The following is a 121896-nucleotide window of genomic DNA, read 5'->3' as shown; positions in this document are numbered from 1 at the left end:
CCCACTGTTCCATAGATCTATGAAATGCCAGTGGGGTGTAAATGCTCACTGCACCATTTATTAAATTCTGTGAGGGGTGTAGTTTCCAAAATGGGGTCACATGTTAGGGGGGTCCACTGTTCTAGCACCACGGGGGGCTTTGTAAACGCACATGGCCCCTGACTTCCATTCCAAACAAATTCACTCTTCAAAACCTCAATGGCGCTCCTCCTCTTCTGAGCATTGTAGTCCGACCGCAGAGCACTTGACGTCCACACATGGGGTATGTCCATTCTCAGAAGAAATGGGGTTACAAATTTTGGGGGTAATTTTCTCCTATTACCCCTTGTAAAAAAAAATTAATTTGGGGAAAAAACAGCATTTTAGTGAATTTTTTTTCATTTACACATCCAACTTTAACTCCTTAACGACGCAGGACGTATATTTACATATTTACATCCTCCGCCGGCTCCCGCGGGGTCACGCGGTGTCCCTGCGTCATATCAGGTTGGTCCCGACGGCTATCAATGGCCGGGACCTTCGGCTAATACAGGACATCACCGATCGCGGTGATGCCCTGTATTAACCCTTCAGACGCGGCGATCAAAGCTGACCGCCGCGTGTGAAAGTGACCCGGCTGCTCAGTCGGGCTGTTCGGGACCGCCGCGGTGAAATCGCGGCATCCCGAACAGCTTACAGGACACCGGGAGTGACCTTACCTGCCTCCTCGGTGTCCGATCGACGAATGACTGCTCCGTGCCTGAGATCCAGGCAGGAGCAGTCAAGCGCCGATAACACTGATCACAGGCGTGTTAATACATGCCAGTGATCAGCATGAGAGATCAGTGTGTGCAGTGTTATAGGTCCCTATGGGACCTATAACACTGCAAAAAAAAGTGTTAATAAAGGTCATTTAACCCCTTCCCTTATAAAAGTTTGAATCACCCCCCTTTTCCCATAAAAAAAATAAAACAGAGTAAATAAAAAAAATTATAATAAACATATGTGGTATCGCTGCGTGCGTAAATTTCCAAACTATAAAAATATATCATTAATTAAACCGCATGGTCAATGGCGTACGTGCAAAAAAATTCCAAAATCTAAAAAAGCGTATTTTTGGTCACTTTTTATACCATTAAAAAGTGATCAAAAAGTCAGATCAAAACAAAAATTGTACCGATAAAAACTTCAGATCACAGTGCAAAAAATGAGTCCTCATACCGCCCTGTACGTGGAAAAATAAAAAAGTTATAGGGGTCAGAAGATTACATTTTTAAATGTATAAATTTTCCTGCATGTAGTTATGATTTTTTCCAGAAGTACTACAAAATCAAACCTATATAAGTAGGGTATCATTTTAACTGTATGGACCTACAGAATAATGATAAGGTGTCATTTTTACAGAAATATGCACTGCGTAGAAACGGAAGCCCCCAAAAGTTACAAAATGGCGTTTTTTCTTCGATTTTGTCGCACAATGATTTTTTTTTCCGTTTCGCCGTGAATTTTTGGGTAAAATGACTAATGTCACTGCAAAGTAGAATTGGTGATGCAAAAAGTAAGACATAATATGGATTTTTAGGTGGAAAATTGAAAGGGTTATGATTTTTAAAAGTTAAGGAGGAAAAAACGAAAGTGCAAAAACTGAAAACCCTAAGTCCTTAAGGGGTTAACAAAAAGTCGTGAAATACCTGTGAGGTGTTAAGGCTCACTGTACCCCTTGTTACGTTCCTTGAGGGGTGTAGTTTCCAAAATAGTATGCCATGTGGGTATTTTTGCTGTTCTGGCACCATAGGGGCTTCCTAAATGCGACATGCCCCCCCAAAGCCATTTCAGCAAAATTTGCTTTCCAAAAGCCAAATGTGACTCCTTCTATTCTGAGCATTGTAGTTCGCCCGCAGAGCATTTTACGTCCTAACATGGGGTATTTCCATACTCAGAAGAGATGGGTTTATAAATTTTGGGGGGCATTTTCTCCCATTACCCTTTATAAAAATGGTAAATTTGGGGAAAAAACTGCACTTTAGTGAAAAATTTTTTTTTTCATTTACACATCTGACTTTAACGAAAAGTCGTCAAACACCTGTGGGGTTTAAAGGCTCACTGGACCCTTTGTTACGTGCCTTGAGGGGTGTAGTTTCTCAAATGGTATGCCATGTGGGGGGGTTTATGCTGTTCAGGCACCATAAGGGCTTCCTAAATGGGACATGCCCCCCAAAAACCATTTCAGCAAAATTCACTTTCCAAAATCCCATGCTCCTTCCCTTCTGAGCCCTCTACTGCGCCCACCGAACACTTGACATACACATATGAGGTATTTCCTTACTCGAGAGAAATGGATTACACATTTTGAGAGGATTTTTCTCCTTTTACCCCTTGTAAAAATTCAAAAATTGGTTCTACAAGAACATGCGAGTGTATAAAATGAAGATTTTGAATTTTCTCCTTCACGTTGCTGCTATTCCTGTGAAACACCTAAAGGGTTAACACACTTACTGAATGTCATTTTGAATACTTTGAGGGGTGCAGTTTTTATAATGGGGTTATTTGTGGGGTATTTCTAATAAGAAAGCCCTTCAAATCCACTTGAAACCTGAACTGGTCCATGAAAAATTCAGATTTAGAACATTTTGTGAAAAATTGGAAAATTGCTGATGAACTTTGAAGCCATCTGATGTCTTCCAAAAGTAAAAACACGTCAACTTTATGATGCAAACATAAAGTAGACATATTGTATTTGTGAATCAAAATATAATTTATTTAGAATGTCTATTTTCCTTACAAGCAGAAAGCTTCAAAGTTATTTTGGAATTTTTCACTAAGAAACGATGCAAGTATCGACAAAATTTGACCAATAACATAAAGAAGAACATGTCACGAAAAAATAATCTCGGAATCAGAATGATAGGTAAAAGCATTCCAGAATTATTAATGCTTAAAGTGACAGTGGTCAGATGTGCAAAAAATGCTCTGGTCCTACAGTGAAAATTGGCCTGGTCCTTAAGGGGTTATATGGCTCTATTTAACCAACTGAAATTCTTTATTTTTTTCCCATTTGTTAAAGCTTGAATATTGAATAGAAATTATTTCCCCCTGTACCTTCCATTATCCATCATAATGTCATGAAGGCAACTGGTCAAGTAATAGCTACTGCTTATTACTATACCCTAGACAATCTAAAACCTCATCTGTAGTTATTCTGCAGTAGAAGATCGCACATGGTGAGAGCAGAGCATTGCAGGAGCCAGCAGTAATAGTCAAGATCACAGGGTCCCTGCCTACTCCCACCAGGAATTTACATGTATCCTGCAAATGCTTTATAGAAATGATTACAGAATCACCGGGACCCCTTTTGTACAGAGAGCACGCCAGGGGATGCCTTTTGTATGAGGCTTACACAGTGGGGAGATTTAATTGTTAGAAAATGTTCATCCTCTACCTAATTATCCACATTAATCAATAGAGCCAAAGCTGGAGCTGTAATAAAGAGCAGCTGTGGTGTGAATAGAAAGGAGGAGAATGTTCCAAAATGTAAAACAGGAGATCGCGGTTCTTGCAATTATTTTCTCCTTTGCTTTTATTTTCCGGTAATGTTGAAAGTGTAAGTCAAAGAGGAATTCCAATATTGTAAACCCTGAAGCAAGGCACAATAGGAGTATTCGGAAGATATCCTGTGCTGCCAATCTCTCAGAGGTAAGTAAAAGCCAAGGGGTATTCAAGAGAATCTTTATTGTAGCATACGACACGTTTCAGAGCCGGACTGGCTCTTTCATCAGGCAGGTTTAAACCCTACCTGCTTTTGTCGGGTTTTGCGGCAAAATGTGGCGTAATGCTGGACATTTTGACGCATTGAGCCACAAATTGTGTCTGCACCAGATTTTGTGGCATATTGCGCCACAATATACCGTCAAACCCGAAAAGGGGGCATGACCAAGCTGAAAAGGGGGATGGTCGGACAGAAAAGGGACGTGGTTTCACAACCCGACCTATTTACTATTGAATTCACAGAAAATCTTGTGTATATATGGCTGGGAATTTACACCAAGAAAGAGCTAATCTGAAGACTTGTGAACTGGACACAGGACCCCGTATACCTAGTATCCCTACCTCTATCCTTTCTGTTCTTATGTGCCTGCCACCTCATAAATATTCATAGACCCCTTTGCTCATGGGAGTGCGAGGTGGGCATATCAGAGCAGGACAGAGGGGACAGAGGCAGGGATGTTGGGTATGTCGGGTCCTGTCTCCATTGCACAAAGGATGAAACTTACATATAAGCAACTGAGGAACAATGGTGCCGATCCAGGTAAGCTATACACCTGCACTATAACCCTGTGTATTGGGTTTTGTGCAAATGAACCAGCTGTCAGTTTCCTTTTAATGTTTTACTACATTCACCAGAATATCATGAAATATGATATCAAAACTAGATTTATCTAAATGATAGTGGGCAACCACCCTTAGGTCCTAATTAAATACATTGAGTAGCATTATTTTGTTGCATTTTAGGGCATCTTACCAAAATAATATGTTTTAGCACATTAGTTTATTGGTTACATTTTGTTGTGGCATTCTTTAATCATGTAATTCAAGGACTTCTTTCAAACATTATTTGTAGTATATTATATATTTCACTGCTTACTGTAAGCTAATGCCATTTTTGCATTTTTTATTTTTACCTGTGTGGAAATTGCTTTTTATTCCATGTTGGCAGTTTTTCCCATTTCTGTGTTCAACCCTTTTTAAAAGTCTTTAGTAAAATTTAGTTATTTACAGGTGATAGAAGCACTTAAAAAAAGAAAAGGATAAGATAGATTGAAAGTAGAACATACATCGTTTAATTGAATTAATAAAGGTTTCTCAGGGCAAAGAGAAAAGGTTATCAAGAATTATATATAAGATAATGGTGAATAGTATATGGGAAAAAGCATATAGTAGATTGAGATGGGAAAAAGACACAGGGTGGGTTAAAGAAGAAGAATGGAAGGTATCTTTTAGGAATATTAAGGTATCTACTGTTAGGATTCGGCAGGCTGGAGGTGGATCCTCTGTGTCTGTACGGCCACACCGGTGGACCGGTTCTAAGTTGCTACTGGTATTCACCAGAGCCCGCCGCAAAGCGGGATGGTCTTGTTGCGGCGGTAGCAACCAGGTCGTATCCACCGGTAACGGCTCAACGGCTCAACCTCAACCTGACTGCTGAGAGTGGCGTGGGACAGGAGGATTAGACAGAGGCGAGGTCAGACGTAGCAGAAGGTCAAGGCAGGCGGCAAGGGTCGTAGTCAAGGGTAACGGCAGAAGGTCTGGTAACACTGGTAAGGCAATCACAGAAACGCTTTCACTAGGCACAAGGCAACAAGATCCGGCAATGCAGGGAAGGGGAAGTGAGGTAATATAGGCCTGGAGCAGGTGAGCTAATTACACTGATTGGGCCAGGCACCAATTAGCGGTGCACTGGCCCTTTAAATCTTAGAGAGCTGGCGCGAGCGAGCCCTAGAGGGCGGAGCCGCGCGCGCCAGGACGTGACAGCCGGGGACCGGGACAGGTAAGTAGATTGGGATGCGATCCACGGCCGGGCGCGTCCCGCTATGCGGATCGCATCCCCGCCGGCAGTGTCAGTGCAGCGCTCCCGGTCAGCGGGTCTGACCGGGGCGCTGCAGAGAGGAGAACGCCGTGAGCGTTCCGGGGAGGAGCAGGGACCCAGAGCGCTCGGCGTAACATCTACTATTAGTATGAGCCATAGGATATCCTTCTTTATGTTATTATACCGCACACAGTATACCCCAGCACTTTTGCAGAAAGTAGGCTTTCGAAAAGAATCAAGCTGTCCAAAGTGTAACATGGAAGACGCAAACTGGTTGCATATGGCATGGAATTGCTGTAAGATGCAAACATTTTGGGCTGATGTATTTGAGATAATTGGGGAAAAGCTGCAGGTTGAACTAGTCTATGACCCAAAAACTGAAATATTGGGACTAAACATGGAAGGAAATAAATATAAAGTTATGATTCTAAAGATGCTAGCTAGGGTTAGCAAAAATTACCCTCTTGAGACACTGATGGCCTCCCATAGCTCCGAGTAAAGAAGAGTGGTTAGAATTAGGTAACAGGGTGATATATTATGAAAAGTTATATTATAAAAGGAGTAAAAATGTGAGTAAAATAGAAAGTAACTGGGTAAAATGGAAGGGTTGAGACAATGTACCAGGCTGACGAGGAGGAGTGAGGGTAGGAAATTGGGAGGGAAGGGGTGGGGGGGATAATGGCTATTGTTCTTAAAGGGTACTCCGGTGGAAAAAAAAAATTTCAATCAACTGTTGCCAGAAAGTTAAACAGATTTGTAAATGACGTCTATTAAAAATCTTTACCATTCCAGTACTTTTTAGCAGCTGTATGCTACAGAGGAAATTATTATCTTTTTTTAATTAATTTTTTTGTCTTGTCCACAGTGCTCTCTGCTGACACCTATGTCCATGTAAGGAACTGTCCAGAGCAGCATAGGTTTGCAATGGGGATTTTCTCCTGCTAAAGTTCCTGATATGGGCATCAGGTGTCAGTAGAGAGCACTGTGGACAAGACAAAAAAGAATTTCAAAAATAAAAGAATTTCCTCTGTAGCATAAAGCTGCTAAAAAGCATTGGAAGGGTAAAGATTTTTAAATATAAGTCATTTACAAATCTGTTTATCTTTCTGGCACCAGTTGATTTAAAAAAAAAAAAGTTTTCCACAGGAGTACCCCTTTAATGTTGTTTTGTATTTTTTATGTCTGGTGTATACAATTGGAAAAAAAAGCAAATGCAAAACCCACATTGCATTTTTATTGGCACTGGCATTTTTGGAAAACGTTTAGAGGTACCATTTAGAGGTACTGTACATATGACTTTTTGATCACTTTTTGCTTTGCTGCATTTTTGGAAGAGGACATAGCCTTAAAGGGGTACTCCAGTGCTTAGACATCTTATCCACTATCCAAAGGATAGGGGATAAGATGCCTGATCGCGGGTGTCCCGCCGCTGGGGACCCCCAGGATCTTGCACACGGCACCCCGTTTGTAATCAGTCCCCGAAGCGTGTTCGCTCCGTGTCTGATTTCCGGCGACCATACGGCGGGCAGCGTGTGACGTAATGCCTCCGCCCCGTGTGACGTCACGCTCCGCCCCTCAATGCAAGCCTACGGGAGGGGGCGTGATAGCTCAGTGCAAGCCCCTCCCATAGGCTTGCACTGAGAGTCACATGCTGCCGGCCGTGTGGTCGCCGGTAATCAGACCCGGAGCGCTCCGGGGACTGATTACAAACGGGGTGCCGTGTGCAAGATCCCGGGAGTCCCCAGCGGCGGGACTCTCGCGATCAGGCATCTTATCCCCTATCCTTTGGTTAAGGGATAAGATGTCTAAGCACCGGAGTACCCCTTTAAAGCAACAATTTCATATTTTTTTATTTTGTTTACGCGCGGTATAAATGGCACGTTGATTTTTTAGCGACCTTTAATTTTTTGCTTTTTGCTTTTATCTCTTCGTCTTTTAAAATCCATAGCTCTTAGTTTTCCACCTACAGGCTCATATGACATCATTCATTTTACCACAAAATCTACAGAAAGAGGGGGGGGGGGTTAAAATAAAAAAGAAACTTTGCAACTTTTGGGGGATTTTGTGTCTACGCAGTGCACTTCACAGTTATTGTGACATGTTAATTTTGTATTAAGTTTGTATAAAAAGATAAGTATACTTAACATTGTCCTGTAACTATTGCACTTGGCCAGGCTGTCAATGCTGCCGTCTGGTCATTGAGGGATTACAGGCACCAGAGCAATCAGCTGTTGAGGCGGAGTATTTAGTTTCCTCCTCAGCATTCTTGCTGGGCTCTTGATATTCAGTTCTGACTTGTTAAGCTTTCTTTTTAGCCCCGTCCAGTCTTTTTGTAGTTCTTAGAGCAAATTTTTTCTGTTTTCCCAGTGTATTTTCACCCTGGCCTGTATCCAGACCTTTCTTTTTTTTTGCTTGTGTTTTGTACATGATGTACATGATGTACATCTGACCAATTGCTTTTCCTGCTTTGCCCCTTTCCTTGTGTGTTTGTACTTCTGCTTTATCTTGTTTGAACCTGTATTCAAACCTGTATTCTGACCTGACTCCAGTTATCTTTATTCTAACTTTTATTTATGTATCCTGAACCTGTATTTTGACCTAACTCCAGGTATCTGGATTCTGACCTTCATACCTGTATCCTGTACCTGTTTGTCAGTACTCTGTAAACCTTTCATTATAGCTTCCTGGTTCCCTATTTGTCAGTACTCCTGGTTAACCCTTTGTGTCCTGATCTGTTTCCCTGACTTTCACTGTTTTGTTTGTTGTTTTGACTTGCTACGCCCCTGCACCTGGTAATTTTGTACATTTACACCATTTACCATGTGGTTTCACTAATATAATCGTATCATAGTTTGGACATTTCCGCACACAGTGATACCAAATATGATCTTAAATGTCTTTCTTTTTGGGGGTGGGGCTTATTCACATTTATTAAAAAATTTTTTAAAATAATCTTTTCACAATTTTTTTGTCCTCATACGGGACTATTACATGCAATCGAATGGTAAAGCATTGATTCATTTTATTGGCCCTCCACTTATACAGGCTGTTGAGGCTTCCTGTACACTTGGTGTGCTGATCAGACAGCAATGAAGAGGGTAAGTGACCTCCAGCTGTCATCCCAGCTGATCAGTTCCCCACGATTTTCCTGCGGTGGTCCCTATCAGCCCCCTCTGAACCCACCAAAACCAGGAAATTCACACTTTAGATCCCAGGATCAAATTGTATCGTGGGATCTAAAGGATAATGCCGGGCATCAGCTCTATCTCCACTGTTCGGCATTATAGGTGAGCCCTGGATGTCTCAAGGAATGATAATACAAAATGGCGTAAGTATATATCAATAAATAGCGGGAATGGGTTAAGGATATTTTATAAGGTTTTCCATGTGGCCATGATTTTAATATGCTAAGAAACTTTCCTATATTAAGATTTGACATGTGTTGGATATCAAATATCAAACAAGTTTTTATTAAAATAATTTTGGATTTCATGTAACCTTTGGGACACTTTTTATTCCATGTATTGAGAGGTGAGATAACAAAAATCAGAAATTCTGGCATTTTATAGTTTACTGCACAGTCATTTGCAGAATGCTGATACTAATTATGTGCATAGGTTGTTTTTTTATTATTATTATTTGTTCCAAAAAGAAGGGACCTGATAAAGGATAAAAAAAACTTTTTTTGTTTTTTGATATTTTACAATCCTGTGGTCACTGGTACAATAGACTGCACTTTTTCTGTATTACATTGTATTATGTCTATCAGTTTTATAAAGACAGACAACCCATAAGACTTCTGACATCTGACAGGGCTTAACCCCTTAAGGACTCAGCCCATTTTGGCCTTAAGGACTCCTCGCCTTCTAAAAATCATAACTCTTTTATATTTTCATCCACAGACTAGTATGAGGGCTTGTTTTTTGCGCGACCAGTTGTCCTTTGTTATGACATAACTCATTATATCATAAAATGTATAGCGCAACCAAAAAACACTATTTTTGTGGGGAAATTAAAACGAAAAACGCAATTTTGCTAATTTTGGAAGGTTTCGTTTTCACGCCGTACAATTTATGGTAAAAATGACATGTGTTCTTTATTCTGTGGGTCAATACGATTAAAATGATACCCATTATTACATACTTTTATATTATTGTTGCGCTTAAAAAAAATCACAAACTTTTTAACCAAATTAGTACGTTTATAATCCCTTTATTTTGATGACCTATAACTTTTTTATTTTTCCGTATAAGCGGCGGTATGGGGGCTCATTTTTTGCGCCATGATCTGTACTTTTCTTTGATACCACATTTGTATATAAAAAACTTTTAATACATTTTTTATAATTTTTTTTTAATAAAATGTATTAAAAAAAGTAGGAATTTTGGATTTTTTTTTTCGTTCACGCCGTTAACCATACGGGATCATTAACATTTTATTTTAATAGTTCGGACATTTACGCACACGGCGATACCAAATATGTCTATAAAAAAAATGTTACGCTTTTTGGGGGTAAAATAGGAAAAAACGGACGTTTTACTTTTTATTGGGGGAGGGGATTTTTCACTTTTTTTTTACTTTTACTTTTACATTTTTTTACATTTTTTTTTACACTTGAATAGTCCCCATAGGGGACTATTCATAGCAATACCATGATTGCTAATACTGATCTGTTCTATGTATAGGACATAGAACAGATCAGTGTTTTCGGTGATCTTCTGCTCTGGTCTGCTCGATCACAGACCAGAGCAGGAGACGCCGGGAGCCGCACGGAGGAAGGAGAGGGCGATCCGATCATTCATTCAAATCGCGCACTGCCGCAGATGCCGGGATCTGTATTGATCCCGGCACCTGAGGGGTTAATGGCGGACGCCCGCGAGATCGCGGGCGTCGGCCATTGCCGGCGGGTCCCTGGCTGCGATCAGCAGCTGGGATTAGCCGCGCATGACACGGGCATTGCTCCGATGCCCGCGGTTATGCTTAGGACGTAAATGTACGTCCTGGTGCGTTAAGTTCCACCGCACCAGGACGTACATTTACGTCCTGCGTCCTTAAGGGGTTAAAGGGGTATTCCAGGAAAAACCTTTTTTATATATATATCAACTTACTCCGGAAAGTTAAACAGATTTGTAAATTACTTCTATGAAAAAATCTTAATCCTTCCAATAGTTATTTGTTTCTGAAGTTTTCTGTCTAACTGCTCAATGATGATGTCACGTCCCGGGAGTTGTGCATGATGGGAGAATATCCCCATAGGAACTGCACAGCTCCCGGGACATGAGTCATCAGAGAGCAGTTAGACAGAAAACAACAACTCAACTTCAGAAGCTAATAACTATTGGAAGGATTAAGATTTTTTAATAGAAGTAATTTACAAATCTGTTTAACTTTCCGGAGCCAGTTGATATAAAAAAAAAGTTTTGGCCTGGAATACCCCTTTAATATGCCTCTGTACCAGACACTTGGAAGGCATTATTTGGCCTCCTACTGTCTTAGTAATGGGGGAGCCCTCTGCCTCTGCCATCCCCCTAGATGCCGCTTTCACAATTGAGCAGTGCATCTAGGTAGTTAAGTGGCAGGATCTATGCTTGCTCAGATCTTACCAAACCAAATGCTCACCTGGCCATGAAGGATGCAGTCTTGAAAACTATGCTTATATAGTAGTCAATGGTGCATAAACATTCTATCGAATACACAGCAGGAAGTCATCTAGCAGAAAGTCCAGAACTGGAATAAAACGTCAACACTTTTATTTAATCCATTAACCCCTTAAGGACGGACCCATTTTTTTAACTCAATGACCAGGCTGTTTTTTTTTTTTTTATTGACTTGAATCTCTTTAAATGGTAATAACTTTAGAGCGCTTTTTCTGAGCAGAGCGATTCTGAGATTGTTTTTTCGTGACATATTGTACTTTATATAAGTGGTGCATTTTTTGTTGACACATGCAGCATTTTTTGTGAAAAACCTCAAAATATTGTGAAAAACTGGAAAATTTTTGGCGTTTTTTTTAATTTTTATGGTGTACACTGTGCGGTAAAAGTGATGCTATATTTATTCTGTGGGTCAGCACGATTATGGCGATACCCATTTTATATAGCTTTCTATGTTCTTTTTCCTTTTCTGAGCAAAATTCTTTTTCTGCCATTCATTTTCCAACAGCCGTAACTTTTTAATTTTTCGTCCAACGCCATTGAGTAAGGGCTTATTTTTTGCGGGATGAGCTCTACTTTTTATTGATGTTTTTTTTTACGGCGTTCACCGTGCGGGATAATTTACATTATAGTTTTATAGTACACATCATTACGGACGTGGCAATACCTATTATGTATATGATTTGTGTTTTTGATCTTTTTTGGTGATAAAAAAGGGCTTTAATTGGGAAAGGGGCATTTTTTTTATTTTTTATTTTTTTTATACTTCATACTTTTATTGAAGAACTTTTTATTTTATTTTTTACACTTTTTACTGGTTATACTATACTACATTTGTACTGCAGCACAGTATGACCTGATGAGCTGCAGACACTACAGCCTGTGCAATCCAGCCTCTGGCTGGATCTCACAGGCTTCCGAAGCAGGCATACAGGAGGTCATGATCTGACCTCCTGCTGCCATAGCAACCAACGGCGACCCTCGATGGTATTGCGGCGCCACCGTTGGAGAACAGGGGGAGAGCGCTCTCCCTGTCAACACCATAGATGCCGTGATCAGGATTGATCACGGCATCTAGAGGGTTTATGCTGCCGGGACTGGCGCGATCGCGGCTCTGGCAGCTGCGGCGGGACTCCGGCTGTGATTAACAGCCGGGTCTGGTCGCCGATCTCCTGCACTGCCCGCGGCAGAGCTCGAAATCTTCAGGATGTATGCATACGTCCCAGCGTGCGAACGCGTTGGGTGCTGAGACATATGCATATGTCCTATAGCAGGAAGGGGTTAAAACAACACATAATATACAAAGGAGTGATTAGAGTAAATCATTGTCAATCAAAGTGTAGGTCCAAGTTGAAACAAGTAGATAACTAGGTTGGACTTTTAGGTGAGAAACTAGTCTATATCTAGCACAGTGGTTTAACAACAGATAGGCCATGCTGAGCTGCAGCATGTTTACCTCCTCCCTCCCCCACCCCTCCCTACTGTGCATGATTGATGTACAAGGCTCATTTCTGGAAGCCAAGTAAGTGGGGGAGAAAAGGAGATGTGCATACTGCAGCTCAGCAAAGCCTCTACGAGTCTTAAGCACAACTGTTAAATAGCCATCAGCTAAGAGGAAGGTATCATTTGTTTTATTTCACTATTAGCTATCTGTTCATGTCTGCAACTTTGAACATGATACAGAGCTGACAAGTTCCTTTAGGATATTGGACCTATCTATTCTACCTATATTGGTGATTTTCAGCCTGTGTTGGAATGCATTCCTTATTATTAGGTAACTAGGTATTTTCTTTTCCACGTTAAACCATATCAATCTAAATTACTGAATTGAATCACTTACTGTATATTGAATCATCAATAATCATCATTATTTTTAATATATATAGAAAAGACAAAAAATCTTTGGCCCTGATTTACTGAGTGGAGTGTAGTTTACTTTTTTCCACTGTATTTACAAATGTTTTCCTATGTTTTCACTTTTCCCTATGTTTTGCTTTTGTTACACATGCTCTGAGCTGTGGGGTTTTCCAGAGCTCAAATCCACAACATTTTCTGTGGAAACATTAGTAAAATGTCGGGAACATGCCCCCTTTTCGTCGACCACAACCCCTTTTCCCATTGGTCACGCCCCTTTTTCAGGTTTTCTAAGTAAAATGGAGAGTTGGTCGTTTTTTTAAAATTCTGCAACAAATTCTGGCACAGACCCAATTTGTGGCTCAATGCAACACATTTTGGTGCACAACCCGACAAAACAGGTTTTCAATAGTGTCCTTTATGTCCATGTCCAGTTATGCTTGTTGCCTAAATTGAGATTAGATTTTTTAAATAGTATCTTTCAAACTATGCGGATTATTTTATCTAATACAAATTAATTTCTTTCTGTCCCCCCACATATATCTTGCATCTGCTTCTAAAGTTAATACAATTCCTTCTTTCCTGTATACCATACTTCTTAACTGCTTTTCTTTATTACACAAAATATGTAACATCAGTAGATAAATCATTTTTATGTATTTTGTCTGTGCTCAAGTTTTACAGTCCCTTAATTGCCCCTTAAATTATGCCTTTGGAGGAGGACATCTGCCTGCAGCTTACATCTGAAAAAATAAGAGGGGAAACTAATGTTTGCTAGCATGAAAAAGCACTCTCATGTTTTTACTGAAAACAGCAGACACAGTTACCTAGCAACTATACAGCTAACTGTCTATGCTGATCTTATTATGCTGCCTTCCCATCAGATCAGATCATTAACAAACCTGCATTGGAAATTTTTCAAATTGTGTCAATGAGGTAGATGTACATTTTATATACCTAAGAATATTTATCATGGCTATTAGAGAATTGCCATGAAGGGGTGTATTTGTACTGCAACGATGTTTAACCCCTTAATGACAATTAACGTAAATGTACGTCATGGTGCAGTGGTAACGCTCTGTAATGACTGTGAGCACTGGACCGGTGATCACGTCATGTATGACAGGTCACGGCTGTGATCAGCAGCCAGAGACCTACCGGTAATGGCGGACATCAGCGATCACGCTGATGTCCACCATCAACCCCTCAGATGCCTTGATCAATACATATCACGGAATCTGCGGCAGTGCGGTTCTTATAATGGATGATCGTATCGCCCACAGCGCTGCCATGGGGATCCGATCATCTAGCATGGCGGCCAGAGGTCCCCTCACCTGCCTCCGGATGTCTCTAGAGGTCTTCTACTCTGGTCTGAGATCGAGCAGAACAGAGCAGAAGATCGCCGATAACACTGATCAGTGCTATGCCCTATGCATTTATTTATTTATTGCTATAAATAGTCACCTATGGGGACATAAAAAGTGTAAGAAAAAAATTAGAAAAATCCCCTCCTCCATTAAAAATGTAAATCGTCTCATTTTCCCCATTTTACCCCCCAAAAGAGTAAAAAAAAATAATGAATAAACATATTTGATATTGCTGTGTGCATAAATGTCTGAACAATCCAAATATATTGTTAACTATCCCGTACGGTGAACAGCGTAAATGTAATAAATAAATACATTTTAAAAAGTCCAAAATTGCTATATTTATTTATTTTAAAAAAATTCATAAAAAGTTAAATACTGTATTTATCGGGGTATACCACGCACCGGCATATAACACGCACCCTCATTTTACCAAGGATATTTGGGTAAAAAAAGTTTTTTTTATCCAAATATCCTGGGTAAAATGAGGGTGCATGTGTGTGCATGTGTATACCCCGATACACAGTTACTGACCCCACAGAAGCCGCCAGTAAAGGCAGGGGGAGAGAGGCCGTTGCTGCCCGCTTCTCTCCCCTGCCTTTCCTGGGGTCTAGAGCCGTGCTGCCGCCGCTTCTCTCCCCCTGGCTATCAGCGCTGCTGCCCCATTGCCTCCCCCATCCCCGGTTTTATAATTACCTGTTGCTGGGGTCAGGTCCGCGCTGCTTCTGGCTCCGGTGTGGCGTCTCCTGTTTTGTTGCTATGCGCTGCGAGGCACAATGACGAGTGAGGTCTTCATCGCGACGTCACTCGTCATTGCGCAGATTTTTTAAATCTGTTTAATTTACAAATCTGTTTAATCTTTCTGGCACCAGTTGCTTTAAAAAAAAAAACACCCGAGTACCCTTTTAAGTGGGTTAAACATATCAAACTGAATTTGAATGCCAGGACCCAAGGTTTTTTTTTTTTTTAGTAGAACATATCTCAGAGTATCACACTCCCGCTACAGGCAGGCTTTCTTCCTATAATGCTAGCTTTAACTCTCCAGATGCATTAATTAACCTCGTCCCCCTATGGACCACTTTTGCTAGTACTAACCACTGAATACCAGGAACACACCTCAAGATCTGCCATTTTAGAGTTGCTCTGTCATCTTGTAATTATAATTTTTGCCTTTGTCAAATTATGAGATTTGGCACAAAGGTGGGGATCTATCAAGACGAGTGTCTCACATGGCTTAATTAATCTCCAACTAGAGCATGGTCATGCTGGATTTATGTTGAGACACACACTCAGGGCTGGATTAAGAGCATCATGGGCCTGGTGCTGAAGATTTTGGTGGGCCTAAAGTTGACACGACACAACAGCTGGGTTGCGGCTATTTGTGGGCCGCAGTGCGATGCCATTTACTTACATTATGTGCGAACAGCACGATACACAGAGTGTGACGTAGGTAGGTATTTAAATAGGTTGTTTGCTGGCTAGGTAGGTAGCTGGGAAGGTTGTAAGCTTACTGGGTAAGTAGTTAAATGAGCACTTAATGCGTACCTGTCATAGTGCAAAAAAAAAGAAAAAAGTGATATGTTACTCAGGACCCAATCCTGATCATGTGCATATAATTTTTATGTGTCTCTGACCTATATATTCAGAGATATAAGCATTTATCTGCTGGTGAGTTACTTTTTCATTGTGCAGGCTGGAGGGGGCATGTCAGTGTGTCTTCCTCACAGGAGCAAGCACATGCCTATTAGCAGATATGCCATTCAGGAGCATAGAAAAGCTAGGCAATAATTTTTCACCTAGTTTTTCCAAGTTTCTGAATGGCATGTCTGCTTATAATAAATAAATAAATATTTATAATAGTTAATATTTTATAAGCAGATATGCCATTTAGGAGCTTGGAAATGCTAGGTGAGAAATTATTGCCTAGCTTTTCTATGCTCCTGAATGGCATATCTGCTAAAAGGCATGTGTTTATAATAGCTGATCTATTATAACTTATAATAAATCAGCTATTATAAACATATATCTATAAGAAGATGTGCCATTTAGGAGCATAGAAAAGCTAGATGAGAAAATGTCACCTGGCTTTTCCATGCTCCTGAATGGCATCCTGTTAACAACAGCTGAGACCATAATTCTGTTAGTAATAATAGATCAGCTATTATAAACAGATATGCCATTCAGAAGCATGGAAAAGCTAGGTGACATTTTTTTACTTAGCTTTTCCAAGCTTCTGACTGGCATATCTGCTTATAGGCATGTTTATTTATAATAGCTGATCTACAGTATTATAACTTATAATAAATCAGCAATTATAAACATATGCTTATAAGCAGATAGGCAATTCAGGAGCATGGAAAGGGTAGATGAAAAATAATCACCTATCTTTTCCATTCTCCTGAATGCCGGAATGTTAATAACAGCTGAGCCCATGCTGACTTACCTCTCTAGGAGCTTTTCCGGCAGAATCTTCTGTCACAGAAGAGCCACTTCTGGACTCACCCCGATATCCCAATCACAATTTAAAATTTTGCGTGCAGCAGCAGACTTTTAATTTACTGCACGGCAGGGCCCAGGGGAGGAGTCTGTACGGCCCGTGAAGTACGGAACAACATGCAGCAACGGCAGCGTGGCGCACAGCCGTGTGTCACATGACCTGTCACCTGGCCTGTAAGTCCTTTCATGATTAGATCTCTGTTCGGGGATGTGGGACGGGCGTTGGGGGCGGCCTATGCAGGGCTGTCGTTGGGCCTATTTTCACATTGGGGCCTGTAGCTGGAGCTCCATCCGCCCCTACGTTAATCCGGCCCTGCACACACATTACATCAGTCCTGGTGTAGCTGAGGCTGTCTGTGCTTTCATACTGAAATCTACAACAGCTCAGAGCTGGTAGAGATTTCAGCTACAATTTATGTTTGAAAGCATAAATTGCAATCAATTTGGTGCATGTGTCATGCAAAGTCTCTGTTTAAAAAAAATACTCCAGGTGTAGAAATTATAAATCTGCCCCCCCCCCCAATACATCTTTCTTTATTTCTTCCTTACCTACTTCCTGCTTTCGAATCACCAATGCAAATTGTTGCTGTAGGAGACCCACATTACACCTTGTTCCAAATTATCATGCGGCAGTGTTTCCAAAACGGAGCCTCCAGCTGTTGAAAAACAACAACTCACAGTATTGCCGGACAGCCACTGACTGTCAAGGCATGCCGGGAGTTTTCCAACAGCTGGAGACACCCTGTTTGGGAAACACTGCCGTAGGGTATTTTTCTGGCGGATCTCCACACTCGGTAGAAATTGCGTTACAAATTTTGGGGGGCTTTTTCACCTTTTACCCCTTATGAAAAGGTAAAGTTGGGGTTTACACCAGCATGTTAGTGTTAAAAAAAAATGTTTTTTTACACTAACATGCTGGTATTGCCCCATACTTTTAATTTTCACAAGCGGTAAAGGAAAAAAAGACCCCCAAAATTTTTAATGCAATTTCTCAGAACTAGTACAGAACTACCCCATATGTTGGTGTAAAGTGCTCTGCGGGCACTTAACATTGCTCAGAAGTGAGAATGTGCCATGTACATTTGAGGTCTAAATTGGTGATTTGCACAGGGGTGGCTGATTTTACAGCGGTTCTGACATAAATGCAAAAAAAAAAAAATACCGAGATGTGACCCCATTTTGGAAACGACACACCTTCACGGAATGTAAGAAGGGGTAAAGTTGAACCTTAACACCCCACAGTTGTTTGACAAATTTCCGTTAAAGTTGGATGTGAAAATGAAAAAATAAAATAAAAATTTTCACTAAAATGCTGGTTTTACCCTACATTTTTCATTTTCACAAGGGAGAATAGGAAAAAAAGCCCCCCAAAATGTGTGTAGCCCCATTTCCTCTGAGTAAGAACATAATCCATATGTGGATGTAAAGTGCTCTGCGGGCTAACTACAATGCTCAGAAGAGAAGGAGCGCCATTGGGCTTCTGGAGAGAGAATGTGTCCGAAATTGAAGGCCATGTGTGTTTACAAAGCTCCCATAGTGCCAGAACAGTGGACCCTTCTCACATGTGACCCCATTTTGGAAACTACACCCCTCACCTAAAGTTATAAGGGGTACAGTGAGCATTTACACCCCACAGGTGTCTGACAGATTTTGGGAACAGTGGTCCATGAAAATGGAAAAAATTGTTTTTCATTTGCACAGCCCACTGTTCCAAAGACCTGTCAAACGCGAGTGGGGTGTAAATGTTCACTGCACCCTTTATTAAATTCTGTGAGGGGTATAGTTTCCAAAATAGGGTCACATGTGGGGGGGTCCACTGTTCTGGCACCACGGGGGATTTGTAAACGCACATGTCCTCCCACTTCTATGCCAGCCAAATTCTCTCACCGAAAGCTCAATGGCGCTCCTTCTCTTCTGACCATTGTAGTTAGCCCGCAGAACACTTTACATCCATATATGGGGTATTTCCATACTCAGAAGAAATGGGGTTACACATTTTGGGAGTTTTTTTCTCCAATTACCCCTTGTTAAAATTAAAAATTTGGGGTAAAACTAGCATTTTTGTGAAAAAAAATCTAAATTTTAATTTTCACGTCCAACTTTGGCAAGCACCTGTGAGGTGTTAAGGCTCACTGTACCCCTTGTAAATTTCCTTGTGGGGTGTAGTTTCCAAAATAGTATGCGATGTCTTTTTTATTTTTATTTTTGCTGTTCTGGCACCATAGGGGCTTCCTAAATGCGACATGCCCCCAAAAATCTTTTCAGCAAAATTTGCTTTCCAAAAGCCAAATGTGACTTCTTCTCTTCTGAGCATTGTGGTGCACCCGCAGTGCACTTGACGTCCACGCATTAGGTATTTCCATACTTAGAAGAGATGGGGTTACAATTTTTGGGGGGCATTTTCTCCTATAACCCCTTGTAAAAATTTAAAAGTTGGGGGAAAACCAGCATTTTAGTGGAAAAAAAATAAATTCATTTACACATCCAACTTTAACGAAAAGTCGTCAAACACCTGTGGGGCGTTAAGGCTCAGCAGACCCCTTGTTACGTTCCTTGAGGGGTGTAGTTTCCAAAATGGTTTGCCATGTTGTTGTTTTTTGTTGTTTTTTTTGCTTTTCTGGCACCATAGGAACTTCCTAAATGGGACATGTCCCCCAAAAAGCCATTTCAGAAAAAATCACTCTCCAAAATCCCATTGTCGCTCCTTCCCTTCTGAGGCCCTAGTGCACCCACAGAGCACTTGACATACACATATGAGGTATTTCCTTACTTGAGAGAAATTGGGTTACAAATTTTGGGGGGCTTTTTCTCCTTTTACCCCTTGTAAAATTGCAAAAACTGGGTCTACAAGAACATGCAAGTGTAAAAAATGAAGATTTTGAATTTTCTCCTTTACCTTGCTGCTATTCCTGTGAAGGGTTAACACACTTTCTGAATGTCATTTTGAATACTTGGGGGGTGCAGTTTTTATAATGGGGTCATTTATGGGGTATTTCTAATATGAAGACCCCTCTAATCCACTTCAAAACTGAACTGGTCCCTGAAAAATAAAGATTTTTTAAATTTTGTGAAAAATTTGAAAATTGCTGCTGGACTTTGAAGCACTCTGATGTCTTCCAAAAGTAAAAACATGTCAAGTTTATCATGCAAATATAAAGTAGACATATTGTATAGGTGAATCAATATATAATTTATTTGGAATATCCATTTTCCTTACAAGCAGAGAGTTTCAAAGTTAGAAAAATGCTAAATTTTCCCACTGAAAATTTACCACTGTGTTAAAGTAGAATTTGTCATGAAAAAACAATCTCAGAATCAGAATAATTGGTAAAAGCATCCCAGAGTTATTAATGCATAAAGTGAGAGTGGTCAGAATTGCAAAAAAGGGCTCAGTCCTTAAAGGGATACACCGCCCCTGGCATCTTATCCCCTATCCAAAGGATAGGGGATAAGATGTTAGATCGCCACGGTCCCGCTGCTGGGGACCCCGGGGATCGCTGCTGCAGCACCCCGCCATCATTACTGCACAGAGCGAGTTCGCTCTGTGCGTAATGATGGGCGATACAGGGGCCGGAGCAGCGTGACATCATGGCTCCGCCCCTCATGACATCATGGCCCATCCCCTTATTGCAAGTCTATGGCAGGGGGTGTGTTGACCACCACGCCCCCTCCCATAGACTTGTATTGACGGGGGCGGGCCGTGACGTCATGAGGGGAGGAGCCGTGATGTAACGATGCTCCGGCCCCTTTATTGCCCGTCATTACGTGCACAGCGAATTCGCTCTGCGCAGTAACGATAGCGGGGTGCTGCAGCAGCGATCCCCGAGGTCCCCAGCAATTCTGACCAATCTCACTTTATGCATTAATAACCCCAGCAGCGGGACCCCGGCGATCTGACAGCTTATCCCCTATCCTTTGGATAGGGGATAAGAAGTCTAGGGATGGAGTACCCCTTTAAGGGGTTAAAATTGTCATAATTTTTTGCGTCGTGATCTTAAGCTTATATCCATACCATTTTTGTTTTGATGGGACTTTGTGATCAGTAGACTGGAACACTGATGATAATAGATCCACCGGACCTGTGTGGTAGATGACTTGGACCGTACTAGGGAGCAGAGTCTAAGGTGACGCTGGTTTTCACCAGAGCCCACCGCAAAGCGGGATGGACTAGCTGCGGCAGGCGGCACCCAGGTCACTACCCCTTGCACGGCTCGACCACACAGGCTACTGAGGAGATTCGAGGCACAGGTGGGATAAGGCAACTCGTGGTCTGGATAGCAGGAGGTCAGGGCAGGCAGCACAGTAGTGTAGTCAGTAGGCAGTCGGCAAAGGAGCAAGGTCAGGTCACAGAGCAAGGGTATGATACACAGCAAGGCAATATACAGGAATTCTTTCTCTAAGGCTCTAGGGCAACAAAGATCCGGCAGGGAAGTGTGGGAGGTGGATAAATGTATTAATGAGCCACAGGTGTTACTTTACTAATGGGTGCACTGGCCCTTTAAAACTTAAAGCTCTGGCGTATGCGCACCCTAGGGGATGGGGACACGCGCACCAGAGCAGAGAGGCAGAAGCAGGGGCAGGAGAAGCACCAGGTGAGTGACGGACTGGGATTCGCATATGGGCGCGTCCTGCAATGCAAATCCCAGCCCCACCAGCAGCAGCAGGTAACGGGACCATGCGCTCACGGAGCTAATAACGTAACACCAAAAATGTGCAATTATGGAATTTTTTTTTACGTAAACGCCATTAACTGTGCGGTTTAATTAACCTTGCATTTTTATAGTTTGGACATTTGCGCACGCGGTGATACTACATTTGTTTATTTTTATTATGTTTACATATTTTTTATATGGAATTTTGGATAAGGGGGGTGATTCAAACTTTTAATATGCAAGGGCTTAATGGGTGTTTTTTTAAACTTTTATTAAACTTTTTTTACACTTTATAAGTCCTCATAAATAAATTCCTCATACATATTAATGTAGCTCCATAGAACTACATTGATCTGTGTGCTCTGTGCTCGATTGATAAAGCCCGGTCCAGCCAGGCTCTATCAATCACAGAGCCGGGACCAGGACAGGTCCCTCTGGCTACCTCAGAAGTGGATTGCTCCCTCGCGATCGCGCTGTGGGTGGGGGGGATCCACCCCACTGGCCCACCAGGGACTGATTAAAGGTCCCTTTAGATGCCGCTTTAAGCTTTGACAGCGGCAATTTAAAGGGTTAATAGCCTGCCATGGTGATTGCTGCATGTCGGCTATTAACTGTGGCCCCCTGCTACAGGAATCAGCTGGGGGCCAGCCCGTATGGCGCGGGCTCGAGGCAGGATGGCAACCAGTTAAAGACTGCAGAGAATGCTGGCATTACAAAAAAAACTGGACCTTCCTCCCGCTGCTTCCCTGATGCCTCACATACCTTGCTCACGACCTCTGCACTGATCCTCTTTCTGTTTCCTGTGGTTGACTCATCACACTGTGGCTCAGCTAATCGCCAGCTGCAGTGATGTCCCACTTTGGCTGGTGATAGGCTGAGCAATAGTCTGCCATATTGAGCCCCGGCACCAGTAAGAAGACTGGGACTAGAGCTCAATACATCACACTGCTGCTCAGCCTATCATTGGCTGAAGTGGGGCACCATTATGGCTGGCGATTAGCAGAGCCCCAGTATGACGAGCTGACCGCAAGAAGCAGAAAGAGGATCACTGCAGAGGCCTGGAGATATTGGGTTCAAGGGAGTGGCAGAAGGTAAGTCCAGTTTTTTTTTTTTTTTATTCCAGCATTTTACACAGACTTAAAAAAAAAAGTTGTATCCTGGAGTACCCCTTTAATTGTCTTCTACTATAGAAAAAAATCAGTTTCCCATTTACAGGAAAAATAAGTGGCTTAACAGAAAGAATGGAATGTTGAATTATAACTTGACAAAAGAATGTTACATATGTTAGGGATAGAACAATACATCATAGAGGAACCTGATACTTAATATGCAATTTTATGTTTTAAGTTTAAATGAACCTAAAAATAAACACTGCCATGGATGTAACTATAGGGGGTGCAGAGGTAGCAGCTGCACCGAGACCCTGGTGCCTAAGAGGGCCCCAAGTCTAATCTGCCCCATAAGACACAAGTATTATAAATTGTATGTGGGGCCCTGTTGCAGTTTTTGCATCAGGACCCAGAAGCCTCTGAACACTGGAATGAAAGGGGCAACAAGTCTATTGGATAGAGAAAAACCTTTTCTTCTTTGGTAATAGGAATATTTTTGTTAATAATTGAGAATAGTTCTTTCCCATGTACTGCAGAGAATGCATTGAGCTGTGTTCTCTCCATGGTGCTGAAATTATGATCATTAGCTTATTTTCCTTAATTTAATGATAAAATCGCCTAAAGACTTAGGATCTGTACATGAAAAATCTGACATTTCTGTCCACAGTAAACCTTCACCATAGGTGGCTTTTTACACAATTTCTCCAATTAGCTAAATGTAATAAACATAGCTATGGTAAGCTGTACAGCAGGAAATATTTGGCTAATAAATCGTTATCCAGACTAATTAATACTAATTAAGGCTTGACTTGTACTGCAGAAATACCATACCTTATGGAGGATTAAATAAAGAAGCAGTAAAAGTACATTCTGGATCCCAGACTATGCTGTGCTCTCTTGCTTTGGGCTAAAGAATGCATATAAACACTGACTGGACAGAGAAACACTTAAAGGGGGCTCCAGTTTTTGAAAATCTATCTCCTATCCAAGGGATAGGGGATAAGTGTCTTATTGCGGGGGTCTGACAAATGCAACCCCCTGCAATCTCCTGCACTCTGGCTCTTCTCTTGCCCAGAGCAGGGGTCGACACGCCCCCTCCATGCATCTCTATGGGAGAGATGGCTTTCCTATATAGATGCATAGAGAGGCGTGCCAACACCTGCTCCCTGCACGAGGGGGCCAAAGAACACTATTTTGGTCCATGTCTTCCTGAAGGCACATATGGACACTTTCAGCATGTATGTTGGGAAACTTTCTCAATGTAGATGCTAAACCCTCCATAACTCGGCAGCTCATTACTATTATTATTATTATACTAAAACACTACTATCATTTAGATGAAGCAGAAATCTTCAACAGTCCTCTGTATACAGTGGGTCAAAAAAGTATTTAGTCAGCCACCAATTGTGCAAGTTCTCCCACTTAAAAAGATAAGAGAGGCCTGTCATTTTCATCATAGGTATACCTCAACTACACTCAAATCACATTGTCTGATTTTTTAAGAATTTATTTGCAAATTATGATGGAAAATAAGTATTTGGTCACCTACAAACAAGCAAAATTTCTGGCTCTCACAGACCTGTAACTTCTTGTTTAAGAGTCTCCTCTGTCCTGCACTCATTACCTATATTAATGGCACCTGTTTGAACTTGTTATCAGTATAAAAGACACCTGTCCACAACCTCAAACAGTCACACTCCAAACTCCACTATGGCCAAGACCAAAGAGCTGTCGAAGGACACCAGAAACAAAATCGTGGACCTGCAACAGGCAGGGAAGACTGAATCTGCATTAGGCAAGCAGCTTGGTGTGAAAAAATCTACTGTGGAGCAATTATTAGAAAATGGAAGACATACAAGACCACTGATAATCTCCCTCGATCTGGGGCTCCACTCAAGATCTCACCCTGTGGTGTCAAAATGATCACAAGAACGCTGATCAAAAATCCCACAACCACCCGGGGGACCTAGTGAATGACCTGCAGAGAGCATGGACCAAAGTAACAAAGGCTACCATCAGTAACACACTACGCCGCCAGGGACTCAAATCATGCAGTGCCAGGCGTGTCCTCCTGCTTAAGTCAGTACATGTCTGGGCCCATCTTAAGTTTGTTTAATTTGTCGTGTTTGAAGGAAAAAGACTGCTGAGTTGCATCCAAAGAACACCATACCTACTGTGAAGCATAGAGGGGGAAACATCGTGCTTTGGGGCTGTTTTTCTGCTAAGGGACCAGGACTGATCCGTGTAAAAGAAAGAATGAATGGGGCCATGAATTGTGAGATTTTGAGTGAAAACCTCCTTCCATCAGCAAGGGCATTGAAGATGAAATGTGGCTGGGTCTTTCATCATGACAATGATCCCAAACACACCGCCTGGACAACGAAGAGTGGCTTCGTAAAAGAAGCATTTCAAGGTCCTGGAGTGGCCTAGCGAGTCTCCAGATCTCAACCCCATGGAAAACCTATGGAGGGAGGTGAAAGTCTGTGTTGCCCAGTGACATCCCCCAAACATCACTTCTCTAGAGGAGATCTGCATGGAACAATGGGCCAAAATACCAGAAACAGTGTGTGAAAACCTTGTGAAGACTTACAGAAAATGTTTGATCTCTGTTATTGCCAACAAAGGGTATATAACAAAGTATTGAGATGAACTTTTGTTATTCACCAAATACTTATTTTCCACCATAATTAGCAAATACATTCTTTAAAAATCAGACTGTGATTTTATGGATTTTTTTTTCACATTATGTCTCTCATAGTTGAGGTATACCTATGATGAAAATTACAGGCCTCACTCATCTTTTTAAGTGGGAGAACTTGCACAATTGGTGGCTGACTAAATACTTTTTTGCCCCACTATACAAACATGGCAGCATTCATCTTCCACATTAACATAATTCCTTCTAAAGAGTCCCCTTTACGTCCTATGATTAAAGCGTATCTACAATATAAACTAGAAAAAATTTAGTCATTTACTCAAAATACAAAAGACCACTCATACCTGCAGATGCCCGGCTTATGTCGGCGCATGTGAAAACAGGTCCTTCCAGGCTCCGCTCACCTCCAGCAACACTTCACAGAGAGCCTGTCGATGGCCAGGCCAGGCCACCCGCCCCCCCCCGCCCCTAGAATGATGCGCACAGGAAGGAACGGAGGACGGCGGCCCGCACATGTGCACTAGCCAAAAAGTGGGACTTAGTCTGCAACGCTATTAAGGTGCTTTTGTACATATACAATATTCCCCCAGGGCCAGCCCTCTTTATAAAATGCATACAAATAAAATATATCATTACAAAAGTGCATATTATATTATAGCAGCATGAATGTAATGGGTCACATGGTATGGCAAAATATGAAATATATGACTAATCTTAATAAAAAAAGGATACAATATCAAATGGGGGTAATGTCTATATTTTTATGAAGGGTATCATACTGATGTATACTAAATACGTGCATTATTACTATGTGATATGAGGTGAAAAGCCAGTCAAACAACTGCCCCCCCCCCCTGCCTGCTTGGACACACCTATGTCATGGACACACTTCCTTGATTGACAGCTGTGAGCGCAGGGCTCACAGCTGGAGGAAAAATCCTCCCACTGTCAGCTTGTGTCCCGCTACTGTCAGTGAGGACAAGCTGGGAGTTGTAGTTTTGCTAATGCTAGGGGAGATGTGAGCAGACAGCATACTGAGGGAGGGGGCAGAGACCTGCACAGTGAGGCCACGCCCCCTCCCTTTGAGAGGAATTCAGACTAGTGAGTTAACCCCTTAAGGACCCATGACGTTCCCGATATTTAACGCGGGGCCACGGCCGGGACCCGTGGCTTATAGCGCGCGGCATTGATCGTGGTGCCGCGCGCTATTAACCCTTTAGACGCGGCGTTCAAAGTTGAACGCTGTGTCTAAAGTGGAAGTGAAACCTTGCCGGTTAGCTCAGGGAGCTGTTCGGGATCGCCGTGGTGAAATCGCGGCTTCCCGAACAGCTTACAAGACAGCTGGAGGATCCCTACCTGCCTCCTCGCTGTCCGATTGCTGAATGACTGCTCAGTGCCTGAGATCCAGGCATGAGCAGTCAAGCGGCAGAATCATCGATCAGTGATTTCTTATGAGAAACCACTGATCAATGTAAAAGATCAGTGTGTGCAGTGTTATATAACACTGCAAAAAAAAGTGAATAAAGATCATTTAACCCCTTAAAAGTTTGAATCACCCCCCTTTTCCCATAAAAAAAAAAAACCAGTGTAAATAAAAATAAACATATGTGGTATCGCCGCGTGCGGAAATGTCTGAATTATAAAAATATATCATTAATTAAACTGCATGGTCAATGGCGTACGCGCAAAAAAATTCCAAAGTCCAAAATAGTGCATTTTTGGTCACTTTGGTCACTTTTGGTCACTATCATGAAAAAATTTATAAAAAGCGATCAATAAGTCCTATCAATCCAAAAATGGTACCGCTAAAAACTTCAGATCACGGCGCAAAAAGTAAGCCCTCATACCGCCCCATATGCGGAAAAATAAAAAAGTTATAGGGGTCAGAATATGAAAATTTTAAACGTATACATTTTCCTGCATGTAGGTATGATATTTTCCAGATGTACGACAAAATCAAACCTATATGAGTAGGGTATAATTTTAATCGTATGGACCTACAGAATAAAGATAAGATGTCATTTTTACAGAAAAATGTACTGTGTAGAAACGGAAGCCCCCAAAAGTTACAAAATGGCTTTTTTTTTCTCATTTTTGTCTCACAATGATTTTTTTTTCCGTTTCGACGTAGATTTTTGTGTAAAATGACTGACGTCATTACAAAGTTGAATTGGTGGCGCAAAATATAAGCCATCGTATGGATATTTAGGTGCAAAATTTAAAGAGTTATGATTTTTTTAAAGGTAAAGAGGAAAAAAAGGAAAATGCAAAAATGGAAAAACCCTTGGATGTACATAGTCAGGATTAGGTACTGAGTGATATATATATATAAAAAAAAAAAAATGTTGTTGGATCTGTCGGGTACGCTTTAAGTATACCCAGTCCTTTCATGCTGCTGAGCAGTGGGTATCCCAAGATTGAGTCCAGCCTAGTCATACATCAATGTAATATCACTGTTATCAACCTAGTCCTTGTTGAAGTAGCTGTTTTATACTGTATCTACATTAACTATTAAACCAGTGTTTTCATCTCTTTATAATCCATTGCCTGTTAAATCAACATTTTTATTATCAGATTCTGTATTTTTACAGGTTACAGAATAACCCTCACCCAACTAATGCTTTTCATTGTTTTCTGCCGACAACAGAAAATACTAAACTGTGGCTTGTAACATGGACATTCATAAAGCCACACAACCCATGAAATGTCTGGCAAAAATCTTGGGTGATCTAAAAACATGCTAAATTATGTACTAATGTTCTTATGCAAAACAGCAATCTACAAGGAATATCCCAGTGCCAGACAGCAGATGCTATAACTCTTGACATCAGTCTAACATAACATCTAGCTCCATGCCATTCTGAAACCACAGGGTATAGAGATAAAAGAAACTGCTTTATTGGCCTCTTCCCTGGTTGCTATAGAAACAGTATTCCTTTTGTGAGGAGGTGTGTCCCCGATTGCCTTTGAGTTGTCAGGCAGGCGAGAGATGCACTGATCCTGCAACCCCAAGAGACTATAGCACACTCCTAAGCAGACACACAGTATCGATATGCAAGCCAATGAGATCTTCAAAGCAAAGCAGTCTATAGCGATCTTGCTTTTAGCATTTACACATGAGTAAACAGAATATCTTGTATTAAAGCTGCTGAAGAAATCATTACATTAGGGACATGGTGCAGTGCAGGATATTTTACACGGTAGAAACCGTAACATGTCTGGTTTCTCCTTGAGGCAGCAGGTAACAGATCGCTGGTAAAAGGGCAGTAACGTTTTGTTCAGAAGGCTTGCTCGGAATACATTTGTTATATATTTTTCACGTTGCTAAGTACAGTACGTCTGCACACAATGAAATCTTCACTTTTCAAAACGCAAGTTGCCATGGGAACGCAATGCAATATGATGCAGCACATTATAAAATAATGACTTTATATAACTGCATTTACACATCTTACCTTTGTATTCCTTACTCTGCATCACTTACTTTGCATGACCATTCCTGAGTTAAAACCATTTAGAGGAGTGAAGAACACACTTAGCCTCATTACTCATTACATTTTATCAGGGTCAACTATATGTTATGTCAATTTGCATTCAATAATTGCATACAAAGATTCCTCTCTGTTTCCCAGTTACTGAGTAGTCATTAGAATGCACAGAAACCTGGCAGGATCTTCAGCCTTGAAATCTGTATTTATCCATGTAGGACTAGAGATGTATGCACTGTTTAAAACATTGACTTGTTATCTACAGACAATGGTCTGTAATGGAAGTAACCATTGTTAACACCACTGTGAGGCACCCCTTGTGCCCCAGTTTGTATTTCCCTTTTTCTGTGCTCCAATGCTGCTGATATTTTGTAGGAGGCTGACTGCAGCGCCATTACCAAAACCTGTCAACAGAACCATTCACCTTTGGGAAATAGTGTTTCCTAGTTGGCGGTTTGTAGAAGGAGAATGAGATCTGCATCAGCACAAGCTAGCGGCAGTGTGGCCTCCATGATTGAAGAAGCTAGTTAGTGTGAAATGGCCGTCATCTCTGCTCTCCCCTTCTTAACTCTGACTCTCTTCCTGCAATATGTTTGTGCTACCTGATCTGAAGAAATAAAGACAAGATCCACGTATCAGTGAGTGCCACGCTTTCCTTGTCTTCTTTGAAGTTATGTTGAAGAAATAACATTGTGCATATGCATTTAATTTCCAGCTAAGAATAGTCAGTATTCGTAAAAGGTAGTGACACATAAGGCATGAGGACATACAGAGGTGCAGAACTATTCATCTGCTTCTTGACAGGTGCAACTCTGTGAATTGTGTATAGGTTGAGCACAGTAGAGAATATTTGGCTTATTTTCTTTGCAGATTCCATATCTAATTTTCAGTTGGTCCCGAACTTGTGAATGAAGCCAAAGCTGTGATTTCAGCACTGGGTTAAGATCCAATACTTCTATATACAACTCAGGGCCAGACTGGGACAAAAAATTAAGCCTGAAACACAAACCCCACCAGCCCACATAAGCAATGTCACAAAACGTCTCCTTGTAGGCCAGGCCTTAGTATTACAGGTCAAAACACTGAATTCTACCTAAAGACTATCAAGAATTATTATCTCATGAATACTATAATTATTTACTATAATAGACAGGTCAGCAGAGGTGACAGCTCCGCTAGAATCCAAAGACTCACAGGTGACGTCTTCTCTTGAGGATCGCCATCTGGCCCAGACCTCCATGATGACTTCAGAGTTTGCTGCTGGCACACCTTTGGCCCCTCACTTCTGCAGTCATCCCCGGTCTCTATAGCAACACAAATTAATTCATACTCCAGACCCTGAAAAAATGCACATCCCCAGACCCCCTAAATACACTTAAATCCCCAAACCCCAAATACATTTATATATCCTGATCCCCTAATACTTTCATATCCCCAGACCCTTAAATACATTCATATCCCCAGATTACTGTTGCAGTCATTACATTAGGCTAGTCCGGCCCTGCCTTTTTCTGCACTCTCTCTGTCTGCCTCTGGCTCTTTCCAGCCACTCTCCCCTCCTTTCCCTCTTCTCTCCTCCTTTCTACATAGACTTTTATAGGCAGCATGTAGAAGCCAGTGAAAGGGGGAGGGGGATTTTTCTCTGATGCAAAGTTTGTTAAAAAGCAATGACCATTTAAAATATAATTTCATTGAAACACAGCAGTGTTTTAGAGTAAATCATAGCAGGTTGCAGAGAGGGAGCCTGTGGCAGCTTTATGCTGCCTCTTGTTCTGGTAGCATAAAGCACCTGACATTAAGCATCACCACTGCTGTACTTGGCAGAGTTACATCATTAGTAAAACTATTAGTGAGAAATATCAGTCTAGCAAAGAATTAAACAGCTTGAATTTATAAGTCTGACAGACACGTTTAAGGGCTAAAGTCTAGATTCAAGCCCCATGTACCCATTATTTGCATTTTGAATAGTAACCATCATTAAATCCAGGAATTATGACTAAGAATTCAATTTTATATGTCAATATAACAGTTACTTAACCTTTTGTAGGATGAATACGGTATGTTGCTCTTTATATATGCTCTTACCTATGGCTGTAGAGTGTGAAAATCTGTAATCCTATTCTATTTTCCAAAGTGTAATAACTTTTCCTTGTTTCTATAATACAAACAGCAGATGTCTTTAGAGTCTGTTCAAGATATTTCAGTGATGGCTAATGACCATAAATCCTTTCAATTGGGTTTCCTGACATCACACATTTATGATGGCTATCATGGTGGCTCAGTGTTTTGCTGTGTTGTCTTTGGGGTATAAACCTTTCCTTATCCCTATACATATTGGGGGAGATTTATCAAAACCTGTCCAGAGGAAAAGTGGCTGAGTTGCCCATAGCAACCAATCAGATCGCTTCTTTCATTTTTCAGAGGTGAGAAGAAGTGATCTGATTGGTTGCTATGGGCAACTCAGCCACTTTTCCTCTGGACAGGTTTTGATAAATCTCCCCCAATATTATCTTTTGTCATGTACCATTATAATTTTGCTTGCTGCCTCCATCATATGGTCTCAGTGTTGTGGAACAAGTAGTCCGTACTAACCAATAACTCTCCATGTCCCTATTTTTGGGCTCTAAGTGGAAATCACTAGTGGCTCTTATTCTAATTTCACATGCATCTTTATGATATCATCCTTGCATTTTTTAGATTGATATATATTCCATAACATCTTCTATATGATATTTTATTGATACCGTAGTCATTCATTAATGCATCTCTGGTATCAATATATGTTTTACATGGTTGCATTATATTTATTTTAGCAGATACCTTAATTATTCTATAGGCAAACAATGAGTAAATGTCCAGCTCACCTTCACAAATGTCCGTGCACGGATCCACACCCGGTCCGGTGCTGATACTTCAAGAGAAAGAGCACAACCGATCCAGCACTTGTGAAAAACTTGCAGCTTTATTCATGAACACGAACACGAGGGTACACACAGGTAAAATCAGGTCAGGACAACGTCAGACGCGTTTCAAGCACATGCGCGCTTTTCATCGGTGACATCATGCATTACACAGGTGAGGTCTTTTTGTACTCTACCATGAGGGTGTGACTTGAAAGAGTTCCTCCTAGGGAAAAATCCTCCCATGGTGCAATGCATGTTACAATGGAATTTAAAACACACATTAAAACATATAATATGGTTAAATATAGTTCACATAAAAATTTACAGCAATGATTCAAAGGGTTTTAACCTATTTTATCTCTTTGTGAGAAAATCGCATTAGTATCAGTTCACACCTAGCTATAGGATTTACATCAATGATTCAAAGGGTTTTAACCTATTTTATCTCTTTGTGAGAAAATCGCATTAGTATCAGTTCACACCTAGCTATAGGATTTACATCAATGATTCAAAGGGTTTTAACCTATTTTATCTCTTTGTAAAAAAAATTTATTATTCTATGCTTCATCTTTTTTTTCTTTTTTCTCTTTCAATGGAATATCATCATTTTCTATTTTTATTCAATTTCTGGGTTGCGTTCCATCTTTATGAAATAATATTATGCCTGTACTATAACATTACGCTGGTTCGCGTTCCACTGCAACCGGATGTTATGTCCTGCTGCGTTCCAAGGACCGGAAGCAGCGTCCTCTCATAGAGATCAGCGCTATGCTGATTCTCTATATAGGTCGCGTCAGCTTGCGGTTCACCGCAACCGGAAGTGAAGTCCCACTGCGTTCCATATACCGGAAGCAGCGTCATATCAAGTGTCCGAGACCTATATTTAAGCGCCAGATCAGCTACCAAACATGTGCCGCTCTGGAGCTCACCACCTTCGGCAGCAGGTATCGTTCCTCTATGGAATAAGGTATGTTGAAATGGTTATCGGCACCACTATCCATTAGATACGCTGTCCTCCCTTTCTGGCCCTGTATCTTGTTTATAATCGGTACCACTTGTGATTTCCCTCAGTGACCTGTGACTTGTTCTGGGCTGCCAGTGCCCTGTTACATCTTTGTATACGCCGACTCTATCATACTACCTGGTACGGACAGGTTAGTAGAACTGGCCTTTTTTTTTTATAAAACGTTGTTGAAGTGTATTTGTCTCATATTTTGACTCTGTTCCGAATTTGGGTTTACAGTCACAGATTATGCTTGTATTCAGCGTGGTTTCAGAAGTGAACAAACTTCATCTTGGCCCTTATAGGACATACGATGTGACCATTATACAAGTTTTTGCCATATTAGGGTAGGCATGCTTTATCTATTGCTCTATCCATTGCTCTATATGAAGTGCTTCTTTGTGTGTACATTACACAAATTACATACAATTTTTAATTTTGCCCTGTGGTTTTTTTAATCATTTGTCAACCCTCCTGGTGCTTACCACAATTCCAAAGGCAGCGGTAAGAGTTTTTTGTTATAATCTACTACACCATGGCCACCATTTGGGATTAGGTATCTTATAGTATCTCTTGTTTGATAATTTGTTCCACAGTGTATATAAACTGTCATCTATGAAGTGGACCAAGAAAGCTTGGAAGATTATGGCTTATCATTATCATTATTAGACTGGTCAATGTATTGTAGTTTATCGTATATCTCATATCTTTGTTGTTCACCTCATCTGTATACTGACACCACCACAACTCTGACTTTGACTGTTTTACCCCTGACCACTGAGACAGACACATATTTATCTTTGTTTGTCTTTATGTTCCCTGCCCCTATCCACACTTAGTTTAGGAGCCTTTCTAGACAGGTAGGGTCTCCAGTGTAGGCACTCACATGTATCTTTACCCCTCCTCCTCCTGTTAGTTGACACTTTGTCATTTATATACCTGATTCAAGTATTGTTTATTATTTAGTCCTTAGTGGTGATTTTCGCTAGATACATTTATTATTTGTAGTCACCAAGGGATATTTCTATCATTGTTGGGTTGAGAATACCAGCTATCAAATTCTCGTGTCTACGCGGTGTTGTCTTGCAGTACTGAGGTCATGTGTTTGTATTCCGTCATGGACAAGATCTGCAAGGAGTTAATGTTTTTCCAGTGTTTGTGAGTTTACTTCCACACTGCAAAAACATACTGATGGGCAGGGGCGTAGTTATAGGGGGTGCAGAGGTAGCAGTCGCACCAGGGCCCTGGTGCTTTAGGGTGCCCCAAAGCACATCTGCCCCATAAGAGACCAGTATAATAATTGGCACATGGGGCCCTAATGAAGATTTTGCTTCTGGGGCCAGAAGCTACAAGTAACCCCTCAACCTCTCCTATCATCCAATTGGAAACCTCTCCGACATTATAACAATGCTTGCAATGCTATTGTCTGTAAGTTTTTTATATATAAAATAGTATTTTAGGGTTTTCAGCTTTGGTATTTAATTGCAGATAAGGCGTTTTAAGAACTGTTAAACATAAAGCAGAATAATATTTAAAGCGTGACTCCAATGCTGGTCTGGCGGCAGGATAACTCTTTAAATCTCCTGGCAGCTTCATAACCCGAAACTTGCCTGCTGCTAAAGCGATCAGGATACAGATTTGCCGGAGGTCCCATTACAGATAACTTGCCTTCCAGCAAATGAGTATCCTGATAGCTTTAGTCTTAGCAAGAATCAGGCTAAGCTAAGAAGTTTAATAGAAATGGACATTAATAATGAAGCAAAGGCTCGATGGATTTTTTTTTAGCAAATTTATTTTACATATGTAGTGGGGCTTTAAGACATTTTCACACACTGCACATTTGATGCAGATTTGTTGCAGAATTTAACATAAGAAGCTAATTGACAAGATCTGCAGCACATCTGTAACAAATCTGCAGTGTGTGAACATGCCCTTAAAATAGACTTTCTCAGAGACATATCAGTTCTGTGACATAATCAATATAAAGGAACTATGAAAACCTTCACCCCTCCTGAATTGAGCAAAGTTAAGCCGATGAGAGCCACAACTAAACAGGCCCTTTATTCTATAATGGGGCTCAAAACACATGGATCCCCCCCCCCCCTCACCCATCCATAGACCAATAAAAACCTGTGATATATCTCTTTAACCTCTTAAAGGGGTACTCCACCCCTGGCATCTTATCCCCTATCCTTTGGATAGGGGATAAGATGTTAGATCGCCACGGTCCCGCTGCTGGGGACCCCGGGGATCGCCGCTGCGGCACCCTGCCATCATTACTGCACAGAGCGAGTTCACTCTGTGCGTAATGACGGGCGCTACAGGGGCTGGAGCAGCGTGATGTCATGGCTCCGCCCCTCATGACATCACGGCCCGTCCCCTTAATACAAGTCATGGCAGGGGGCGTGATGACCGCCATGCCCCCTCCCATAGACTTGTATGGACGGGGGCGGGCCGTGACGTCACGAGGGGCGGAGCCGTGACGTAACGATGCTCCGGCCCCTGTATTGCCCGTCATTACGTGCAGAGCGATCTCGCTCTGCGCAGTAATGATAGGGGGGTGCTGCAGCAGCGATCCCCGGGGTCCCCAGAAGCGGGACCCCGGCGATCTGACATCTTATCCCCTATTCTTTGGATAGGGTATAAGATGTCTAGGGGCGGAGTACCCCTTTAAGGACCCAGGACGTATGGGTACATCCTGGGTCTCGGTCCTGCGATATAACGCGGGGTCACACGGTGACCCCGCATCATATCGCGGCGGGCCCGGTGTCATTGTGAAGCCGGGATCTGCCGCTAATAGCACGCAGCACTGATCGTGGTGCCGCGCGCTATTAACCCTTTAGCCGTGCGCTCAAAGCTGAGCCGCGCGGCTAAAAACAAAAGTAATAGTGCCCGGCTAGCTCAGGGAGCTGTTCAGGATCGCCGCGGTATAATCGCGGCATCCCGAACAGCTGTAGCACAGGAGGAGGTCTTCTTACCTTCTTCTGCGCTGTCCGATCGCCGAATGAATGCTTCAAGCCTGAGATCCAGGCTTGAGCATTCAATCGCCGAAAACACTGATTGATCCATTCCTATGGAGATGGATCAATCAGTGTAAAAGATCAGTTAATGCAATGTTATAGCCCCCTATAGGAGCTATAATATTGCATAAGAAAAGTGTAAAAAAATCATTAACCCTTTCAATTATCCCTTCCCCCTAATAAAAGTTATTTAAAGGCATTTCCAAGAATAAAAAAAACACAGTGTAAATAAAAATAAACATATGTGGTATCACCGCTTTTTAAACCGCACGTTCAATGGTGTACGCGCAAAAAATTCCAAAGTCCAAAATAGCGCATTTTTGATCAATTTTTATACAACAAAAAAGTGAATAAAAAGTGATCAAAAAGTCTGATCAGAACAAAAATGGTGCCGCTAAAAACTTCAGATCACGGCGCAAAAAATGAGCCCTCATAGCGCCCTGAACACAGAAAAATAAAAAAGTTATAGGGGTCAGAAGATGACCATTTTAAACGTATAAATTTTCCTGCATGTATTCATGATTTTTTTCTGAAGTAATACAAAATCAAACCTATATAAGTAGGGTATCATTTTAATCGTATGGACCTACAGAATAAAGATGAGGTGTCATTTTTGCCGAGAAATGTACTGTGTAAAAACGGAAGCCCCCAAAACTTACAAAATAGTGTTTTTTCATCAATTTTGTCGCACATTGATTTTTTTTTCCCATTTCACTGTAGATTTTTGGGTAAAATGACTAATGTCATTACAAAGTAGAATTAGTGGTGCAAAAAATAAGCCATCATATAGAATTTTAGGTGAAAATTTTAAAGAGTTATGATTTTTTAAAGTTAAGGAGGAAAAATTGAAAATGAAAAAACGGAAAAAGCCTGAGTCCTTAAGGGGTTAACTGATCATATATTTAGTATGAGAGTAATTACTTTTGATAACAATTTTGCCAAACAATGTCAAAACCTTATGAGCTAAATGCTGAGTAAATGATGAATTCCTGCTGGCATGCTTCACAAGGCTCCTCACCTGCCAATTTTCTATAAATATTAACTGCAATCAGAATAATTGGTCTAAAATCTGTAAATTTGATTTCATCCATAAATAACTTTACCTCGATGAATCAAATATTGGTTATTTCTGATTGTCTATGACGTTAACAGTCTTTTTTTTTTTTTTTTTTGTTTATCTGTTTGTTTATTTTTCTTTAACCCCTCAAGGACTCAGGGTTTTTCCGTTTTTGCACTTTCGTTTTTTCCTCCTTACCTTTTAAAAATCATAACCCTTTCAATTTTCCACCTAAAAATCCATATTATGGCTTATTTTTTGCGTCGCCAATTCTACTTTGCAGTGACATTAGTCATTTTACCCAAAAATGCACGGCGAAACGGAAAAAAAAATCATTGTGCGACAAAATCGAAAAAAAAACCGCCATTTTGTAACTTTTGGGGGCTTCCGTTTCTACGCAGTGCATATTTTGGTAAAAATTACACCTTATAATTATTCTGTAGGTCCATACGGTTAAAATGATACCCTACTTATATAGGTTTGATTTTGTCGCACTTCTGGAAAAAATCATAACTACATGCAGGAAAATTTATACGTTTAAAAATGTCATCTTCTGACCCCTATAACTTTTTTATTTTTCCACGTACGGGGCGGTATGATGACTCATTTTTTGCGCCGTGATCTGAAGTTTTTATCGGTATGATTTTTGTTTTGATCGGACTTTTTGATCACTTTTTATTCATTTTTTAATGTTATAAAAAGTGACCAAAATACGCTTTTTTGGACTTTGGAATTTTTTTGCGCGTACGCCATTGACCGTATGGCTTAATTAATTATATATTTTTATAGTTCGGACATTTACGCACGCGGCGATACCACATATGTTTATTTTTATTTTTTTTACACTGTTTTATTTTTTTTATGGGAAAAGGGGGGTGATTCAAACTTTTATTAGGGAAGGGGTTAAATGACCTTTATTAACACTTTTTTTAACTTTTTTTTTTGCAGTGTTATAGGTCCCATAGGGACCTATAACACTGCACACACTGATCTCTCATCCTGATCACAGGCGTGTATTAACACGCCTGTGATCAGCATTATCGGCGCTTGACTGCTCCTGCCTGGATCTCAGGCACGGAGCAGTCATTCGTCGATCGGACACCGAGGAGGCAGGTAAGAGCCCTCCCGGTGTCCGATCAGCTGTTCGGGACACCGCGATTTCACCGCGGCGGTCCCGAACAGCCCGACTGAGCAGCCGGGATACTTTCAGTTTCACTTTAGAAGCGGCGTTGACCGCCGCTTTAGAAGCGGCTTTGACCGCCACTTCTAAAGGGTTAATACCGCACATCGCCGCGATCGGCGATGTGTGGTATTAGCCGCGGGTCCCGGCCGTTGATTAGCGCCGGGACCGACGCGATATGATGCGGGATCGCGGCGCCATCCCGCTTCATATCGCGGGAGCCAGCGCAGGACGTAAATATACGTCCTGCGTCGTTAAGGGGTTAAGACAGATATTTTCGACAGTAAAGAGAAATATAAGTACATAGAATAATAAACAAAAGTCATTACATATTAACAAGAACAGGTTACAATATGGTAATCTGCATAGATCCGGCTGTCAAGATGTTGGAAAGTCAAGATTTTCTCAGGTCGGCTCTGTGAGTATCCAGGGAAGGCCCCATGTCAGGGACATTAAGCATAGATAGAATCTGTTATCTGATAAATAATGAAGCTAGGATTTTATGACAAAAGAAGTGGTATTAGTGGGTACTAGTTGTAACATCTGTGCTCCGGCCAGACATGCTGACCACGTGCGCTCTCTTGTCATGTCCCCGCTGCCAGCGGGGCTGGGGTTCGCATCGCGGGACGCGCCCACATGCGAATCCCAGCCTGTCACTCACCTCCCTGGCCTTTCTGTTCCCTCAGCCCCGGCGCATGTGCCCCTGCCTCCTAGGGCGCGTGCGCGTGGGAGCTCTGGCATTTAAAGGGCCAGTACTCATTAATTAAGTGTATTTACCTGTGCCCTTGTTATAAATATTTGCTCCTCCCTTGTATCCTCCTGCTGGATCTTTGTTGCCTTTGTGCCCTAGAGAAAGCTACTGAGTTTCTGTGTTCCTGATTTCTTAGTACCAGATCCTTGTTCCGTTATCTGACCCTTCACCTGTGCCGCCTGCCCTGTCCTACTGTTACCTTGACCACGTCTTGCCTGTTTCCTTCTGTGCCACGCCACATCCCAGCAACCTGTGTGGACGAGTCATGCCAGGGGTAGCAAGCTGGGTGCCACCTGCCACAGCAAGACTACCCCGCTTTGCGGCAGGCTCTGGTGAAAACCAGCGACCCCTTAGACTCCGCTCCCTGGCACGGCTCATGTCATCATCCACACAAGCCCGGAGGATTAACCACCTGCCGTGACCTGTTATACTAGTAATATCTCTAGACTTCCTTACAATCCAGATCTATTACACCTCATCTTATGGTCAATAATCCAGGTAACATGCAATGAAGAAGATATAAAATAATATACATTAAAGAGTAGGAGATAGAAAGTATGTAATAGATAGAAAGGGGGGAAGGTTATATAGAGAAAGAGACAGGTAAGTAGGGAAGAGAAAGAGTAAAGAAAAAGTATCTGCTCTGCTCCAGCTCCTCGGGATCTGTCCATCACCTCAGACCACTCTCAGGAATTCCATATATTCATCCCACTGATGCCACAATGTCTGCAAAGAATCCAGTCTGTTTTCCACCATAGCGGACAGATTTTCCATTATTTTATTCAATAGAATCTGGGGTGGAGGGCTTTCAGTTTTCTTCCACCATTGGGCTATAAGACATTTGGCCGCGGTGAGTATATGCAGAAAGAGCTTGAATTGAATGTTACTAATTCTGCCTGGTGGGATGTTCAGAAGATATGTCTCCGCTGAGTGTGGGATGTCCTCACATCTCTTTCAAAACATGCAAACACTATTAGAAAAATGAGCCCCAAGATCACTCTCTGTTAGGGAGAATAGCAGCTGTTAAAATGTCTATTCTACCAAAATTCCTGTATCTTGTAGAAACTCTACCCGCCCCTATTCCCAAAAATGCCATTAGAAAATTCCAAGCTATGTTGCTTAAATTCGTATGGAGAGGTGGGAGATATATGTTCTCTGTGGTGGTCCTATCTGCTAAAACACTGTTCGGAGGCCTGGCCATCCCTGATATCTATAAATATTATCTAGCGGTCCACCTACGGAGAATTCTCTTACACCAATTTTATTTAACCCTAGAACTGTGTCCCCCTGGATCACAGCCAAGATATTCTATCTAGCCCACTTGGTTGATCCCATCGCTAGAAAGCTTCTAACCACGCAATCTCTTGGTGACAAATTTCACATAACAAGTCAGTCCCTATCTCACTACCACACCATCCAGGAACATTTAAGGATTCATCCATCCGATCCCCCTTTCCCACCTCCAACTCCCTTCGGATTTATTTCTAAACAGTCTTTTTACAGCTACCTGCAGACTTCACCACTAGTTTATTATATAGAACAAGGGAAGTCACCGACCTGAATACAATATAGGGCATTCAAGAGACCCAACAGATGAGTATGCCCTTGGTGGCAAATTAAATCAGACAATCACAGCAAGTTCCACCAATTAGGCCCACAATAAATGATAATACCTAGCTTTTACTGAATTCTCATTAAAAACAAAGTAAAGTAGGGTAGGTAGGGTGGTTAGGGACTAGCACCTGTACCCCCATCCCCCCCATTTTTAGATCAGTTTTGTAACATTTATGCAAATGTTTTCATCATTGTTGACTTATATTCTGTTGGACTTGTTAAGCTGGTGATATTCTGTTGGACTTGTTAGGCTGGTGATATTCTGTTGGACTTGATAGGCCGGTGATAGGCTGAGCGCACTGTCATGTAAAGAGCTAGGGACCTGCCTTCTCCCTGCTGCCCGGGCTCCTTACATGACAGTGCGCTCAGCCTATTACCGGACAAGGTGGGACATCGCCGCCGAACGGCTATATGATGACTGCAGTGGGATGTTCCAAGCCTAAGAAGCAGGGAGCCAAGCAGCACCAGAGGACCAGGAAGTCGATATTGGTGCAACGGGGGAAGGTAGAAAAGGGATTTTAGTTTTTTTTTTAGTTTTGCAGCCCGTGCACTTTGGAAGGTAAAAGTTTTGCACCGCATTTCTCCTTTAAAGACAAACTGACAGCTAGTCCTCCTGCACTAATCCCAATATACTTCAGGTAAATAGCTGTAAAAAGAGGGGATATTTTCATATTTATGTGAAATATTTTCATAGTTATGCCCATTACAAATTCTGTTTCCATTGCACTCCAGCACGCAATGGAGGCCAGCTCGCCCAGCTTCCCTGCCTCATCAATGTTTTATATCCAATATATTGGGTTTAGTGCGGGTGAACTAGATGTCAGTTTTTTTTAATAGATAGGACTATGCACAAGTGCAGCTACCTCACTATTGAATACAGTGCGTATGAGTATGCATCCTTTGTGAAATGACAAACAGGGGGATAAATATTTTAAAGGCAGGACCTGAAGTTGAAAGGCATTTATATAATTTTTGTTGTTAATAAACTATAAATGTTTAATATGTAATTGTCCATTTAAATAGTATTAGATCATTTGGCTGTATCACACTTAATGGTATGATGTTGCTGTACTTTTTATTGCTAAACTTGTATATTTTTCTTTTTGAAAAATGGTACCTTTAAGAAAACCGTTTTTTCTTCTTCTGTACAGAAAACCCCCAAAACATTGCAGCATGCCACACAGGCTGTTCGATCAAAGAGGCCAGCTGCCTACACAATGAATTGTTGAGCTAGAGGCCAATGGCTTTTCCACTCATCCATTGTCTTGAAGCAGAGGTGTCATCATATGGGTAAGGTGAGGTTGGTCAGATTGCCTAGTAATCTGATCTGGCTGTGCCAGCATGGAGCCATCTGGAACAGAATGAGGTGATTAACAGGTCTACTTGAACCAGACCCATTCAATCACTTTATATTCAATGAAAGGTCCAGTGAGATTCAAATGTCGTAAAGGGATTTATGGATTTTTTGTGGGCCTGTAAAACCAGTTGCTGAGTGCTATCCGATGTAGGAAAATTGAAAATGTTGAAGCAAACCTGTCAGCGGGTTTTTAGGTAAAAAATATGTATAGGGCTTTGGTCTCTGGAATCTGTGCATATCTGTATAGTTCTTTGGCCTCTGGAATCTTTACATACCTATCATTAGCTAATTTACCCCTCCAATGCTGAGATGTTAGCGTGTAAAAGGATATTTGGCATTGGAGCTCACTAGGCATTTCCATTGGCTGCTAGAGCCCAGCAAATGGGTGATGTAATACTACCATTTCAGAAAACTTCTGACACATCATGGAGACATGTCAAACGTTTTGATCAATCGGGGGCCAAGTGTTCAGAAAAAAACATTGTTGACCCATTTACAGCATTAGCCATCAATATTGAGTGGCGGAGTGCTGACACCCGGCACCACCACCACCACCAATCAGCTGTTCAGCACACACATTACACTGAGAACGGATCTGAAAGCAGTTGGCTTTTTATTTTGTATAATGGTGGCACCAGGGTACTTCAGCCTCAGCACCTAATGGAACTAAACGGAACTAAGGCTGCAGAACCCAGAGTACACAAAGTACAGATCTAACAGCTCTGTTCTCAGTGTAGTTTGCACGCTGAATGACTGAACGGCCTGGGTGCTCACTGTCGTTGCGTCGTCGGTGCGTCACTGGTGAGTCATTATTTTTTATTGGGAAACCTCTTTAAAACTTAGACTGAGTTCACACTGCATAAAATTAGGCACATATCTTATTTTTTTCGCAAGGATTTGCTATGAAAATACGTTGGTAATCCTAAAAATGTGCCCTTAAGATATCTGCACTTAAAATACATTACTTGCCGAAAATTTTACATTGTTTGAACCTAGCCATAAAGGGGTATTCTAGGAATTTTTTTTATTCACTATGCTACAGGGGCTGTAAAGTTAGTGTGTGGCTGGAATTTGTACCTGTGTGTGGGATGGGGGAGGGGGGTGGCTGATGTGTAGCAGGGAGAAAAGTGACCTCACACTTTCAAACACGAAACTATGAGATTTGTAGTTTTAGAGAACGAACTCCAACAGGAAATAATCATATGCAATGTCCATTGCTCTAAGCTTATTTACAAGGTAAAAGAAAAAGTCAAAGAGGAAGAATTATGAAAACCTGTGTAGTGGAAGAGTGGTGCAGTTGCCCATAGTAACCAATCGGATCACTTCTATAATTTTTAATAAGGCCTCTGAAAAATGAGAGGTGATCTTATTGGTTGCTATAGGCAACAGCACCAGGGCCGGCTACACCTTTAGGCAAAAAATGCAGCCGCCTAGAGAACCTTCTTGATGAGGGTGCCGCTCTGTCCAGTTCAAGAATGTTGTTGCACACTGTCTCCAGGTCCTTATAGCAACCACTCACCCCAGTAGTATGTGATTACATGAGGAGGAGGTTAGTTTGTTAAAGTGTCACCCCTACAGTAAGGTGGGAAGTGTAAAAGGGCATAGCCAATGGGATAAGTTGAGGGGGCAACAGAATTAGCTTTCGCCTAGGGTTGCAAGAATCCTTGCACCAGTCCTGAACTGCACCACTCTTCCTCTACACAGGTTTTGTTAAATCTTCCCCACAATGTTTAATAGATGGTCTATCTAATCCCTGCTTTATGACAAACTTAGTTTCAACTGGTAACTATGCTTTCACTTGTCTTACAATAACCAACACATCTGTATCTTTTATTGTAATAATGACAGTTCATACAAGATTAGTCCAGTGTTGCTTCATCTTCTTTATGTAATTATATAAACCTTAGGCATTTACTGAGTACACACCTGCAGCATAGTACAATTATATGTCATGCTAATTTGTGAATATTGTAACTTATTATTCTATTATATTATTACAGACAATAGGTTTTGTTGTTATTGGAAAATATAAAAGGATTAAGAGAGGGAAGCACTTGAGGCAAATTTCACCCAATTTAGAAGCTGGGTTTGCTTAGTAAACCTTGTTCATTGATTCTTTTATAAGTGTTTTATTCTGGGACTGGATTTTGATAGAATAGTTGAATGTTTGGAAGTAGGCCTCTTATGCCACTACAGGTATTGTGTAGGGTCCCTGTTTAGCTCAAGTGAAGTATCTGGGCTCATTACTGGACTATAAATCTAGTGCAGAGGTTGGTCACTGAGCCCCTCCAGTCTATGCCATTTACTCAGAGTATTACTAAACATAGCCTAAGAAAAAAGGAAAACAGAATCTACCCAATACTGAAGTGTTATTTAGTATATGGCACAAATGAAAGAATCGCATGTTGATAGTATGGCCTATTGGTAAGCAATACCTGCAAATTAGGGTCCACAATGTATAGAAGTCATGGAAGTGAACCCTGTTGATAGAGTTCTGATCTTAGTGCTCATACTTTAAAGGTGTATTCCAGGAAATAACTTTTTTTTATAAATTAACTGGCTCAGATTTGTACATTACTTCTATAAAAAAAATCTTAATCCTTCCAATAATTATCAGCTGCTGAAGTTGAGTTGTTCTTTTCTGTCTGGCAACAGTGCTCACTGTTGACATCTCTGTCTGTCTCGGGAATTGCACAGAGAAGAACAGGTTTGCTATGGGGATTTGCTTCTACTCCAGACAGTTCCCGAGACAGGTGTCATCAGAGAGCAGTTAGACAGAAAAGAACAGCTCAACTTCAGCAGCTCATAAGTACTGAAAGAATTAAGATGTTTTAAAAGAAGTAATTTACAAATCTCTTTAACTTTCTGGAGCCAGTTGATATATGAAAAAAAGTTTTTTTCCTGGATAACCCCTGAAGCATGTTGGTAAAGTGGCAGGCCAATAAAAGATTATAGAAATGATTGGAGAAGTTTATTACCAATTGCTTCAACCAGGCAGAAAACGTTTATCATGAACTACAGCTGAGCCACCCCTCATCAGAGTTTGTATAAGAAGTATTCAAGGTGAGATATATATACTATATAGCTACAGGATCTTAGCCCAAAGGGACAATATGGTAACATTGGGAGATGATGATGCTAATGTGTCTGTAGATAGACTGAAGAGATGACTATAATATGAATGACTTGATTAGACATACGGTTGATTGGATCTTCATTGTTTGTAAATCCTGTGTGTATTGTGGTTACTGTTAAAGTTTGGTTATTTTTTTGCTTTTTTTTAATGATTTGCTTTTCACAGAAGATTGTTAAAATACAGTGCAATCATTTTCAAAAAGTCTAAGCAACAAGAAGCAGAAGCCGGCACATACGTAACTAAGCGACACTGTAAGCGGGCATTACACACAGGACGGGATCCAATCAAAGCCTGGAGCGGAGGTGCGTGGCCAAAGTAGAAAGCACAACGCAAAAGCAAAGAAGGACAAAGGCCGCACTCACCAGTCAGGTCTTTTTATTCTTATCCAGCCAGCATAGCCAGGCAGGGGAGTGGGGTGGGAGTCGGATAACTCCGGGACAAGTTGTTTCGTGCGGCCTAGTCAGTATGATCCGAACCAGTGGAAGTCATATAGTGCAGTGAGAAGAGTTCCTGTGTCCTTAAAGGGGTACTCTGGTGAAAACCTTTTTTCTTTTAAATCAACTGGTGGCAGAAAGTTAAACATATTTGTAAATTACTTCTATTAAAAAATCTTAATCCTTCCAGTACTTATTAGCTGCTGAATGCTACAGAGGAAATTCCTTTCCTTTTTGAACACTGATGACATCACGAGCACAGTGCACTCTGCTGACATCTCTGTCCACTTTAGCAACCATGCATAGCAGATGTATGCTAAGGGCAGCATGGTGGCTCAGTCGTTAGCACTGCTGCCTTGCAGTGCTGGAGACTTGGGTTCAAATCCCACTAAGGACAACAATAAATAAAGCGTTATTATTATTATAATAACGTCAGCAAAGAGAACTGTGCTCGTGATGTCATCAGAGAGCGTTCCAAAAAGAAAAGAATTTCCTCTGTAGTATTCAGCAGCTAATAAGTACAGGAAGGATTAAGATTTTTTAACCTCTTCAGGACATAGGGCGTATGGATACGCCCTGAATCCCGAGTCCTTAAGGACCGAGGGCGTATCCATACGCCCGTGGGAATTCCGGCCCCACCGCTAGCCGGTTGGGGACCGGAGCCGGATGCCTGCTGAAATCGTTCAGCAGGCATCCCGGCATATCGCCCAGGGGGGTCATTATGCCCCCCCATGTCGGCGATTGCCGCAGATCACTGGACAATTCAGTCCAGCGATCTGAGGCGATTCCGGGTCAATCGGGTCTCCGGTGACCCGGAATTACTGGCTGTTCAGAGACGGCCCCGAACAGCCAGAGCCTGCAGGGGTGAGGTGGCACTGGTGCCACCTCACGATCGCCCTGATTCGTCGGCCGGATTACCGGCCGACCAATCAGGGCGCCTGCTGCGGGTGTCACTCCCGCACCCGCTCCGCCCCTCTTCCTGAGGACGTGAGCGGGTGCGGGAAGACGACCCCCGGTGCTGGGGACCCCGATCCCCGGCGCCCCTGTTGGGATCGGGGCCCCAGGAGCAGCTGCGGCGGCGGAGACGACGAGGGACTGACCTGTGCGGCGAGGATCGTTGGAGGTGAGTGACAGCCTCCTGCTGTTGCTTAGCAACAGCTCCCAGCATGCAAAAAGGGCATGCTGGGAGCTGTAGTTATGCAACAGCAGGAGGCAGACCACCACAACTCCCAGCATTCCCTTATGGGCATGCTGGGACTTATGGTTTTGCAACAGCTGGAGGCACATTCTTTCTATGGAAAAGTGTACCTTCAGCTGTTGTATAACTACAACTCCCAGCTTGCACAAACAGCTAAAGTGCATGCTGGGAGTTGTAGTGGTGCATCTGCTGGTTGCATAACTACAACTCCCAGCATGCCCGTTGGCTGTCGGTGACTGCTGAGAGTTGTAGTTTTGCAACAGCTGAAGGCACACTGGTTGTGAAACTCAGAGTTTTTTTTTACCTAACTCAGTGTTTCACGACCGGTGTGCCTCCAGCTGTTGCAAACTACAACTCTCAGCAGTCACCGTACACCATGCACCGTACATGCTGGGAGTTGTAGTTTTGCAACAGCTGGAGGCACACTGGTTGTGAAACACTGAGTTAGGTCACAAACTCAGTGATACATAACCAGTGTGCCTACAGTTGTTGCAAAACTGCAACTCTCAGCAGTCACCGACAGCCAACGGGCATGCTGGGAGTTGTAGTTATGCAACAGCTGGATGTCCCCCCCCCCCCCCCCCCCCCAATGTGAACGTACAGGGTACACTCACATGGGCGGAGGATTACAGTAAGTATCTGGCTGCAAATTTGAGCTGCCGCAAACTTTCTGCTGCAGCTCAAATTGCCAGCGAGAAACTACTGTGAACCCCCGCCCATGTGACTGTACCCTAAAAACACTACACTACACTACCACAAAAAATAAAATAAAAAGTAAAAAACACTACATAAACACATACCCCTACACAGCCCCCCTCCCCTCCCCAATAAAAATGAAAAACGTCTGGTACACCACTGTTTCCAGAACGGAGCCTCCAGCTGTTGCAAAACAACTCCCAGTATTGTCGGACAGCCGTTGACTGTCCAGGCATGCTGGGAGTTTTACAACAGCTGGAGGCCCCCTGTTTGGGAATCACTGGCGTAGAATTCCCCTATGTCCACCCCTATGCAATCCCTAATTTAGGCCTCAAATGCGCATGGCGCTCTCACTTTGGAGCCCTGTCGTATTTCAAGGCAACAGTTTAGGGTCACATATGGGGTATCGCCCTACTCGGGAGAAATTGTGTTACAAATTTTGGGGGGTATTTTCTGCTTTTACCCTTTTTAAAAATGTAAAATTTTTGGGAAAACAAGCATTTTAGGTAAAAAATTAATAAAAATTTTACATATGCAAAAGTCGTGAAACACCTGTGGGGTATAAAGGTTCACTTAACCCCTTGTTACGTTCCCCGAGGGGTCTAGTTTCCAAAATGGTATGCCATGTGTTTTTTTTTTTGCTATCCTGGCACCATAGGGGCTTCCTAAATGCGGCATGCCCCCAGAGCAAAATTTGCGTTCAAAAAGCCAAATGTGACTCCTTCTCTTCTGAGACCTGTAGTGCGCCAGCAGAGCACTTTTCACCCCCATATGGGGTGTTTTCTGAATCGGGAGAAATTGGGCTTCAAATTTTTAGGGGTATTTTCTGCTATTACCCTTTTTAAAAATAATTTTTTTTTGGGAAAACAAGCATTTTAGGTAAATTTTTTTTTTTTTTTTTTACATTTGCAAAAGTCGTGAAACACCTGTGGGGTATTAAGGTTCACTTTATCCCATGTTACATTCCCCGAGGGGTCTAGTTTCCAAAATGGTATGCCATGTGGTTTTTTTTTGCTGTTCTGGCACCATAAGGGCTTCCTAAAGGTAACATGCCCCCCAAAAACCATTTCAGAAAAACGTACTCTCCAAAATCCCCTTGTCGCTCCTTCCCTTCTGAGCCCTCTACTGCGCCCGCCGAACACTTTACATAGACATATGAGGTATGTGCTTACTCGAGAGAAATTGGGATACAAATACAAGTAAAAATTTTGTCCTTTTACCCCTTGTAAAAATTAAAAAATTGGGTCTACAAGAACATGTGAGTGTAAAAAATGAAGATTGTGAATTTTCTCCTTCACTTTGCTGCTATTCGTGTGAAACACCTAAAGGGTTAAAACGCTGACTGAATGTCATTTTGAATACTTTGGGGGGTGTAGTTTTTATAATGGGGTCATTTATGGGGTATTTCTAATATGAAGACCCTTCAAATCCACTACAAACCTGAACTGGTCCCTGAAAAATACTGAGTTTGAAAATTTTGTGAAAAATCGGAAAATTGCTGCTGACCGTTGAAGCCCTCTGGTGTCTTCCAAAAGTAAAAACTCATCAATTTTATGATGCAAATATAAAGTAGACATATTGTATATGTGAACCAAAAAAAAATGTATTCGTAATATCCATTTTCCTTACAAGCAGAAAGCTTCAAAGTTAGAAAAATGCTAAATTTTCAAATTTTTCATCAAATTTACGGATTTTTCACCAAGAAAGGATGCAAGTATCGACAAAAATTTACCACTATGTTAAAGTAGAATATGTCACGAAAAAACAATCTCGGAATCAGAATGATAACTAAAAGCATTCCAGAGTTATTAATGTTTAAAGTGACAGTGGTCAGATGTGCAAAAAACGCTCCGGTCCTTAAGGCCAAAATGGGCTCCGTCCTGAAGGGGTTAATAGAAGTAATTTACAAATATGTTTAACTTTCTGCCATCAGTTGATTTAAAAGAAAAAAGGTTTTCACCGGAGCACCCCTTTAATATAGGTGGGGGTAGAAGGCAATAGCGGTTTCAATAGCCACTCTAAGTACTGTGACAGGTATTCGGTCGCAGAGCCGATCCCCGCCACTATAGGGCATTTTGGGGGTCTGCTCTGCGACTTGTGAACCTTAGGTAAATAGTACCACCTAGGGTGGCGGGGAGCAGTGGGAAGGAGTTTTTCTGCAGTTTTCTTAGAAATTACAACTTTCTCACAGCTGACACGAAGAAATGATCTAAGATGATCCAGTGTTCTGGTAGTGGGGTTACTGGTAAGGGGTCTATAAGTGGTGGTGTCCCCTAAAAGACGTTTTTTTCTCAAGGTCGTAGGCTGTGGTGGTCATTACCACGGTGCTGCCACCTTTATCAGCCTTAATGACCTTTAAGTCTGGTCTAGTCACCAACCACTTAAGAGCCCTTTCTTCACCGGGAGTAAGGTTGCCAATTACTTTGGGGAAAGCAAGGCCTTTACATCTCTAGTAACCGCACGGACAAACAAGTCAATCGGACTGCCTGCCGGGGTAGGAGGAGATTACCACCCTTAAATGGCAAAACCTCAACTGGGGTTAAAGTTAAAGTAACCTCATTTTCTTGTGTCAACTCACAAAGTATGTTTAATGTGTCCCTATCTCTAGGGGCAACTCTAAGATGGGTGAAAAACCTAGCGGTCCTACTATGGCGGGGACGTCTCCCTCTCTAAGGGTCTCAACACTGTTAACTGCAGTATTTTTATTGCTAAACATTTTATGTAGCCCCATCTTTCTGGTGGTTTTATATAAGTCCACCTCAAATTGAGAATGGTCAAAGGACTGGCAAAGGCCAAAATTAAGGCCCTTCGATAGGAGTGACAAGCACTCGTCCGTGAGAGCCACGTCTGTGAGGTTGATTACTTTTGACTTGAGGACAGTCTCTAGTCCCTCCAAGTGACCCCCTTCCTCTTGATGGGGGCTTTTTGCTTTGCATCTGTTTCTTGTCCTGAGCACACGTAAGAAGCACCACTAGTCTACAAGCAGGACACATGAATACTGACACACATACCATGGACATGGATTCAGAACCAGGCATACAGCGGGGAGAGAGGAGGCGGGGTCATATTTCCTGGTCTGCAACACCCAGGACCAGTTGACAGTGTTAGGAGCCAAAACACTGGAACAACGGATTTCCACATTGGCTGATAAAGAATGTCGCCTATTTTGGACTGTCAATTCCCTCCAATCATACCAGGCGAGTTCCCGAGCCCCTAGAGGGCTACGGGTATACAAATCACCCTCCCAGTACCATGATGACCCTGACTTTCACGCAGAGTTGGAACAAGCACATCTAGACCACGCAGCTAGGTTGACTGCTATTGTCCTTAACCCCTTAAGAACGCAGCCCATTTTCACCTTAAGGACTGAGCCCTTTTTCACAATTATGACCACCGTCACTTTACGAATTAATAACGCGAAAATGCTTTTACCGAATATTCTGATTCCGGAATTCTGAGTTTTTTCATGACATATTCTACTTTATTTTGGTGGTAAATTTTCGGCGTTAATTGCATCTTTTTTGGTGAAAAATCCCCAAATGTCTTGAAAATTTAGAAAATTTTGCATTTTTCGAACTTTGAAGCTCTCTAATTGTAAGGAAAATGGATATTCCAAATAAATTTTATTTTTCTTCAATAAATACAATATGTCCACTTTATGTTGGCATCATAAAATGGACATACTTTTGCTTTTTGAAAAGATTAGAGGGCTTCAAAGTAGAGCAGCAATTTTCAAAAATGTCATGAAAATTTCTAAATCTGAAGGGACAGATGGACAGATATTACAGAACTACAACTCCCAGCATGCCTGGGCAGTCGAGGCATGCTGAGAGTTGTAGTTTGGCAACATCAGGAGGGCTACTGTTTGCGCACCACTGTAAGTGTGGTCTCCAAACTGTGACCCTCCAGATGTTGTTTACTTTCACTTTCAATCCCCCCCCCCCCACTGTCGATTCCCTACCTGAGCAAAGATCCAGCAGGCTCCAGCGAAGATCCCAGGTCCTCAGGTATCTTCTCCTGCAGGTACGGCCTCCATCTTCTTACCAGAGCCCCTCGACATCCAGGGGTGGGCAGAACGGGGGGTTGCCATGGCAACCCCCTGTCCTGCGCTGCCATTGGTCAGAACTTACATTGGTCAGAACTTACAATTGTTTAGTCTTGAGAAGAGACGTTTAAGGGGGGATATGATAAAGGTATATAAGTATATTAATGGCCCATACAAAAAATATGGAGAAAAACTGTTCCAGGTTAAACCCCCCCCAAAGGACAAGGGGGCACTCCCTCCGTCTGGAGAAGAAAAAGTTTAGTCTCAAGGGGCGACACGCCTTCTTTACCATGAGAACTGTGAACTTATGGAACAGTCTACCTCAGGAACTGGTAACAGCAGGAAAAATTAACAGCTTTAAAACAGGATTAGATACATTCCTGGAACAAAATAACATTAATGCTTATGAAGAAATATAAAATCCCATCCATTCCCCAATGTCGCGCCGCGCCCCTACCCTTCAATTCCCTGGTTGAACTTGATGGACATAACCACGGAACTCTGCAAAAGCAAAACAGAATACCGCAATTGTGTGAGTGAAGCCACTGCCCTTGCTTTTTTCAAGAAGCTAGATAAAAAATTGTTGGTCATCCAGGCCGTGATAAAAGAGCACAAGAGAGAAAAGTTTGTGCGCGATAAGGCAGATTATGACGCCGCTCAAATGTTTAATTGGCAAATTAACAACAACAAGAAAATGAACCGACGCCAACGTTATTCGACCAATTGCATACGAGGGAACACTCGGAGACCAACACCGGATTATTGGACTTCTGATTCAGAGGCCACTGGATCTGAAGAAGCAACCAACATTCAGAGCACCCGTCCACAGATCCCAACCCCAGGTCCTCTCCCTTTAGGAGAAAAGTCAGGAGGGGTAGAGGGAAGAAGGGACAATGCTGTCGCCCCCATCAAGAGGAAGGGGGTCACTTGGAAGGACTAGAGACTGTCCTCGAGTCAAATGTAATCAACCTCACAGACTCGGCTCTCACGGACGAGTGCGTGTCACTCCTGTCCAAGGGCCTTAATTTTGGCCTTTGCCATTCCTTTGGTGGACTTATATAAAACCACCAGAAAGATGGGGCTACATAAAATGTTTAGCAATAAAAATACTGCAGTTAACAGTGTTGAGACCCTTAGAGAGGGAGACATCCCCGCCTTAGTAGGGCCGCTAGGTTTTTCACCCATCTTAGAGTTGTCCCCTAGAGATAGGGACACATTAAACACACTTTGTGAGTTAACACAAGAAAATGAGGTTATTTTAACTTCAACCCCAGTTGAGGTTTTGCCATTTAAGGGTGGTAATCCGTCCAAGTTCTCTCCTCCTACCCCGGCAGGCAGTCCGATTGAACCTTACTCCCGGTGAAGAAAGGGCTCTTAAGTGGTTGGTGACTAGACCAGACTTAAAGGTCACTAAGGCTGATAAAGGTGGCAGCACCGTGGTAATGACCACCACAGCCTACGACCTTGAGAAAAAACGTCTTTTAGGGGACACCACCACTTATAGACCCCTTCCCAGTAACCCCACTGCCAGAACCCTGGATCATCTTACATCATTTCTTTGTGTCTGCTGTGAGAAAGGTGTAATTTCTAAGAAAAGTGCAGAAAAACTCCTTCCAACTGCTCCCCGCCACCCTAGGTGGTACTATTTACCTAAGGTTCACAAGTCGCAGAGCCGACCCCCAGGACGCCCTATAGTGGCGGGGATCGGCTCTGCGACCGAATACCTGTCATAGTACTTAGAGTGGCTATTGAAACCGCTATTGCCTTCTACCCCGACACATATTAAGGACACAGGAGCTCTTCTCACTGCACTACATGACTTCCACTGGTGCGGATCATACCGACTCGTATCAGTGGATGTCGAGAGCCTGTACACCCGCATCCCCCACGATGCGGGTGTACAGGCTATCCGTGAGGTCCTAGCAGAGACAGATAAAACGGAGGAATTCACATCTTTCGTCTGTGAGGCACTTTATTTCATTCTTACCCACAATGAATTCAAAGACGGCGAGGACTGGTACAGACAGGAGACCGGCACTGCCATGGGCACGCCAGTCTCCTGTACTTATGCCAATTTGTTCCTCGCCGTCTTTGAATGCAAATATGTCTTCTCTCCCAATAACCAGTTCTGTAGACATATCAAGACGTTTTTCCGATATGTCGATGACATACTGGTTGTTTGGGACTCCTCTGAGACTGAGTTCTTCAAATTCGTTGATTATCTGAACCAGACCAATACCGATAACATGCTCTTCACCGCTGTGTTTGGAAGCTCTGAGCTCGATTTTTTAGATGTTAAACTGAAAGCAATAGGGGACACCCTCACCGCAGAGGGATTTCGCAAACCCTTGCCAGAAACTCACTATTACATTTCAAGAGCTCTCACCCCCTGCACGTGAAGAGGAGCATCCCTTACTCCCAGTTCCTTTGCCTTCAAAGGATCAATAGCGAAGATACAACTTTTGAAAGTCAGGCTCATAACCTTAAAGAGCGCCTATTGGCGAGGCAGTATCCAGTGAACATCATTGAGAAAAGCCTACGTGAAGTCAGGGGTCTAGATAGATCATCTGTTCTGAATTGTAAGAGAAAACGAGATAGGACCCCCAAACCTTTTTGTTTCTCCTTGGCCAATTCCAACATGAACCAGCAGGTGGCTTGTGCTATACGCCACAGCTGGTTCATTTTGGAAGCGAACCCTGACCTTCATGAGGTGGCCCAGCATCCTCCATTGGTCACATTCAGAAAGAATACTACAATAGGTGAGAAACTTAAGAAATTAAAAGATACCACCGACCGCAATTCTTTAGCCAGAAATTGGTTCACAAAAGATTCTCCTAAAGGTAATTTCCCTTGCAGAACATGTCCACACTGTCCACACATGTACACAGGAAAAGCCATATTGTTAGGAGGTTGTCACCACCAATTTAATGAGTTAATAACATGCAGATCCACTTTCGTGGTTTATGCTTTGGTCTGTTCATGTGGGAGGTTCTATGTTGGCAAGACCATCAGGCAGCTCCAGGTGCGGTTCAGGGAGCAAGTCCGTTCCATCTGGACCGGCCTTGGAGCCCCTAGATTTATTGCCCACATGAACCAAACCCACAATGGCAACTACAGGAACCTTAAATTTGTGGGTCTGGAGAGAATTCTACCTTTGAGAAATGGAGGCGATAGAGGGAGACTTCTTCTCCAACGAGAAGCTCGTTGGATAATATGTCTCAACGCTACTGGAAATGCCGGCCTTAACGACCGGAATGATTATAGTTCATTCTTGTAGTTTTTTCATGGTTTTGTATGTATAACTCCCCTGTGTATATTTGTTAACCTGACTCTGTTGTCCCGTTTCTCTGTTGTGTTTACATCACATGACAGTCATGTGACTGCATAACCAGTCACATGACTTAGCTGCCAGCCAGGTTACTAGGCGACCGTTCGGTGCCGCCCCTATGAATAGGAAGTTGGACGTCATTCCGGCTAGAGGAAGTGTGCTAGACCGCAGAAAACAACTTGTCCCGGAGTTACCCGCCTCCCACCCCGCTCCCCTGCCTGTTACATCGCTATGCTAGCTGGATAAGAATGAAAAGACCTGACTGGTGAGTGCGGTCTTTATCCTTCTTTGCTTTTGCCTTTTCAAAAAGTCTGCCTACATTTTTGAAAAGTTAAAGAGAACCATCAAAGTATTATCGGGCTTCGGTGGCACATTGACTTCTTGTTCATTTTAATTAAAAATCAGTGCACTTAAAATCTTGAAAAGGAAATGCTAAATAAAAGAGAAATATCTGATAATATCTTGTCATGTGACAACAATATAGAAATTACCATTTGCTACAATATAAAATAGTGAGTGCACAGCCTGTATAAAAGTGTTTAATTTAGCTTTCCCTTCAAAATAACCCAACCCAATGTCTAAACCTTGAAAATAAATGTGAGTAGACTTCTAAGTGGAAATCTCCATATTGAGCCCAAGTAGCCATTTATCCTGCCTGATAGCATGTGACTTGTTAGTGTTGCAAGGTCTCAGGCGTAAATGGTGAGCAGGTGTCTTAAATTTGGTGCTCTTGCTCTCGGGATTTCACAAAGTAACACTCACAGTGATCTCAAACTCCTGCTTTCAAACTCCTGTTTTACAACTCTCTTTCAACTGCCTCTCTTCCAAAGCAACACTCAGAGAAAGTGAGTTCAGAACTGAGTCCCAAACTAAGATTTAAGCACCTGTGACCAATCTACCCCTCCCCCTAGAGGCAGAGTAGAGAAAAAAAAAGTGAAAGGCTGTTGAAAATTCTATCAGTGATCCCTCTATGTGCAAATGTAAGTACTCACACAAGTCACTCCAGCTCCACAGATTAATTTCACACAGCAGATATCTCCTGTTTTGCAACCCTCTTTCAACTGCCTCTCTTCCAAAGCAACACTCAGACAGAGCAAGCTCAGAACCGGGTCCTAAACTAAGATTTAACCCCTTAAGGATTGAGCCCTTTTTCACCTTAAAGGAAAACTGTCAGAAATTTTCTCCCGCACTATCCACAGGTACTGGTGGATAGTGCCGGAGACACCGATTCCAATGAGCCCTACCTTGCCCGAATCTGTCTGTAACTGGCACGGACGGGGCTTCTGCAGCTTAACTGGCACTGATGTCAGCGCCGCTTATGAATAATCATCCCCCCTCCCTCCAGTTAGGAGCGGCGAAGAGAGGGAGAGCTGGAGGGAGGGGGGATGAATATTCATAAGCAGTGCTGACATCAGTGCCAGTTAAGCTGCAGAAGCCCCACCCGTGCCAGTTACAGACAGATTTCCACATATAATAAAACTACAATTGCGGGCGAACGGCCAGGTGGATCCGGACAAGGTAGGGCTTATTGGAATCATCATCTCCCGCACCAATTCACCAATACCTGTGGATAGTGCGGGAGAAAATATCTGACAGTTTTCCTTTAAGGACTGAGCCCTTTTTTGCAATTCTGATCACTGTCATTTTATGCATTAATGACTATGGGGTGCTTTCACCGTTTATTCTGATTTCAGGACAGTTTTTTCGAGACATATTCTACTTTAACAAAGTGGTACATTTTTGTTGTTATTTGGATCCTTTCTTGGTGAAAAATCCCAAAATTTTTCATGAAAATTTTTAAAATGTTGCATTTTTCTAACTTTGAAACTCTCTGCTTGTAAGGAAAATGGATATTCCCAAAAAATGATATATTGATGCACATATACAATATGTCTACTTTATGTTGGCATCATAAAATTGACCTATTTTTACTTTTTGAAGACATTAGAGAGCTTCAAAATATAGCAGCAATTTTCCAATTTTTCACAAAAATTTCAAAATCTGAATTTTTCAGGGACAAGTTCAGTTTTGAAGTGGATTTGAAGGGCCTTCATATTCGAAATACCCCATAAATTATCTCATTATAAGAACTATACCCCTCAAAGTATTCAAAATGACATTCAGAAAGTTTGTTAACCCTTTAGGTGTTTCACAGGAATAGCAGCAAAGTGTTTTTGCAGAGCCATTTTTTTTTTATTTTTTTTTACAAGGGTTAAAAGGAGAGAAATCTCCCCAAACATTGTAACACCATTTCTTTTGAGTAAGGAAATACCTCATATGTGGTATACATGGCATACTATTTTTGAAACTACATCCCTCAAGGAGCATGAAAAGGGGTACAGTGAGCCTTAACACCCCACAGGTGTTTGACGACTTTTCGTTAAAGTCGGATGTGTAAATACATTTTTTTTCCACTAAAATGCATTTTTCCCCCAAAATTTCAAATTTTTACAAGGGGTAATAGGACAAATTTCCCCCCAAAATGTGTAACACCATTGCCTCTGAGTATTGAAATACCCCATGTGTGGACTTCAAGTGCACTGCGGGCACACTACAATGCTCAGAAGAGAAGGAGCCACATTTGGCTTTTGGAAAGCATATTTTGCTGAAATGGTTTTTGGGGGGCATGTCACATTTAGGAAGCCCCTATGGTGCCAGAACAGAAAAAGAAAAAAAAAACACATTGCATACTATTTTGGAAACTACACCCCTCGAGGAACGTAACAAAGGGTACAGTGAGCCTTAACACCCCATATGTTTTTGGACGACTTTTTGTTAAAGTCGGATGTGTAAATGAAGAAGAAAAATTTTTCACTAAAATGCTGTTTTTTTTATCCAAATTTTTATCCAAATACCCCATTTCTTCATGGAAATATCCCATGTGTGGACGTCAAGTGCTCTGCTATTGCACTACAATGCTCAGAAGAGAAGGAGCGCCATTGGGCTTTTTGAGAGAGAATTTGTTTGGAATGGAAGTCAGGGGCCATGAGCTTTACAAAGCCCCCCCCCCCCCCTTGGTGCCAGAGCATTACATTTACATTTTAAATTTTCACGGACCACTGTTCCAAAAATCTGTCAGACACCTGTGGGTCGTAAATGCTCACTGCACCCCTTATTACATTGGGGTCACATGTGGGGGGGTCCATTGTTCTGGCACCATAGGGGCTTTGTAAACGCACGTATCCTTCAATTCCAGACACATTCTCTCTCCCAATGGCGCTCCTTCTCTTCTGAGCATTGTAGTGCACCCGTAGAGCACTTTACATCCACATATGGGGTAGATTTTTGCTCAGAAGAAATGGGGGGCTTTTTTTCCCCTATTTTCCCTTGTGAAAATGAAAAATTTAGGGTAACACCAGCATTTTATTTAAAACAATTTTTTTTTCATTTTCCCATCCAACTTTAACAAAAATCGTCAAACACCCGTGGGGTGTTAAGGCTCACTATACCCCCTGTTATGATCCGTGAGGGGTGTAGTTTCCAAAATGGGGTCACACGTGGGTATTTTTTTTTTTGCGTTTATGTCTGAACCGCTGTAAAAATCAGCCATCCCTGTGCAAATCCCCAATTTTGGCCTCAAATATACATAGTGTGCTCTCACTCCTAAGCCTTGTTGTGCGTCCGCAGAGCATTTTACGCCCACATATGGGGTATTTCCGTACTCAGGATAAATTGTGTTACAAATTTTGGGGGGTCTTTTTTTCCTTTTTCCTCATGTTAGTGTAAAAATGTTTTTTACACTAACAGGCTGGTGTAGACCCCAACTTTTTCTTTTCATAAGGGGTAAAAGGCGAAAAAGCCCCCCAAAATTTGTAACACAATTGCTCCTGAGTACAGAAATATCCCATATGTGGCCCTAAACTGTTCCCTTAAAATACGACAGGGCTCCGAAGTGAGAGAGCACCATGCGCATTTTAGGACTAAATTAGGGATTGCATAGGGGTGGACATAGGGGTATTCTACACCAGTCATTCCCAAACAGGGTGCCTCCAGCTGTTGCTAAACTCCCAGCATGCCTGGACAGTCAGTGGCTGTCCGGAAATTCTGAGAGTTGTTGTTTTGCAACAGCTGGAGGTTCCGTTTTGGAAACACTGCCGTCCGATACATTTTTCATTTTTATTGGGGGGACCGTGTAAGGGGGTGTATATGTAGTGTCTTACCCTTTATTATGTGTTAGTGTAGTGTTTTTAGGGTACATTCACACAGTTGGGGTTTACGGTGAGTTTCCCGCTAGGAGTTTGAGCTCAAACTTGAAGAAGGAAACTCACTGTAAACCTGCCTGTATGAATGTACCCATGTACATTCACAAGGGTGGGGGGGGGGGGCGACCGACAGATCGTGCATGCTGGGAGTTGTACTTTTGCAACAGCTGGAGGCACACTGGTTGGAAAACCTTCAGTTAGGTTCTGTTACCTAACTCAGTATTTTCCAACTAGTGTGCCTCCAGCTGTTGCAAAACTACAACTCACAGCATATACTGATCGCCGAAGGGCATGCTGGGAGATATAGTTATACAACAGCTGGAGGTGTGCAACTACAACTCCCAGCATGGTGAGACAGCCTTTTGCTGTTCGTGCTTGCTGGGAGTTGTAGTTTTGCAAGATTTTGAGGGCCACAGTTTAGAAACCACTGCACCGTGATCTCCAAACTGTGGCACTCCAGATGTCGCAAAACTACAAATCCCAGCATGCCCAGACAACAAACTGCTGTGTGGGCTTGCTGGGAGTTGTAGTTTTGCAAGATCTAGAGGGCCACAGTTTATAGACAACTGCACAGTGATCTCCAAACTGTAGCCCTCCAGCTGTGGCAAAACTACAAATCCCAGTATGCCCAAACAGCAAAGAGCAACAGGAGCCTCTCTGTGGAATCCGACCAGACAGGGTAGCTTATGCTCCACATACACAGTAATAAACCTTGAATGCTCATTCTCCTGATGCCAGTTAATTGGTTGCCATATTTTGGACAATTTTGTAGGTACTAACCACTGTATACCATGAACAAATTTGCTGTTGTGGAGAAGTTTTGACCCAGTTGTCTAGCTATCACATTAAAGTTTTTTTATCTCAAAGATGTCAAAGTTACCCAGATTTATGTGTTTGCCAACTTTTTCTGCTACAGCACTTCAAGAATAAATGTTTCATTTGCTGCATAATATATCTAATCCTTTGACAAATTCACTTCACTGTCAATGATTTCAATGTTATGGCTAATGTTTGGTTGTGTGTACATGAATAAGGTTCTTTAGAACATAAAGATTGTTGGATATTTCTGCAGGATTACAGCATAAGAGCTTTGGTTTGTATTTCTTGCCAGGTCATGGTCCTTATGTCTATCTGCTAGAAAAGATTTGTAGAAACCTGCAAGGAGTGGCACAATTCAGCTGCAGCAAAGCATCACATTTGATTCCCACAAAGTATTTTCCTTGAGTGCCCCCTACTGTTAAGAAACTGTGTGCTCATTTTCATAACCCAAAACAGTTTCTCACCAAAGGCTGTGTATTTATCATTCCTGCTGGCTTCATTTTTAGAATATGATCTACCTTGCTAATAATTCTAATTCAAGCCCTCAGCAGCATTTTTAATATTGGTTTTGCCTTCAATGAATTTAGTTCTCTTCAATCCAAGACAAGTTACAAAAAGTAAAATGTAACCTTTATTATTCAAAACTTTAATCACTTTATAATTCTGCTGTGGAAATTCTGTTGTGCGCATAGTGCAGCAGAATCCTATTGAAAATAATGGGACGACAGACGATTTTCCAAGCTGAATATTCTGTCATGTGATCATAGCCCCATGATGATCATTCAGGAATCTCCTGAATAAACCTAACTGTGAGAAGGTCCAGACAGTTAACAGGAATTTATATGCAAATTAGAATAATATTTCCAAAAGTTACACCAAACCCCATGTTACAACTATGCAATTCTTCCTGGTCACAACATATTGGCCCTCATTTACTGTTGCAAACCTGACATGTCGGGTTGTGCGCCAGATTCTGTCGCATTGCTCCAGATATTCTGTCTGCGCCAGATATTGTGCCAGAATTTGCCCCAGAATTGAAAAAACCCCGACTAACTCTCCAACCCGAAAAGGGGGCGTGGTCACATGGAAATGGGGCGTGGTCTCCTAAAGGGGCATGTCCACAACATTTTCACAAAAAACAACATATTTACTAAGGTTTCCACATAAAATGTGGTGGATTTCAGCTGAGGAAAACCCCACAGATCAGAGCATGTGTTAAAAAAAAAAAAAAAAAGCAAAGTGTAGGGAAAGGGGAAAATGTAGGGAAGCCTTAGTAAATACCATGGAAATTAAATTGTAGGGAATTAAAACCCACAAAGAAACCTACACTCCACTCTTAGTAAATGAGGGCCATTATATTATGAGACACATCGAAAAAAAAGTAATAATAACTGCTATGCCCTTAGCACCAAATTAAAGCAATAAGTCAAAGCAGAAACATCAAACATATACAGCTACTGAAGAAGGGGTCTCCCCGAAACACATTTAGCTAACATACCCTATTCATACAGATCACTTATACCAAGACTATCAACTCCGTTTTCCTTATTCACATTTACAACAGCTGGAACCCCCTATAACTGGGACCACTGTACAGCCACGAGGAAGCCGCCTGGTATCACTGCCGATCGTCTGCATCCACTCAACGCTCCAATTACCGCATCTTTACCACCATCACCACCGATCTGGCCAGACGCATCCCGTGTCATACCTGGAGGACACCGGGAATCCATCCATTGCGTGGAGGTTGTCATTGAGCCCAGCCGTGCCAGTCTGCAGCATGGAACCCAGCTTCTGCAGGGCTACCATCCCGGGACTGTTACGCCGAGCGCTCCGGGTCCCTGCTCCTCCCCGGAGCGCTCACGGCGTCTCTCTCCCTGCAGAGCCCCGGTCAGTCCCGCTGACCGGGAGCGCTGCACTGTCATGGCCGTCGGGGATGCGATTCGCACAGCGGGACGCGCCCGCTCGCGAGTCGCATCCCAGGTCACTTACCCGTCCCGGTCCCCTGCTGTCATGTGCTGGCGCGCGCGGCTCCGCTCTCTAGGGCGCGCGCGCCAGCTCTCTGAGACTTAAAGGGCCAGTGCACCAATGATTGGTGCCTGGCCCAATTAGCTTAATTGGCTTCCACCTGCTCCCTGGCTATATCTGATCACTTCCCCTGCACTCCCTTGCCGGATCTTGTGGCCATCGTGCCAGTGAAAGCGTTTAGTGTTGTCCAAGCCTGTGTTACCTGAACTTTTGCTATCCATCTTGACTACGAACCTTGCCGCCTGCCCCGACCTTCTGCTACGTCTGACCTTGCCTCTGCCTAGTCCTTCTGTACCACGCCTTCTCAGCAGTCAGCGAGGTTGAGCCGTTGCTAGTGGATACGACCTGGTTGCTACTGCCGCAGCAAGACCATCCCGCTTTGCGGCGGGCTCTGGTGAACACCAGTAGCCTCTTAGAACCGGTCCACCAGCACGGTCCACGCCAATCCCTCGCTGACACAGAGGATCCACTACCAGTAAGCCGAATCGTGACAGTAGATCCGGCCATGGATCCCGCTGAGGTGCCGCTGCCAAGTCTCGCTGACCTTACCACGGTGGTCGCTCAGCAATCGCAGCAAATTGCCCAACAAGGACAGCAGCTGTCGCAGTTGACCGCCACGATACAGCAACTTCTGCCTCTGCTACAGCAGCAACCATCTCCTCCGCCAGCTCCTGCACCTCCTCCGCAGCGAGTGGCCGCTCCTAGCCTCCGCTTGTCCCTGCCGGACAAATTTGATGGGGACTCTAGACTCTGCCGTGGATTTTTGTCTCAATGTTCCCTGCATATGGAGATGTTGTCGGACTTGTTTCCTACAGAACGGTCTAAGGTGGCGTTCGTAGTGAGCCTTCTTTCAGGAAAGGCCTTGTCTTGGGCCACACCGCTCTGGGACCGCAATGATCCTGCCACAGCCACAGTCCAGTCCTTCTTCGCTGAAGTCCGGAGTGTCTTCGAGGAACCAGCCCGAGCTTCTTCTGCCGAGACTGCCCTGCTGAACCTGGTCCAGGGTAATTCTTCAGTGGGCGAGTACGCCATCCAATTTCGTACTCTTGCATCTGAATTATCATGGAATAATGAGGCTCTCTGCGCGACCTTTAAAAAAGGCCTATCCAGTCGCATCAAGGATGTGCTGGCCGCACGAGAGATTCCTGCCAACCTGCAAGAACTTATCCATTTGGCCACCCGCATTGACATGCGCTTTTCTGAGAGACATCAAGAGCTCCGCCAGGAAAAAGACTTAGATCTCTGGGCACCTCTCCCACAGTCTCCGTTGCAATCTACGCCTGGGCCTCCCGCCGAGGAGGCCATGCAAGTGGATCGGTCTCGCCTGACCCAGGAAGAGAGGAATCGCCGTAGGGAAGAAAATCTTTGTCTGTACTGTGCCAGTACCGAGCATTTCCTGGTGGATTGCCCTATTCGTCCTCCACGTCTGGGAAACGCACGCACGCACCCAGCTCACGTGGGTGTGGCGTCTCTTGGTTCTAAGTCTGCTTCTCCACGTCTCACGGTGCCCGTGCGGATTTCTCCTTCAGCCAACTCCTCCCTCTCAGCCGTGGCCTGCTTGGACTCTGGTGCCTCTGGGAATTTTATTCTGGATTCTCTGGTGAATAAATTCCGCATCCCGGTGACCCGTCTCGTCAAGCCGCTCTACATTTCCGCGGTCAACGGAGTCAGATTGGATTGCACCGTGCGTTACCGCACAGAACCCCTCCTGATGTGTATTGGACCCCATCGCGAAGTGATTGAGCTCTTCGTCCTCCCCAACTGTACCTCTGAGGTCCTCCTCAGTCTGCCATGGCTCCGGCTTCATTCTCCCACCCTTGACTGGACCACCGGGGAGATCAAGAACTGGAACTCTGCCTGCCATAGGAAGTGCCTCTCCCCCCCTCCCAGTCCCGTCAGGCAAGCCTCAGTGCCTCCTCATGGCCCCCGTCCTGGTGACACACTGCCCCGTGCCAGGCTTCGCCCTCTGCCCTCCCTCCCCATTCCCACTCCTGCTGTACTGCCTGCCGTTGAGGAAACCCTCCATTCTTTCCCGGTGTCCTCGTCCCAGGTAAAACAGTTGTCGGACAAAAAAAGGGGGAGACCTAAGGGGGGGGTACTGTTACGCCGAGCGCTCCGGGTCCCTGCTCCTCCCCGGAGCGCTCACGGCGTCTCTCTCCCTGCAGCGCCCCGGTCAGTCCCGCTGACCGGGAGCGCTGCACTGTCATGGCCGTCGGGGATGCGATTCGCACAGCGGGACGCGCCCGCTCGGGAGTCGCATCCCAGGTCACTTACCCGTCCCGGTCCCCTGCTGTCATGTGCTGGCGCGCGCGGCTCCGCTCTCTAGGGCGCGCGCGCGCCAGCTCTCTGAGACTTAAAGGGCCAGTGCACCAATGATTGGTGCCTGGCCCAATTAGCTTAATTGGCTTCCACCTGCTCCCTGGCTATATCTGATCACTTCCCCTGCACTCCCTTGCCGGATCTTGTTGCCATCGTGCCAGTGAAAGCGTTTAGTGTTGTCCAAGCCTGTGTTACCTGAACTTTTGCTATCCATCTTGACTACGAACCTTGCCGCCTGCCCCGACCTTCTGCTACGTCTGACCTTGCCTCTGCCTAGTCCTTCTGTACCACGCCTTCTCAGCAGTCAGCGAGGTTGAGCCGTTGCTAGTGGATACGACCTGGTTGCTACTGCCGCAGCAAGACCATCCCGCTTTGCGGCGGGCTCTGGTAAACGCCAGTAGCCTCTTAGAACCGGTCCACCAGCACGGTCCACGCCAATCCCTCGCTGACACAGAGGATCCACTACCAGTAAGCCGAATCGTGACAGGGACCTTGTAAATCAGCGGTGCAAAGCACCAGGTATAACTTACTATTTTGTGGAACATTGCCAAATTTGCAACATTGTATCCAACAATAACTATTGCAGTGAATAATAACCATTCAAGAACTATCAATGCGCATCCAGGTGGCTGTAATACGAACAAATCGATCCATTCATAATATATTTAACCTATTTATAATATTCTTCACATTACACCATTGTATATGCTTAATTACTAGTCCATAGCAAGGGTCCTGCTTGGACTATAGATATCACTATTTTATTTTCATTCAATTTTAAATTTTTTTTTTCAATTTTCATTTTAATAAATGCCAATATCTGATTATTTAATCTAATATACAACTAGTCTGTCATTTTTACACACCATATCTATATTTATTTTATTTTTAATATATATATATATTTATATATATATATATATATATATATATATATATCTTGAGGTCTGTATCACATTTTAGTATTTAAATTACAAATCTGTTAAACTTTCTGACACCAGTTGATGGAAAAAAATGTTTTCCAGTGGAGTACCCCTTTAACATTTCTAAAGGCACTCAAAATTAGCAGCAGTCATGGTCACGTGGAACTGCCTCACCGACTCCGGTGAGGAGGTGCAAACTCAGGACCGGACGACAAATTCTCCTCATATACTGCCCGCTGTGACTTAGAAAAGAACATAATAACAGAAAAATAAATAACACAAAACAACAGGCAGGGAGAGTGGGAAGAACCTCCGGGTCCCAGTGGGGGAGAGAGGTGCGGATTCAGTTTTAATATAGGGGGCTGTGAGTGCGGGAAAAGGCAGGTGAGGGATTAGCTAGCTACCAGTTAGAGGGCAACCTAGTTATGCACTGCTTGCCCCTTCAATCACAGCAATTTTATTGGCTGCCTATTCCTACCTATGACAGTAAGGAATGCATGAACAAGAGAGAAAGTGACTCTCTAGTCTGGCTAATAGGACTACCCTTAACATTAAGACAACTCCCATCCTTATGCCCTATTAGGGTAGACAGATGTTTTTAAGGGACTCACTTGGGTTTCTACTTTAACAGCCACAATAGAATTCTCCTACAAAGAAGGGCTCAGTTTGAGCAGGTATTATGTGGTCACTTACCTATTTGAAAAGGTGTCATGTAACATCACACTTGCTTGGTTGTAGCACCAGAGAGAAATGTACAGCAATGTGCAGCTCTCACCAGAAATTACAGTTTATACTGGGTGGTTTCAGCTATGTATCCCATTCATTTGTATGAGGGTGCCGAAAAAGATCATGTGAATGAATGAATGAATGTTGTTTGCAGCCAGGGCCCTGTTCGTATAATCATGGGGGGTCCTAGAAGACAGCCCCCCTCCCTTATACGATTAGACAGTTATGGCCTATCCTATGCATATAGGATTTGTTGTTTTTCACCAGACAATCCCTTTACATGGTAAATACAATCTTCCTTCCAGCTTAGCAATAAACAGGATATACAGTCATGGCCGTAAATGTTGGCACCCCTGAAATTTTTCTAGAAAATTAAGTATTTCTTACAGAAAAAGATTGCAGTAACATATGTTTTGCTATACACATGTTTATTCCTTTTGTGTGTATTGGAACTAAACCAAAAAAGGGAGGAAAAAAAAGCAAATTGGACATAATGTCACACCAAACTCCAAAAATGGTCAGGACAAAATTATTGGCACCTTTTCAAAATTGTGGAAAAAATATTATTTTTTTAAGCATGTGATGCTCCTTTAAACTCACCTGGGGCAAGTAACAGGTGTGGGACAAATAAAAATCACACCTGAAAGCAGATAAAAAGGAGAGAAGCTCACTTAGTTTTTGCATTGTGTCTCTGTGTGTGCCACACTAAGCATGGACAACAGAAAGAGGAGAAGAGAACTGTCTGAAGACTTGAAAACCCCAAATTGTGGAAAAATATCAACAATCTCAAGGTTACAAGTCCATCTCCAGAGATCTAGATTTGCCTTTGTCCACAGTGCGCAACATTATCAAGAAGTTTTGCAACCCATGGCACTGTAGCTAATCTCCTTGGACGTGGACGGAAGAGAAAAATTTATGAAAGGTGTCAATGCAGGATAGTCCGGATGGTGGATAAGCAGCCCCAAACAAGTTCTAAAGATATTCAAGCTACCCTGCAGGCTCAGGGAGCATCATTGTCAGCTCAAACTATCCGTCAACATTTAAATGAAATGAAACGCTATCGCAGGTGACCCAGGAGGACCCCACTCCTGACACAGAGACATTAAAAAAGCAAGACTACGTTTTGCCAAAATGAACTTAAGTAAGCCAAAATCCTTCTGGGAAAACATCTTGTGGACAGATGAGACAAGGATAGAGCTTTTTTGGTAAAGCACATCATTCTACTGTTTACCGAAAATGAAATAAGGCCTACAAAGAAAAGAACACAGTACCTACAGTGAAATACGGTGAAGGTTCAATGATGTTTTGGGGTCGTTTTGCCGCCTCTGGTATTGGATGTCTTGAATGTGTGCAAGGCATCATGAAATCCGAGGATTACCAACGGATTTTGGGTCGTAATGTACAGCCCAGTGTCATAAAGCTGGGTTTGGGTCCGAGATCTTGGGTCCTCCAGCAGGACAATGACCCCAAACATACGTCAGAAAACACCCAGAAATGGATGGCAACAAAGTGCTTGTCAGGGTCCAGACTAGCGGTGGTGAAGACACTGGAGGGGGATCCCCTGTACCAGCGATGACGCGGGCAGTACTGGGGAATCGGTTCTAAGCAGTTACTGGTGTTCACCAGAGCCCGCCGCAAAGCAGGATGGACTTGCTGCGGCAGTAACTACCAGGTCGTGTTCCCCAGTAGCGACTCGACCTCTCTGGCAGCTGAGACTGGCGCGGTACACAAGGACTAGACAGAGGCGAGGTCAGACGTAGCAGAAGGTCAGGGCAGGCAGCGAGGTTCGTATACAGGGGCAACAGCAGAAGGTCAAGGTACACAGGCTTGGGACACACTAAATGCTTTCTCAGGGCACAAGGATACAAGATCCGGCAAGGACAGGAAGGGGAAGTGGGTTTTTATATGTTTTGAACTGATTGGGCCAGGCACCAATTAGTGGTGCACTGGCCCTTTAAATTTCATAGAGCCGGCGCGCGCGCGCCCTAGAGAGCGGGGCCGCGCGCACCGGGAGGGCAGTGAAGGAGGACGTGGTGGGTGAGAGACACGGGACGCGATCCGAGAGTGGGCACGTCCCGCACCTCGGATCGCGTCCCCTCCGAGAACATGGAAGCAGCGCTCGCGGTCAGCGGTGCCGAACGGAGCGCTGCATACAGAAGCACGCCGCGAGCGCTCCGGGGAAGCAGCGGGACCTGGAGCGCTCGGCGTGACAGTGCTGGAGAGTCCTGAAGTGGCCAGCAATGAGTCCAGATCTAAATCCCATTGAACACCTGTGGAGAGATCTGAAAATTGCTGTTGGGAAAAGGTGCCCTTCCAATAAGAGAGACCTGGATCAGTTTCCAAAGGAAGAGTGGTCCAACATTATGGCTGAGAGGTGTAAGAAACTTATTGATGGTTATAGGAAGCGACTGATTTCAGTTATTTTTCCAAAGGGTGTGCAACCAAATATTAAGTTAAGGGTGCCAATAATTTTGTACAAACCATTTTTGGAGTTTGGTGTGACATTATGTTCAGGGGTGCCAACATTTACGGCCATGACTGTAGGACCAAATGCTCTACTATCATAAATAATGATTTACAGTGGGGCAAAAAAGTATTTGGTTAGCCACCAATTGTGCAAGTTTTCCCACTTAAAAAGATGAGAGGCCTGTAATTTTCATCATAGGTAATACCTCTACTAATAAATCCATAAAATCACATTGTTTGATTTTTAAAGAATTTATTAGCAAATTATGGTGGAAAATAAGTATTTGGCCAATAACAAAAGTTAATCTCAGTACTTTGTTATACACCCTTTGTTGGCAATGACAGAGGTCAAATGTTTTCTGTAAGTCTTCATAAGGTTTTTTACACACTGTTGCTGGCCCATTCCTCCATGCAGATCTCCTCTAGAGCAGTGATGTTTTGGGGCTGTCGTTGGGCAACATGGACTTTCAACTCCCTCCAAAGGTTTTCTATGGGGTTGAGATAGGGAGACTGGCTAGGCCACTCCAGGACCTTGAAATGCTTCTTATGAAGCCACTCCTTCATTGCCCGGGCTTTGTGTTTGGGATCATTGTCATGCTGAAAGACTCAGCCACGCATTATTTCTCCTCCAAACACGATTAGTTGTTTTTACCAAAAAGTTCTACTTTGGTTTCATCTGACCATATGACATTCTCCCAATACTCTTCTGGATCATCCAAATGCTCTCTAGCAAACTTCAGACAGGCCCGGACATGTACTTGCTTAAGCAGGGGACACATCTGGCACTGTATGATTTGAGTCCCTGGTGGCATAGTGTGTTACTGATGGTAGCCTTTGTTACTTTGGTCCATGCTCTCTGCAGGTCATTCACTAGGTCCCCCCGTGTGGTTCTGGGATTTTTGCTCACTGTTCTTGTGATCATTTGACACCACAGGGTGAGATCTTGCATGGAGTCCCAGATCGAGGGAGATTATCAGTAGTCTTGTATGTCTTCCAGTTTCTAATAATTGCTCCCACAGTTGATTTCTTCACACCAACCTGCTTGCCTATTGCAGATTCAGTCTTCCCAGCCTGGTGCAGGTCTACAATTTTGTTTCTGTGTCCTTTGACAGCTCTTTGGTCTTGACCATAGTGGAGTTTGGAGTGTGACTGTTAGAGGTTGTGGACAGGTGTCTTTTAAACTAATAACAAGTTCAAACAGGTGTCTTTAAGACAGGTAACGAGTGGAGGACAGTGGAGACCCTTAAAGAAGAAGTTACAGGTCTGTGAGAGCCAGAAATCTTGCTTGTTTATAGGTGACCAAATACTTATTTTCAACCATAATTTGCAAATAAATTCTTTCAGAATAGACAATGTGATTTTATGGATTTTTTTCTCTCATTATGTCTCTCATAGTTGAGGTATACCTATGATGAAAATTACAGGCCTCTCTCATCTTATTAACCCCTTAAGGACCAGGCCCATTTTGGCCTTAAGGACCAGATCAATTTTATTTTAGCATTTTCGTTTTTTCCTCCTCGCCTTCTAAAAATCATAACTCTCTTATATTTCCATCCACAGACCCATATGAGGGCTTGTTTGCATCACCAATTGTACTTTGTAATTACATAACTTACTTTACCATAAAATGTGCGGCGCAACCAAACAAATATTATTTATGTGGGAAAATTGAAAAGAAAATCGCAATTTAGCAAATTTTGAAAGGTTTTGTTGTCATGCTGTACACTTTCTGGTAAAAATTACTTGTTTTCTTTATTCTGTGGGTCAATACGATTCACCATACGGGATAATTAACAATACATTTTAATAGTTCAGACTTTTCCTCTCGCAGCGATACCAAATATGTGTATTAATAATAGTTTTTTACGCTTTTTTGGGGGGTAAAATGGGAAAAATTGACGTTTTACCTTTTTATAGGGGGAGGGGATTTTTCAAATTTTTTTACTTTTTTATTTTACATTTTTTTACTTTTTTTTTACACTTTTTATGTCCATATAGGGGACTATTTATAGCAATCAGTTGATTGCTAATACTGTTCAGTGCTATGTATAGGACATAGCACTGCTCAGTATTATCGGTCATCTTCTGCTCTGGTCTGCTCGATCTCAGACCAGAGCAGAAGACCCCGGGAGATGGCCGGAGCAAGGTGAGGGGACCTCCGGCCGCTATGCTGGATGATCGGATCCCCGCGTCAGCGCTGCGGGCGATCCGATCATCAATTCAAAGTACCGCACTGCCGCAGATGCCGTGATCTTTATTGATGGCGTTATCTGAGGGGCGTTATCTGCGGATGTCCGCCACTACCGGCGGGTCCCTGGCTGCTGATAGCAGCCGGAACCTGCCCGGCATGACGCGAGCACCTATCCGGTGCTCGCGATCATGGCGGCGCGTAAATGTACATCATGGTGCGCTAAATACCACGTCACCGTGACGTACATTTACGTCCATTGTCGTTAAGGGGTTAAGTGGGAGAACTTGCACAATTGGTGGCTTAAATACTTTTTGCCCCACTGTATATAGTTATCCCAAGATTATAACTTACCACTGATCCACAGGATGGGTGATAGGTGAGGGTCTGACTGCTGGGACCCCCATCAATCAAGAGAACAGAGGTCCTTTATACCTTCATGTGAGCACAGTGACATGTGCACTGCCACTCCATTAACATATTGCAAACTGCTGAAGATAGCTGAGCAATGTACTCAGCTATCTTCAGCAGTCCCATAGAGATTAAAGGAGTAGTCCAGTAGTGACCCAGTGGTGAAAAACTTATCCCCTATCCTAAGGATAGGGGATAAGTTTGAGATCGCGGGGGTCCGACCGCTGGGGCTCCCTGCGATCTCCTGTACGGAGCCCCGACAGCCTGCGGGAAGGGGGCGTGTCGACCTCCGCACGAAGCGGCGGCCGACACGCCCCCTCAATACAACTCTATGGCAGAGCCGAAGCGCTGCCTTCAGCAATCTCCGGCTCTGCCATAGAGATGTATTGAGGGGGCGTGTCGGCCGCCGCTTCGTGCGGAGGTCGACACCCGCTATCTGGCCGGAGAGCCTGGCCCCCGTACAGAGAGATCGCAGGGGGCCCCAGCGGTCGGACCCCACGCGATCTCAAACTTATCCCCTATCCTTAGGATAGGGGATACGTTTTTCACCACTGGACTACCCCTTTAAATGGAGCAGCTGCACACATGCTTGACTGCTGCTCCATTAACACAGGGGAGACTAGGGACCTGTTGTCTTGGTACGTGGGGGTCCGAGTCATCCTTTGGGGTGTTGTGTAGAGCAATATATGTATATGTTTTGCCCATCCAAATGTTACAATTTTTTTATATTCATCTGCACAATGCAGAGGTTTTTGTTTTTTTAAACTGTAGTTTTTATTAGAGTTTTTCCAACAAAGAAAAGACAATAAGGATAATGGAACTGTTCGCAGAATGCAAAATAGTACAGACCGGGAATCCCCAGAAAATAAAGCACTTAAGATATACAGTATCCAGGCTCAAACCAAAATGAAGGGGAAAACAAAAACGGACAAATCCGTCCTATACCACAAATGAAAACCAAAAAGATATGCAAAAGGTATACACAAAAAACACAAAACAAACAAAAAAACACACAACATAGAACAAACACACACAAGAAGACAAAAAAGAGGGAAAAACAACAATGCACAGGTTTTTAGGATACAACAACATCTTAGGCATTCTGCTCAGTGCTGCTATATGATGAAATATTAAATGGACAAGAATGATTGGCACCAATGTAATATTGCAGCACCGTTGCAGACATTTTATTATTCATAGTATTACCATAAAGAACAGATCTTCTGAAGTGATGTCAGTACTAAATTAACTTCCCTCGATGCTTCCATGCCAAGGTTTTTTTGGCACGCTCATGCAGACAGTCACCTGTCACAGTTTTTCCACTGGTACTTCCTCACCAGACTTTAGCAATGGAAAACACTTTAGTAGCTTGTCACAACACCCATTACAGTCACTCCAAGAGAAAAGTGTACTTATAAAGGACTTAAATGGTCTTACGGCTGTTACCACAGACACAGTGTAACAGTCCAAGAAGTCATTTTCTAAAAATAATCCCTGTAAAATCATTACATTCTGTTATTTATAGACATTAACAAACCACAGGATCAAAAGAAGCTCACAACAAAGAATAAAAGCACTTTATTCATAACTATACATTATAAAATGCTGCAGAGTTTATGATCCAAAACTTGGGCAAATTCCCAGCATTGAATTGCTGAGTTCCTGTTGACACCATAGAGAATGACATTATGGCTGATCTTCACCTTTCCAATGCCTGGGTCCTGCTCAAGATGCTGAGCCGCACAAAACATGCTGGGACATCAAGTGCGATGAACTATAACTAGTAAAAGGGCTGATTTTAGAATAAAAGTGGCACTGATTAAAATTTAAAGTGGGGCCAAAAATTATGACATATAGTACCAAATACATATTCACAGATTATATACCAGGGCTTCTTGGGTCACATCAGTGGACAAACAATATTGTGGAGCACTAAATACTGCTATGCAGTGCCCCTGTTAACCCCCATTAACACCAGCCAAATAACCCCTAGCAGCACCAAATACCGCAGTGCAATACAATAAATTTTTCTTACAGCACCAACGTCAGCATTGCCGAATATCACACTGTATCATAAAATACCTCTCAATGAACAATAAACAAATACCACATAGTCACACAAAATACCTCTTCAGCAGCCACATATTTCACAGTGCACCAAAAAAATAACTTTCCAGCATGTAAAGGGGGAGGAGCTCATATTACTCCTCATTAGATTTATGATATTCAGTCATACATCTATTGAGCAGTAATACGAGCTCCCTCTCTCTTCACATCACTGGTTTTGACCCGAGCAGACAGGGGGGGGGGGTTGAGGACTCACAGAATGTGATGTGACATTACAGGTACAAGTGAGAGAGCACAGCTGATAATGAACCTAGGGCACTATGAAAAATACATAGAAGAGTAGGGACTCCTGTCATATTGACAGGAGTCTCTACTCCTGTACAATGGGCAGGGAGGCTTACACCTCATGCTTACTGCTCTGTTACATAGTTTAAGGACAAATAAAAGAAGAAATGGGAAATGGACTCACACAAATTACAGAAGCCCACTTCTCCAGCCACTATATCTATCAGATGAGATATCCCTGTCCTACAGTTCCTACAGCAATCACGCAAAGCTACATTACACAGATTTAATTGCTGGTTACTTGACCAGCAGTAAATCTGGTGTAATAAAGCTGCATCTGATCGCTGAAGCGGCTGAAGAAGTGGGGATCTTTCATCATGCTTGACTGCTCAGTTCCTAGCTTCTATGGCACCCTATTGTAGAATACAACAGAAGTTACATAGAGTAGCAGGGATATCTGTCATTTTGACAGGAGTCCCAGCTGTTGTACAGTAAACATCAATGTGCTATGCATTGTTGCATACCATATGGCCCAAAGGAGGTAAAAGGCTATACTCTTCATTTGCTGGTATAGGCGCTTCTGCACCTGGCCCACTGAATTTGGGCAGAATCTGACTTGGCCACTAAATCCATATCAAATTGGATTCCAGATAAACCCCCTGAAATTATTTTTGGAGTTCTGCTATCACTATCCAGAGCTGCCTGCTTGAGTATGTTGGCCCTTGGACTCAGTGCCATAACTAGGGTTCATAGGGCCTTTTAGCAAAATGAGATGGACCCCCACTGCCTAATGACAAAAACTAAAACACTGGCATGAGTTGCAATAATGAAAGTATAACTAACAGCATGTATTAAAGGAAAACTGTCAGCTTGCTCCCCCCGCACTAACCAGGGGTACTGGCTGATGTGCAGGACACTGATCAGTTTGATGCCTACCGTGCCCGTATCGACTCAGCTGTTCGGCCGAAATCTTTGTTTTTCTGTATATGCTAATTAAGTGCTAACTGGTGCAGGTGGGGTAACTGGCACTCTGACGCCAGCAGCCGCCTGCCGCAGCACCGCCCAGCTCATCAATATTCCTCCCCTCCCTCCGCCTCTCCCTCTTCTACCCGCTCTGTAATGAAGAAGGAGAGGTGTAGAGAGAGGAGGAATATTGATGAGCTGGGCAGCGCTGTGGCCGGGGGCCGCTGACGTCAGTGTGCCAGTTACCCCGCATGTGCCTGTTAGCACCTAATTAGCATATACAGAAAAACGAAGATTTTGGACGAACGGCTGGGCGGATCCGGGCACTGTAGGCATCAAACTGATCGGCATCCCCCTCAGCCAGTACCGCTGGTTAGTGCGGGGGGAGCAAGCTGACAGTTTTCCTTTAAAAAACCCACATAGTAACACTAAGATAGCAGAAAGCAACTAATGTTTCCTTTTCATACAAAAAAGAAAAACCTGAGTAGGCCCCTTAATCTCTGGACCCCATAATAGGTGCTATGGTTGCTATGTGGTGTCCCAGCATAGGTGGCTGTCCCGTGGTTGAGGACTGACTCGGGTAGCCTGGGAGCATATGGTGTTGGGCCCACTGCAGTTCCTTTATAATACAAATAATGTGTATAGTATAATACAGTAAAATCTCCCTTAGTGGACACCTACCAATAGCGGACAGTTATTAATTCCCCGGGAGAGTCCCATATGACTTAATGTATTTGCACCCTCCAAATAGGGGACACTCCCAATAGCAGGAGGGACACACCCGAAAGAGAACAAAACACTCCCAATAGGGGACAGTAGGGGACAAAACACTCCGATTAGGGGGCAAAACACTCCCAATAGGGGACAACCAGGCTTATGTGCCGGCCCTACCTTGTACACAGGGCTGCCGTCAGGGGGTATAGCCAATACCCCAGTAAGGAGCCCAGGCCTCTTATGCACCTCTCTGCAGAAGCCCTTGCACAGAAGCAGAAGACCGCTGTTTAAACAGTGGTCTCCTGCTTCTGTACCTCCACCGGCCACATCATTCACCCCCCTCCTTTCCTGAACCCACATGCCACTTTATTTCCCCTGTGCCAAATCATCACCCCCCTTTTTACCCCCTGTGCCACATCATTTCCTCTTGATCCCCCCCCCGTGCTATTTCATTCCTTCTGTATTACCCTCTGTGCAAATTCATCACCCCCTCTTTACCACCCCCCTGTGCCATTTTTCCCCCCATGCCATTTCATTCCTCTTTATCCCCCCAGTGCCATTCAATTTCCCTTCTATCCCCCTTAGCCACTTCATAAAGAGGGGGGTAATACATTTACACAGAGGGTAATAAAGGCACACAGGAATCAAGGGTAAATGCTGTGGCAAAGGGGGGGGGGTAATTTGGCACAGGGCAAGGGGGAATAAGGTGGCACAGGGTATAAAGGGGAGATGAAATGGTACAGGGGGTTGATAAGGGGTGATTAAACGGCACTGGGAGATGTATATGTAATATTGCTTTTTATCATGTTTTATAGGTTATTACAATCTGGGGTGAGTACAGTACAGTATTCGGTCATTTAGAAAGATTTTTGATCCTTTTTCCCAATAGAGGAGATCTCTCAATAGCGGACACTTTTTTTTATTCCCCATGAGTGTCCGCTATTGGGAGATTCTACTGTATAAAATAATATATTTTTCTTAAATTAATTTGATTATTGTTCTATGTATGAAAGTTTAAAGTATCACTGTGCCTTTTAAAATTGTGAGCAGCAACCCCCACGTGACCATGTGAGCCAATGAGACCCTAAAAAGCTCCTTCTGTATAGTGCGGCACAGGGGAAGAGTTATTTGGTAAAAGTCAGTTCACCCCAGTGTGTACTCCTGACCACAGCTAAGCTCAAGTGTGTGCGGTGTTGTGTCTCCTAAGCTGAGGCCTACTTCAGTTTTATTCCTTAGTCACTCGTGGGAGAACTACAGGTCCCTGCTGAAAGTCTTCCACCCTGTCATTTGTACTCCATTTGAGCCATCCTGTAAACCCCTGCCATCGGCTTCATTCACCTGATGGTAAGTTCCCTTTTTGTAGTATTTTCGAGACATTGATACATGTTTGTATTATTTCCTTGCGCAACTGCTGATTGGTCACCATATTCTTCCCTACCATAAGTCCTGTGGGTATTTGAGCACTAAGTGAGTCCATGTTTTGCAGTTTTGCAAATTTTGGCGCACAACTCTAGCATACAAAAGGCCAACTTATAGTATACCTGATGTAAACGTAAACTAGACAGTCTACAAAATGAGCCAAATCTGGTACATTTGAAGACTGTTGGTTTAAGAATTAGACAGTTTTGATGAATTGTATAGTATATGATGTGTGTATGTGGTGTGATTGTAGTGCTGACCATTTTACAGTATGAGCAAATGTCAAATGGGCCAGGAACAGGACACACACCTAATACTGCTCACGGCTACCATAGAATCTTTAGTGGCTGCTTAGGGAACATGGGTACAGGGGTGATGCTCAGCATTCCATGTTATCGCTTGAATTTGATATGCATTAGTATTTGTCCGGGAGATAAAAAATTGAAAAAGCTTTATTCCTGTTACAATGGTATGTAATCCAGAAATGTGACCATCCCAGCCAATTATTAACCTCAGCAGTCATAAGCCATACATATTGGCAGTGGTCACTTGCTGGTACAACACACCATTGCTTTAGGAATGTATAAAACAAATCTGGTGGGACCACTGGCACCTCATTATTGCTGGTTTAATTTATCTTAACTCTCAGACAACCCCTTACACAGTCACCATCACTTACTTCTTTTCACTTCCTAACACCACCATATTATGTCCTGATGCCATCCAGGGCTGCACAAAAGGTTATGGGCATTAAAACCAGTAGGTGATCCAAAGAATAAGAGGAAAAGAGGAAAAGTAAAAAGCAAATATTTTACTATTCTAACTTACATATCCACCAAGACTCTGATATAAGAACTGGTTGCAAAGGTTCTGCAGAAGACAATCTATTTCGACCTGACTTTGGAACTTATCACTTATCACTAGGGCCTGTTTTATGGCTCAACAAATACCCTGATAGACCTTTTTATAAGTTCTTCACGAGTAATTATAACAACACAATGTAGTTAAAGGGGTACTCCGGTGAAAAACTATATATATTTTTTTTTAAATCAACTGGTGCCAGAAAGTTAAACAGATTTTTAAATTACTTCTGTTTAAAAAACTTAAACCTTCCCATACTTATCAGCTGCTGTTTTCTATACAGGAAGTTATTTTCCTTTTAAATTTATTTTCTGTCTGACCACAGTGCTCTCTGCTGATGTCATGAACTGTCCAGAGCAGGAGAGGTTTGCTATGGAGATTTGCTCCTGCTCTGGACAGTTCCTGAGACCGACAGAGGTGTCAGAAGAGAGCACTGTGGTCAGACAGAAAATACATTTTAAAAGAAAAGAACTTCTTGTGGAGCATACAGCAGCTGATAAGTACTGGAAGGGTTAAGATTTTTAAATAGAAGTAATTTACAAATGGTTTAACTTTCTGGCACCAGTTGATTTAAAAAAAAAGATTTTTTTACCGGTGTACCTCTTTAAAAGTGAATGTACACATGTTCTGTACAGAAAGAGGCAGAGGAGTAATGGGATGTGTTCCTTTAACCCACCAAAAGAAAGTGTACTAGAAAATATGCAAACTTGTATGGTAAGGTAATTAACTGGTGATGGGCGGGATTATACAGTCAGGGGGTATGCATTAGGCAGACACACCCCTCAATGTATCAGTTACAGTGCTTTGGAAGGACCCTAGCTACCAGAACCTCAAATCCTACAATACATCGGTGTGTTTATTGACCCATCGTGTCTGGCCCAGGAAGACTGCTTCCCTCCTTTGGACCGGGGTTTGGACAAACGATGCCCTGGCATCACAATGTATTCAAGGTACGTCCTACTAACACACAGTGGCCACCACAACTTACTTTTGGTGTCACGAACAGGATACGGGTGTGTTCCTTCAAAACCCCCTAGTCTAAACTATATCCAGAAACCGCATGAAGTGTGCAACAATTTATACAGAAAAGTGTACAGGACTTTGCTCTATGTCGACCGGCGCTTATGAAATAGAGGGGAGCACCTTATTCACGGCCATAAAATCATGTGAAGATTGCAAAAAATTGTGTGTTTCAATGATTCAAGAATGTGCAAGCATTGCAGTGAATTCATGCTGCGCCACAGATCCCAGTCCGCCCCAGCAGGGATTAATTCAGCAAGCACAAAGAGCGCAAAGAATTCCCACCAGTCAAAATGCCCCGCCCCGGTGTGGGAACCAAGTTGCTGCGCCAAAGCCTAAGCCTAAGGACCACCCTCTTGTTGCACAGGGGAAGGTTGAAGAGGCTGCATGGATGACGTACTTCCACCTGGTGGCCATTTTGGGGGAGCCTGCTATAAAGCCATCAGCAGGACTCCGCCCTTCACTTGTACCTCATGTGACCGGAGAGAAGAAGATGGCGGACAACATATCGAGTGAGTGTACTAAGATGGTGGCCGCCACTTCTTCAAAGCCCGACACGGACATCGCTGAGCTGGCACAACTACTTGCGTAGCGACTGGCGCTCCTATCCCTTCAAGATGACTGGTTGACCGTCCCGCTGCCAGAAGATGATTCCTGGTTGGACGCCCCAACCCCCCGGAAGGCAGAAGAGCCTGTGGCCTCACAGCTGTCCATGTGGGGTTCTCCACAGGACCTGTCAATGCCTCCTGAAGTTGAGACTACTTCTGACAAGACAGCAGCAGAGCCCCGCAAGCGACCCAAGTCACCCCCGCTGCCACATTGGGTGTTTGGCGACAAGTATCTCACCCCTCTGCCTGGCAAAGACCATCCCCTGATTCCCTCCTGCCTGACTCCAGAAACAGAGCAAGAGGCCGGTATCGCGGCCATCATCCAGGAGATCCAGGAGGCCAAGAGAGCTGGAGCTCGCAAACGACGGCTCCCACCAGAAGTACGTCGGCAACAACAATATGCTTGTGTATACATCCACATGCTTGATCACCTTATGCCAGGTGAAGCCCCTTTGGTCCGGCGGCGGGTCACTGTTGTCAAATTCGATAAGCAGAGGGGGTTTGGGACCCTAATGGACTGTCACCATGGTGGCACTATTCTTGAAAGTGGGGAAATTGTTGAGTATACCCCAGTGCAGAGCTCAAGAGGAGAGTGGGCGGCTGCTGTAACCAGACCCAAAAATCCAACACAGTTGCCATTTGTTTACGTACCTTCAGAAGATTGGTCCTCTGACGTGCATGGACTGTTTACTAAGGTACCTGTAGATGCAAAATCACAGTCACCTCTATCAGAAGAAACTAAAGCTGAGGAAGCAGCTGCTGCAGAACCTCCTGTCCCAGCAGTGCCAGCTGCTCATGTTCAGATGGTAGTTACTATCAGTCCTACTGTTTCAAATATTAACCTGTCTAAAGTGTCCTGGACCAACACAATTAACCTGCCAGAGGGTTCTTCAGGAAGAGCTGCAAGATTTCTGTCCCAGCCATTGAGAGGTGGCAACCGTCGCAGCTGGGATGGCAAGAAGGAAGGTGAGGCATAATAAGACTCACCCCTTTATGTGCCTTCTTGTTTTTGTTTACTTACCTGTTTGGCGACAAAACCTACATCTTCAGTTCCTTCTTTTGTTTTTTACCATTCGGCATCAATGTCCTAGGACTGATACCTATACCCTATACCAGCCTGAGTAGGACATTCGGTATCAATGCCCCAGGACTGCTTTATGTTCTGTTCCAAGTTCCTGCAACATTTAAGAACTGTGCCTGGCCTTGGGCCAAGAAGTAAATAAAATGCTTACATGTGCCCGACTTATGTTGTAAACTTTACTACATATTCTTATCCCTTCCTTGTCGTCAGCCACAAATGCTATGCGTGCCATTCCAAATGATTTTTTTCTTAGTCAGGATTGTCAAGTAGAGTCTAGTCTTAAATTGTGCTCATATTAATTCCTTCTAGTTTATTTTCTTTAAATTATTGGCAACAACAATGAAAAATGTCTTATTATTCCATTCTGTTTGCCCAATACCAGTCGCAGTAATGCTTGAAGCCAGACAGTTAGTAATAATGTTTTTCAGTATGTTCTCTTTTCTTCAGGTTTTATGGTGTACGTTCTAAGAGTCTCCTGAAGCACATGAGGGCCAAAAATTTAAGGTGGCACCTTGGTAGTTAAAATAGTTGCAGATGGAGGAGTCCCTATGTTGTCTTTGTTTGTCCCACGGTGTGGCCACGAAGGAGGACTCAGATTCTCATCATGGGGAGAAGTGCTTGAAGCTAATGGGCCCCCTGGCATCGGACCGGTTGACCGAAATGATAGCCAATGCCAGTGCCAGACCACCGAGTTCCCTTGGAGTTGTACTGCTGCAGCCCATAGTGTACAGCAAAGTCTTGTTATATGTTTGTTTGTTTGTTTTGTGCTTTTGTCATTCCGAAAGCAGTTACAAAGCACCTAAACCCTACCGAAATTATTGCTAATACTCACAAAGAAGAAAATCAGAGAGAATTGCACTCACCATCTACAATCTTTATTCGCTGGAGTACGGGCACATACAGCGATGTGACACATGGGCTGGAAGAAGAGCTCTCAAGCGCGAAACAATTTGTCCCGTTGTGCCCCTGCCTCCTTTGTATGTGCCCGTACTCCAGCGAATAAAGATTGTGGATGGCGAGTGCAATTTTCTCTGATTTTCTTCTTTGTGGATCACGTCTTGTTATATGAGCTGCACCACTGTTGTCTACACCCATGCCTCACCTGCATTGCTACTACACCGCTTTCCTACTAATTAACCCTAGTTTTGCAGTGCCAGATCTACACTCCTTCAGCTTTATTGCAAATATTCAATTGGCACAAAGCATTTGGTTTTCGTCAAAGGCACCAACTATACCAACACAAGGAAGAGACTTTGTTTTGAACTTCTCCTACCTCAGGACTGCCCTTTCACCACCCCTCAACCGCTGGGACTGGGCGCTGAGGGTGGCTGTGTTTTAGAGGAGAGTTTGTGGTGTCCCAGCACAGGTGGCTGTCCCGTGGTTGAGGACTGACTCTGAAGGAACTGAAGTTCCTTTATAATATAAATAATGTACACAAAAAAGGAAAGAAAAAATCGGAGTCACTTTTGCAAACAAGTACTGTGTACTTGCCTTATCCCCAGGGGTGTTGTCCTTGTATATTTATTTTAATATAAATAATGTGTATAGTGTAATATAAAATAATATATTTTTCTTAAATTAATTTGATTATTGTTCTATGTATGTAAGTTTAATGTATCACTGTGCCTTTAAATATTGTGAGCAGCATCCCCCATGTGAACATGTAAGCCAACGAGACCATAAAAGCTCCTTCTGGATAGTGAGGTACAGGGGTGGAGTTATTCAGTACAAGTCAGTTCACCTTAGTGTGTACACCTGAGCACAGCTAAGCTCAGGTGTGCTAACTCATGTGTCCTAAGCTGAGGCCTACTTCAGTTTATTCCTGGTCATTCTACATTTGTCACTCTCGGGAGAACTACAGGTCCCTACTGAATCAGTTACAGTGCCTTGGAAGGACCCTAGCTACCAGAACCTCAAATCCTACGATTCCGTCCGGTGAAAAGCACCTCAAGTCTCAGAACGGCAACAAGGCTCGCAAGGGGTGCACTGCACTCTCACACTAAGGCCAGCTGTTTGTGTTATACCAACTTCACCAGCTCAGTAAAAGCAGGTAAGCGTAACCTTACGACGGTGTGTTTATTGACTCATCGTGTCTGGCCCAGGAAGACTGCTTCCCTCCTTCGGACTGTGGTTTGGACAAACGGTGCCCTGGCGTCACAAACTATTCAAGGTATGTCCTACTAACACCCAGTGGCCGCTACAGCTATAGCTGCCCATATATGTCATACATAGGCTACAGAGCCTGTAGCATGTAGAACCAGATTTCCATCTGACATTCTCTATATATTTTTTCTATATATTTCTACAGTATTAAAGCAATTTTCATTCATGTTGAGAGAGAAAAAATCTGGGTGCCTTTATGTATTCATGCAAATATAAAAGAATGTACAGATGATTTTATTCAAGGAATAGCCTGACTCTTGTTCTCCTTTAAGGGGTGGTCTGAAAATTTGAGGAAGTTTCCAAAGAACAGTAAAAAGAAATTAATATTATATATAACACTCTTACTCATACTCAACTTTCTGAACATCCAAGAAACGGAACATTTCCTAGTAGCTATGCTGTTTCTTAGAAAGTGTTATCTCACAGTGACTGGTTGCCAGAGTGAGCTAACATGAGAAGGAGAAGATATGATCAATTCTAGTCTACATTATACCAGAGCATCCAGAATAATGGATCCATGCCTGTTTTTTTGCTTTACTCTGGGTTTAAGGTGTTGCTTCTGCAGCTGCTTCCTCAAGCTATCTAAGGCTCAACCTACTGCTTTGCAGGTTCAGTTTACAGTCTTACTACTGCTATATGCTCTTTATCTGTTTTCTTATATTCTGTCTTTTTCATGTTGTGCAGTTTAATATCTGGTATTGAAACGTTTCTCTGATGGATTTAAGAGATTTTGCTTATTGACTTCTCTGGTGCTCTCAGTTTATTTCCCTTTAGATAGTGTTGTCCTGATTCACTCTTTGTCTTCCACCCTGTCATTTGTACTCCATTTGAGCCATCCTGTAAACCCCTGCCATCGGCTTCATTCACCTGATGGTAAGTTCCCTTTTTGCAGTATTTTCGAGACATTGATACATGTTTGTATTATTTCCTTGCGCAACTGCTGATTGGTCACCATATTCTTCCCTACCATAAGTCCTGTGGGTATTTGAGCACTAAGTGAGTCCATGTTTTGCAATTTTGCAAATTTTGGCGCACAACTCTAGCATACAAAAGGTCAACTTATAGTATACCTGATGTAAACGTAAACTAGACAGTCTACAAAATGAGCCAAATCTGGTACATTTGAAGACTGTTGGTTTAAGAATTAGACAATTTTGATGAATTGTATAGTATATGATGTGTGTATGTGGTGTGATTGTAGTGCTGACCATTTTACAGTATGAGCAAATGTCAAATGGGCCAGGAACAGGACACACATCTAATACTGCTCACGGCTACCATAGAATCTTTAGTGGCTACTAGTGGGAACACGGGTACAGGGGTGATGCTCACCATTCCATGTTATCGCTTGAATTTGATATGCATTAGTATTTGTCCGGGAGATAAAAAAATTGAAAAAGCTTTATTCCTGTTACAATGGTATGTAATCCAGAAATGTGACCATTCCAGCCAATTATTAACCTCAGCAGTCATAAGCCATACATATTGGCAGTGGTCACTTGCTGGTACAACACACCATTGCTTTAGGAATGTATAAAACAAATCTGGTGGGACCACTGGCACCTCATTATTGCTGGTTTAATTTATCTTAACTCTCAGACAACCCCTTACACAGTCACCATCACTTACTTCTTTTCACTTCCTAACACCACCATATTATGTCCTGATGCCATCCAGGGCTGCACAAAAGGTTATGGGCATTAAAACCAGTAGGTGATCCAAAGAATAAGAGGAAAAGAGGAAAAGTAAAAAGCTAATATTTTACTATTCTAACTTAGCAAATAACAAGAAAGAAAAAAACGGAGTCACTTATAAAATGTATATCATTTTATTAATTCCGTGGAATATAAGTACATAAAAATTGTATATATATTAGTAAAAAATACTATTTTTCAAGGAGGAATGAGGCTAAAAGGTGGTGTCACCGGCTCTGCAATGAAGGCTGGGTGTAATATATATATTAATGGATCCACCACAATTAGTACGCAGATTTACAAAAACAGGATGTTTTAGCAACCTGTAGGAAACATGTATATATAAATCTCACAGTGAGAGCGAAAAAATTATTATATATATATAACATGCAAAATAAAGTGCAGTGTGCATGTAAACAAGCATAACATTGTGGGGATACAAAACAGTATAGCGATATACCAGAGTACAGCAGCAATCAGCAGAGACCGGGACAGCACCACTTTTGGAGTGGTGCTGTCCCGGTCTCTGCTGATTGCTGCTGTACTCTGGTATATCGCTATACTGTTTTGTATCCCCACAATGTTATGCTTGTTTACATGCACACTGCACTTTATTTTGCATGTTATATATATATAATAATTTTTTCGCTCTCACTGTGAGATTTATATATACATGTTTCCTACAGGTTGCTAAAACATCCTGTTTTTGTAAATCTGCGTACTAATTGTGGTGGATCCATTAATATATATATTACACCCAGCCTTCATTGCAGAGCCGGTGACACCACCTTTTAGCCTCATTCCTCCTTGAAAAATAGTATTTTTTACTAATATATATACAATTTTTATGTACTTATATTCCACGGAATTAATAAAATGATATACATTTTATAAGTGACTCCGTTTTTTTTTTTTTTTTTTTTTTTCTTTCTTGTTATTTGCTATTTCTGTTTGGAGTTCACATACCTATAGCCAACACCAATACCTGGATTAATTGATAGTGCTTGGTCACTTACATACTTCTTAGTCATAATTTTTTACTTCCAGGTTTGAGTTGTCCGTTTGGGTATTTTTACTATTCTAACTTACATATCCACCAAGACTCTGATGTAAGAACTGGTTGCAAAGGTTCTGCAGAAGACAATCTATTTCGACCTGACTTTGGAACTTATCACTTATCACTAGGGCCTGTTTTATGGCTCAACAAATACCCTGATAGACCTTTTTATAAGTGCTTCACGAGTAATTATAACAACACAATGTAGTTAAAGAGGTACTCCGGTGAAAAACTATATATATTTTTTAAATCAACTGGTGCCAGAAAGTTAAACAGATTTGTAAATAACTTCTGTTTAAAAATCTTAAACCTTCCCGTACTTATCAGCTGCTGTTTTCTCCACAGGAAGTTATTTTCCTTTTAAATTTATTTTCTGTCTGACCACAGTGCTCTCTGCTGATGTCATGAACTATCCTGAGCAGGAGAGGTTTGCTATGGTGATTTGCTCCTGCTCTGGACAGTTCCTGAGACCGACAGAGGTGTCAGAAGAGAGCACTGTGGTCAGACAGAAAATACATTTTAAAAGAAAAGAACTTCCTGTGGAGCATACAGCAGCTGATAAGTACTGGAAGGATTAAGATTTTTAAATAGAAGTAATTTACAAATGGTTTAACTTTCTGGCACCAGTTTATTTTAAAAAAATGATTTTTTTATCGGTGTACCTCTTTAAAAGTGAATGTACACATGTTCTGTACAGATAGAGGCAGAGGAGTAATGGGATGTGGTCCTTTAAAGGGGTACTCCGCCCCTGGCATCTTATGCCCTATCCAAAGGATAGGGGATAAGATGTTAGATTGCTGCGGTGCCGCTGCTGGGGACCCCGGGGATCGCCGCTGCGGCACCACGCCATCATTACTGCACATAGCGAGTTCGCTCTGTGCGTAATGACGGGTGATACAGGGGCCGGAGCAGCGTGACATCATGGCTCCGCCCCTCATGACATCACGGCCCGTCCCCTTAATGCAAGTCTATGGCAGGGGGCGTGACGACTGCCATGCCCCGTTCCCATAGACTTGTAATGACGGGGGCAGGCCGTGATGTCACGAGGGCCGGAGCTGTGACGTAACGCTGCTCTGGCCCCTGTATTGCCCGTCATTACGCGCAGAGCGATCTCGCTCTGCGCAGTAATGATAGCGGGGTGCTGCAGCAGCAATCCCCGGGGTCCCCAGCAGCGGGACCCCGGCGATCTGACATCTTATCCCCTATCCTTTGGATAGGGGATAAGATGTCTGGGGGTGGAGTACCCCTTTAACCCACCAAAATAAAGTGTACTAGAAAATATGCAAACTTGTATGGTAAGGTAATTAACTGGTGATGGGTGGAATTATACAGTCAGGGGGTTTGCATTAGGCAGACACACCCCTCAATGTAAAACATTCACACCCCCTGACTGTATAATCCCGCCCATCACGTGATATTCATTCCTATTATTAAAATGAAGTTCACACCTATCTGACTGATTGTCTGAATGGTCAAACTATAAACCCTCATATCTCAGCAATGGAAGGCAGTATCAGGAAACTGTAAAAAGGAATGTGATCAGGGCACATCAAAAAAGTAAAATCAAAATTTGGGGGGATTGGTAACAGGTCCACTTTAAAGTTGGTGTACATTTCTTTTTGTATTGGAATAAACAGAAAAAGATAAAGACTTATACTACTTTTTTCCATCAAAATGTATTTGTCAAAACTGCATTATTTGTGTAAAAATGGGTGATATAACACAGAAACCAGTGAGAGAAATCTGCTCCGTTGACATTTCAGGATCTTATTTTTTGGCAGTTTCTTCTTTCTTAGTGTCAGATTTGCCAATCTCCGCTTTGCTCTGGAAAGTTACAGGAATAGTGATCTCTGCAGACTGGATTGCTGGTTTAGGGAGCGGTGACTCTACTGTCAGAATCCCATCAGGGGAAAGAGATGAAGTCACAGTGGAAATGTCTGCGCCTGGAGGAAGACTACAAAAAGAGATCACAATCAATGCTGATGGTTACACTGGAACATGATCGTGGAATATGGCCTTAAAGGGGTACTCCGGTGGAAACCAATTTTCAATCAACTGATACCAGAAAGTTAAACAGATTTGTAAATTACTTACAAAAAATCTAAAAAAGCTAAAAAATCTTAATTCTTCCAGTACTTATCAGCTGTTGTATGCTACAGAGGAAGTTGAATTGTTCTTTCTGTCTGGCCACAGTGCTCTCTGCTGACACCTCTGTCCATGTCAGGAACTGTCCAGAGCATTAGCAAATCCCCATAGCAAACCTCTCCTGCTCTGGACAGTTCCTGACATGGACAGAGGTGTCAGAACAGAGCACTGTGGTCTGACAGAAAATAACAATTCAACTACCTCTGGAGCATACAGCAGCTGATAAGTACTGGAAGGATTAAGATTTTAAAATACATAAAAAAAAATAAAAAAAAGGAAATTACAGATCTGTTTAACTCTCTGGAGCCAGTTGATATGATTTGAATATGAATTCAATAGTATATTTCCAGCCAGGTTTATACATTATACTCGTATACTAGTTCCCCCTAGTGGCAGCTGCAAGCAGTCAGAAGTTTAACATTTTACTATTTTCTGTTCTGGAAATTTGAAGCAATATAAAACTAAATACAGCAAGTTATGATTGCTAAAATTAAGAACTTATATACATGACAGTGGTCTCCAAACTGCGGACCTCCAGCTGTTGCAAAACTACATCTCTCAGCTTGGCATGCTGAGAATTGCAGTTTTGTGACGGCTGAAGGTTCAAAGTTTGGAGACCTAGGACATAAAAAATGAATCAGCTTCGACTGTTGAACCTAAAAATGACACGTTCAGCAAAAAATACTGTATATCACATTTTATAATGTATTTCCTGCAGTGGTTTGCAAAGGAAGATCATGGGTACCATGGATGCATACTCTAATGCAGTGGACTCCAACCTGCGGACCTCCAGATGTTCCAAAACTACAACTTCCAGCATGCCGGGAGTTGTAGTTTCGCAACATCTGGAGGTCCACAGTTTGGAGACCACTGCTCTGTGTTTACCTGGAGTGCACCTATGGACTTGGTATGGATTCTAAGAAAGCTATTTACACATTTCGGTGTTCTTTATGGAAACAAATAGTTTTCTGCTTGTTGTATCTGCAGGCCCTAAAATGTCCTGCACCCATCCTGGAGGAAGCGCTCTGAGTACCAGAACTTTCCATCAGTCATTCCATCAGTCATGTGCTGTTAACAGGGACATTGATTTATCTTTGTCAGTAACTAGGATACATGTATGTATTTTACGTGCAACTGTTCAGACAAATCTTTGAAGAGGTTATCCCAGATTAGAAAAACATGGCTGCTTTCTTCCAAAAAAGAGCGCCACACTTGTCCTCAGGTTGTGTGTGGTATTACAACTCCATTTATTCCAATCGAACTTAGATATGATTGTAAACACAAACTGAAGACATTAATGGTTCTGTTTCTGGAAGAAGGCAGCTATGTTTTTCTAATCCTGAATAACCCATTTAACTTGAAGTCTGACTGGTTGCTATGGGCAACTGCTCCACTTTTCCTCTGCACAGGTTGGGATAAATCTCCCTTATCAACTTCTATAGTAATTTTCACTTACTACCTATATATCCTACCCCCTGTAATAGCTTACAAACAAGGGTTACCATAGGCTATGGTATACAGATGAAGACGAAAATACATTCACAATTGTAGGTTCATTGTTAGTATGAGATGGAGCCATGAATAACCTTAAAGGACATCTGTAGCGTTACAAACACTTATCCCTATGCTCAAGATAGGGGATAAGTGTTTGATCGCGGGGGGACCGAACACTGGGGTCCCCGGCGATCTCCTGTACGGGGCCCGTGCAGGGGGCGTGCCAGCCGCAGCATGATGTTGCAGTCGGCATGCCTCCTCCATACATCTCTTTGGCAGCGTTCGTACCTCCCCGCCTCCCCCATAGAACTGTATGGGGATGGGGGGAGACGGGGCGTCACCGTAGACCTCTAGGTCGACGCTACGTGCCTTAGCGCTCACCATGAGCGCTTATGGCGGCGCCCCGTTAGGGAGATCGGGGGGGGTCCCAGCAGTCAGACCTCCCGCAATCAAACACTTATCCCCTATCCTGTGTATAGGGGATAAGTGTAATGCTGCTGCAGTTGTCCTTTAATGTTTTTGGATGGTTTCCCACATTGTCTCTCTTTAGTCTGAGGCGCAGCACTTTATCTCTTTGTACCTGGCATCCAACACTGAACACCATATGACAATGTGTGACAAAAGATTATCAGTAACGCTTCCACTGTGGAATGCATGACATTCTCTATCTGAAGAGAACCTCCTAGTAGCCAGATCTCCTTCACTTTGTGGCTCTGAAAGAAACCATCTAACGCTAGTCAGCTGATGTCTTTTCGGACTATCCCATAAATATATGGGTTCAGCTCAGTGGCATGGGTGCATTTGTACATAACTGATATGAAACTTGTCCACCATTATTACTTCATGTCATCTTCACATAGATCTGATGCTGGCCCCATTACACCACACCACCTGCCTGATCATTTCACACCACATTTGTAGTGAACGTTTACTGTATAAGCTGAGAATAGTCCTGGCATATCCATAGACATTACAGGATGGAGGGCAAAAAAAGGGCCGCCATTTAGATGGTTTCCATCAAGGTTTACTGGATGGAATAACACAGACTTCTGCATTTCATTAAAGGGGTACTCCACTGGGAAAAAAAATAATTCTAAACTAACTGGTGCCAGAAAGTGAAACAGATTTGTAAATTACTTGTATTTAAAAATCCTAATCCTTCCAGTACTTATCAGCTGTTATATGGTCCACAGGAAGTTATTTTCTTTTTTCATTTCCTTTCTGTCTGACCACAGTGCTCTCTGCTGACACCTCTGTCCATTTTAGGAACGGTCCAGAGTAGACGCATATGCCCATAGCAAACCTCTCCTGCTCTGGACAGTTCCTAAAATGGACAGAGGTGACAGCAGAGAGCACTGTGGTCAGATAGAAAGGAAATTCAAAAAGAAAAGAACTTCCTCTGTATTATACAGCAGACGATGAGTACTGCAAGGATTAAGATTTTTTTTTTAAATCTTAAGTAATCTTTTTTTTAAATCTTAAGTAATTTACAAATCTGTTTAACTTTCTGGCACCAGTTGATTTAAAAACATTTTTTTTCCAGTTGAGTACCCCTTTAAGATGAATCCACACAGCATATTGTTTTAAATGTGTTATCATATGTATGACCTATGTCACTAAATGACATCTATTATAGTGGTACATCAGGGAGACAAAAATCAGTCCTACAGGTGAATAGGTGCAATGTCCTCCCTCCTTCTTTAGAGTCTGTTATTCCTGTAATTTTGCCTAATGTTAATAGGTAGCTGAAGTTTAAGTAGTGTATACTTTGCAACATGTATGGCCCAGTTGGTTTCAGATTCCAGACTTAAAGGGGTACTCCGGTGGAAAACAGAGCAGCATATGTTTGCTATGGGGATTTTCTCCTACTCTGCACAGTTCTTAAAATGGACAGAGGTGTCATCAGAGAGCACTGGGATCATGATGTCAGCAGAGAGCTCTGTGTTCCAAAAAGAAATTAATTTCCTCTGTAGTATACAGCAGCTAATAGGAACTGGATTTTTTAATAGAAGTAATAGAACAGGAACTTTTAATAGAAGTAATTTACAAATCTGTTTAACTTTCTGGCACCAGTTGATTTTAAATAAAAAAAATTTCCACTGGGGTACCCCTTTAAAGAACAAAGGGTTTTCTTAAAGTAAAATGGTATTTTTTAGCTGCCTATAGTTGAAACCAAGAATTGGAGACCAGTCCTGATTAATCAGTTAAGTCCAACAAGTACCACTATTAGTAGCAGTTTACATAATGTCTATTATTAGTTATGGCTACATTCACATCTATAAACTAGCCTATGTTCAGATAAAATGTTGGCATATTGGCAAAACAATATGGCTATGTATACTGAAGCCAACCCATGATCCATCCATTGGGTATAATAGACCAAACATAATTTATTAGTGACTGTATCTGGCCTATTTCATTTAATATGATCTTCTTTCTTATAGATTTACTGAAACTAATCCCTTTATAACAACCTATAGCATGCGTATATTACATCATTTATGAGAAAGCTATGTTTCATGATACATTTTCTGATATGATTTATATGCGGCCATTGAAAAAGTACAATACGTTCTATGGACTCACGTGTATTTTCTGGTAAAGCATCTGGAAATAAATCCATGCTCATCTTGTTTCTCCTCATGCTTTCCTAAAAGAAAATGGAAATAATTAACATTATTATTATTATTTCAAAATAATCTTATAGTATACATACATAGAACATCTTATAATGACATAGGATCAAATATTGGGATTAAAGGGGTACTCTGGCCCCAAGACATCTTATCTAGATGTCTGATCGCGGGGGTCCCGCCACTGGGGACCCCCGCAATCTAGCATGCAGCAAACACCTGTAAGTACTGATGGAAGCACTTGAGGTTCTCAGTCTTTTGCCTACCGACCACGGGGACAGATTATCGTGGCGTCACGACTAAGCCCCCGTGTGACTTCACGCCCCGCCCCCTTAATGCAAGTCACGCCCGTCACGCCCCCTCCCATAGACTTGCATTGAGGGGGCGGGGCGTGATGTCACACGGGACGGAGTCGTGACGTCACGATAATCCATTACCCAGTGGGGTTGGACTTGGTAGGTGGTAGCATGCATGGCGGACAGTCTTTAGGTGTTTGCTGTTTTCCTTTTTGTTTTGCAGCTTCATGTTTACAGGATGCTTCTTTTCATATCATAGTCATTTATCTCTGATTTCCTTCATAGTCTGAGTTTTCTTCTCTTTATATACTTTGTCATCTTTCTGAAAATTAACTATACTCTATTCCACTCGGGAGGCAAAAGACTGAGAACCTTCCGGCAGTACTTACAGGTGGGTGCTGCATGCTAGATTGCGGGAGTCCCCAGTGGTAAGACCCACGTGATCCGTCCTCTTCTCCCCTATCCTTTGGATAGGGGATAAGATGTCTTGGGGCCGGAGTACCCATTTAAGTCTCCACACAAATTCCAAGTTGTATGGAGCCATAATTTAGCTCCTACAGAAGTGTATAGGGACTCATATGGAGACAAATAGAGTTTTTTCCCCTCAGATTTATTAAAAAGTGTGCCGTGATCCATCAGATGCTATATTATGCAGTTTCCAGGGGAAACGCCTCCATAATGCAGTGCTGTATGTGCGCATAATATAGCTGCACACTACAGACTATGGATTGTTGTGTGAATCTGAAGAAATTCTATATGCCATGGTACAAGCTGTCTCTTTTATGTGCACAAGACCAAAAAGATATACTGGGGGAGATAAATAAAAACTGCCTAGTTCTTAAACAGTATACATTTAGACTAGACCAGTCTATTAATGCATCAGATTTATAACAGTGACTCTTTGAATATCTGGTGCATCTTCAGACTGTGTAATTTAAGTTTATACAATTTTAAAGTTTACCAAAGGAAATCTGTCATCTGTATTTGCTGCTTAGAGCTGCAGACATCATTTTAGGGCAAAGAAGCAAACTCTACCTTACCTCGAGGTGATGGTGGTTGCCAAACTTTAAATTGCCTTTTTTTTATTTTTCATCCAAGTGTCAAGGAGGCGGGGCTCAGGTGCTCAGGTTCCCCAACCTGGCATGTATTCTCACTCGCTCTCACCTCCCAGACCCTTTTTGAATGACATAGAGGGCCCTGTACATCAGTCAAGGAGGAGCCAAGGATGAGGGCAGATGTGGAGTCATACCAAGCTGTGGCACTTGGCCCTGCCTCCTTGATACATGGGTGAAACATAAAAGGAAAATTATGTAAGTTTGCAGCTTTTAGCAGAAAACACAGCTGACAGATTCCCTTTAAAGGGGTATTCCAGAGGAATTTTTTTTTATTTAAATCAACTGGTGTTAGGAAGTTATACTAATTTGCAAATTATTTTAATTTAAAATCTCAACCTTAAGCCTTTTAGTACTTATCAGATGATGTATACCCTAAAGGAAGTTGTTTAGTTTTTACAGTAAGAGATGGTACTCTCTGCTGCCACCTCTGTCCATGTCAAGAACTGCCCAGAGTTGGAGAGGTTTGCTATAGAGATTTGCTACTGCTTTGTACTAGGGGTGGGAATCGTCAAGAATTTTCGATACGATACTTATCGCGATACATGTATGTCGATACGATATATCCCAATACATCCCGATTCTGTTTACGAGACAATATATCGCGATATATCCCGATTTTGTCTCAAAAACAATGTCTTTTAAACTTTTATTAAAACATTTATTTTAATTTTTTTTATACACTTTATTAGACTTTTAGGAGGAATCATTAGATTCCTCAGTCAGATGAATAGAGTTCTATTGAACTCCATTGCTCTGTGATTCATTGATAGAGCCTAGTCAAGCCAGGCTCTATCAATGACAGAACCAAGGGACAGCAGGAAGCAGAGGTAAGCCCTCCGTCTACCTCCACAGTGGATCGCCCGCCCGCGATCGTGCTGCGGTGGGGCGATCCACCCCACTAGCCCACCAGGGAGCATTCACAGATCCCTTTAGACGCCGCTGTCAGCATTGACAGCGGCGATCTAAAGGGTTAATAGCCAGCCGCGGCGATCGCTGTATGCTGGCTATTAGCGGCGGCCCCTGAAATCAGTACGGAGCGGGCACGAGTCGGAAGCCCGCTCCATACACCCAGTGTGCCGCCGCGCTTGTCAGGTCCGGCCCTGCTTGCACGAGCAGGAAAAATTCCCCTGCCCGGCGCCCGTAACTACATGTTTCGAGCGTCGGGAGATACGAATTCCACGTACCTAAAAGGATCGATTCAAAAATATTTTGAATCGATACCGTATCGCCAAATAAAAAATCACGATAATCGAGTGAATCAATTTTTTCTTACACCCCTACTTTGTACAGTTCTTGACACAGACAGAGATGGCAGCAGAGAGAACTGTGCCTGGCTATAAAGATTACATTACTTCTTCCAGCAGCTGATCAGTACTGAAAGGCTTGAGATTTTTAAATAAAAGTAATTTGCCAATTTGTTTACATTTTTAGAGAATATATGATTCAAAAACATATTTTTTATCTTGAGAATACCCCTTTAAGTTTAAGCCACAATTGTCTACCAAAATTAGCTTTAGCTTTTTGTTTATTGTAATCTAAAAACTTGTCTAATAGCACATGGATTAGTTATTACCGTATATACTCGAGTATAAGCTGACCCGAATATGAACCAAGGCTCCTAATTTCCCCCCCAAAACCCAGGAAAACCTATTGACTTGAGTATAAGCCTAGGGTGGGAAATACATCATCCCCCCCTCTGTCATCATTCCCCCCCCCCCCGTCATCATCCCGACTCCCACTGTCATCATCCAGACCCCCTCCTCATCCCTCCTATCATTATCCAGACCCCCCTCATCCCCCATCATACAGACCCCCCTCTCTTGTTCTCTACTCACCTCCCCAGTTGCAGCTCTGTCAGCCCTTCCCTAGCAGCCGTCCAACGTCGCTGCAGGGACCGTCCGACTTCCAGTGGGGTGGGTGAGCCGGTTCGGGCCATCCATCTTGACCGAGAGGCCCTCTTCTCCGCCACGGGCTGGCCTCAGACTAGTGATGTTGCATTGACGCCGCCGCGTAGGGACACCCCTGACGTCACGGACTTCTGCTGCACACGGACGTCCCTGCATGACCGCGTCAATGCAGCGTCACTAGTCCAGGGCCATCCCCGAGCGGAGAAGAGGGCCTCCTGGTCAAGATGGATGGCCCGGACCGGCTCACCCTCCCCACTGGAAGTCGGACGGTTCCTGCAGCATAGATGAGCGACGATGGACGGCCCATCCCCTCACCACCCCTATGCCTGCGATTTTTTGTTCCCATCACTCGAGTATAAGCCTAGGGGGATGTTTTTGGCACGAAAAATGGTGCTGAAAAACTCAGCTTATACTCGAATATATACGGTATATGCTAATATAGTGAAAATGGTATCTCATATGTCTCAAATATGCTCCTACAATGTTATGATGTTTGCACTGGCCTTTGTGGTAACATGCATTAGATATTGTTACAGATGGAGCTGTATATACATTTGTATTATCATCATATCCCATGGTAAATAAATATTTCATGTGAAAAATCTCTATTACACATTGGCAGTAAGATCACAACCCTTTGTTAGGTTCAATGTGAGATGGGTCTTGAGGTGCAGGTTAACCAATAACATCTCATAGTCAGATGCTTCATGTATTTCAGAGATTGGCAGTACTGCTATAAAGACATGTCCTCTTTACACCATTATACACAGTGCTTAACAGTAAACATCACCCTACTGCATTATAGACTAAAAGCCAACTAAAAGTCATATGAATATTTAATGTGCTGAGCCAGTCCTATCCATTACAAAATCACTGTGGTTGCAGTTTATATTATTATTTTCTTCTAGAAAGAAAAGTCAAGAATAGTGTAAGCATTAAGCCTATTATTCTTCTGGTAGGTGACACCTGAATTATTGAGCTCATGATATAATACTTGAATCCGCTCTCCTCAGGGTAAGTGAACCCCCTATGTGGTCATCACCATCTATTTAATTCTGAAGATCCCATGAATTCTCTATTGGAAATCTAATGATAACTAATAGATTCATTGCTTTATCAATACAGATGCCATGCAGTTTTTCTACCAAATTAAAAACACTTTAGGAAGACCATCTGAGGCTAATTTATTGATATTAATGTAGTAAACTAGGAACATACGGCAGCTTTGACGGCCACACAAAACAGAGGCAGTGGCGTACTAAGGGGGGGGTGGCGTACTAAGGGGGGCGGGCGGCCCGCCCCGGGTGCCACTTACAAGGGGGGTGCCAGGGGCGGACTGACCCGCCGCCGCCACTGCTGAGGATCCGGGACACTCGTCCCAGATCCCCAGCAGACAGCGCTACATTCTCCTGCATGCGCGATACACGCACATACAGGAGAGGGCGTCCCCTCTGTGTGAGCCGCATCTGCAGCTACACAGAGGAGATGTGACCTCCGCCCCCACGCAGCACACAGTACAAGCGCCGGTGACGTCACTCATCGGCACCTGTACTGTGGAGGAGATCGCTGAGGAGATCGCTGCGTGGGATATCAGGTGAGCATCATTTTTTATTTTTTTTCTCAACTTTGCATACACCTATGGGGAGGGGGGGGGTTACTCTACATATACCTATAGGGGAGGGGGGGTTACTCTACATATACCTATGGGGAAGGGGAGGGGGGGTTACTCTACATATACCTATGGGGGAGGGGAGGGGGGGGGTTACTCTACATATACCTATGGGGAATGGGGGGGGGGGTTACTCTACATATACCTATGGGGGAGGGGAGGGGGGGTTACTCTACATATACCTATGGGGAAGGGAAGGGGAGGTGGGTTACTCTACATATACCTATGGGGAAGGGAAGGGGAGGTGGGTTACTCTACATATACCTATGGGGAAGGGGAGGGGGGGTTACTCTACATATACCTATGGGCAGGGACGTGCACAGGAATTTTGAGGGGCAGGGGCTCAATGTGAAAAAAAGGGCACACCCGATCCATATGCAACTCCCTAGACCAGTGTTAACCCAAGCACGGTCCTTAAAGGACAACTGCAGCCAAAATTTAACTTATCCCCTATCCACAGGATAGGGGATAAGTGTTTGATCGCGAGGGGTCCGACTGCTGGGCCCCGCTGCGATCTCCTGTACGGCATGAAGTTGCGGCCGACATGCCCCCTCCATACATCTCTATGGGAGAGGCGGGGAGGCAGCGTTCATGCCTCCCCCATAGAACTGTATGGCGGCGGGGATGGGGCGTAAACCATCGAGCTCAGAGCTCGACGCTACATGCATTATCGCTCACAATGAGCGCTAATGCCGGCGCCCCGTTAGGGAGATCGCGGGGGGTCCCAGCGGTCGGACCCCCCGCGATCAAACACTTATCCCCTATCTTGTGGATAGAGGATAAGTTAAATTTGGCTGCAGTTGTCCTTTAAATACCCCCCAACAGGTCATGTTATCAGGTGATATAGTTGTAGAGATGCCTGATGCACAGACCAGAATTATATCACCTGTGAAAGACTAAGGGAATCTTGAAAACATGACCTGTTAGGGGGACTTGAGGACCGCGCTTGGGAAATCTACAGGATAGAGGATAAGTGTTTGACCCCCGCGATCTCCCTAACGGGGCCCCCGCATTAGCACTCAGTGAAAGGTCGACAGTTACGCACCCGCCCTGTCCCCTTACAGTTCTATGGGAGAGGCAGGGAGGCACAAACGCTGCCTCCCCGCTTCTCCGATTGAACTACATGGAGGAGGCGTGTCAGCCGTGACGTCACGCCGCGGCTGGCACGTCCCCTGCGCGGCAGAGCTGTGGCCCCGTGCACAAGATTGCGGGGGGCCCAGCGTTTGTACCCCCCGCGATCAAACACTTATCCACTTTAACATACCATCCACAGCTCTCCCGTTGCACTGATATAGCTTTTCTGTCCTCCGTTCCAGCCTTCTTTCTGTTTCCTGTGCACAGATCAAAACACTGCGATGAAGTTATTGCCGGGCGCAGCGATTTCCCGCCTTGATCAGTGATACAATGAGCGCAGTGTCATATAACAGGCCAAGGCTCCTTATATGACATGCACTCAGCCTATTACTGACCGAGGTGGGACATCACTGCGGCTGGAGATAAGCTCATCGCAGTGTCCTGGTGCTGTCCACACCTCGTGTCACGCTGGGTCTGGTGCTACATAAGCTGCATATGGACTATGCTCAGTTATCAGCTGTGGACAGTTCCAGGAGTGGGGAGAAAGGAGCCCTGTTAAAAGGGTACTCTGGTGGAAAACATTATTATTATTATTATTTTTTTTTTTAATCAACTGGTCCCAGAAAGTTAAACAGATTTGTAAATTACTTCTATTAAAAAAATCTTTTCCCTTCCAGTACTTATTAGCAGCTATATACTACAGAGGAAATTATTTTCTTTATGAATTTCTTTTTGTCTTGTCCACAGTGCTCTCTGCTGACACCTGATGCCTGTATCAGGAACTGTCCAGAGCAGGAGAAAATCCCCATAGCAAACCTATGCTGCTCTGGACAGTTCCTGGGGACAGGACAAAAAAGATATTTAAAAAGAAAAGAATTTCCTCTGTAGCATACAATTGCTATATTATTAAATAGCAGTAATTTAGAAATCTGTTTAACTTTCTGGCACCAGTTCTTTAAAAATAAAAGAAGTACCCCTTTAAGGTTTTTAGAAGCCAAATTGGTTCTGCACAATAGTTATTTATCATAAGCAAAGGAGTTGTGCTTTACAGTGTGAATCCAGCCATTGGGATTTTGCTACAGATTTTTTTGCTGCAGATTTTATACTGTGGATTTTGTTATCGAATTACCAGCAGAAATTCTGCAGCAAAATGGGGGAGATTTATCATAACCTGTCCAGAGGAAAAGTTGTCCATAGCAACCAATCAGATCGCATCTTTCATTTTTAACAAGGCCTCTGCAAACTGAAAGCAGCAATCTGATTGGTTGCTATGGGCAACTTTTCCTCTGGACAGGTCCACAAGAACAATACAAAAATTGTAGGGACTGATGATCTGGGGAAGATACAGATGTGGAATGGCATTATAGAGGCACAGGTGGGTAACACTATTGGTTTATAGCAGTGTTTCCCAAGCAGGGTGCCTCCAGCTGTTGCAAAACTGCAACTCCCAGAATGCCTGGACAGCCTTTGGCTGAGAGTTGTAGTTTTGTACCAACTGGAGGCCCCCTGGTTGGGAAACACTGGTTTATAGGGAGGGAAAGAACAACTATGCTGGACTAAGCTTTTCAGGTACTGTAGGAGGGGGACACTATGGGGGAGATTTAACAAGACCTGTCCAGAGGAAAAGTTACCCATAGCAACCAATCAGATCCTTTCTTTCATTTTTCAGAGGCCTTTTCAAAAGTAAAATAAGCATCTGATTGGTTGCTATGGGCAACTTTTCCTCTGGACAGGTCTTGTTAAATCTCCCCCATAGTGTATATCAGAATAAATAAGGAAAAAAACAAAACACAAAAACACTATAATCTCCCTGAAGCTGCTTGTACAGAGGAGGCCAGTCCTCCCTGACAGACCACCCTGCTGATCATCAGTTACTGTCACTGTGGACTCTTCTAAGTCCCCTCACACAGTCCACCCTCGCTACAGTCCTCACTGACAGACCCGGCTGATGAACACTTACAGCCCCCTCATGGCAGCTCCAGCTGATCTTCTATCCTCCATCTCTTCCTTTCCTTTGCCAGAGAGGAGCAGGGAGGGGCCGTCAGCAGCAGCAGGACCCCGGGAGACAGTGTTCAGAGAATGCCTGTATGACAAGATGTCTCTTCCTAACACTTGTATCTGCTCTTTCTTCTTGTCCCCTGCTGTTATCTCTACCAGCCGTGCCTCTATACACTCCTGCCTATGGGGAAGGGGAGGGGGGGTTACTCTACATATACCTATTGGGAAGGGGAGGGGTTACTCTATATATACCTATGGGGAAGGGGAGGGGTTACTCTACATATACCTATGGGGAAGGGAAGGGGAGGGGGGGTTACTCTACATATACCTATGGGGAAGGGAAGGGGAGGGGGGGGTTACTCTACATATACCTATTGGGAAGGGGAGGGGGGTTACTCTACATATACCTATGGGGAAGGGGAGGGGGGGTTACTCTACATATACCTATTGGGAAGGGGAGGGGTTACTCTATATATACCTATAGGGAAGGGGAGGGGTTACTCTACATATACCTATGGGGAAGGGAAGGGGAGGGGGGGTTACTCTACATATACCTATGGGGAAGGGAAGGGGAGGGGGGGTTACTCTACATATACCTATTGGGAAGGGGAGGGGGGTTACTCTACATATACCTATGGGGAAGGGGGGGTTACTCTACATATACCTATGGGGAAGGGGAGGGGTTACTCTACATATACCTATGGGGAGGGGGGGTTACTCTACATATACCTATGGGGAAGGGGGGGGTTACTCTACATATACCTATGGGGGAGGGGTTACTCTACATATACCTATTGGGAAGGGGAGGGGTTACTCTACATATACCTTTGGGGAAGGGGAGGGGTTACTCTACATATACCTATGGGGAAGAGGGGGGGTGTAGCTGCATATACATGTGGGAAAGAGGGGGGTGTAACTGCATATACCTATGGGGAAGAGGGGGGGTGTAGCTGCATTTACATGTGGGAAAGAGGGGGGGTGTAACTGCATATACACCTATGGGAAAGGGGGGGGTGTAACTGCATATACCTATGGGAAAGGGGGGGGTGTAACTGCATATACCTATGGGAAAGGGGGGGTGTAGCTCTGCGTATACCTATGGGAATGAGGGGGGGGGGTGTACCTGCTTATACCTATGGGAAAGAGGGGAGGGGAAGGTAACTCTGCCTATACCAATGGGGAAGAGGGGGGGGGAATCTGCCTATACCTATGGGAAAAAAGGGGTTTAACTCTGCCTATACCTATGGTAAATGGGGTTTTTAACTCTGTCTATACTTACGGGGAAAGGGGGTGGGGGGACTCTGCTGCCTATACCTAAGGAGAAAGGGGGGTTAACTCTATACCTATTGGGAAGGGGGTTTAACTCTGCTGCCTATACTTACAGGAAAGGGGGCCTACCTAACTTTATACCTGGATGCCTAACTACTTACCTACATACCCAGCTACCTAACTATGTACATACCTGGCCTTCATACACGGCTGCCTAACTACCTAGCTAGCCCCCTACCTACCTAACTTGTCACCTACCTACATATCTGGCTTCATGATCTACCTACCTAGTTACCTATTTACCTGGCTTCCTACCTACCTGCCCGTTTACTGTGCAGGACACCAAGGAGGGCATTATTACAGTTTGTGGGCCTATAGATGGAAAGAATGTGTGGTGAAGTGGAGGGCACTGGAAAAATGCAGAGTCTGACATGTTTTTCCTGCAGATGTTAAGAGATCCACATGGTGGTCTTATCCGGACAGAGAAGAAACGGAAAGCGGACGCTGCTGATCAGAAAAGACGTGATTAAGGGGGGGAAGGGTGTGCCAAACAAAGGGTCCGCCCCGGGTGCCAAATACTCTAGGTACGCCCCTGAACAGAGGACTAGAATATGAAAGCAAACATGGCATAACAAAATAATGAAACAAAGGTAGAATGAAAATAAACTTTGCAGTAAGCGGTGTAAATAATTTTATATATTTTGTGATCCTCATAACTGGATATGGTGGATATATAAATACTCATTCATATAGTGGTGGAAAAGAACTAGCCAGGCTTCCTGCACATTGTTCAGTATACTGTTAGAGGCAGAGCAAATATTACGAGCTTCTGTGCATTATTTATGTGCGTATGCCTGGCTTTATACTTTTAGAAATAGAAGTAGATGGGTTTCTAAGTTGCTATAACTCTAAGATATGCAGAGCACAAAACAACCACTCCAGAATCTACTGGTCCTCTTATGTTTCTGACTTTATTTAAAGAGCGCAGAAAAAAAAATGTGACCTGATCTATAGGATAATGTATCACGGACACACTTTAGGCACCATATGGCAATATAGCGCTTAATAGTACGGAGCCGAAGGTTCTTTATGAGCCTATCTACTATAGGGGGCCTTACAGCTTCAATAGCTGTTGGGCCAACAGTAAATCATTCTGATTGTGCATGCGTTTGGAATAGGGAGAGGAGACAAAGTCACCAGCAGACTCTGAAGATCATCTGTCAGGGGAAAGTCTAGAGGTCCCTATACACATAAGACAGAGGAGCGGTTCATAGGTTCTGCCAACTTTTCTCTAATGTGCATAGGGGACTTAACAGTTCTGCCATGTGCATGACAACTAATTGTTCACTGTCCATTCAGGAGTTTGGGAACAAACATTGACATTTTGAAACCCTCCAGGTATCAATCCCATTGAGACAATAAGCTGGTGGACAAACAAAAACACAGAAATTGTGAGGAACTGCAAGCACTGATAAGACAAGAATGAGTTGTCTGCTCCAGAAGCTAATAACCAGGATGTCAGGGCACATTGCAGATGGTCAACAATGTAAATATGGAGTCTTTACATAAATGTGATGTATTTGTCAATAAAAGTTTAAAAAAATAATAAATGCCTACAATTGTACTTCAGTATAACATTGAAATATCTGACTAAAAGACCTTAAAACACTGAAGCAGCAAAGTACGTAAAATCTAAATTTGTGTCAATTTTAAAAGTTTTGCCCATGCCTGGGAATTTACCTTATTGTCAGTACAAACATAACATATTTTTATATCGAATATGCTGAATTTCAAATATTTTTTTGCCTATTATTAATTTGACAATTACCCATCATAGCTTCATTTATCAAAAAATTTGCAGAGGAAAACTTGACCAGTTGCTCACAGCAACTCATCAGATCGCTTCTATTATTTTTCAAAAATTATTTAATAATTAAAGAAGTGATCTGATTGGTTGCTATGGGCAACTGCACCACTTTTTCTCTGAACCAGTTTTGATAAATTCCCTTTATGCGTCATCGTTCATACCTGTGATTTCCACAATGCCATCCTTTGTTTTCACAACCAGTTCTTCTGGAGAAAAATGGTTGACATCCAAGCTGACCTTCCAGTGGTCTGATGTATGTTGGATCTCAGAGATTCCACTGCTGAGTTGACGACTCAAAACCCTTTGGAAATCAGGCACAGTCTCCGCAGCAGATGCAGCAACAGCTGGGGTAGTTGGTGGCACAGCTACTGAGTGACTTGGAAAAAGACGGACATAACCAGGCCAGTTAGTGCTAGGCCATTGGTACCAGTCTTCAGGTATTCTTGGCATACCAAATGACTGGTCAAACAATCGGCTGGTTCCTTGGTACCAGTCCCGGAAAGGCTCCCAGCTGGGTGTACGGAGGAAAGTGAAGGGTATTCTGCGTTCAGACATTCTTCACTATGTTCGTGGATCAGTTAGACAAGTTATCTCTGCTCTGCCTGGGCTTCAGTCTGCTGTTCAACATGGAAGGTGCAGCTGTTTTATGGAGAGTCCAGTGACTATTTTTAGAGGTTGAAATGACGGAGCTATTATTGGAAATGACCCAAGTAGTTGTTATGGAAAGTTCTCGTATCTTAGCATAACAATGCAGTGACAGGCTATTGAGAATATTCTTTATTTTGTGACTATACATTGACATGTAATAAGCAATAGAAAATTAATAATACATAAAGCTTTTTTAAGAACTTATTTGCACAACACCTCTGACACTGTGTTATTTAAAGTCTTGCCTGATCTGTTTTTAACAGCATTTAGTAATATGCTTTATGGCAAGCCCCATGGGCATAGACATATTGGACGCCTCCAGACCCTATTCTTTGTATGGGGCAAATTTGTAAACATACAGGTTTAATGTGTTCTGTTAAAGGAGAACTCCAGACCATAAAAATTGTCCCCCATACTGCCGGCAATAAAAAAATAAAGATGTACATACCTTCCTCCGCTCCCCCGGGGCCTCCGGTAACCGGCTCCAGTCTCCTCCGCAATCCACTTCCTGGTTGCTGGTGGTCGGATTAATCAGCCAATCACCAGCCGCAGCGCAGTCCGACTCGGCCGGCGATAGGCTGAGCGGCAGTGTGATGTTTTCAGCCCCAGCCGCAGGTGCCGATGTAGTGAAGAATTTTGTGTCCTGAAGAGTTTTCACACTGCCGCTCAGCCTATCGCCGGCCGAGTTGGACTGCGCTGCGGCTGGTGATTGGCTGATTCATCCGACCACCGGCAACCAGGAAGTGGATTACGGCGGAGACCGGAGCCGGTTAACAGAGGCCCCGGGGGAGCGGAGGAAGGTATGTACATCTTTATTTTTTTACTGCCGGCACTATGGGGGACAATTATTATGGTTTGGAGTTTTAGGGTAGGGTCACAAGGAGCGCATCCGCATTGTATTTTTATCTGACGGCAGTCACAAAAGCAAGCTCCCTGCTGTGGCAGTGTAGCTCTGTGTGTCCGCTCGTAAGCAACCATGGTCCAAAGGAATTACGCAGTCTCCCTGGGCCAGGCACGATGAGTCAATGAACACACCGAATTAAGGTTACAGTTAACTGCTTTTACTGAGCTTGTGAAGTAGGTAAAAGACAAACAGCTGGCCTTAGTGTGAGAGTGCAGCATACCCCTTGCGAACCTTGTTTCCGTTCTGAAACTTGTGGTGCTTTACACCGTACGGAATTGTAGAATTTGAGGTTCTGGTAGCTAGGGTCCTTCCAAGGCACTGTAACTGATTCTGCAGGGGCATGTGGTCCACCCACGAGTGACACATGTAGGATGACCAGTAGTAAACTGAAGTAGGCCTCTGCTTAGGAAACATGACTCAAAACACCTGAGCTTAGCTGCTGCTCAGGAGCCTAGATGGTATTAGACTGACTAACTCCTGTTATTTTATATTACACTATACACATAATTTATAATACTAATGAACTCAACCACAGGACAGACACTTGTACTGGTACACCACAAACTCCCCTGTAAAACACAGCTACCCTCGGCGCCCAGTCACGGCGGTTGAGGGGTAACAAAGGGCAGTTCTGACGTAGGAGAGGTGCAAATTAAAGTCACACCCTGGGACAAACAAAGACAACATAGGGACACCTCCATCCACAGCAATTTCAACTATCAAGCAGCCACCTTGAATTTCGGGGCACTTGTGCTTCAGGAGACACTTAGAACGTACACCATGAAACATGAAGTGAAGAGAACATCCTGAAAAATTTTTACTAACTGTCTGGCTTTAAGCATTACTATGACAGTGGTATTAGGCAAACAGGATGAAATAATAAAAAATTTTAGAATACAAAATTCTTGACAATAATTTAAAGAAAACACAATGAAAGGAAGACATTATAAATACAGTTTAAGACTATCTAGGTTTTGCAAGTTTCTCCACTAGACAATCCTAACTAGAAAAAGTATTTGGAATGGCACACATAGCATTTGTGGCTACCAACCAGGAAGGTATAAGAATATGTAGTAAAGTTCACAACATTAGTCAGGCACATTTTGGTTACTTCTTGGACCAAGGTCAGGCACAGTTCTTAGATGTTGCAGGAACTTGGAACAAAACATAAAGCAGTCCTGGGGCAATGATACCGAATGTCTTGCACAGGCTGGGGTATTGATATAGGTATCAGTCCTGGGGCATTGATGCCGAATGTCCTACTCAGGCTGGTGATAAACAAAAGCAGGAAGTGAAGAATTTAAGCAGGCAAATAAGGGACATAAAGGGGTGAGCGTTATTGTGTCTCACCGTCCTTTGTTAAAACAGCTTTCTTCTTTAGTAGGTAGGATACTTGCCATCCCAGCTGCGACGGTCGCTGCCTTTCCTTGACTCGGACAGAAATCTTGCAGCTCTTCCTGAAGAACCCTCTCGGAGGGTTAATTGTATTGGTCCAGGAAACTTTAGACAGGTTAGAATTTGAAACGGTGGCACTGATAGTAACTACCATCTGTACAGAAGCAGCTGGTGCTGCTGTGGCAAGAGGTTCTGCAGCAGCTGCTTCCTCAGCTTTAGTTTCTTCTGGTAAAGGTGACTGTGGTTTTGCATCTGTAGGCACCTTCGTAAACAGTCCATGCGGGTCAGAGGACTAATCTTCTGCGGGGAAATAAACAAATGTTGTGTTGAATTTTTGGGTCTGGTTACCACAGCCACCCACTCTCCTCTGGAACTCTGCACTGGGGTATATTCAATAATTTCCCCACTTTCAAGAATATATAAGGTCCAAGGTAGGTAGTCTCACTTCACAGCCCTCCTATTTATAAGAATAGTGCAACCATGTTGACAGTCCATTAGGGTCCCAAACCCCCTTTGCTTATCGAATTTGACAACAGTGGCCCATCTCCGGACCAAAGGTGGCTTCACCTGGGATAGGGGGATCAAGCATGTAGATGTATACTCTCTCAAGGTATTTGGTTTCATGTTGTTGTTGCTGACATACCTCTGGTGGTAGCCGTCGCTGTCGAGCTCCAGCTCTCTTTGCCTCCCAGATCTCCTGGATGATGGCCGTGATGCGGACCTTCCGCTCCGCTTCTGGAGTCAGGCCGGAGGGAATAGGGGGGTGGTCTTTACCAGGCAGAGGAGTCACATACTTGTGCATCACCCGGATACTGCAGGGTCGTCACCAAACACCCACTATGGCAGTGAGAATGACTTGGGTCGCTTACGGGGCTTTGCTGCTGACTTGTCAGAAGTAGTCTCAACTTCCAGAGGCGTTGGCAGGTCCTGTGGAGAACCCCACGTGAGCAGCTATGAGGCCGCAGGCTCTTCCAGCTTCCGGGGTGTTGGGGTCTCCGACCAGGAGTCATCTTCTGGCAGCTGGACGGTAAACCAGTCCTCTTGTAAGAATAGGAGTGCCAGTCGATCCGCAAGTGCCAACTCAGCGATGTCCGTGTTGGATTTCCAGGAAGTGGTGGCCGCCATTTTAGTACACTCACTCGAAATGCTGTCCGCCATCTTCTGCTCTCCAGTCACACGAGGCACAAGTGAGGGGGCGGAGTCCTGTTGCTGGCTTTATAGAAGGTATAAGTGGACTTTCCTTCACCTGGACCTGGGAGTTGTAGTTTTGAAACATCTGGAGGTCCAAAGGTTGGAGGCCACTGTTCTATCATGTCCCCTTTAAAGCCTTCACCTGAAACAGAGATTCAGTTTGCTGGCCTAGCTTCCAACACATGATCAACATGCTCCTCCTACCTTTAGTCCCTCTATGACAGTGGTCTTCAAACTCCAAACGCCAATGGCTGTCTGGGCATGCTGGGAGTTGTAGTTTAGCAACATATGGAGGTCCACAGTTTGGAGACCACAGCTCTATGATGTCCATTTGCCTTAATATGGCATCTAGACAGAAATTGTCTGCATGAGAAAACCCATTTAAAGCCTTACAAAGGCCACAACCCTATACAGTAAATTTGTCTGAACATACAGCTATGTTGTTATTTTTCAGCAACACATTTCATCAAAAATGTATGATAAAAAAAAGTACTCGGCATTACTGGAGTTTGGAAAGAGGACAAGGCAATGTCAGTTTAAGGATTACATTCTTCTTCTTAGTGACACTTTTATTTTGGTCTCCTAGATCAGAGTGCTCTGGTGGTGACTAAGAGCTGTGATGCTATTAGTAGCTGTGACACAATCTAACAATTGTCTTTGAGTAAGATGTAGAAAGGATATGTGAAATAAGAAGCCAATGCTGAGTCACTGCAGCCAGTATGTACCATATTCAGCCTGCACAGTATTAAGGGAATGACACAAGGGAGGGTCATTTACTTTTTATTACTTTAATATTAATCTGCTGGCAACCCTAAATAGGCACTTGGAAGTGGAGAGCATAGAGTCAGAGAGGAGGGATCTTCCCCCAACCTCCCTGTAATGAGAGCCTCTCTGGCCCGCCTCTTTCCTATGATTGAAAGATCTAGTGGCCAGTCAGAAGAGGTCTAGAGCAGTCAATCTTCAAAAAGAGACAGGGCCAGATACTGTAGATCCTTATGACAGGGAGCATGAGGTAATATGCAGGCTAGCTTGAGCGTTCTCTCAACACGAAACAGCTGTTGCTGCCGTCATGAATTGCACCAAACACTTGGAAGGACCTGCTGCACTTTTAATGCATTAAATAAAAAATATTTTATCTTCAGCATTATCCTTTCTACTTTTTGGGATTTTTTACATGTTCTTGAACTGACTTTGTAGGGCACCGCTGTCGCTTCAATGTCATCTCTCATTGACTACTATTCCTAATCTCATATTACCAATTTAGTTTTCTGCTTCTAAGTGTCACATGACTACAATAGGCACTATACTATAGCCGCTACTGGCATCATGTGCCATACATTCAAGCAGAATCACTGAGACCAATGACTAGATTTAGGCAGAAGCCACTAGAGTAATGGTGGAGCTGCAGGGAATTTAATACACATGTAATGGTTTGTTTTGGTTTTTCAAATTTATCACATTTCTAGCTTCTAGCTTAAAATCTTAGACAATCCCTTTAAATATGGACCTGATATTTCTTAATGGACAGAGTCTGCCTTACAATAATAAGGGGCATTTTAAATCCAATATAGGTTACACCGTTTAAATGCTTGAACTGTACACTCTGAACCTTGTATATCTATTAATAATCATATTAAAAGATCTACTGATCCAGCACACTCTAGACTCTTCTGCCAAGCCTGCTTATTAATAGCATAAAGACCTCACTGTCCACTCCTGACTTGCTAGAATATTCTACAGGCCTGCAGAAACTGCAGAAAATCTAATATATTGACTCCATCTAGTGGTAGAAGAAAGGTATTGCAAGTTGTATTTTTTCTGTTTAAATCTTGAGTTCAAAGTGTATGTTTTATGGTATACAACAGTTTTTAGTTTATTTTAAGCACTGTGTTTCCTATATTACTTTTTATTTAGTATGGTCAGAGACTACTAGCTGATTTTATTTGACTACAAATTGGACAAGTGTGCTAAATTGTCACCATGTTATCGTTTTCCTTTCTCCACCAATTTAGTTTAATAAGGAGCCATAATGTGAATCGCCACCTTTTATCATCAGGTCATTGTTAAGTCCAACATTCTGTACTAATTTATTTCTGAAAATCTTTATAGCAGTAAGATTATTTTACTTTATTGATTCAGAGCTCCTGTAATTTTTCATTTGCACAGCCCATTGTTCCAAAGATCTGTCAAATGCCAGTGGGGTGTAAATGCTCACTGCACCCCTTATTAAATTCTGTGTAGTTTCCAAAATAGTATGCCATGTGGTTTTTTTGTACTGTTCTGGCATCATGGGGGCTACCTAAATGTGACATGCCCCCAAAAAACATTTCAGCAAAATTTGCTCTCCAAAAGCCCAATGTCGCTCCTTCCCTTCTGAGCCCTCTACTGCGCCCGCCGAACACTTGACATACATATATGAGGTATTTCCTTACTCGAGAGAAATGGGGTTACAAATTTTGTGGGGCATTTTCTCCTATTGCTCCTTGTGAAAATGAAAAGTTTAGGGTAACACCAGCATTTTAGTGTTAAAAATCAAATTTTTAATTTTCACGTCCCACTTTAACGAAAGTTTGTCAAGTGGGGTGTTAAGGCTCACTGTACCCCTTGTTACGTTCCTTGAGGGGTGTAGTTTCCAAAATAGTAGGCCATGTGTTTTTTTTTTTTTTTTTTTTGCTGTTCTGGCACCATAGGGTCTTCCTAAATGCGACATGCCCCCCAAAACCCATTTTAGCTAAATTTGCTTTCCAAAAGCCAAATGCGACTCCTTCTCTTCTGAGCATTGTAGTTCACCCGCAGAGCATTTTACATCCTCAGATGAGATGGGGTTACAAATTTTGGGGGACATTTTCTCCCATTACCCTTTGTAAAAATTGTAAATTTGGGGGGGAAAATGCACTTTAGTGAAAAATGTTTATTTTTTTCATTTACACATCTGATTTTAATGAAAATTCATCAAACACCTGTGGAGTGTTAAGGCTCACTGGACCCCTTGTTACGTGCCTTGAGGGGTGTAGTTTCCAAAATAGTATGCCATGTGTTGTGTTTTTTTTTTTTTTTTTGCTGTTCTGGCACCATAGGGGCTTCCTAAATGTGACATGCCCCTCAAAAACTATTTCAGGAAAACTGACTCCCCAAAATCCCATTGTCGCTCCTTCCCTTCTGAGCCCTCTACTGCGCTCGCCGAGCACTTGACATACACATATGAGGTATTTCCTTACTCGAGAGAAATTGGGTTACAAATTTTGGGGGGCTTTTTCTCCTATTACCCCTTGTAAAAATTCAAAAACTGGGTCTACAAGAACATGCGAGTGTAAAAAATGAAGATTTTGAATTTTCTCCTTCAATTTGCTGCTATTCCTGTGAAACACCTAAAGGGTTAACAAACTTTCTGAATATCATTTTGAATACTTTGAGGGATGCAGTTTTTATAATGGGGTCATTAATGTGGTTTTTCTAATATGAAGTCCCTTCAAATCCACTTCAAAAAGTCTTCCAAAAGTAAAAACATGTTAACTTTATGATGCAAACATAAAGTAGACATATTGTTTATGTGAGTCAATATAACATTTATTTGGAATGTCTATTTTCCTTACAAGCAGAGAGCTTCAAATTTTGAAAAATTCAAAATTTTCGATTTTTTTCATCAAATTTTCGATTTTTTCATCAAGAAATGATGCAAGTATCGACAAAAATTTACCACTAACATAAAGTAGAATATGTCACGAAAAAACATTCTTGGAATCAGAAGGAAAAGTAAAAGCATCCCAGAGTTAGTAATGCTTAAAGTGACAGTGGTCGGAATTGCAAAAAATGCTCCCTTCCTTAGGGTTATAATGGGCTCCGTCCCCAAGGGGTTAAACACTTTTATACAGACTCTGCTACAATGTAAAGTCATTTCTTCAGTGTTGTCACATGAAAAGATATAATAAAATATTTTAAAAAATGCAAGGGGGGGGGGGGAATCACATATGTAAGATACCTTGTTTGGTGGAATATTGCCTGTAAACAGAAGATGCAGATGTACCAAAATAGTTTTGTTGATTTTTGAGTATATATATATATATATATATATATATATATATATATATCATATAAGAGGAAAATGTTGCTGGTGTTTTTACTAGGTAATAGTGAACGCTCGAGGATATCATCTAAAACCTGGGCTAGTCAAGCTCCTTCCCCGCTCACTCGTGCAGACAGCCTGCCATCAAAGCAGCACAATTGCACAACAGGCGGAGTGGGCTACAAGAATAACAGACAACAACTCTATTCACCTACAGCAAAATCTCACAGGCAAAGTGAGTGCTTTTAATATCAAGGACCTATGACTGGTGAGTGGTATACATAACCTCTTCACCTGGCATGCCTTTGCGGCCTTAATGCCCAAGCATTTCTCCCCCCCCCCCCCCCCCCCCCCCCGTTTTTTCATTGCCCCTTCCGAGCCCCCCCCCCCCGTTTTTTCATTGCCCCTTCCGAGTGCCATAACTTTTTTGCTAGTTTTTTGCAGAAGAATTCATTTATTTTATTAGTATCTTTTATTAACTCTTTTCTGCTGGTCAAATAGAAAAAAATTTAATTTTGTCATTTATTTTTTGCATATTTACTGTATGGTATTTTTTGCTATTTACTTTATTCATTAGTACAATTACAGCAATACCAAATGTATATTATTCTTTTGTCCACTGACAGTGATCACTAGATTGCTGGCACAATACACAGCGGGGTACACAGACACCCATGGCAAGCCTGGGGGCCTTCACAAGACTCCTGGGTGCCATGGAGAAGGTAGCAGGGGCTAATTTCTGGGTAAGCAGCACTCATCACATGCAGCAGTCATGGCATGTGAAGGGTTAAACTACTAGAGTGGAGGTTCCTCCGCTCCTGGTAGTTACAGCAAGAGACCGGCTACCATACTGATGGCTGAGCGCCTGTGATCCTGCACTTATTCTAGCCCTACCATGAAAATCATGGATGGCTAGAATAAGTACCTGGGATAACTCTGCTACAGCAAATAAACATAGGTTTAAATGGGGTATTCTCATTTGCTTTTGCTGAAGAGTAAGCAGAGGCAAAGCTAGACCAAAGGGAGGAAAGCATAATATGTATTTTGTTAATATGTTACTGATAACAAATTCCAATGATAATTTAAGATTTTCCTAACATATGTAATAGAAAATATGGATTTTATTAACGACAGAAGGCGAATAATATGCTTTCCAAATCCTTTACTACGCGTCATAGCAGCAAAATAGAACATGGTGGATCTGACCCATCTTGCCCAGGTAGAATAGGAAACAGGGTTTGCAATAGGAAATGAAAAGCTGAGAGGATGATGGAGAACGTAAAGAGGAAAGTTTAAGTTCATAAGATGGTAAGCAAAAGACCACACATGAATAGTGTCGATTAGAGAAATATGGATAAAAGACAGATTGAAGACCAGCTTTTGATGGAAACTAAACAAAATAACATTGTGAGTTTAAAGGATATCAATTTGAGTGATAAGGAGTCATTGTCTGACCATGAGGAGAGAAGAGAAAGGACTAAAGAGGCGTCCCAAGTAGAACAATATTTAGGAAGAAGAGGTCTTTTAAAACTAATTCCTTTGAGTAATTTGCACATTAATGGATGTTTACCAATAGGAATATCATGCCAAGGGGCATGATGAGCCAAAATGGCAGATCGATAAAGAGTAATTGTACAATATGCTTTTCAGGAATCAAATAATTCAGAAAGGAAGTTTAAGATATGGGAGAGAGGTGCATGTACGGGATCCACATGTCATCCAGAGGACCAATAATCCCAAAATTTCCAAGATGATCTGTAAGCTTTGCTGGTACCAGGTGCACAGGCTTCGGCAAGAATGTCTTTAGCCGATTGTGAAAGTCCAAGATCGACTGAGGATGACCCGAAATAAGCCAAGCGATCAGAGACATTGAGTGAGAGAGGATGAGAGGGTGAGGATTTCCATTGGGAAACAGGATGTGAGGAAAAGAGGGAAGAATTCTTGGAATGTGAATTGCTAGATTCAGAAGTTGAGGGAACCATGTTTGAGATGGCCACCAGGGAGTTATCAAAACTAGAGTCGATTGAAGGGAAATTGTTTGAATAAGTACTCGGGGGATCATTGCAAAGGGAGGGAAAGCGTAAAGAGTGCCTTCTGGCCAAGTTTGGAGAAGGGCATCTATTGCTAAGGCTTCCAGATCCGGAATCCAACTGTAAAACCATGGAAGTTGGTGATTGAGTCTGGATGCAAAGAGGTCCAAAAGAAGAGGATCCCAAAGGTTGTTGATGATTTGAAAAATCGTGCGATCCAGAGTCCAATCACTGGAGTCGATGAGATAGTGGGAATTCCAGACCGCCACAGAATTATACAGCATTGTACAGAATTGTAAAAGCAGAACATATTCTGCTTTTAGAATAATATTCCAGTCTAAGCAAAAATTCCATAACTGCTTTGGAATATCTGTCAGAATCTTGAAACCCATGCCACCTAAGCAATTGATATACTGAACCGCTGAGATGTTGTCCATGCAAATTAATATGCAGCTGTGCGATCAGAACTTTGCAAAGCTCTTGAGGGCGAAGAAACCTGCCAATAATTCCAGGCAATTGATATGAAGACGAGACTCGTCCTCTGACCAACTGCCTCCTGTGGAAACAGAAACGCAGCGAGAGCCCCAACCTTGAAGGCTGGCATCGGACTGTATTATGAGATCTGGAGTGCAATTGAATATAGTTTTCCCGTTCCAGATGTGTATGGGATGAAGCCACCAAAGAAGTTCCTATTCGGCTTCTAGAGAAATTATCATTTTGTCCAAATAAGAGAGGCCGTTTCTCAAATGATGGGCTTTGAGTCTTTGTAGGGCTCTGTAATGGAGAGGAGCAGGGAAGATGGCTTGTATAGATGCAGAAAGAAGTCCCATTTCTCTTGCAATTGTTCTCAAGGAAATTGTGCTTTTGAAGAGAATGGAATGGATCTCTTTCTGTATAGTATATAATTTCCTGGAAGGAAGACTGAGAGTAGCCAATTTGGTGTTCACCAGAAAACCTAAAAATTCTTCTTTACTTGACGGAGTCAGAATGGATTTTTTTTATTTTGATAGAAAAACGTGAATGCCATCAACATCCTCTTGTTAGAAAGAAAGGCTGGGCTGATTGAGAAGAAGAGGAAGGGTAAGATGCTCTTTCTGTTTGGAAAGAGTTTCTGGGGGGGGGGGGGTTGACAGGAGTAGGAAGGCCAGCCGAGAGAACAGCCCTCTGTGTTTCCTGGCCTTTCCAAAAACTCGATTGAACAAAAACTTTCTTTAATGAGGCTTGTGTCTTATATAGAGAAGTAAAAAAAAACAAGGTCTTAATTGAAAGGTTCATATTCTGAATTGGCGAGGTAAGCCATTTCAGGGTCAAGTTTCATAAGTACAGTTCTCTTTTGTTCAGAACAAAGAGAGGCATTAACATTACCAAATTGGCAAACTGACCATCGGCCCTAAGCTCTTAACACTTCTGTGTCCACAGGGGAAAGGATGCAGTTTCAGAAAAGGATGCAGTTTCAGTCATATCAAGTATCTTTGTCAAAAGAGCGAGGAGGTCTAACAATTTGTCTTGACATGCATGTAGTGATCTGTCCAATTCCTTTTTAGGGGTTTCGCCTGTTTTTAGCATGTATTTGACCAGTATAATCTCAATTTCAAGAGTAGCTGAGGCTTAAAAAGCAATGTGGGTCTCGGGCATTCAGATCGCATTTTATTTCTAGCCACCTGATCAAGTGGTTTCTTTGCCCATATTGCCTAAGTATTTAGATACCGAAGGTTGAGGTACCCATTCTCCTGACCTAGGGTTTCTTATGAGGTCAGGATCAAAAATGAAATGGCCACAGAGTTAGCAGTGGTTTCATTAGGATCTTGACCTACCCCTTTAATGAAGGGTGCAAGGGGTTTAGGTTCGTCTGTGGAAAAATACCTCTTTTGTGCGCATTTGCCAGATTTAATCTGGTGACCTCTAGCTAATTTAGATGTGGAATCATCAGCTGACCAAAATTGGTCAGGAGGAGTGTTAGGAGGTATATCAGATGCAGAGGGATATTTCATGGACATTGACACAGTTTTAGTTATAGAATCCTGTATGGTTAACATGGCAGATTTTATGGCCGTTTGTACTGATCTGTTGACAGACTGGTCAACTAATATCTGAATTTGAGATGTGTCCATAGGCTCCTGTTCCAATAATGGCGTAATCCCTGTGAGGAGGTCTTTGGTGAGCCTCAAAGGACATTATGAAGAAAAATATGGAATAACAAAAAATATATTATAATATAGAGAATGCTGATAATATAAAGAGCCGCAGGGATGATAAAAAGTAATATATGTAAGAAAATAACTTTCCTTATGTTGTAGGTAAGAGAAGCGGTATGACTGCCGGCACTGTGAGTGGACGCGGCACGTTCTGTGGAGAACACCTCAGTAATACAGAGTCGGCTATAAAACTGGACCGAAGTCTCGCGAGAGGCGCGAGAAGACCCGTAATGGCAGGTATGACGCAGCAGGGAGAAGACTCGGCGTTGAGGACTGAGCGGAGAGATAAACAAGCAGTGAGGAGTGCGGGATATCGGTAAGAAAGTGGAGGATAACGCTGACCAGAGGACCAGAATAGAATGAAGCAATACAATGAGAGAGAATAATGTACTTCAGGGGAGAAGGGGGGGGGGATGAGAGCTGAATAAGATTTAATAAGACTGAGGAGGGGATAAATATATAAATATATATATATATATATATATATATATGTGGAATGTAATATATATTATAGTAGAACAAAATATTTCCACATAAATATAACAATATCTTTGAATGCAACTAGAGAATATGATATACAACTTAAATGGGTACTCCCCATGAAAACATTTTGATGCAAACTGTTTTTATGGTCAGCTTAGCTGTTTTCAGCTTCCAGATTACCTCTGTTGGCTGAAAGCAGGTCACAGGGTGTTGGGAGGCCATCAATCTTAAGATGAAGTGGGAGCTTTATCTATTAGACATTTATGTGCATGTGCCATAAATGTCCCAGGTGGGGATTTCCCTTTAAAGGGGTTCTACTGGGCGATTTTCCAGACCTGTCTGGCTCCTGTGCTTTGGTGGAACCTCAACGAACAATCATTGATGAGCTATCCTAAGTATAGGCTATAGGTACAGAACACCTTTAGCATTAATTGTAATTTTGTAGCAGCAACATATTGCACAGCACTGTACAGATCTAAACTAAATTAGTAACTGATTTAGTTAGATTAGACAATAAAATACTTATTATGATCTTTTGTTGGTAAAAATGTAAACAGAGCAAAGAGCAGTTATAATATCTCTGTATATCTCTGTCTTTCTTATTCCCCCAAATGTCATGGGAAACTATACAGTACACAAAATAAAGGTCAACTATTTTCAAAACTGTAAGCAATATTAAGCAATACAACATGTTTTTGCAGACGTGTCAAAGAGACACAGAAAAGGTCAGGAAGACAACAGAAAAAAATCCAGCAGTCCTGTCAGGCAGCCCAGCTCATAAATGCTGTAGCCTCAGATCCTATGGAAGGGGGAGGTAGCACCCAATGGGAATGTTGCAAACACAAGTAACAACGAGAAGTTTATTCCTTAAACTTTTTCTCATGTAGAGCCAAAAGCTTAGGTTATTGTTGCTTTAAGTGGAACATATGTGTAATGGTCACAGCCAGAATAAAAAAAAAAAAAAAAAACTGGAAGTATTCCCTCACACTTGGGGGGCACATGAAAAGTTAAATAGTTCCAGAAGCGTAGTCTACGATTAAGCACACAAGTGCAAAAAGCGTCAGACGCTTTCTCTCTGTCTGTGACCATTGTCTGATGATCCTTGAATAAAGCAAAACTTCTTTTACCGCATCCCGAGTGCTGGACGATACTTTCTTTTCGTATATCAGTACCTGGCTGAAGGCGGGACCGGCACGTCCGTGCACAGGTGGTGCGGATTTCCCGAAAGGTAGTGAGCCGAGCTGGAAATCCATACAAGCAGTCTCTAAATATGGCCTGAAGGACTGTGTGCCTCCCAACAAGTCCTTCAGATGTCATGTAGCATCTTGCATTCCTTGCTTACAAAAAATATATGGAGTTGTTTGTCAATGCCCTGGCACTCCCAGGTTGCCACCAAGAATCACCCTGACCACTGACGGTATCATCAGAAATCTTTGGGCTTCATTAGCCATCTTACATGTCCCTTGTCCTACATCTCCAATCAGCATTATATCATGTTGGAATTCTCCATTTATACAGGTGTCTGTAGATTTTGTTGTCTGTGAGTCCGCCTGTCTATGGCAATATGGCTTTCTCTTGAAGATACAGTCTACAATATATATATATATATATATATATATATATATATATATATATACACGCACACATTTAATCTAATTAATCATTAAATGTGAACGAAGAATGTGGTGACTAGAAATCTTTAACCCCTTAAGGACTCAGCCCATTTTGGCCTTAAGGACTCAGACAATTTAATTTTTACATTTTCATTTTTTCCTCCTCGCCTTCTAAAAATCATAACTCTTTTATATTTTCATCCACAGACTAGTATGAAGGCTTGTTTTTTGCGCGACCAGTTTTCCTTTGTAATGACATCAATCATTATATCATAAAATGTATGGCGCAACCAAAAAACACTATTTTTGTGGGGAAATTAAAAAGAAAAACGCAATTTTGCTAATTTTGGAAAGTTTCGTTTTCACGCCGTATAATTTATGGTAAAAATGACGTGTGTTCTTTATTCTGAGGGTCAATATGATTAAAATGATACCCATTATTACATACTTTTATATTATTGTTGCGCTTAAAAAAAATCACAAACTTTTTAACCAAATTAGTACGTTTATAATCCCTTTATTTTGATGACCTCTAACTTTTTAATTTTTCCGTATAAGCGGCGGTATGGGGGCTCATTTTTCGCGCCATGATCTGTACTTTTTTTTGATACAACATTTGCATATAAAAAACTTTTAATACATTTTTTATAATTTTTTTTTAAATAAAATGTATTAAAAAAGTAGGAATTTTGAACTTTTTTTTTTCGTTCACGCCGTTCACCGTACGGGATCATTAACATTTTATTTTAATAGTTCTGACATTTACGCACGCGGCGATACCAAATATGTCTATTAAAAAAAACATTTTACGCTTTTTGGGGGTAAAATAGGAAAAAACGGACGTTTTACTTTTTTATTGGGGGAGGGGATTTTTCCCTTTTTTTTTACTTTTACATTTTTTTTTTACACTTCAATAGTCCCCATAGGGGACTATTCATAGCAATACCATGATTGCTAATACTGATCTGTTCTATGTATAGGACATAGAACAGATCAGTGTTTTCGGTGATCTTCTGCTCTGGTCTGCTCGATCACAGACCAGAGCAGGAGACGCCGGGAGCTGGACGGAGGAAGGAGAGGGGACCTCCGTGCGGCGTTATGAATGATCGGATCCCCGCAGCAGCGCTGCGGGCGATCCGATCATTCATTCAAATCGCGCACTGCCGCAGATGCCGGGATCTGTATTGATCCCGGCACCAGAGGGGTTAATGGCGGACGCCCGCGAGATCGCGGGCGTCGGCCATTGCCGGCGGGTCCCTGGCTGCGATCAGCAGCCGGGATCAGCCGCGCATGACACGGGCATTTCTAGGCAAATTCTGTGGATGTGCATTGCCTAAAATATATATAACCTTTTAATAAGTAAGTAATGAATTATGGGAAATTATGTAAACCAAGGGTAAGCTAACAAAGCTTAAAAAAAAAAAAAAAAAAAAAAAAAAAAGGCCAAGGCTTTTTAATTAAAAAGGCTTCCTGTATTAATAATTCAACAAAGCTAGAATTCTTTTTGATTTTATTATGTTCAACCACAAGATGTCACTCACTTCAAAGAATTGAACATTTTGGTATTTTAAAAGTAGGGACTTACATACAATGTAGAGGGAGGCATTCAAAAAACCTGGCACCCAATTACATCTAAATAGGCCTGTATACAGTGCCCACCCTAAGATTTTGGCAGTGATCTAGGAAACTATTCCAGTTTCATTAATTGCAGATTTCGCTTGGTTAATCTAATTTGTTATTAAGATTTTAGAAGTCTTGAATAAAGGCTGTGTTTTAATGTTTTCTTCCACTTTTGGTCTTAGCTTAGACACTGACTAACATCATTATTTCCCTTGTAAAAAGTAGCATAAAGGATATTTATAAGAAAAAAACTATTGGGCTATATTATATTGCTTAGTGGGAATTGTGTTTGTTGGTTGCTTCAAAGTAATTAAAAATGTATTATGCAGGTAATTTGTTGATAGACAAATTACAAGAATTCCCATCAGATTTCACAATTTTATCACTTTAAATATTATATTTTCTACTATGATATGAAGTCAAATTTAAACTGCATTGAGAAAAAATTACTCTAGAAGTGTATCTTGAAGACCCAATGCAAAATTTGTGTAGGGCTACCTCATCTTTCAGGTACCATCTAATAATGCTGGAGTGTAGCTGTGTGGGCTTTTTGCCCAGATACAAATGACACTTCTTTTATTTTATTTTTTTAGCTACTCTAAGTTAAAGGTAATGTGGTGTCCCGGTACCGTATTGTATACGTTACCTGTATAGAGGTCCCCATAGTCAGAGTCCCTAGGACGTCTGGGTTCCTCTTTTGTAGTTTTCCCCTTGTCACCTCACACTTAGTCGATGACTATATAGCAGTTCTTATTAATATAAATATAAGTATAAGTATGTATATGTATATATTTAGTTATCTACCTGTTCGGAGAGTAGCAGGACCTGCGGGTCACGTGATTAGGTTAAACTCTATGGTTTTGCTACAGGACCTTTGGAGGTTCCCGTAACGTGTTCACCCACAATGCAATGTAACGGTGAGTGACAGTCGTTACGGACCAATCCAAAACGGCCAGCCCCTGCCCATAGAAGGGACCTGCACCATCTTGATCCCTCTCTTGGGTTGCTGACTCTGGAAGAGGTAGGACCTCCGCAGCTTACAAGACGATTTACTAGGCCAAAGCCTTGCAGCCTAGGCCTCTAACATAGCGGATAGACTAAGCAATTCCCCGCTACTCAGCGCAAGATCACTGGACCTAAATACTCCCCTAAATCCAGCGGATCTCTGCTATACCATCCTTAAGAAGCTAAATTGGGCTTATCTGATCCCAATCGACTGTCAATCGCTGCTCAAGCTATATGCATAGAGACTCTGTTATCTGGACTGTTACTATTACTACATGTACAGAAATTCTTCAGTAAAAGTCCCTGCAAGTTTTCAGTTAACAGTGGTTGTGGACAATCTTTTATTTCTGCATCACCTATTGCTCTTGGGAAGGGTGGCAATAGGCCTATCAAGAAACACAGCATTTAACCCTCACCCTGGCGTCACGAGTGACAAGGGTTAACAGCGCCCTTAACTACCCTGAACAGCAACACCCTAACTACCCTACACTCCCACAAGACAGTATCCTCTCATCTGCCACCACAACTCTATTTGGGGTTGCATGAACAGGATTTGGGCGTGTGCCTACTGGTGAAGTTGTACTTCCCCCAGAAAGTAATGGACTTTATTCATGTGTCGCAAACCGCAATGCAGTGTACAGCAGCGGTGCGTGTGGTGCAACTTGCAAGGGGGCCACGCGAAAAATAAGGGGGAAGGCGAAGATTTATTTGCTGAAATGTGTAAACTGCGAAACAAATTCATGCTATGATCCTCTGGTCCGGTCAGCAGGGGAGGAGTTGGCCTGCTGCCGGAGAAGCACGCAAAGAAATCCCGCGCTGCGCCACGACCCGCCCCTGGGCGTGGCTGCCAAGTTGCTGTGTCGCAGCCGAAAGGGAACTTGGAGACACAGGAGTTGTTTCTGAGAGGACAGGAAGTCGGGGCTGCACCGATGACGTCCTTCCTGCCGGCCGCCATTTTGGGGAAGCCCACTATAAAAGACACCACGCACAGCGACCTCTTCAGTCTGCACAGGGAGCCGGAGAGTACAGACATGGCGGAGAGCAGCGTTCCACGTGGTGAAGATAGCAAAATGACGCCGGAACAGCGGAAAGTTGTGGCAGTCGCAGCCCGACTTTTCCAAGAACTTGCTGACCGTCTGCAGCAGTTGTCATTGGATGAAGAGGGGGCCTGCAATCTTCCCCCACTGCCTGATGATGACGACGATTGGCCAGAGACACCTCCAGTGGAGAGCGCAGGGACACCTGGAGGTGCATCGCCGGTGAGATTGTCCCCTCACCACAGAACTTGGGGCTCGTGGGCCGAGATCCCATCGGAGGAGTTTGCAGTGAGTACCCCGCCAGAGGCGGCCTATTCTTCCTCCAAGTGCATGACCGTGCTCACCAGATTTTCCCCAGTGGATCTTTGGGGACGAGCCGGGACTTATCGAGTATATGCATGCGGTTCTACAACCCATACCTGGGAAGCCACTCCCACCAATTCCAGCTGCACAAAGGGAAAGGGCCCGTCAAGAAACCGAGCTGGCTGAACTGATGGATAGATTAAAGGCCCGACACAGAGAACTGTACACCCCTGTCCAGAGCCTGCGTGGAGAATGGGCTGCAGCAGTCACAAGACTAACAGCCCCAACACAGCTTCCCTTCAAATACTTTCCGTCTACAGATTGGAAATCGGATCCCTTCAACCTGAGGGCGAAATGGTCTGCTCCTGATGCCTCCACCAACGTACTCAAGGAGGAGGAGCCTCTACAACATCAATCATCTTCTGTGCACAGTAAAGTATCAAGACCTGCTCAAGACCAAGAAAGTAAACCCAAATTGCGGGCATCAAAGACCGTACCTAGACCCTCTCGGAGCAATGAGAGTTTGTCTGTTCCAGAGGTACTAACGTATGTACCTAGGCCCTCTCGGAGCAATGAGAGTTTGCCTCCTGCACAGGTACCAACATATGTACCAAGGCCCTCTTCTGACATGGAGAGTTTGCCTGCTTCCAGGGTACCGACAAAAGTGTTTTGCCCCACTCCTGATATGGTGATGGTGCTAAAACCTTATGCACCAACTGTGATCCTGACCAGTAAGACTCTGGTCACTCTAAATCCTACTGTTACCCATTCTACTCTCACCAATGCGGTGTGAGAGAGTTACATTAACTCCTTGCCTGCTCCAGATGTTGGGAGATATAGAGGTTATAAAGATTCCGGAGAAATGTCTTTTGAAGGACTGTAAAGTAATGTTTATAGCTTTTCTATGCTAACCACTTTTGTTTTTCAGTAACTAAGTTCAAGACATGTGCCTAGCAGGACTGTGCTAAGATTGTTCCAGTTCCAAGTTCAGCAACTTAACCATCAAGCTTTGTGCCTGACCATCAGTTCAAGAGACTCCTAGCCAGTAGGAGATTCGTAAGTTTTATGCCCGGCTGATTGTGGTAAAGCCGTGTTTCCCATAGACTCCTAGTGTAGGTGGACTGCAGATCCTTACACGTCCGTTCTATGTACATAACCCTATATTTATAGGACTCTCTTGCTAAAATGTGCACTTGGGTGTATGCACCTCAACCTTGTTGGAGTGTTAATAAATGTATGATAGCAATGTATATGGTTTCTGTACCCAGAAAATAGCTTCATGTCTGTGTACATAAAAAGTAAGTAAAGGCTGTGCATGGAAGGTTTTCCGCTAGATGCACGTGTACACCAAAAACAACAAACGTAAA

General features: G+C 42.9%; 1 protein-coding gene and 1 long non-coding RNA gene across 3 annotated transcripts; one reads left to right on the top strand and one right to left on the bottom strand.

Moving 5' to 3' along the window:
* The first annotated feature begins 3492 nt into the window (after positions 1–3492).
* LOC130355923 (uncharacterized) lies at positions 3493–61393 on the top strand. Its single transcript, XR_008888702.1, has 3 exons — positions 3493–3672; positions 41519–41662; positions 59875–61393. It is a non-coding gene; the product is annotated as an uncharacterized LOC130355923 (long non-coding RNA).
* Positions 61394–86004: 24611 nt separating this feature from the next.
* On the bottom strand, positions 86005–102756 carry HSPB1 (heat shock protein family B (small) member 1). Of its 2 annotated transcripts, none has more exons than XM_056556786.1 (3): positions 102204–102756; positions 90801–90864; positions 86005–86529 (listed from the first exon to the last, which is right to left on the bottom strand). In XM_056556786.1, the coding sequence occupies exons 1-3, from the start codon at positions 102595–102597 to the stop codon at positions 86343–86345; spliced, it is 645 nt and encodes a 214-aa protein (XP_056412761.1). In that variant the 5' UTR covers positions 102598–102756; the 3' UTR covers positions 86005–86342. The 2 variants fall into 2 exon arrangements, 1 of the variants encoding a protein (XP_056412761.1); XR_008888701.1 differs by lacking the exon at positions 102204–102756 and adding an exon at positions 98869–99075 and having other exon boundaries at positions 86455–86529.
* Between the last annotated feature and the right edge of the window lie 19140 nt (positions 102757–121896).

The sequence above is a fragment of the Hyla sarda genome, chromosome 2 (genome assembly GCF_029499605.1).
Source record: "Hyla sarda isolate aHylSar1 chromosome 2, aHylSar1.hap1, whole genome shotgun sequence".
Lineage (NCBI taxonomy): Eukaryota > Metazoa > Chordata > Amphibia > Anura > Hylidae > Hyla > Hyla sarda.
The sequence above is the reverse complement of the archived record's forward strand: the minus strand, read 5'-3'. Positions and strand labels throughout refer to the sequence as shown.

What these genes read in the sequence shown, in the direction of transcription:
- HSPB1 (XM_056556786.1), bottom strand. Translation starts at nt 102,597, where the DNA reads ATGTCTGAACGCAGAATACCCTTCACTTTCCTCCGTACACCCAGCTGG. An exon ending in TGGCATTGTGGAAATCACAG is followed by an intron (nt 90,865 to 102,203) that starts GTATGAACGATG and finishes ATTTTCTTTTAG; the next exon opens with GAAAGCATGAGGAGAAACAA. An exon ending in TGCTTTACCAGAAAATACAC is followed by an intron (nt 86,530 to 90,800) that starts GTGAGTCCATAG and finishes CTCTTTTTGTAG; the next exon opens with TCTTCCTCCAGGCGCAGACA.